The sequence below is a fragment of the Anolis carolinensis genome, chromosome 3 (assembly GCF_035594765.1).
Source record: "Anolis carolinensis isolate JA03-04 chromosome 3, rAnoCar3.1.pri, whole genome shotgun sequence".
NCBI classification, from domain to species: Eukaryota; Metazoa; Chordata; class Lepidosauria; order Squamata; family Dactyloidae; genus Anolis; species Anolis carolinensis.
In genome coordinates, this window is record NC_085843.1 from 18927526 (window position 1) to 19069873 (window position 142348).

Sequence of the window (142348 nt, forward strand, 5' to 3'; positions counted from 1 at the left end):
CAGGAACCTTTATAGCATATTGCTACAAATTGCAGAGAATAAGGATCCTCGAAGTCCTTCAAATTTCCATTTACTCAGCCAAAGGAAATCTTTTTGGATTTAATACAGGTTAGAAACACAGTCATTAAAACTAGGAAAAAACCCTCATAATCACTCGAGTTATTTTCATTGCAAAACTCAGTGGTTTCCAATATTTTCAGCAATTTCCAAAGCTGGCTGGTACAGATCTATAAAGCAATCTCTTTCTGGAATGTGATTAAATGATGAAACACAAAAGCACACAGAGAATAGATGCTTTATTCTCAAAATATAAAAGAAACATTTTCCTGTCTTTCTGCTAAATCAAACTTTCATTGCACCCATAATTCAGAAAAGCTCAAAGCAGAAATAAAAAGTTGCCTGGTCAAAACAACATTAGGCTGTAAACTTCCAGGTCTTTGTTCCAAAACAGTCATCCTGTTCTGAGCTTAAAATTCTCAAAATTAAGAAGGTAATCACTTGGAGAATAAATGAATCATTAAGAAATGCTAAACTGACTTAACTTTAAACCCCAGTCTGGAAATACCTGGCTACATCTGCATAAACATAAAGAAATGCAAAGTTGGGGAAAGGGAAATCTTGATTCTAGAGAACAGGGGTTAGTAAACTTTACTCTTTGGCAGCTGCAAAGCAATATTTATTTCTGTGGACATCTGTGTCCGGAATGTTTGAAAGGCAACAGAGTTTTAGAAACAGATCCTATGGAAAAGCCACAAAATTGTAGCATTTAATTTGAAGTAAAAGAAAAAAATGCCATTTGCAGTGTAGTAATGGCAAAGAAGTGTACTTGACCCTTTCCTCCACTTTATGTCCCCTATGAAATTCTTTTCCCTCCTGTCATTTCCATCTGATATGTGAGATATGTAAGATTGCATCTTCACTGTAGAATTAATGTAGTTTGGCACCACTTTAATTGCGATGGCTCAAAGCTATGGAATCATGGAAGTTGTGGTTTTGACAAAGTCTTTAGCCTTCTCTGCTGAAGAACGCTAGTACCTCACCAAGCTATAAATCCATGGGTTCCGGGGCACTGAGCCATGGTAGTTAAAGTGATCTCAAACTGCATTGCATCTATAGTACAGATGCAGCTTCAGTGGGGATGGAATGACTGTCAGAAGGGTTATCAGGAGGAAAAGAGAACGTGGAAATTCTTTCTTCCTCCTGTCATTTGGGAACTATTTGGCAGGGACCAGTGTGTGTTTGCCCCTGAATATTTGTATTCAGAGACATCAGAAGTATAGCTTTGTTGTGTTACCCATTTTGTTTTATTTGAGACTTTTCAAGAGAAGCTAAGTGGCCGATACTTCAAGACTTTTGCTTGGCATTGAAACACAAGTTAGTTTTCAAATGGAAAAACTATTCCTATAAAGAGTTTGGCGCTCTCGAAATCTCATTCTGGTTGACAGCTACGTAATAGTTGCTTGCTGCTCGTGTACTACTAGAACAATACATTAACATTTTCCCACCAGAATGTTGGTATATAATGTAGCTAGAATCCAATCTTTGTCTTTCAACAACTGCATGAAAACATCTATGAAAAAACATTTAAGTAAATCCAATAAATTCACATTGGCCTCTTAGTCCAGCATTTCATTTATCCCTTATTAAAATACTATGACCTTCCAGATGTCATTAGACTGCAACTCACAGCATTCTTCATTACTGGCTGTGATAACCAGGGCTACTAGTGTCTTGAAGCCCAGCAAGATCTGGAGGACCATATGATTACCACCCTTGTTTTGGCATACAGAGATGGGAAGCAAAGACTAGAGAGAACCCAAGTTTATGTATATTAGCCTGGTAGTTAACTTCCAATGCTGGAGTTTCCTTCATATTAATTTAAACAATGCTTCCAAAATATCCCAGGGGTGGTCCAAGAAGAAAGGCAATCCAGAAAGACCTAACACAATTGGAATGAGGCTGCTGGCCATTACAGAAATATCCCATTTAAAAACCTTCATTCTTTCTCATTCAGGAACCCTTCAGATGTGCTGGATTGCAAAACCAATTGCGCCTAGTCACTCTGCTGTTTGTGAAAGATGGCTCCTGTGGTCTAATAGTTTAACATTGCTGGAGAGGTTGCTCTAAAACATTTAGCAGTACTAAAGTTTAGCAAACCAGAAAATTTGCTGCTTCTAGAAGCCTTGGTGGAAGCAGGGATGATGCTTCCAGCCTCCTGACACATCCACCAGAGTCCCTGCATATGCAGCCACAAGATAATATGATCAAAGTTATGTTAATTCTCCTGGCTGGGCACTGCTTGGGGTGCCCAGGTGACATACTCTCTCCCCCTCACATATCAGTTGTGTGGAATCATACTGAAGGAGAGACATTCAACTGTGTGTGGCTATGTTGGAAGCCAATGTCACTTTTGAAGAATGATTTGGTCAGAATTGAAAGCACAGTGGGGAAAGCCGTCTTCTCTCATTCTTGGCTCTGCCGGATAGAGCTAATGGGAGTTGCCCTACAAGACATCTAGAGTGCTATACTTTGCTTTCCTCTGCTCAAATAGATGTTTCTACCACATTGTGGATTTTCCACCCAGGCTCACGTGGCTATAAGCAGGTGCTAAAACTAGCAGTGTAGTTTAAAGCACAAGAGACAGCAGAAAAGACCCCATACCTCATTGTTTGTTATGTTTAAGAGGAATAAGATGAAAGGGACTGTTGAAATAAGATGAAAATCTGCTGTTTCAAACAAAATATCACGTTCGTTGCTGCTGTTCAATTTGGATAATCAGATGCAACCGTTGTTTTACAATGGCAGTGTTCAGGTCCCATAAGAACTCCAGGAATGAACCCTTTAGAAGATTTTCCATAGGCACAAATTGCAAGATCTGCTGTGGGGAGTCTGAGTCCAGCAAGGTGCTCATGAGTTTATTTAGTTGCTGCAAGTATTGGAAAACTGGATCGGGAAGACCTTGATAGCCAACACACAGCAGTGCTGCACTGGTTCCTAAAGGCTGAGATGAAGTGGGGCAGATAAATGATATGCGCTGGAAACAGCTGTGCAGTATGAAAACTAAGCCAGCCACGAAGCGTGTAAAACAGGAAAGAATAGGCAGCACCAAAGCATTTCCTTTCTGAAGGTGGGGAAGCAAATACAAGAGACACTCCAAAAGTTGCTGCTGATACTTGGGATCTCCATCATGAAGCAAGGAACAGCTGAAAGTCGAGAGAGAGCCTGACTCCAGGAGTTTAACTTCTAAACCAGATTGGCTCTCAGCATCACAAAATGATGAGAAGCCTACAACCAAGCATATTCTCTGGTCAATAATACCATCTTCATTTGAAACTTGCTCACAACGATGTTCCATAAGGTCTGCCAATTCAGACAGCATCATGCATTCTGTAAGAACGTGGCAAGACGGGCATTCTTGCTGGGTCAGTCTCATGATGGCATCAGCACTTGCTTGTCCTACTAAAGATTTCTCCAAGGCTTCATTGAGGTTCTTCAAGGCCTCACCATCACAGAAGGGAGAACATGTGACTTTTGGCAACCTCCGCCCCTCCAAGATATACCACAAGTCATAGTCCTGGCTACAAGTTCCCCCTTCTAAAACACAACTTTTGCCAGCATTACCAAAAGAGTGCTCTTCAGCCCAGTAGTTAAGACAGCCCTTCATTACTTTATTTTCCCACGACAGGGACTCCATCAACTTCCTTTCATTGTATGTACAGAAATATCTGTTCCTCTGTCCACACCATTTAGCATTCAAGCTGCAGCCAGCACGGGGTTTCTTCACTAACCAATTATTTCTAGCAATGGGTTTCACTTGGAACCTCTGCAGGAAAAACTCTACAGCACAATCCCGTAAAACATTTAGCCTTTTCCGTTCTGCCTCATCCATGGACGCAAAGAGTCTGAGATTGTCTGAAATGGTCTCGGTTTGGTGCCTGTGGAAGAACGAACAACATTCCTCGTGAACTTTAAGGAAGGATTCTGGAATTAAGTGTTGAGGGAAAAGGGCTTTCTCCACCATTTCTGTCCCAAAGTTCTGCATCATTTTGGACAAATATGAGTGAGCAGCCTCCCTGCCCAAGTAGCAAAGGCAAACCACATACACCTCGGAGTTCCCAGCTTTACTGGTGGCTGGTTTAAAAACATGGACCTCCTCAAAAGAACAGTTCAGCAGAAATAGCAAGTTGACGGAACAATGTTCAAACAAAGTGAACATCTTCAGAACAAAGGAGCCTCCGAGCCCAAGGGTCATTAAAGCAGTAACAGTTTCACAATAATGTAAAGAGGAAACGAGGGCTTCCTGTTCACCTGGATTTCCTTGGCAATCGAAACTCCCGTCGGATGTGACCAGGTGAACAGTGGTCATGTTGCTGATGAAACGCTGCAATCCCGTGAGATGTTTCAGGGTCATGACGTCTCCAGTGTTCTCAGGGCCAAAATACCACCAGGGCAAGGTATTTGCAATAAGTCTATCATCCATAATCATCATGAGGGTATCGTTCGCTTCATGATACGGGTTCAAGGTATTGGCAACCCAGTTCCAATCGCAAGGGATACGGTGAGACTTGAGGTAGTGGTTAAGGCTGGCTATAAAAGCACCTGGCGCTTCACAGAGATGGATGGAGTTGAGCTCTCCGTTTTGAAGTGCTTCACTTGGGAGCACAGGAAAGGTGCATAGGATCTCATGAAACTTGCACCACGCCTGGGTGCACAGTTCGGCATTTGCAGACTTCTTGAGATTAGCAATTATCTTCCCTGCTCTGTTGGTGAAAGAAGTGTGCTGATGCCATTCATCTAACTTCTTATCACTCAGCCTGTTTTTGACTTCATTCAGAGAATTTTTCAGAGCTGCAAGAGAACTGAACTCTTTGTGATCACAGGTAAAAGCCTGGTTGGGATCAGGCAGCTGCCATTCGTTGTTGGGTGGCTTGGCATAAAGAAATTGCTTCTGAAACAGCTTCTCTGTCTCAGCAATGATATCCGGATCAAACTGATCAAGGTTTGTTGTATGACCAACATACATTGTGTTCTTTTGTTTGCTCATTCTGAGATGGAGGCAAACCTTGGGAAAAAGGAGAAAAAGAGCCAGTGATTCAATATATCCCACCACAAAGCCACTTCACAGATCACTGGATAAGGTTAATACAGAGAAGTTCCTCTTAGGCCCCTTCCAGACAGGCCCTATATTCCAGGATTTAATATAGGCCTGATATTTTCTGTTTATCCCAGATTATCTGGCAGCACGGACTCATATCATCCAGTTTAAAGCAGAAAACCTGGAATCAGATCCTGGGATATTGGGCCTGTCTGGGAGAGCCCCTACACTGTCCTTATATCCCAGGATCTGATCCCAGGTTATCTGCTTTGAACTGGATTATGTGAGTCTCCACTGTCATATAATTTGAAATAAACGGATAACCTGGGATCAGATCCTGAGATATCTTAGTAAAGAAGAAAGTTTTCAATTACTTATGAATAATAATAATAATAAATAATTTTTACTTATACCCCGCCCTCTCCCTGAAGGGAGTCTGGACGGCTTACAACAATCAGTAGATACCAAAATAATATAAGCAATAGACAAAATGAATGAAAAAAACAGATATAGCAACAAGCCGTAGCTCAAGTTCACAGATAACACAATTCCGGCTCAGTCATCATATTTAAGTGCAATCCTCTCTGGAAGTCCTTCACAGTTTACTAAATTGCAAATACGTGCAAACACCATGGATTAAGCATTAAAAAATGAGAATGAGTGTGTGACTCTCCCAAGGTTGCTGAAGAAGAATCGAAGAATTGGTCACTGTGAGTTTTCCGGGCTGTAAAGCCATGTTGCAGAAGCATTCTCTCCCGATGTTTCACCCACATCTATGGCAGGCATCCTTTGTTTGGAGGTGTTAGCTATCCCTGACTGTTTCATAACAAAAAATAAAGAACAACACTCTGAAAACAGAGAATTTCCAGACATGAAACAATCAGGGATAGCTTACACCTTAGAACAAAGGATTCTCCCAGGAAGGAAGAAGCCAGGCCTTGAGGCCACAGGGCCATCAAATGCTAATCAAGGTGATTAATTACAACATTCATACCTGCCTCCAACAGACAAGAGTTATTTCTCCCAATCTGGACCTTACAGAGATGTATAAACCTCCCTTGCCAAGTTTCTGAGAATGCCTGCCATAGATGTGGGCTAAATTTCAGGAGAGAAAGCTTCTGGAACATGGCAGTACAGCCTGAAACACTCACAGCAACCCAAAGTAGTTGTTGTTACTATGATCAGGAATGGATTTACCTTCCGAGAGGTAGATTTCTCTTATGTTCTGTTGTCTCTACCCCATTCTCAACTATGAGTCACTTGTAACTCGGGGACTAAATGGCATTTATTCTCTATCTACAGTACATGCACAGGTAAAAAATAAATAGTATGCATTCCTTCTACAGTGTAGATCAGGAATGAGAAAACCTTGGCCCTCCAGGTGTTTTGGACTACAACTCCCACAATTCCTAGCAGCCGATAGGCTGCTAGGAATTGTGGGAGTTGTAGTCCAAAACACCTGGAGGGCCAAGGTTTTCTCATTCCTGGTGTAGATACATCCCACAGTCAATGGACCTGCACCTACTCAAGGCCAGGCCTGCTGTTGCAGATCCACCTTAAACTCTGCACAATCTTGTACAATAACACACAATACTTACATCCAGTACATGCTGGATCTGCACACTCATTAGAAATCCTCCTTCACTTCACTTATAAGGATCCATCACCAAGAAGACAACCATCATCCCCTCCTTACTCCTGAAGACCAATCCTCACCAGGAACAAAAGTTGCTTTGCTTAGAAACTGGCACCAACATGATGCGCATGCGTACTTCCAAGCTTTCGCTTCCTTTGGGTGACAGTGGCAATTGGGAGGCAACCTCTCGATCCGCGCGTGCGCAGTGCCACGCTCTCAGTTTCTTTGGGGGCTAGGAAGGGAAGTTGCGCATGCGCCAAAGAATGCCCTGGCGCCAAGAGCCCGCGCGCGCAAGAGGGGCGGTTGGCTTCGCCGGATGTGACGTCAAACAGCGGCGGCTTGAGGCATTTTGAAGAGCGACGTCGGTGGAGAAGGTAAGGAAGGAGTGACGTGCTCCTGTTTCTAGTAATGTACTTACATAATTATGGTCATAGCTCAGTAGAATCTTAAAGTAACACTTTCAGAAACCCTCAGGAAGAGTATTTCATATAGGAGAGTGTATGCAGTAGACTCTCAGATAACTGGCACCAATGGGGTTAAGATGCCGGACAAACTTTACAGTATATAATCCGGTTTATCAGCTTTGAACTGGATTATATGAGCCTACACTGCCGTATAATCCTGATTATCTGCTTTGAACTGGGTTATATGAGCCTACACTGCCGTATACTCCTGATTATCTGCTTTGAACTGGATTATATGATCCTACACTGCCGTATAATCCCGATTATCTGCTTTGAACTGGGTTATATGAGCCTACACTGCCATATAATCCAGATTATCTGCTTTGAACTGGATTATATGAGCCTACACTGCCATATAATCCAGATTATCTGCTTTGAACTGGGTTATATGAGCCTATAGTGCCATATAATCCAGATTATCTGATTTGAACTGGATTATGAGGAGCCCCGGTGGCGGAGTGTGTAAAAGCACTGAGCTGGAGACCGAAAGGTCCCAGGTTCAAACCCCAGGAGCGGCGGGAGCGGCCGCTGTTAGCTCCAGCTCCTGCCAACCTAGCAGTTCGAAAACATGCCAATGTGAGTAGATCAGTAGGCAGGAAGGTAACGGCGCTCCATGCAGTCATGCCGGCCACATGACCTTGGAGGTGTCTACGGCCAAAGCCGGCTCTTCGGCTTAGAAATGGAGATGAACACCAACCCCCAGAGTCAGACATGACTGGACTTAATGTCAGGGGAAAACCTTTACCCTATGAGTCTACACTGCCATATAATCCAGATTATCTGCTTTGAACTGGATTATATGAGTCTACACTGCCATATAATCCAGATCATCAAAATGCACAATCAAAGTATCCCTGATTGATGGCCATCCAGCCTCCGTTTACAAGTGTCCAAGGAAAGAGCTTCCACTACACTCCGAGGCAGAGAGTTCCACAGCAGAACAACTCTGAAGTTCTTCCTAATGTTCAGGTGGAACCGCCTTTCCTGTAGTTTAAATCCATTTCACCAAGTCCTAGGGCCCATCCACGCAGCCATAGTAAAGGTTTACCCCTGACAATAGGTAGTCGTGTCCAACTCTGGGAATTGTTGCCCATCTCCATTTCTAAGACGAAGAGTCGGTAGACGCCTCCAAGGTTTTTTTTTGTGTGTGTGTGTCAGGAGCGACTTGAGAAACTGCAAGTCGCTTCTGGAGTGAGAGAATTGGCTGTCTGCAAGGACGTTGCCCAGGGGACGCCCGGATGTTTTGATGTTTTACTATCCTTGTGGGAGGCTTCTCTCATGTCCCTACATGGGGAGCTGGAGCTGATAGAGAAAGCTCATCCGCGCTCTCCCCGGGTGGGATTCAAACCTGGCAGCTTGCAGATCAGCAGCCCAACCTTCAAGTCACAAGGCTTTAACCCAGTACTCCACCGGGGGCTCCGCCGCCAAAGTCATGTGGTCAGCATGACTGCATGGAGCACTGTTACCTTCTCGTTGTAGTGGTACCTAGTGATCTAGTCACATTTGCATGCTTTCGAACTGGTAGGTTGGCAGAAGCTGGGGCTGACAGCGGGAGCGTACCTCGCTCCTCAGATTCGAACAGCTGATATTTTGGTTGGCAAGTTCAGCAGCTCAGCGGTTTTACCCGCGGCGCCATCGGCACATATAACAGCCATATAACCCAGAATATCAAGGCAGTAAATCCCACAATATCTGCTTTGAACTGGGTTATCTGAGTCCACATTGACATATGTTCCAGTTTAAAACAGATAATGTGGGATTTTATTCATAGAATCATCGAGTTGGAAGACTCCCCATGGGCCATCCAGTTCAACCCCCTGCCCAGAATCTGTGTGGAAGGAGCCCTAGTTTCCAGGACAGCAAAAATCAAGTGTGCTCCCTCTTCCTTATGACACCCTTTCACATATTTATGCATAAGAATAAGAATAAGTCAGCTTTATTTATAACTTGCCCTCTCTCTCTGAAGGGACTTAGGCCGATTTCCAAAAGGTAACAAAAACGGCAAACATTCAGTGCCCGAAAGCAACAACAATCAAAACAACACATGAAATAAATTAAACTCAATATTAACTTATAAAACAACCTATCATATCTCCTCTCAACCTTCTCTTCTGCAGGCTGAACATGTTCAGTTTTTTAAGATGCTCCTCATAGAGCATGTTCTCCAGACCTTTGATCATTTTAGTCGCCCTCTTCTGGACACCTTCCAGCTTGTCAATATCTCTTTTGAATTCTGTTGCCCACAATTGGACAGTATTCCAGATGATGTCTAACCAAAGCAGAATACAAGAGCACCATGACTTCCCTCGATCTAGACACTACAATCCTAATTATCTGCTTTGAACTGAATTATATGAGTCTACGCTGCCATATAATCTAGTTCAAAGCACATAATCTGGATTTTATATGGCAATGTAGGAGTCTTAAGAGTCTGCTGTATGTATAGGATGTCACCATACATAGGGAAAATGTCCATTCATTTACAAAGCATTCATATTCATTACAAAATACTCTACATGTTGTGTATAAAAATAAAGAATATGTATAAATATGAAAAGTGCCAAAATATAAATATGGTGACTTTTGGGACAGAAAAAAACCCACGTGGTTTCTTCCAACTCTAGTATTCTATGATTCTAAATGAAATATATTTATGCATACATAGACACAGACATACCTTAGAACGTTTACATATAAAACTATGCAACAAACATCTCTGCTTTCATTACATATAAACTTCAAACATATATATATATATATATATATATAATACATATGTTATATAGGGTAATTGAACTACCTATATTGAACATCATGGGTTCGCATTAATGTGGCATTGGGGGCTGTGTGGTGGCATGTTGTTTTTGTGATGTGTGCTGGGGAAAGCATTTTGTTGTACAATGTACAATGACAATAAAGTTATTCTATTCTGTTGATTGTAAAAGTGGATTTCATTCTTCCCTTTTTTCAGTTAATCTTTAATTTAGTATTTTTTTTCACCTTCTATCCCACAAATAGTTTACTTTTGCTTATTTTAACATTAACAAATGTTTCAAAAGTTTCTATTTCCAAACCCACACAGAAAGTCTTTCCTTTTATTTATTATTTATTTATTTACAGCATTTATATTCCGCCCTTCTCACCCCGAAGGGGACTCAGGGCGGATCAGATCACACGTACAAGGCAAACATTCAATGCCTCAACATAGAACAAAGACAGAGACAAATGCAGCTCCGAGCCGGCCTCGAACTCATGACCTCCAGGTCAGAGTGATCTGTTGCAGCTGACTGCTTTATCAGCCTGCGCCACAGCCCGGGCCTCAGACATATATTGGTAAAAGGTTGCCATTCTTCTAAGAATGTGTTAAATGACTGTAGTATTGTGAAATGTAGCTGCTTGAATGTTGGGTTATGAATCTAAAGACCAGGGTTCAAATTACTGCTCTGTCATGAAAACCCATTTAAAATACAGAAATGCGGGCAAGTTACAGCCAGCCTCTGAAACAGTGTCAACAGGTCTGAATAGACCTTACCAAGAAAGCCCTGTGATTATATCGCCATTAGTTACACATAACTTGACAGCACTCACACACTCAGACCCCAAATTCCATGGTTGTATTAGAACTGTCTAGAAGACAATAGTGAGTACCTCACAAAACTGGAAATCCCAGGTTTCCATAGGATGAAGCTATGGCTGTTAAAGAGGTATTGAAGTGCTATAGTTACGTAATATGCGGAACCGGAAGGGTCAGCTTCAATTCCACACTGAATTGAAATTTAATTACCCTATATGCTCATGTATAAGTCTAGAAATTTTAGTCAAAAATCAACTCCAAAAGAACGGGTTGGCTTATCCATGGATTAGTGTAAGTTTTGTACTTTAACTCTCTCTTTTTTTTAAAAAAAGGAACCATTCCATTCTTTGAGTAGACTGGCAACAGAGTAGACTTGGAGAGTCTAAATAGAATAGAATAACAGAATAACTTTGTCATTGTACATTGTACAATGGTAAAATGCCAACTACATTATATATGCAGAATTACAGAACAGCACTCATCCTTTCACATTGCTATTGCACAACCCCCTACTGATAAATCAGCGTGAAACCATAGGATTCAATTTACTGACCATTCTAGGATAAAAGCTATCTCTCGGCCTGTTTATCTTTTTTTTCCTCATCCTACACCGAAGTGTTAGACTCTTCAAATCTGTTGTGGCACCACTTCTGGACATGTTTAAAATTCTTTGGGTGGGGAAGGCTGGTTCCCTATGGTAGCAGTGGTACTTCCCCTCTCTGTAGAATAAGCCTTAACTTATCCGCAGGTCCTATAGAAATCATAATTTTGGCCAAAAAATCTGCTCTCAGTTTATACATAAGCATGAAGGGCAGGGGGTTTTTTTTGAGAGAGAGAAGAAGTAGTTCTTCATTCTCAGCCTATGTACATTAGAGGTTGTAGCAAGAATATAAGGGAGAGGGTAATCATAAATATTGAGCTCCTTGGAGGAAAACTGAGGTGAAAATGTAATCACCAAGATAACTTACAAGCAATTCTTATTAATTTTCAGAGTAAACCTTAATTTTTTTAAAATACAGTTTAATTTGGCATGTATTAACTTTTAAATGTTTTGGTTCACATTATTATTTAATAATAACAGCAGCAATTTCTATGTTACAGAGAAAAATATGAAAAAAATCTTATATTAACTTCAGGGTTAAAATATATTGAGGATTTATGGATTAGAACTCATTTAATCAGATATGTGGCATCGGTGTAAAACAGGGTTATGTAACTTGTGATCACATGTATGGTAGTCCTTTGTTGCTCCTTCCATGGTCCATTAAAGTGGCAGAAATCCATCAAGTTTTCCATCTGTAGATTGTCCCCAGCCTGATAGCTGATCTGGATTCATCCTCACAGTCATAGAAGTTTAGCACCACAAATAGAGTGGGATACAATTGTAAATGACAAATACAAAAGATCAAACTAACAATGTAGTTCAAATTCTGAAAGTATGCGAAGCCACCTGGGATGATTGCATCAATTAGTGTTAAAGCAGGCCGCATAAATCTTTATGTGTTAATTAATAGGTGTAGTGGGCAAAGAGCCATTGCAGATTCCAGAGTGGTAGCTGATCTAGTTTTTTCTTCAGCTAATATTGAGCCATTTCCACGGCTATGAATGTATTATGGGCTCAGTTTTTTATGTTAAGAGTATAGTTTGTCAGATAAATGAATTTGTTGTGTACTTTGTTGGTGTACAATACTGCCGAAATTAAGAAGGAAAAGGCCCCTTCTACACTGCCATATAAAATCCAGATTATCTGCTTTGAACGGGATTGTATGGTGGTGTAAATTTATATTGATTATCTGATTTGATAATCTGGATTATATGGCAGTGTAGAAGGGGCCTCAGATCTCCTGAACTTTTTTCCTCTTCATGAATGCTGTTCCCCATTCATCATTCTGTAATCTGAATACAATCAGTATCCAACAAAGTGGGTTTTCATCTATAGGTGTTTATGGAAGGACTGCAGTGAAGGAGCTGACACAGGAATGAAGAGAGACTTGAGGTGTAGATTGAGAGCAATGCATTTAAACCCAATTTGTTTTTAGTTATAATTTTTAAAGGCGTATCTGATAAGATTTTCCAGTAAATTTGATGGAATACAGTTCTACCTCTTCCTTGAAAAAACTAGCTTGGTTTGCATATACATTTCTGAATTCATAAACCATGATTTATGAATCCAGGAATAATAATAATAATAATAATAATAATAATAATAATAATAATAATAATAATAATAATAATCTGACTGTATTCACTTCTCTCATCCCACATATCCCTCAGATGCCAGCTTTAGTTTAAATTTTCTGATATCCAACTTACCTGGATTGTCTTAACTGATACTAAACTGTTTTAGAACAAACTAGATCTTAGCACAACAGGTGGGGAAGAAAAGGAAAGTGACACAAGGGAAGAGCGCACAAGTCCAGAGATCATTCTCATTGTCATGTAATTACAGTTTATGAAGGTGGACTGAAACATTGAGTAAGTGCCCCCAATAAAGACTTGTATTACTTTCCAAAATGTATAGGGCTTCTATCCTGAGTAGCATCTCAATCTCTTATCACATCCAGGCAGGAACTGTTTGCTGTAAAAAAAAAAAAAACCCTCATCCTTTCTTCAGGTAGGGTAGGGGTTTTGTTGGGAACAACAAATACAGTCAGATTAGACTCTGCATTACTTTCACAATTGTTTGGCCTGCTTTCATCAGTATTGCACTGAATTAATGTTTGGAATCTTTGATATAACATAGTTCTTCTTATAAAAGGATGGATACAAAATAGTTCCACTAAGATGGGCAAAGTTTCCCCGCAGCAGTTCTTCCACTGGAGATCGGCCATAGAATGCCTAGGGGAGTATTCTTTATAGGAATCTTTAGATTCTTCTGTGGGACTCCTTGTTCAACTAGAGAGAACATATTAGTCAAACTCATACATAAACAAATCAACAAGTTAAACTTACAAATTTGGTTAGCTGACTACAGTGTTCCCTCCCAACTTTGTGGTTCGCTTTTCGCTCCCTCACCGCTTTGCGGTTGTTTTTTTCTGAGCGGTGGTGCATGTGCAAAAGGTGCCAGTTTCCCTTTTGCGCATGCACCCTCCCTCTTGTCGACATCCAGCCGCAAAAGGGAAACTGGCAGGCTCCTGAGAGGAGGCTGCCAAGAAGCAGCACAGGAAGAATACTTGCGAAGGGGAGAAAGGCCACCTAACTACTAATATAATGTGTAAATATTAAAATATAGTGTCCCTACTTCGCAGATTTTCACTTATTGATGATGGTCCTGGAACGTAACCCCTGCAATAAGTGAGGGAACACTGTATTCATTTGCTGCAAAAATGTGAACTTTTTCTGAGTGTGGTTTTTAAGCTAGGCTCACTGCTATCCTGACAACATATTGACACTCTTACTAAAGCAGGTATAGAATTGGTTCTTGCTTAAAAAGTAAAAAGGTTATGCTTTGTATGCTTACTTCAGATGTGCAGTGCAATCAATATATATTTGTGCAGAAGCAAACCCTGTTGCGCTTAATGAGGCTTACTCCATAGCAAACATATTGATTGTTGTGCTGTTGGGAAAGGCTGTGTTATTTTTTTTTCTGTCTTTCTTGTGTTTCCTTAGAGTTGTTTCACAATTATAGCTCCAGGGTATTCCCTTTTGTAGTAGATGGCAAGCTGTGGAAGTGCAGAGTTTTGAAATGCGCCTTATCCCTTGTCCTCAATATAGTTGCCTAAGGGAACACACAGGCAAAAGTTTCTGCTGAAAAGAAAAAAAATGAGACTTATCTTTACATATATTATGAAGTAGAATTAATTTGCATTAGTATTAATATGCACAAAGGCTGACCAATCCATATTGTGGAGGACTGTCCATTTTGTACCCTTAGAACTGTAAATGCAATCCTTGGCTTTCTCTTGTTTCATTTTTTGCATAATGCAGATACTTTACAAGAAACCTTTGTGTATAAACATACATTAAGCAAAATTGTGAAATTTTGATTAATTTGATTAAATTTTATAAAAATCCATCTTCTGGAAGCCTTATGAACCTTTAACAGCTCTTTACTTTTGAACTATCCTAGGTGCTTTCTTTTTTCAAAAAATGCAGATTAGATCCTGTAGCAATATGTGCAGAGAAGTGATAAAGTGCCTGAGTGAAAGTGTTGAGGTTATAAAGAATATGAGGCCCCATATACCCTGCATGCCCTTAAGATGTTCTTCCAGCACTTTCAAAGTTACTAAAAATATTAATTCAGTTTTTTTCAAACACCATTTCTAACCCTTGTGATTCTTCTAGCAAATTTGCAGATGTATTGATACAATAATTACTTTTATCACATAGCAGATATTTAATGTATCATACAATACTTGCATCATTCTTTTATATCTACTGTTGATTTATATCTACTACATTGTTAACATTTGTCCATCTATATTTCTTCACCACTGTGTATCCCCCCCCTCCCACCCCGAGCCACTTCTTATGCATTGTCTAACCAAAATCTAATTTCTTCCTTCTTCTTTTTTGTACCTTTTAAATGAAACTTTAAGAATGCTGTGTGGCCACAATTTTCAGTATTTCTTTATATTTGGAGAATTATGTGCAATATTGAAGTTAACTGACTAAAGGACTATTAAAAGAGATGTTGGAGTTTTGTTTGGTTTCGGGCTGGATAGCTGTGTCCTAGCAGCATTTTCTCCTGACGTTTCGCCTGCATCTGTGGCTGGCATCTTCAGAGGAGCTGAAGGCCATCCAGCCAAGAAACTATTATTATTATTATTATTATTAAACTTTATTTGTACCCCGCTAGCATCTCCCGAAGGACTCGATGCGGCTTACAAAGGCCAAGGTCTCAACACACAATGTAACAATACAAAACAAAAGGCAAATTAGAACAATTAAAACAGTATAAACAACAGGCAGTAAACAATACGCTAATACACAATAAAACTGGGCCGGGCCAGAGTAATGGGTACAAGATTAAAAGTGCTGATGTGACAGGTGAAATATAAGGCTTCTAGGGCAAGTGCAGGGTGCGATATGCAATCTAAGTTCTAATAAAGGGCTTATAGGACTTGGTATTGGAGATTTCCTATTAATCTGGGAAGGCACATTGGAACAGCCAGGTCTTCAAGTTCTTTCTGAAGACTGCCAATGTAGGGGCCTGTCTGAGATCCTTGGGGAGGGTGTTCCAGAGTCGGGGGACCACCACAGAGAAGGCCCTGTCTCGTGTCCCCACCAACCGCGCTTGCGACGCAGGCGGGATCACGAGCAGGGCCTACATAATACTCCAGTGATTCTGGCCATGAAAGTCTTCAACAATACAAAAGAGATGTTGTATAGAAAAAAATTTGAACAATTAGAATTTTATATCTGTGGACCATGACAGAAAAATGTCTCAGTACCCAATATAATAGAATCTTGTGACTTGCACATCATTGTTGGTGCCAGGTAAATGAATGTGTTTTGTCCATATTATATGATATATAAATATCATTGAGAAATAATGAAAAAAAAACCCTATATATTTGATTTGTCTTTTCTTTCTCAATGCAACACAGAATATTAAATGTATCTAAAGATGAAAAGGAAAGTAGCCAGACCTGGGAGACTTAGGCTTAGCCCCAATGAAGAAGCTCAGCTGTTGAAAGAAGAGCATGAAAGAAGAAGAAAATTGAGGCTACAGCAAGTATGTTTGCTTTATTGGACTGTTTGGGCAATCGAATTAGAAGATTTCCAAATTGTCATGTGGCATGGCTAATGTTCAGCCACCCTGTGACAAGTGAGCTAAACCTCATTCTTTCTCCCTATATTGGCCATTCTGAATTGAATCAATTAGAGCAGAATAACCCTTTCAGTTTTGCAGTGTCTCTATCCTAAAGTTGAGAGAAATACTAGAGATTGTTTGGCTGCTGTTTTGCCAAGAGACCAGATTTCATTCAGCTACACAGCCTCCAGGAAGCTGACACATGCACAACCGGACTGGGTGGCAGAGATTTCTTTCATCATCCTTATTATTGCATGTTGAATTTATTCTATAAGCATCAAAGACCCCTGCAGTCTCTAGTTTCAGGTATAGAACCAGAAATATTGTGAAGGGAATACAAAATATATTCTGATCATCATAGACTTGATCAGTAATGAGAAAGGCAGAGTTATATGGAAGATCTAACCTTGGGCTTGCTTATTCCATGTGTGTCATTTTTTCATAATGCATTATTTACACTGATGTGTGGCAAAGAGAGCTAATAAAATTATTTATGATTAAGTTATGTCGGCAGACTTATCAAGAAAGTGGAGTTGGTTATTCTAGTCAACTAGGCTTAGACAACACATTTCCTTTATCATGAGCAAAAAGTGCCTCTTGAAATGGCATAATATTTTACAGGAGTACCACTTGCTCGTTCTACAGTATGTCTTGAAAAATGATCTGTAGTTTATGTCTGTCATTTTCTTTTTGTTGGCCACTGTTACATTGCTGCTAAAGCAGTGGATGGACATAGGAAACCAAGCACAAGATGTATTCTAACTCAGTTTAGATAGAGATAATAATGGATTCAAGCAGAAAAGCAGTTGGAAAATAGGAGAGAACCCTTTAAAAATGCAACACCCTTAACAAGTACTGTTTTCCTTCCAGGTTAGAGAGCAGGAGAGAAATATTGCTCTACAGATAAGGCAAGATGTGAAACAACGAAGAGATGAGGAGCTGCATCATTTGGCAGAAGAACTAAAGGCAGAGTGGCAAAAAGCACAAGAGGAGAAGATTAAAGCTTTGGAAAAGCTCTATTTGTCAAGCTTGAGAGCTATAGGAGAAGGACATAGACAGGCTAAGGAAAATGTACGTAAATGTTTAAAATATTGCATCAGTCAAGGCTATCCTGCAAATACTGAAATACTGTACAACCTCTGTATCTGCAAAGGATGTGTTTCTGGACTTTGTGTGGATATGTGAAACTGCAAATACTAGCGAACTTTGTTGAAACAAAGGCCTTCTGGCCCAAGAATACCAGGGTCATGGTGGAGGACCTAGTGAGGATGTATTTTGTCAGGTATGGTTGAATGAAACTGCAAATATTGGTCCCACAGATACAAGGACCATACTGTAGTATTCTAATAATTGGTTGCATCTCTTACTGCTATATATTATGTCTGGTTGCTTCTCCACTTTTTCTGGTTGAAGCCACAAAACCATTGCAAAAGTGGAAAAACTGCAAATGTTGTATTTCTCCTCACTCCTCTCCATCTCCTGCAAGCAGCACCAGGAGAAGGGATGAGGGAGTTGAGCTAGGTAATCAGCAGGTACAAATTCATGAATATTCAAAACTATGAATGTAAAACTCATGAATTTGAAGGGTCAATTGTACAAATATAACTGTGGCAGTTTCTACTATTTTCTCTCATCAGTACATATGTAAAGAAGAATACATAAATTAATTCATTTATGCAGGTAACGTGACAATTGTGTAATTAAACAAGTCATTATTAATGATAGACATGCATAAAGTGATGAAAGTTTTCGGTATCTATCATGATAGATTTCAGTTTTGTTGGGTGTAGAAGTTGTATTCCTCGATATATTTGTAGTATATTAAATCCTAGATTAATTGAAATTTAAACAGAATAAGGTGGTTAATTATAAATGAGTGCCTTTTAAATGCGAACCTTAAGAAGAGAAGACATGAAACACTGGGGAAAGTGATGTGGAACACTGAGATTTGCAAAGATGTGTTCTTGTTGGAAGAAACCATTCCATTGTTTTTACTGAAAAATAGTTTGCTTCATGTCACATGCATTCTGGAAACATGACATTCGCAAAAATGAGTGGGGCAGTAATAGGAAAATAATAAATTGCACGCCTGAATCCTGAATATATTAAATTTGAATGCAATTCAACGATTTCAGAGATACTTTTTAATAGAACATGGATAAGGATTACATCATGATAGTTCAATTCTCATAGAAGTTTACCCATAGTGAAACAAAATTGTGTGTTGAATTAACAATTTAGTCAATGCATTATAAGAACAGATAGGTACAATCTCTTATCTGGAATTCCAAAATTTTCCACTTGGCTGATTGAAATAGTGACACCTTTGCTTTCTTGTAGTCTCACATTCTATGGTCCTTTGGTCTGGCAAAATTCCTGTGGCAATTAGACTTGAAAACTAGGATTAATGGAAGGAAAAGTTTTACCTTAAGGTACTCTTTCTGGCTAGGAGAAAGGTGATATATACATATAATAAATACACCAGATTAAGAAGCGATACATTGTACACTTTTTGAACCACCATGTTTTTTTAAATGTTAGGAATAATTTTGTTGTGCTGCAACAACTGAACGTGCATCTTATTTTAAAGGAACCTGATTTGGAAGCACTGGCAAAGCAAGCTGAGGAAAGGAGGAAAAGGGCAGAAAAAAGACATGTGGAGGCATTGAAGGAGATGAAAAATCAAAAAGAGAGGCTGCTAAGGGAACAAACACAGTAAGAGTTCTGATCTAAATATAAATGTATCTTTTGCTACTTTAATGCTTTAAAAGGATCCGTACCTATATACATAGGATATAGGAATAGTGGGCTGTCATAACTAGAGTGTAGGACCAGGACTTAGTAGATCCAGGTTTGAGAACCCACTGAGCCATAGAACTCTTTAAATTAGATTTGGCCATTAAATCTTTCTCAGACGGTATTGCACTAGAAAAAAAATTGTGAGGCATTTGGTTGCAAGATCTCATGCGTGTACCAAAAACCCTGATGTTGAAATTCCTATTAATAAAATATTGTGGGGCAAATGTGTCTCTGCAACTTTACCAATACAATAGTGTTAATACTATAGTACTCATGATGCATACAATATTTTATATTGGTTACATATGGTACTGCAGTTTGAATTCATGGTTGGTTTTAATCCATGGATCCCGAGCCCCACAGATACAGCAAATGTACTTGAAACCTATGAAACATGAAACAAACATGTAGGTATGTGCTGTTTCTAACTCAAGCATCATCAATAGCAAATATGCATGTAGTTATTTCCAATCTGACTGAATTGTTTATGCTTAATATTTGTGGTTGATCTAAATCCACTCATTTTTTGTTTGTTGAATTTTGAGAACAATAGGCAATATAATGTAGACTGAATGATATATCTTGCAATAACAAATCAAGCCTCCTGTAGATGTGAAATGTTTCTTATCCAATGGAGTGCTTCCATTATGTGAAAGAAAAAAGTATTTATTGATTCCCTCCTCTCTTTGCAAGTTTCACTGAAAGTGGCTACAGTGGGAAGATGGAAAGAAGAATCTTAGCAATAATAGAAAGAAAGAAAAAACGTGGAAGTAGTGGGTAACTAAATAGTCCAGCCAGAGAAGAATAGGGGGAAAGAGAAAGGAAATCCTAAATATAAGAAAGAAGCAGCAGTGGTGGGGAGCTTTCCCTCAAAATGTATCTACTTTGTTGAACGAGAAGCACACTGTTGCTTACCGTATTTGTTGCTCTGAAGTATCATTGATGGTTATCCCAACCATTCCCTGCCAAGTTCTAAATTCCGGATGATCAGAATTATAAAGCAGCGCGGTTTTCCTATTGGTCTGCATCGTTGCTAGGGAAGCAGTGGGAAGTGACTTGACAAAGAGAGCAGAGAGCAAGCAACAGCACAGGGGATTAAGATTGCAGGTGCTTGTCAGTGATGCTTTGGGTAATGGAAATACGTCCCATTAAGTTCAGTGGGACTTGCTGTCAGATAGTTCTGTATAGCATTGCAGACCTGATCGCATTTTGCCTCTATAGGGTTCTTAACCATATTTATTGCTCTGAAGTATCATTGATGATACTTCAAGTCTCCCCCTCCTTCCCCTTCTTCCTTTTGGAGTGAGTATTGTTTCATAAACTTGTAAGGAGGCTGAAATTTTAGTTGATCAAAATTGAATATGGTATCTGCCTTGCTGTCAGATAGTTCTACATTGTATGGCAGATGTGATCGCATTTTGCCTCTATAGGGTTCTTCACCTTCGTTGTAGCTTTTGCATAAGATTGAAATGACGCCATGAAAAAGCAAAAATTACCAAACAATGTCAAATACGTTTTGGGGGAAATACCATGGCAAAGCCATACTTTGTATTTCTTGCCTTTTTTGTTTCCTTTGTGACTTTTAAGCTAGAAAGTTTGCTGGTTTAATTTTCCTCGAAATTCAGGAATGGAATAAAAACAACAGATCACTTTGTTTTGCTGTGTGTGATTTAGACTTTTCCAAAGTGCAATTTGAATGTTTTGTTTCTTTTTGTCCCTCTTTTCCTAATCAAGGAGAACAAATGCACGGAGGCATGCAGTCAATGTGGAAAAAGAGAGAGCTGCTAAAATAGCAAGCCTCCCCCCTCCTCCCCCTCCCCCCTTTGAAGTGAGTATTGTTTCATAAACTTGTATGTAGGCTGAAAGTTTAGTTGATAAATTTGAATCTCATGGTATTTACTCTATAGCATTTTTGAGGGTTATGCCAATTTTAACGGATTAAACTTGGTTAATCTTGGGATATCATCAGAAACAGAGTCAATGTGATTTTGATTTTTTTGCCAGATTAATGACATGTATATAGCTGCACGTCATGACAGTACTAAACAAATAAAGTATTTTTAAAACTCTTGTTCATGGCATATTATGTTTAACAGTACATGTTAGTACATGGTGTGTTATGCATTATAATTAATTAATTATTGTGGACATGCAAACGTGTGAATTCTAGCAAGAGTATGGATGCTTCAGACTACTATATCCATGGATTCCAATTAGGGAATCATTAGTTGTTATCAGTTTAGTTGAAATTTTTTGAATGGGTTATACAAACTTAATTCAATGGGTTTTAAGCATGATTAATTTGGGTCAGAGCCTGACATTTCAGCTAGTCTGCCATTTGGCAGTTATTCACACCATGTTATTCCTACCTCTATAAAATTATATGTTAGATTGAATGTCCTTGTAGAATTATGTTTCTGGTAAATTATTTGAGAGCTTTGAAATGAATTAATGTACTATAATGGCTAAAAATATGTGCTGTCATTTGCAAAGTCCACAATTAATGCTGACCTTGGCTATCAACTCTTTAGGAATCTTTTGACAAGCCATTATTTCTTGGCCTACACTTTTGATTTCACTGGGGGTTAATAGTACTGGCCTGCCTAACTCAGTAGCTGTTATGAGGATAATTGAGGTAATGTACGTATAGTGCTTTAAATGCTGTAACGCATTTGTAATTTTTTAGTTTTGCTTTTATAATTCTGTGTAATTGTAAAAAAGGAAGGTTTGTACTGTATGTGTTCATGTAATATTGTAGACGGGTATACTATATATAGAGAGACTGTGAAGTTTGTTTTTTTCTTATTCTCTTTCACTCTGCTCATCAACATATTGATGAGTAGAGTGAAAGAGAATTTAAAAAATCAACATATTAGGAGCCCCCGGTGACGCAATGGATTAAAGCCTTGTGACTTCAAGGTTGGGTAGCTGACCTGAAGGCTGCCAGGTTCGAATCCAACCCTGGGAGAGCACGGATGAGCTCTCTCTATCAGCTCCAGCTCCATGTGGGGACATGAGAAAAGCCTCCCACAAGGATGGTAAAAATATCAAAACATCTGGGCGTCCCCTGGGCAACGTCTTTGCAGACAACCAATTCTCTCACCAGAAGTGACTTGCAGTTTCTCAAGTCGCTCCTGACACGAAAAAAAATCAACATATTGTTGTCATAATTATTACTATAAGGTCACATTTCAGCAGGTGACTTCTGGCATTGTACTGTTTGATTTTATATTTAATTTATATTTGAATGCTCTGTATAGGTTTCATTCATGTTCAGTATAATTCCAATTAAAGTAACTTTATTCTTGTTAAACCAACTCATTTTTTTATTTTTAGAACATAGACTTAAAGACTGCCCCCACAGTGAAAGTCTGCGATGCTGACACTTTTTCGGTTTCTCACCATCATCTCTTTGGTCCACATGTGGATAGAGAAATGGACACAGAACAGGTGATTGACTTTATATATATGCATGACATGTTCTACTTATTAACCATGTATATACCTTAAGATGGCAGTTCCCAAACTGTGTTTTGTAGCATCCAAGGTTTCTGCAAAAGCATCATAGGGGTTCCACGATAATTTTTTTAAGTTCATAACAGAATGAAGATTTTATTGAAACTTAGTGTTCCTCTGCTTTAAACACAACATTTGCATGTCTTTATTTCCAAACCTACTACTTTATACAAAAAAAACAACCCCAAAACAACACAGGCAATTGGAGTAGATGAAAGAAGGAAAATCCCTGAAGGTTCACAATGCTTAGGGACAAAGTTAGGTTTCTTCAGCAAAATCAGGGAGTTAAGGGTTAGGGGTCCATGGGGAAAAAAGCCTTCTGAAGGTCTCTATAACTGAAAAGGTTTGTGAACCACTGCCTAAGAGAGTGCACCTACTGGGTTTTTACTGTCAAATGTGAAAAATAACATTTTACACAAGGAGCATTAACAGTGGGAATCCCAACTTGCTTCTCAACCTTTATGTTGTTTTTTGTGGGTATTGATATCACAAATATAATACTTGTAACTGTAGTACAGAAAGAAGTGTTGATAAGACATTGATACAAAGACCTAATTCACAAAACTGATTTTGTGCCCTTGGTGAGCTGCATGCATCACTGAACTCAGATAAGAAGTTATCATGTTTCTTGTTAAGACTGCTGGTAAAACAGAGAAAGATTCACTTATTTCACACCAAACCTTTCTTGTTACTATTCTTTTCTACAGGGAAGTTATGCTTAGCTCTCTAGCCATAAACAACCTCTTCCTGTAGTGCCAAGTCTTGTTATAATTTTCTCACAACAGGTATTCTTTTGGCTGAATCTTAAGCAAAGATGTCGTGCATAAGCCATAATCTTCAAATTGGTCCCTTAGAGGTCATGGCTGTGTTTTGAGGCACTTTTGCCAAACTTCACACAAATTATTGATTTGCCTTCTATGTATGCATGTTGGGAATGTAGTTTTGCTAACTTGTTTCTGGTTGATTGCCAGCCAGATGCTCGGTTACTTGCTGAAGATGAAGCCAAACAGATAAAAGGACTGCAAAATAACAAAGAAAGGGAAAGGAGGGAACGTCTGGAAAAAGCCCGCCTGAGAGGAAAGCATGCCTTGAAGATGGTTCGTTTAACCCAAGTAAGTAGAGTAGTAACAGATGAGAAATATAAGTGAATTGTGTTGTGCATATAATTAATGAATCGAGAGTAAAATATTCTATCCTCTTACTTTGAGTTTACACCTTAGCTTGCTCATGGCACTTACCCTTATTCTGGGTACAATTTTCGAAGTGCAGTTGAAACCTATTTGGTATAAAAGTTAAAACATGAAACAGTTTAGTTTTTTAAAAATTACAGTCGGACTCCACATTTGTCAGGGTTAGGGTTACAGGACCCCTGCAAAAATGGAAAAACCTTAAATATTGTAATCCCTCTCAAACATACATGCTACAGATTCTGTTCAGCAGTATCAACCCATTCCTCTCTTTCTCACCTTGTCGCCAGGATGCCTCAGACAGATCCTTTCACCCTATGTCTTTCCCCTCAATCCTCTTCTCTAAATTCTGTCCTTCCAAAAGAATTAGCCATATCCCATACTGCTTTCCATCCCATTTTTTACCCCATCCCATGCCTCTCTTCTCAATCTTTTGTCCTTAGAAAAGCCCTAGCCAGCATTAACATCTTTCTTTCACAGAAAATTAAGACAAAAGGACCTGAATAAGTAAAAGAGTCTTTGTAGTGGAACAGAAGCAGACAGAGGACTAACTAACTGTCCTTTCTATGGGAGGGAATTGTACAACTTGGGAGCAACCACCAAGAAGGCTCTTTCCCCCGAAGATCTTAACCTCAAATATGCTCATAGAAGGTCATGCTTCAATGTAGGCAGTTTTGGAATTCAAAGTCAAGACATTAATGAAGAACACTTTAACGTAGGCAAATGAGTAGTTAACTAGTTCATTATATGGCTGGTTACTATTTCAGAGTGAAATTAACATAGTTCAAGCCCAACTTTCAGAGACCTTAACCTAGTGTTAATCTATTGAAAAGAAGTGCATCTGTGATTTATAGGTAATTTAACTTGCATTATTATTACTATGTGGGAATGATGTTGTGTTAAGGTTGGGATAATGCATCTGTTTGGGTTGATATTTATGATTTATTCATAGGTGTGTGTGTAATGTTTTCAGCAGGAATGTAATGGTTGAGTCTTGCCTGCCAAAACTGAAGGAAGCTTGCAGAAAGATCACTTCCTTTTTGAAATACCTTTCTGGAGTGTTTTCCCCCACTCAGTTTGGAGCAATTCCACTCTTATAGTCCAACACAACTCTTGTCATTCAAGAGAGTACCGCTTAAGAGCTTTTTGGTGGGCAAGGGTGAATGACAATTAAGCAGAGAAGTTAAATCTCCATGAGTAGTTTATGATAATCAGGAGTCAAGCAAATGTGTAGAATAATAATCTGGTATTAGTGCTGTTGAAAATTAGTGTAGAATGGGCCTATAAAACAAGAAGGGTTAGTAACCAGGAAAGCGGATCAGTGCATAAAATGTGGGCACTAAGCTCTGTCCCTTGAATGTGTGATCCTGTAATTCTGTTTTCTGTTCCTAACTTACTTGCACATGTAAGCTTGAAGCATTTTACATTTAAATATTTTTGTTGGGTATTATATCACTTCATTAATTCAACCGAAGTACTAGAAAGTTGAGATTAAGAGAGAATAATTTGACTTCTCTTTACAGAATACCTAATGTGATTTTACAACATCTGATTTTCAGAGGAAGGAAACAATATTTCATTCAAATTAGCAATTTACAGTATATGCATCCTGAAAAGATACAGGAAAATCATCAGAAGCTGGCATTTCATAATGATGAAATGCCACAATCTCAAATTTAGAATGTAAATAATGCTAATAATGAGGCATAGCCCCCCTCTTTTAAAAAGGACTGCAAGTTTGTTGTGACCTGACTATCAAATATAACTTTAATTAATGTTCCTTTTAAGCTGTGTGTCTAGTTGAACTCAGTAAGAACATGGGTACTTTATTAAATTGAGAGTTTATATTATGCTGGACACAAGTTCTGCTGGTCTGTCTCTTCAACCTTACAGTATCATGATTTCATGCATATTATAATAATACCTTTTCTGACCCAATGGCTTTCAAACTGGGGCCCATGAAGTGGGTATGGAAATGGTTTCCCTCCTTTTATTTCATTTCTTTTACTCCATTTTTTCTTAGTTAACTAAGGTTAAAATATAGTAATATAGTAAAAATGTCAAGCACTAGTTGCTGTTACTCTCACCTCAAATTATCCATGAGCAGAAACCAACACAATAAAGTAGTTTGTATATGTTTATGCGTATTTTTCTTTTCTGAAGAAGGGCGCTATAACTTTCATCTGATTTTTAGATGGCCCATGACTCAAAAACATTAAGAACCATTGCTTAATTTTTTGAAGAAAATACAGCACACAGTCATGAGAGCAGGTGAAGGACATGTATGTAGCTGGAACTTTTTTCTGTGTTAAAGGACCGGGAAAAGTTAATGAAAGAGCTTGAACAGATGCAAGTTATGGACCTTGCCCGCAGAAGACAGATTGTTGCCCAGATGCCCCCTCAACTGTTTGAACCAGGCTACAGACGCGTTGAGCTCAAAGAAGAACGGCAGAGGGAGCTTGAGTGTGCCTTTGAAGACATGTATACTGGGGACAGGAGTGAGTATTATGCATTGAGAAGATAAAGTTAAATTTTGGTTTTCTATTCATTATTTTTGTGTGGATTGGATGCTTTCTGTGTTGTATGTCATGTTCATGGAAGGCAACTGTATATCCTGCAGACTTGGCAAGTATGTTTGAATATATACTCTGGTACATAAACTAAAAACCTCTGCTATGCAAATTAAGGAGCCCCTGGTGGCGCAGTGTGTTAAACCGCTGAGCTGCTGAACTTGCTGACCGAAAGGTTGGCGGTTGGAATCTGGGGAGCAGAGTAAGCTCCCGCTGTCAGCTCCAGCTTCTCCCAACCTAGCAGTTTGAAAACATGCACATGTGAATAGATCAATAGATATTGCTCCGGCTGAAAGTAATGGTGCCCCATTTAGTCACGCCAGCCACATGACCTTAGAGGTGTCTACAGACAATGCCGGCTCTTCGGCTTAGAAATGGAAATGAGCACCAAACCCCACAGTCAGACACGACTAGACTTAATGTCAGGGGAAAACCTTTACCTTTACCGTATGCAAAGTTACTCTGTGGCAAAATTCAGGGTTTATTCAACAGACAATTTACCATGGAAAGCATTTGGCCAAGGCAGGAGGAGTGAAAGGGTACTGAGATAAAATCAAATATATACGTAGTTTAAAATTTTTAGACAACTATTACACTTAGCAGTATGAAACATATTAAAGTTATTTGTGTCATTTTAGGACTACTCTGTAGTCACTAGATTACAGCTCATAGTTGATTTTGTTTCCTCATGGATTATTAAAGACTTTAAATAATATTCCAATTTGGGATCTGTGTGGGTTTCCTAGATCACTGCTGCTTAAGCTATATCATTGGAGAAACGGCTGTTTTCCCCTCAGTGTTCCAGAGACTGTCACCCTATTTGTGCCCGTTGGCTACAATTATTTCTTTCTTTCCTGGAAACTTTCCAGGAAGAGTAAACAGTTCACAAACTACCACTCTGTGTTGCCATCTGTTCTAGAAAGCAGATAGGATAGGTTTGTGTTTTTTAAAATTAGTATCCTGTGTTTTTTAATCCTCCTTTGTATTTTAGCTTCTATCTTAGATTTTAATAGTTTTAATGTATTATGCTTTTATCAGACTGTACCCCACTCTACTTATGCTGGTCTATGACCGTAATAAAGAAAGATTTGATTTGATTAGGTTCATGTTTGAAATAATATACTATATAAGAGGTATTTTTACAACAGTGTGGTTCACATGATGATTTCACTTGCATTTTACAAGTGACTAAAGCTATCAGAAGCCTGAAGCTTTCGTTAGAAGTTATACCTCTGTTAGTATAATTTTAACCTAAAAGTGGTAGTGATCCATGGCAAGAGAAACAATTCTTTTTCAAATACTAGTGTTGCTTTACCTGTAGTGTAATATATTACAAATACCTGTACTAGAGCCATGTGGTTTGTTTTTAAGAGAGGACAAACAGTAAGCAGTATAAGAATCAGATTTGTTCTTGGAAATCTTTCTCTATAGCTAGAGTTTACAATTCAGATTATTGCATGTTACGTTCATGTGGCTCAACTTTTTTACACAGAAATGCAAGGAGATCTTATTTTGCACCTCGATCCACAGCCTTTGCCAACCCTCTCTGATCGATCTCAAGACGATGAACTGGAACTCTCTCAAGAACCTGACTCTGTAAGTGAAGGGCCATCAAGACCAGGGGATGAGATCAAGGACAGTGAGCCAAGTGGTAAGAGAAATTTGTAATTCATTGACAACAGTCACTGATGTCGCTGAGAAACACTAATGCGTGTAAATTGTGACCAGTAGTGAGCACTTTGTAAAACAGTCTAAAAATTAACATTGAAGCACATTTTGTGTAGAATTCTTGTGCAATACTACATAACAAATTTATATTCAGTCAATGCACAATTATAGTACAGCTAACAGATTTTCTACACTCTAATGTTATTTATTTTGTTTTGTTTTTTAGGCAGTAAAGTAGAAAAGACATCCCAACCTCAATCAAACTTAGCTCTAAAAAAACTGCTAAACAAGATCAAGAACCAAAAAGACCACTGGATATCGAAAGAGAAGCCAGAGGCTCCAAGTGAAATTGGATCAATAGAATCAGGAACCATTTCTAACAGGGAGAGAAGGCTGTGCGAATCAGAACCTGAGAATGAACCAAAGGATGCTCCTGTTTTTGAAACCAAGGGTAAGAAAATGTGACTTTCTGCAATTAGGTTTTGAAACTGAACATAATCGGGAACAAGAGAACTGTTAAATGAATTTGTCAGTCCAGGTAGCTTTAAACTTAAAACGACAGCAGTTATCTATATGGCATGACAATCAACTTCTGAAAATTTTCCATGACAAAAATGTTTTTTGATATGGCAGAAAGGATTGTGAGGTGGTGGGGCAAGTGGCAGGCTTAAGAGATACAGTGTTCCCTCAGTACTTCGCAGTTCAGATGACTCAACTGTACTTAATTTATTATTTGTTAAAGTTATTTTCTTGTACGTATGGTATTTCAGAGCTTCCAGAAACTCTGGACCAAACTGTTGTTGCTGGAAATGTAGCTCAATATCATCCACAAGAAGAAGCAACTAAAATAAAACAGGAAACAGAAAGACAAAAGCAGGTATAGTTATTTTTCAATCTATAATGATTATATTTTATTACAATTTTTATAACATCTTTAATCAATGTAATCTTTCACCATTGCTTAGTTTCCAAACTATCACAAACCAAAAGTTTGTTTTAAAAATCAACTTAATTTACCAATTTATTTCAGGTTCCCCCCACTCTTCTTTCACAACATGCAAATTTGATGGTCCTAATAAGCATGGTATAGGATTCCCTGGTGGCACAGTGGGTTAAACTGCTGAGCTTCTGAATTTGATGACCGAAAGGTCAGCGGTTCAGATGTGGGGAGCGGGGTTAGCTCCCGCTGTTAGCCCCAGCTTCTGCCGACCTAGCAGTTCGAGAACATGCCAATGTGAATTGATCAATAGGTACTGCTCTGGCGGGAAGGTAACTACACTCCATGCAGTCATGCCAGCCACATGACCTTGGAGTTGTCTATGGACAACGCCAGCTCTTTGGCTTAGAAATGGAGATGAACATCACCCTATTTGAGAATGGGGTGAGACAACAAAAAGTGAGAGAAATCTACCCCTAGAAAGGGAAATTCACTCCTGGAAGAGTTATCCTAGGGGAAAGGTATCTCCACTGAAGCTTTATCACCAATCCTTGTTTCTACTACAAGCCAAATTTTTCAGAATCCAAGGGACAGAGTGAGGTGAAATCTTCTGAACAGGGGCACAAACAGCAAATCAAACACCACATGGGTGTTAACTCTTCCCTATGCTATCTAAAGCTTAAAAAAATAAAATTTTGACTGGAGTTACACTTATAAAATGTACTTGTTCTGACTTGCAAAGATATTAAACCTAAGAACAAATTTACAGAACCTTTCTTGTTTGTAACTTGTAGCCTGTATATTATTTGAAAGCATGGGTTTCTCCTGTCATTAACACTGAGAATTAATATTTATTTGACTAGATGGAATGGATAGAGCAACAAAAGCAGCAGCTGATATTACTTCAACAGATTGAAGAGCAGAAAATAACGCTGGAGGCTGATTTTCTGAAGACTCAAATGTCGCACCAGGAACCGAAAGCTGAGAGAAAGGCAGAGAATAACGATCAGGAACCCCAAGCAGTAGAGGTGAACGATACTGTCCTTGATGTCCATCAGCAGCCAAAAGTAGAACAGCAGGCAATGAAGGAAGGTGGTCTGAAGGTAGGGTTAATTTTCCATGCTGAATAATATTATATCATAAAGTGTTATTGACAAGATTTCAGTTCTCAGGCAAGTATTTAGAAAGAGAAGGATTTCCTCAAGCATCTAGCTCCCAAGCTATTTATATGGGATAAAATTGTTAGAACTGGTAAAAGTAGAAAGGCTTAGATAAAAGCCTTGGAAGATGAACCACAGTAAACACTAGTACCTTGTGACTCTTGAGAGAAAAATATGCTCCATAAAACTGATGTTGTACTTGCTTTTTTCATACTCTTTATATTCATTTAATTTATCTTTAGTCTGAAAGGGATATAGAACCTCAGGCAGCCTGTACTTCTGAAGAGGACAACCACATGCAGCTAATTCGTGACTACCAGCAGCGTCTTCTAGAGCAAAACAGGTATTTCTTTCTTGTCAAAAGTATTCCCCTTCTTTTCAATTAGAATGTTGTTTTGCTTCTGAAAAGTATGATTTACTCAGATAGTAAACAAATACTTATATACACTGTTTTAGGATGCACAGAGACTCCGTTGAAGAAGCTAGAAAACAGCTACACGAATATCAGACCAAGCTAAAACAAAGATACCAGTCAGTTTCTGCAGCATTGTTTGGTCGTGCTGACAGATTTGTGCAAGTAAAATTGGTCCCTCAGCCTTCATCACACCTGCATGGATTTAAAGTATTGCAGAGAGTTAGCTTGATAGCAGATCATCCCTCAAAGAATACTCTTGTACAAAAGCAAGCTGAAGTCCCATTGAAGCGGAAAAGTAAAGAGGGTGTGCTTGATATAAGCAGACGAGGACAAATCCAGCCTATAGGCTCCCCGGAGAATCAAAGATCTTTTCAGCCGACACACCAGCAAAAAGAAAGGCTACCTACATTGAATATACCTGTGACACAGCCATGTGAATTGCCAAAAATGCAGACATCGTTTGCATTTAAGTCACAGGGTGCTTCCAAGGGTGCTTCCATTATGACTCATCCAGGGCAGCCTTTCCCTGCAGACAGTACTTCCCCCTCTTCAGAAACGCCTTTGCCTGTGGTCCCTCATGTACCTCAGATAGAAGAGGCTCTTCCACTGTCCCTGAAGCATCAAGACATGCCTACTCAAAATAAGACAAGAACAATTTCAGACCAAATGTCCCCGCCCCCTGCGCAACCAAACTCTTCTGTGCCTTTCGCTGTAACAAATGAGCCTGAGAGGACCCAGGAGTCATTGGTACTGAGAAAGGGAAGCGAATCTTTGCCTGTTTATTCTGATATAGTGCAATTGAGAGACCGGATGCTCGCTTCATCTGAGAGCATCCAGGCTCAGCAAGAGCACTTGAAAGAACTGCAGGAGCAGCTGGATGAGCAACGGGAAGCTCTTCTTTCTCGGCAGAAGGTACAGGAGGACTTGCTCATGCAGAAGCACGCTCAGCTGAAACAACAAATGGAGCAGCAACAAGAAGCTTTGAAAGAGTTCCTTAAACGGGTATGTTCTGAAGTACATGGCAAAAAGATAATCTGGGTACTTTTCAGTTTTTAATGACAACTTTTTACTTCTCTTCCCAGTTGTTATTGGAGATTTCAAGCTTTCCTTTCTTTCTGAATTGTCCCACAATTGTGTGACTTAAAATTTTAAAACTAATCCATTTACATTTCTGTTGTTTCAAACCTTTGGCTTGTGATGTAGAATCAACTATATCAGCATTACATACAAGCTGTGGTCCTAATGTAAACTTGAATGTGAAGTCTTGAACCAGTGTCAGTTGCTTCTAAATAACACTATATAACAAAAAAATTTAAAAAATTAAATTTCTGATTTGAAAGTATTCTCTTGGTACTTTTAAAGTAGTTGCTATACTCCAGAAACTTAGCTCTTGTGACTGCCACAAACTATGTTGAATTGTTCAATGTGTTCAATATGTTGAATTAGTTGAGACTCTGAAATATTCATTGAAAAATGGTGGCAAAATGTGTTGCAGGATATCCAGCAAATCAATGTTTTGCAGTTCAATAAATCTTTTCCATGTTTTTATAATATAATCAATTGGGAAATGACATTTATAACCCAGGAACAAAAATTGTGTTGAATAGTGTAATTTTTCTGAATTGAGGGAGATGTGCTATGATAATATAAAAAGACTATCCTGATCTTACTTTTTTTGTTTTGTTTCCTGGGCTGTCTCCATTAGTGTTACACTGAATATTTATTTCACTAAAATCCATCTCATAAAATGCCCATGCATCTAAACATTTACCTTGGAAGTTCACAGTCTTGCATAAATTGAAAATGGGAAGACACAACATACTCTGTATTCTGCAACACTGGAATATATTTTCCTATCATTAGTTCCTGAAAACATGGTTTGTGTAGCTAGGCTGTCATTAATTTTACTGCTCTTCCAATTTGACTTTATAATTGATTAACAATACAGTGTTACTTTGCAACACTGTCTTTGAAATCTTTTCACTTCTTTCCTCCCAGATTTCCTGCTTTTCTGTTTGTTGTTCCCCATCCCAGTCTGTCATAGTTCTTTTTATTTATTTTTTAAAAGTCATTTCCTCTTTCAGTTGATTTATTAAAGAAAAGTCTTAGCTTTGAGCCTTTTATTCTGAATTAATTTTTGAAAATACACATATTTATAAAGCTTTCTCTGAAATCCTTGAAAAGGGATGCATAATTTAATGACAGAGCTCATCTCTAGCATTTTGGAAACCTCATGTTTAAAATTTAGCCCCTCTGGCAAATAGATTTTCTCATTGGTGTGATAAGCAAGGCATCTAGCAGTCTTAAGCCAATAGGCTGTAAAAGAAACTCCTCTAATTTGGGCTGCTTTCCTGTACACACATTCCTGAGAGTAAAATTGATTTAACTCATTGAAGCATATCTAAGACCAAAACCAAGGTGATTGGGCTGATTTGTGTGTGTGTGTGTGTGTGTGTGTGTGTGTGTCAGGAGCTACTTGAGAAACTGCAAGTTGTTTCTTGTGTGAGAGCATTGGCCGTCTGCAAGGACGTTGCCCAGGGGACGCCTGATGTTTTGATGTTTTACCATCCTTGTGAAGGGAAGCTTCTGTCATGTCCCCGCATGGAACTGGAGCTGATATAGGGAGCTCATCCGTGCTCTCCCAGGGTTGGATTCTTACTGGCAACCTTCAGGTCAGCAACCCAATCTTCAAGTCATCAGTCCTGCCAGCACAAGAGTTTAGCCCACTGCGCCACTTGTGCTGATTATGTATTCATTACCTTCAAGTGGAAAAATATGTATGCCTTTAATTCCTTTTATTAGGCAGAAGAGTCCAGCAAGTGCAAAGAGACTACTCAGGCGCAAGAGACTAATAGCTCCGGTCTGTTGACATCACTTTTAAAAGAAGTGAACAACAGCAGCCAGCAAGACGTTTGCTCTGGTGATCTGAACAGCTTTTCTCAAAAGGAAGTTGTGTCTCAAAATGATGGTTCAGCAAGGAAAATGGGTAAGGAGCTTTGGGGACATCTTGTGTTCTAGGTTCTTTCTTCACCTCTAACTTTGTTGAAGATTTGTAGATTTGGATAAAAATTAGTTGTAAAACTTGACAATTTTAATAATACTTGTGTTTGTTCAACTACTCTGTAGCTATAGGCCTACCTAAAGAAGCATGTCTACATTTCACACCTAATGGATGGTATTTTTTTAATTTCTTAACCAAACATCACTTCTGAAAGGACTTTTAAAAATAGTTCAGTATGGCAATGGGATCTTATATTCAAAAGGAGGAAATAGCCTGCTTAAACTCTGACTCCACCTTATATATTATTTTGATTCAGTTGATTGTGACAATAATTATTGCAGTCTTGTCAAATCAGTATTGTTAGCCTCATACTGCAGGAACAGTACTTTTTTAAAGCCACTTAGTGAGTAGAAATAACTTTTAACTGCGAGGATCTTAATTCATTGTTGAATTTTGTACGTTTTCTGCTGTGCCAGCTCTTGTTGGCCTAAATTATGTTTACCTTTCAGAGCCATTTCAAAACACCTGGGGGAAAGAACAGAAATGGACTCTTTCAAAACCACCTTTGGCAAAAGTAAAGTTAGGATTTGATTTGGAACAGCACGAACTTAGTGTCATACCAGAACTTGACACACCAAGGAGCATCAGACTTTCTGCAACAGGTACATTATAAAAGTGTACTGTTTAATCACAAAATAATTGCCTCTTTATCTTTTTGTTGTATCTCTCCTTCTGTTTGCTAATTTATAACATGATGCAAGGTCTCAAATCCTCCCAACTTTCAGATTCTGAGTGGTGATGTTTGGCAAATTCAGCATGAAGTGTTTACCAGCAGTTTTTTACTTCCTCCCTGATGTCACTGATGTCATTGAGTCCCCTGTACCTTCTTGTTGAACAGAATATTATATCTATCATTGCACAGGATGATATTGAAAACAGTGAGGTTTATTAGATTAGATTTACAGATTAGGCTGTGAAAAGCTCCTGTGCACATTTGTTTTCAGATTTCCTTTTCTTGATTTTTCTTTTCTTTTCTTTTTTTAAAAAAAAGATCTTATTCCAGTTTTGGTATTCTTAGTTTAGGATTGTGTGGGTGTGTGAGGGGAGATTTCTGGTTGATAAAAATGAACAGATTGTTTGGAACAGTTTTCTGTGTGTGTGTGTATGTGTGTGTGTATGCGTTTACCAGGGATGGAGTCTTCTAATCTCAATCTAGTACTCTCTGGAAAGTACAGTGGGAATGGTGTGATATAGATGTAGACTGGAGGAATTGGGAAAATTTACCCCATTTAACTAGCAACTGCCAATTTCAGGGTACAGAGAGTCTCTTACTGAAGACATCTTCCCCACTTCTAAATTCTATCAGCTGGAAGGTAATGCAAGTCCACCTGACTCTCACCATGAAGAGGCAGATATACTAAGAATTATAGCAGGTGACAAAAAAGAAACATCTGGTACAAGTCAGGATCAGTTGCATGGATCGTGGTGTGAGATGGAAGTGATGGAAGTTAATGCTTTGTCTGACTCAGGTGAGTATAGTTACATTTTGAACCATGAATTATTGTGATGATAATATGGCTTAGATTTAACATCACCTGGTAATAGCAATAACCACACAGATCTACACGTAAAAATATACTGTAGCTACTGTGCTCATAAATTTCCTACATTATCTTAAGCATGGCCACCAGAAATAGAGATCTCTAAAAATATTCAAACTCCAAGGGGCAAGTTATTCCAAAACCCTCAATGAACCTCTATCCGGTGTATGGATCATATATAGTCAAGAAGAACACAGAAGATGGGAATAAAGATTGTGAAGGGAATTGAAGGTTTGTTTAAAGGGATGAAGGCATTTAGATGGCAAAACCACCACCTTGAATTTTTCCTGTAAAAAGAAACTCGTGAAGACCACAGTGGCTGATGAAATGCTTTCAAAGTCTGTTTCAAGGAAGAGTTATTTCTAATGCGTCTTAGTGTAAATAATTTTAAGTCCTTGAAGGCAGTCTACCTGTGAGGAATACCTGGCATTTCAAAATCTGCCAAGGACATGACCTGTGGGTGAAAGCAAGATTGCAATCTGTTAAATTGCAACAATATGTTTATTATTTCATACATGTTAACCTGGGCAGAAATAGTTAGAAAAGCCTTACAAAATAAAATATTTTGCCTCAGTTTCTGTACGTAGTAGTTTTGTCAAGGACAGAACGCCACAAGATAAAAGATAACAGAGTTTATTGGAGTTACAGCACTCGAAATGCCCGTAAAAGACAAGGGCTAGGCAAACACTAGCCTAAAAAGTAAAAAGGGGCAAGAAAAACGTTCAAAAGATAAACCGGATTAAACCGGAGTTTAATCCGGGTAAAATCAAAACAGCTTGCTTCAGCCTGGGAACAAACAAAACAGAAGCTGGTGAACAAAGAGTTCAAAGGAATGCAACTAATTGGCAGCAGATACTTCTTCTGCCAAAACTATGTTCTGAGTAACTTTAAAGGTTACTCCTCCACACAGCAGACAGATTCCCGATACAAACTCAGCAGACGAGGGCTTAGCAGTCAGCGAGGTCCCAATCCGTTCCGAAGGTCGTAAGGTAGATGCAGACGTTTGTAGTTCACCAGGTCCAATACAGGTAGGAGTATCCGAAGCCGTAGTCAAGCAGTCCGTATGTCCAGTACAAGCAGATGGCGTCCGTCAAGAAGACGACGGAAGGTCAAAGCTATTAAGATTAAGCAGAGGTTGCACAACAAAACCCCACACAATTCCTCCCGCCATCTGAGCCCAATGTCCGAGATAACTTACGTAGTCAGCAAACGAAACACACCCGTCTTCAGGAAAACTTCCCACACAGATCCCAAGCGTTCGTCCAGATTACCTTGCCCAACGCAATTTGCTATTGCTCCCAAACCCCATTTTATGCCAGTTACAAGTCCTCATCACTATCAGCTGCCCTCCTTAGCCCGGGCGTTTCCTCATCACTTTCCTCATCAGAACTGGAACACCTCTGACTACGCCCCACAGCATCCCCAGCTGTGGATCCCGTCCCATCCCTCCAGCTTGCCCATGGATCTAATCCTGAAGGTCCCCAATCGCCTCCCATTCTATCATTGCCAGTGGCACCCAAATCCTCCCTTACACGAGTCCATTCCATATCATCCTCTTCCGAGCTAACCATCTCTTCCTCCATTCTCTCAGTAAACCCTTCAAAATCATCCTCGTCAGATGGTTCTGCAAAGATATCTCGCAGCCGCTTTCTTTCTCGCTCCTCGAGAGTATCTGACTCTCGAGGAGTCTTACGCCCACGTCTCCCAGTAGCAGAGCCATGAGGCTCAACCATAACAAGTTTACTAGTTGTTTTCCTGTGCTGATGCATCTTTTTTTTTTGTTAGTCTTTTCAGCCCATTCTCAAGTGGATCAAGATTTGCTCAGTTATGCCGTTGATATTGGAAGAAGAGCAGATCCCGATTCTTCATTTAGAGCAAATAGTATGGTTAGTCACCAATACTCTTTAACAGCTGCATAATATGTAGCATTTATTTTAATCCATTCTGCTTTAATTTTTAACTCTGTTTTTTTATATACCATTAATGGGAGGTTTTAATTTTGAATGTTGCATGTAAATGTGATGAGAAAGCCATATACGTACCCCCAGAGCAGTTGATTTACCATGTCCTTGTACCTCACTCCTCAAAGTGCATCTCCATGAATGTGGTTGATCTTCAGCTTGTTGGCTTTGATCTATTTTATCACAGCATCTCAGTACAGCCCCAGTTGACTGCAAGAATAAAAGCACTGTCATGAATACACTGACATCAACTAACTTCCAATTACCTTTCCCAGTGACTTAACTTAGATATAGAACAACGTGAGAGATGAGATGGAGTTCTGTGGCATTCTACAGCACAATGGCTGTGGGATCGAATGAGTCCAAAATAAGCCCTCAAATGTCACTCTAGAAACATCCTTGCAGATAGGTTCCCTTCCAGCGAAACTAGTCCAGTAGGATAATACTATGGGCAATGATATCAAAAGCTCCTGAGAGATACAGAAAGATCAACCAAGTAGCATTCCTCATGCCATTTTCCGGGAGCAGGCCTTCACTCAAGGCTTTCTTTGTTCCATGCCCTGGCCTGATACTAGACTGAAATGAGTCTGGATAATCTGTTTCATCAATGCGAATTCCAGAACCATTTTACATTTTTTTCATTAACCTTCAAAATTGAAAAAAAATACGTAGTACAAAAAATTTCAGCATTTTAGTCTCTTAGACATTCTAAGGTTAGAATAGACACATTTTACTTTAAGAAATAGTTATGAAATTATCTTGAATTGCTTTACTGTTCCTCTGAGAGTTGCTTACTCAGTGGCTCTGTGATGAGAAATAGCCAAATCTGAGCACTTGAAAAGGTCAGCTGATCTTCTAGTGCATGATTTATATACTGTTCTGGGAAGCAATTCAAATCTGACGGAGAGCGTGAGTTTTTTTTGGTGCATTGTATAAGTGGTGAGTGACTGGGAAGAATTTGGGTAGATGAATCGGGCAAAGTGGGGGAGTGTGTGTGTGTGTGTGTGTGTGTGTATGCATGTCAGAGAGTGAGAGAAAAGTACTGAGCAGTGATGAACCTAAGTGGAACTGACAATTTAATACATGGAGGTTTCTACACTTGACCTGAGCTCAGAACAAAAAAGGTTGCACATTTCAGGCTCTTAGGTAAATGTCATCTTTAATCATAATATTACATATGTATTCTTGCCCTAGGTAATGCTTCGCACAGCATGGTCTCCTGATTCATTAAATTTACAGACTTCTATGCAACAAGTAGCCTGCAGCTATTTTGCTTCATCTCCTGTTTCTCCTGCCAGCATTATAACCAACTACAATCCAGACAGAAATCTTGAGAGCACGGGTATTTTTTGCTTTATTTTCGGGGGGTTATTTCAAGCTCAAAACATAATGAGCCCTTATGGTCTCTTCCAACTCTATGTTTCTATGAAAGGTCTGGAAACCAAGTCCTATGAGGGAGAGCTGAGAGAGTTGAGTTTGTTTAGCTTGGAGAAAAAAAGGCTGAGAGGGGACATGATAGCCATATTTATTCAATAGAATGTCATATTGAAGATAGAACAGGCTTGTTTTCTGCTGCTTTGGAGACTAGGACACAATGGAGTACTGGGTTCAAATTTCAGGAGAAAAGATTCCACCTCAACGTTAGGAAGAACATCCTGATGGTAAGAGCTGTTTGGCAGTGGAATAAGTTGCTGTAGAGAGGTTTTGTGTTAAACAGAGATTATTGATATGATTTTATTTGTTTGTTAAAGGAAAAAGGGAGTTATATATTAGCAAGGAAAAGCCTAACATGGAAACTAGCTGGAAGCAGCATTTGGTAGGTTGCCATGGTAACACAGCTTCCCTTGGGAGAAAAAGGGTGTGTGGCTAAGTTGACAGTTAGAGTATATTCCCTTTTTTAAAAGGAGTTGCTGATAAGGGTTTGAGAAGAACAGTTGCCGTTAGGTTTTGAAAAGATTAGGAGCTGTGGGAATCAGCTAAGGACGGTAGCTTATGGTCACTCAGGGGAAAGGCTGGTGATATAAGTTGACCGGGAGTTTAGTATACTGTTTTGAAGAGAAGTTATTTAAGAAATATTCATTCAAATAAGACTGCATTGTAACTTAAGATCCTGAAACGTTTATGTATTGGAACCATACGCTTATGTACAAATAAACTTGAATTTTGTTATTGTTCACAAAGATCAGTCTCCTTGCTTCACTCTGAGCCTGAGGGAAAGCCATTACCTCACGTTGGTGGCAGTTACCGTACTTTCCTATATAAGTTACCATCTTTACTCATTTAAGCCCATTAGTTCTGTTATCCTTCCTTATCCACTAAATCCTCCCTGTCATACATTCACACATCCTCCATCCCTCTCTCTCACACGCATGCACATCTCCTCAATTGGAGGCAGTGGTGGGATTCAAAAATCAAAAAAGGATTTCCCCCTGCCTGAGTTGAGTACCACAAATTGGGCTCTCTTCAGTTGCCTTGCAGGGTGGTGGAGTCTCTGTTTGGAGGTTTTTAAGCAGAGGCTAGATGGCCATCTGTTGGGGAGGCTTTGATTTTGTGTTTTTGCATAACAGAAGGTTGGACTGGATGGCCATTGGGGTCATCATTCTATTATTCTAGTATGGTTTGCTGGCATACCTCAATTAACAAAGCCTCTGCCAAAGAAACATGCTTATTACAAAGATTTGTAGAGTTGAAAGAGACCTCATGGGCCATCCAGTCCAACCCCCTCTACCATCACTTTTTTCCTTCTTTTCCTCTGTCTAACCGGAAATCTTTAGCAGCATCAACAATGATAGGAGGGTAAAGAAGGGCTGGAGAAACCCACACTTTCAGTTATGGGTTGCAGCAGCATGTCTACAGTATATAATGCACTAAAGCATGAGTTGGGAAGGACTAGTATTTTACTCTTGGCAATCCTCATGTCGCCTCATGTCTGCCTGCCTACCACAGGGAAAGTAAATGGCAGTTGACTCTAGAACAGGCATGGGCCAACTTTGGCCCTCCAGGTGTATTGAATCTTCAATTTCCACAATTCCTAACAACCGATAGGCTTTTAGGAATAGTGGGAGTTGAAGTCCAAAACACCTGGAGAGCCAAAGTTTGCCTATGCCTGCTCTAGAGTGTGTTACGAGTTTGTATGAATACCAAGACAGGGATAAAAAGGAGAAAACAAAAACTCACCTCACCAACTACCTTCAGCATGTTAAAAAAAAGCATGTATCTATAAACTAAACAAATCAAAAGAAAAGTGGAGGCTAGTAAATAGAAAAGAAATCATCCCTGGAAGCATTTGAAAAGAAACTTTCAAGTGGTCTCTAGAAGTGGCTGTAGGTAATATGAAAGTCAGGTACTTTTTCACATCCCAGATTGTATTTTAAATCTCTCTTTGATGTGTTGTTAAAAGCATCTGTTTGTAAGTGAATACTTAATAAAATAGAGCAGCATTTATTGCATTTCTTACAGAGCCCTGTTCAGCCAAGGACCAGCCCAAGCATTTCAACCCTCCGATGGAAGAGAAGGCAAATGATGCTTGGGGTACATCCATTTCTCCATTGCGTGAGCAGGACGATCCTTCAGAAGCCCTTTATTCCCATCTATCTGTTAGAGAAGAGCTCCACTCTAATGAAAGAATTCAGCAAATCATAAACAAATATACAAGAGATTTCACTTGGTCATCTTTAAGCAACATATCTTCCTATGGTAATGTTACTGGGGAACAGAAAATAGCAACATTCAAAAGGATTCAGAGGCTATTTTCTTATATTTTAAAAAATGAAATATTTTTCCTTGCCCTTGCTGAAGTATCCTATTCTTTGTTCTGAGGCCAGAGTACTATGTTATATATATGGTTACAAAAACATGTGCGGCTAATGTCATGATTGTTAGTAATTTTGTAGCTATACAGATTAAGGATAACCAACTATTGGCAACTGGGATCCACATTAGCACCTTGGAGGAATGGAGCCTCTACAAACACATCCTTAATTAATTTTTTAACTAAACGTGTCTAAGGACTTGGACATTTTCACCATGTTTTTGAGTCTCCAAAGGCCATTTCGGTATTAGGAGGAGTTTTCCCATCATGAAGTAGTCTGGTAGTTTTGAAGAGGGTTCTTCTGGGCTCAAAATGCAAACTTGTGATTGGGTACTTTCATGATTGAAACACACTGTATGTTTGGTTCAAGGCTTTAAAGCCCAGTTTTTATTTTTTGAGACCTCACTGACCCTGAGAATTGTCTTTGGGGATGGCATGTTCTATACATATAAAATCCATAGGTCAGAATCCTGCTGATGTCATACAGGGAAGTTCCCTTACGTATATACTTTTACTTTTAAAAATGTTTACAGTTTTACAATGGTAGTAATCAGTTCATAGTTACATAACAGAGTTGGGCCCATATTTTATTGTTAATTGCAAAAATTGGATCAGTTAAGTCTAAATCCAAGTGTTGATTCACCAGAAAACAACTGATTAAATAGGTATACTCTGGTTGGGAGTAAGCAGCGTTCCAGCCATATAATTACGCAAACGTGGAAGATGTATAACTCTTTTCTAGCGTACTACTTTCATTTCACTTGGACCTCTTTTTAACCCTGTTATATTTCCCATTCCACAATAAGTAGATTGATCAACTGACTATGTCTGCTGTTGTTAGTTTTCAGCTTCAGGAAGGTGTAGTGTGAATGTATTTACACTATGTAAGCATGAAGCATGAACTATGGGTCTTGGTCATAGTTTAGCACTGACTAAAATACTTTTATAACTACTTTTAGATCCAGCAGTAGGACTTGATGCCACTGAAATGGAAAGAAACTTTCCAAACTTCCATCGTGAGCTTTTTCAGACCTTGCAGCCAAGTCCTGACTTCAATATCTCCTCAAGTTTTTCTCAGTGCAAAGCATCTCCCAACAGCAAAGACCTAAACAAGGTACTGTAAAAAGAGGAAGGCAGAGATGGGAAACTTGGGCAGATATCAAGGCTGACCTATTTTCTCCAAGGTCTAGCATTGGCTCCACTGTCCCAAATACAAAAAATCATATTCTACATCTGGTTTCATTCTAAGTGTTTAATGATAGGTGGAAGGGCCTTTTGGATGTGTGTGCCTGCACAAATTCATATGCATATGCATAGATACACCTTTTGGAGGTCTTGACCTATAAAGCGCTATATGGTTTGGGTTCAGGTTATTTGAAGGGCTGTATCTCTCTGTATGAGCCTATAAGACCATGTGAGGAGGGCCTTCACTCTCTAAGGCAGGCATGGGCAACCTCCAGGTGTTTTGGACTTCAACTCCCGTGATTCCTAAAAGCCTAAAGCCTACTGGCTGTTAGGAATTGTGGGAGTTGAAGTAAAAAAACACCTGAGGGGATGAAGGTTGCCCATGCCCTGCTCTAAGGTATGTTTGGTGGTAAGAACGGAGAGGGCCATTTTGGTGGCTGCTCCAGACTGCAACTCCCTCCCAAGTGAGACCAGGATGGCCCCATCCTTGCTTCCTTTTGCAAGCAAGAAAAGCATATCTTTGCCATCAGACATTCAGGGGATGAGGAGGAGCAGGGAGCTGAGGATGTGGGTGGGATTTTGGGGGGATGTTTACTTTTAAAATGTAAACTGCATTTATTTATATTGTATTTCAACTGTATTTTAACCTTTGTATCCATGACCCCAATATTTAGTTGTTTTTAATTTTTTTTGTATTCATGTTTGCCTTGTTTTTGAATTTTCTTGTGTTGTGTCACGCCATTGTTAGCTGCCTCAGGTCCCTATGGGAGGAAGGTGGGATAAAGAAAAAAATAATCGGTTTCTGAGAGTAGCAAATGATACACATACATGTATTTCATATATTGATAGGCAAATATTATAATTTCAAGTTGTGGGAGCCTGGAGTTGCAAAAAGGACTTGTGGATCACAGATTGCTCCTTTCCAACATCAGCTTTAAGCCACAATGGTAGGGATTTAGAATGGAGGGTAATTGTGCCAGTGATGCTGGTTATCTTATGCTGTTATAGAAATTTTCAATCTAAGAAATGGCCGGTTGAGGATATGAATTCTGCATCACATCCAAGAAGAGAGATGCATCTCAGATCTTGATTTTCCCCTTATGAGTCTGCCTTGTAGTGAGTGCAAACCTGCTGCAGGCCAGTGCAAATTTACAAATTTTGGAGACTGTATGCCATACTTCTGTACTGCAAAATTAGTATAGTCTGTTCTTCATTACTTTGGCTATCTTTCTTTTGCAACAAAAATATTTCCTGAAGATAGAATTAGAATATCTCAGTTATTTAAATGCTCATAAAACCAAGCGGCCTTTTGTCATGTGCATTTTTCTGTCCTTAGAGTTCAGCTTTATCTCAAAGTTGTGAATTAACAGCTTCCAGTTTGGAAGACAGAAGCAACAGTCTTTCATTTCTTAGCACAGGGAAGCTAAGTAATATTCTGCCAACAGGACAGACTGATGAAGAGGTGGAAGCGACAATGAAAGGTAACTTGAGGACTGTTCAGAATGATAAAAATTGCTCTGATTGCTCCCTTTCCTATCATAGTCGGTGTTCTCAATATAGGATCTGGCTTATTTCTAATCATCTTTTCACAGAATCATAGAATAGTAGAGTTGGAAGAGACCACATGGGCCATCCAGTCCAACTCCCTGCCAAGAAGCAGGAAATCGCATTCAAAGCACCCCTGACAGATGGCCATCCAGCCTCTGCTTAAAAGCCTCCAAAGAAGGAGCCTCCACCACAGTCCAGGGGAGAAAGTTCCACTGCCGAACAGCTCTCACAGTGAGGAAGTTCTTCCTGATGTTCAGGTGGAATCTCCTTTCCTGTAGTTTGAAAGGAGATTCCGCTTGAACATTAAGAAGAACTTCCTCACTGTGAAATCTCAGACTGCAATTTTCTCAATCTCCAGTAATACATTTTCTTGGCAAATCAGACTGTCAAAATAAAACTATAGGAAATGTTTCTTGGCATTTCAAAACTAGCTGTTTTAATTTAAAAAATAGCTAGTTGTGAGGACTTTCAACTTCACAACCTTTCAATCCAGTTTCCTTGCTCTTTGCAGCTGGGATTTGCAGGCACTACCCGAGAAATCAATGTCTGATGCAGTGTTTTCTTGGTGGCAGATTACACTGCTGAAATCTTTAAAGGGTGTGGACCTGAGCAGTCACAACAACTCCGCCAGCTCATTGAAAAAGTGTGGGCGACTGAGAAGATCCCAGCAGACTTTATCCCAGCTACCATTATCACCCTTTTCAAACAGACTGTGGAAACTATCGAGGTATCTCCCTTCTACCCTCTTCTGGAAGAATCCTTGTAAACCGCCTTTTACCTGTCTCAGAAGACATCCTCCCAGAATCTCAGAACAGCTTCCACCCCTCCAGAGGAATAGTGGATATGATTTTCACTGCACGACAGCTCCAAGAAAAATGGAGGGAACAAAATCAACCTCTGTACATGGCATTCATTGATCTTGCAAAGGCATTTGACAGAGTGAATCGCAATGTTCTTTGCACCATCCTCCAAAAAATTGGATGCCCTGGCAAATTTGTGAACATCCTGCGGCTCCTCCATGTTGACATGATGGCTACAGTATTGGACAGCAGTGGCTCCCAAAGTGACCCATTTAAGGTGGAATCAGGTGTCAAACAGGGATGTGTTATTGCCCCAACCTTATTCTCTATCTTCATTGTTATGATACTTCATCATGTTGATGGGAGGCTTCTCAACAGAGTGGAAATCATGTATTAGACAGCAAACTATTTAACCTCAGGAGATTGAAAGCCAAAACCCCAAGATCACAACATTATTAGTTATAGAACTTCAATATGCTGGTGATAATGTAGTATGTGCTCATTCAGAAGACGACCTACAAGTTGCTCTGAACACCTCTGCAATGTCACAAATAGAGCTTATTGGTGTAACATTAGAAAACGTTTACCATTTCTGCTATCTTGGCAGCCACCTCTCCACAAAATTCAACATTGACACTGAAATACAACACCATCTGAGCTCTGCGAGTTCAGCATTTTTCCGGGACATTCGTAAGGATACCAAGATGCTTGTTTACTATGCTATTGTTCTCCTGACTCTGTTATACACCTGCAAAACGTAGACTGTCTACAGGCGTCACACTCAACTCTTAGAAAGATTCCATCAGTGTTGCCTCTGAAAAATCCTGCAAATCTCTTGGGAAGACAGGCGGACAAATGTCAGTGTGCTGGAAGAAGCAAAGACCACCAGCATTGTAGCGATGATCCTTCGCTATCATCTTCGCTGGACTGGCCACATTGTCTGAATGCCTGATCACTGTATCCCAAAGCAGTTACTATCCCAAAGCTAACCCTGACTGGAACCGCCTTCCACCTAAAAATCGATGTCCTCACTGCGGAAGACTATGTGGATCAAGAATAGGTCTCTACAGTCACCTGTGGACCCACATTTCCTACATTTGACCCATGACCCTACATTTCGATGGCAATCATAGTCAGACAGGAGTCATCGCCACTGACACTATGTGACCAAATTTGAAAGATTTTCTTTTCCTGGTTTGAAAGTTATTTCCCGTTTAATTGTGCAATACTTACTTTGAAAGTAGTTGTTTTATTCCATAAACTTTGTTTTTGTGGCCGCCAAGACTCAATGAGATATTAATTGAAAAGCTATAGCAAAATGGGCTGCAGGATGTCCTGCAAAAACAAAGGTTTTTCAGCTTAATAAACCTTATCCATATTTTTATGATAAAGCCAATTAGGAAATGATGTATGGAATTATTTTAATGGCTTGAATTTTATGTTGCATGTTTAGCTGTTGTAAACCACCTTGGGTCCTTGGAGAAAGGCGATATAGAAATTTCGTAAATAAACAAACAAATAAATGTATAACCCACGAACAAAAATTGTGTTACATAGTGTTATATGCTACACTGAGTGCAAGTTCTGGCATGCAAACTACCACCTCTGACGTCTGTAGCTAAAAGATAAGATAGAAAATGGTTGGAAAAACCTTTTCCTTTAACTCTAGAGAGCTACTGCCAGAACACAATTTGGCCAGAGGTACACAGAGTCTGATGATCTATAGGCTGATATTTCTATATAAAACTTGCAGTCTCTCTTACCAACTGAAACTTGCTATTGCTTCCATCCAAAGACAAGTAAGTATGTAAATGGAATTTTCTAACCTTTTTTCCAGATTTTCAACCAGGTGCTGAAGAATCGTTTGAACCACTGCTAATGGAATCTGCCTTGAGTCAGCATAGGCAGAGTGCTTCACCTCAAGCCTTTAGCCTTGTCCCTGAATACAACTTTGAAGTCAGGAAATCTGTTGAGAATCGACTGTATATTTCACCTGAGAACATACAGTACGAACAGCTGGGAGCCAATGAGGATGATACTAATCTTCGTTCTTCTATTGAACATTTTCGCAGTCTGAGCCAAGTTGAAGATCAAACCTCGTTTTATCAGCTGGTTCCAGATTCTGATACAGCGAAAAATACTGTTGGAAGGACAGAGTCGCTGAATGTGGGCATGTGCTCCAGAGAGCAGAGCGTAGGCTTTATGGAACTACCTTCTACGTCTAGTCAGGGGAAATATGAGGCTGGTATTGAAAATGTAACTAAGAGTGAAAACATGGAAATTAATCTCTCTTGGGGCAGCCAACAGGCCGAAGGAGAACAGCATTCTCCAATAACAGATACAGTGCTAGGACTGGCTCAAGAAATGGATTCAAAACTCTCATTTGGTCTTACGCACAATTCTGAACTGGAGAGTGAGCCTCGGATGTTTCAGTCACCAGATCAGAGCATTGGGCAAGTTAGAGACTCGGATTCTTGTTTGTCACAAAGTAACGTTCCAGTCTGGGTGAGTAAAATAAATAAAATTTATGTCAGTTACTAATATCTCAACGATTTTGTGTTGAAATCAATACACTTTACTCTGAAACTGCTGAAATCATGGCATTTTCAGTATATTGCTGAAAGGAAGGTGTTGATCTAGATTGCAGATAGACAACAACTAAGGCTGGTTCTTATTTCTGCTAACCTGAATATACATTTTTAAAAATATGTATTTAAAGAACTAGAAAATATAAAGCTGCTTTGGGGTCCCACTTTGGGAAAAAGGCGACATATGAAGTAAAGTAGTGGGCTTCTGTTTTCCAAGTTTCCAACCAGTATTGAGGCTAATTCTTTATTGATTTATCCATACAATTCCATCTGATAATGCACATGATTTTGATGATTTTTTTATGGTTGAATTCACAAAAGGCCTATAGTTATGTGAATTAACACGGATAAATGTTAGAAAGGGAGCCCCTGGTGGCACAGCGGGTTAAATCACTGAACTGCTGGACTTGTTGACCAAAAGGTCAGCGATGTGTATCCAGGGAGTGGGGTGAGCTCCTGCTGTTAGCCCCAGCTTCTGCCAACCTAGCAGTTTGAAAGCATGCAAATGTGAGTAAATCAGTAGGTCCCGCTTTGACAGGAAGGTAAGAGTGCTCCATGCAGTCATCCCAGCCACATGACCTTGGAGGTGTCTATGGACAATGCCGGCTCTTCGGCTTAGAAATAGTCATCAGAACAAACTGCATCACAAAAATATTATGTATTAGGAGAATTAATAGTACAGCTGGCCCTGCAGACCTCTGGGGTCTTGCCATTTTTGGTGCTGGTTGTGACAGTCCACAGTTAGTTAAAACTTTGGGTTAGAAGGGCCCATTGCTTACTGATTAATCAAGAAATGCTTCATAAATTATATATTTTAAACTAGAAAAAAACTCACAGGAATAGAGGGCAGAATTACACGTAAAGGTACTTGAATGCCTGCTTATATTGGGAAAAATAGTACTTGCTGCTTTTGCTGGAAATACTCAATGTATTATTTATGCTTCTTGTAATATATTTTCTAGGAAAAACTTACAGGGAGAGGTATTATGGAAGAGCCTGACCTGACTTTAATAAGTTCTAACGACATCAGCGCTGCAGAATCAGACCTGGAACTCTGTATCCAAACAGAGAGTGGAAATGAGAAAAGTGAAAACCTGTCAAACTCTGACTGTATTGAGGTTAAAAGTTCTCCTGAGGTAGTAATAATAATAATAATAATAATAATAATAATAATAATAATAATAATAATAATAATAATAATAATTTTATTCTTATATCCCGCCCCATCTCCCCGGAGGGACTCGGGGCGGCTTACATGGGGCCATGCCCAGACACGACAGCACAAATCAGATAAAACATTAAACTGAGCAGTAAAACTTCAACATGATTAAAAACAGTCATAAAAGTCAATATACACAATATTAAAATCCCGATTTGGGTCAAAAGATCCAGGTAAACGAGCTTTGGGGAAAACATTTGGAATAGATTAGGCATGAAGAAACTTTGGCCCTCCAGGTGTTTTGGACTTCAACTTCCACAATTCCTAACTGCCTGTAGGCTGTTGGGAACTGTGGGAGTTGAAGTCCAAAACACCTGGAGGGTCAAAGTTTGCCCATGCCTGTTGTAGAACAATGTAAGAGGGTATATTCTGTCCTTTGCTTCAGGCCACAAAGTATTTTGGGCCCTCTCTGATCACTGTGCATGCAAACTTGCAGCTGAGGGCAAGAAACTGCAGGTTGAGGTACAATTTCCAATTAGCAATGGCATCAAAAAAACCACCTGCAGAGAAGTATCATTAAAACAAAGGGACAAGACAGAGATGGAGGAGGAACGAAAGCAAAATTCCAACAATTCAATATTCATGTTAGTTTATTATTGTTTTAACAGAGCAGAAGATTTCTACCCCTAACTTCAGAAGTGGATGATTCCATTTCCACTCAAAGTGATCAGCTATCAGGAACCCAAAGCACCCAAGAGGAATGTGAGGAGAAAACCAAACCAGGTGTGTATGCAGTAATGTCAGGAAAACCACGAGTGCCAAAGCAGGGGTGCTAAAGAACAGTTTGATAACCTTTAAATTTTATCAAAATGATAAGAGATCTTTCTACTTGTTATCACAGTAGTTTTGTGTTTGATCCACAATGTGTAGTATTTCTAAATAGGTTATGTTTGCTAAGAGATCTTGGGAGTTGTTGTCGCAAAAATTCACCTAGTAGGCCATATACGGACCAGAAATCTTTAAAGATATAGTCCTTTGTTGTCATCTTTTACTACTGTGGAAAGCAAAAATTGCTATTCTGGTTGGCCAGCTGATCATGAGCTGCATGGGTTATATGTTTTATAGGGCTTCTTAATCTTTTAAAATTGTTTATTTATACTCATATTATTTTGTTGATACGTGATTATTTTTGTACATCATTTATTGTATTTGTTGTTTTGTAAGCCGCCTTGAGTCACCTCGGGGAGAGGGGATGGGGTATAAATAAAGATTATTATTGTTACTATTATGTAAAAAGTCACGAAGTTTAATTAATAAGAATAGTATAGTAGAGGAGCACAAACAGTAACAATGGCTGCTTACTTGAAGATTTCCTGTTCTAATTGACAACAAAATTAAAAGGTTCCAATTTCCAGTTATTCCAGTTATTGGAGAAAACTTTTAAATGCTTGACTGGTAATGGACAAGATTCTTGACTCCGTTAGTCAATTGTATTGTGATTGCTGATATTTGAACATGGCTATTGTGTCCCCAGAACCCCCGGTGGCACAGCAGGTTAAGCAGCTGAGCTGCTGAACTTGCTGACCCAAAAGGTCAATGGTTCAAATCCGGGGAGTGGGGTGAACTCCCGTTGTTAGCCTCAGCTTCTGCCAACCTAGCAGTTCAAAAATATGCAAATGTGAGTAGCTCAATAGGTACTGCTTCAGCGGGAAGATAACGGCACTGTATGCAGTCCTGCTGGCCACATGACCTTGGAGGTATCTACAGACAACACAAGCTCTTCGGCTTAGAAATGGAGATGAGCACCAACCCCCAGAGACAGACATGACTTGACTTAATGTCCCCTCAGCCACCTAAGCCACTCCCCATGGGGTTTAGTTTCCAAAACTTTGGGCATCTATTTGCCCTTCTCTGGACATGTTTCATCTTGTTATTGGATACATCCTTTCAAACCCAATCAGAAACTGAATGAACATTCTTTGTCTGAAACAGAAGCTGGCTCTTAAGGTGAGCTGCGGTGGCATTCACAGCCTTATTCAATGCAGAACAGTTACAGTTTTGAAAATGTATAAATCTATTGTTTTTAAAATGGAAAAATCGCATTAGGTTTTTCTTCATGTATAAATTATATCTTCCCTTTTCTCAACCCAGCAGCGTTGGTCACAACGGCCCCTACAAGCCTGCAAGAATCATTTTTGAGGCGGAAGAAAGATTTCATCGAGAGATCATCTAAAAGGGTAGAAAAACTTAAAAGCAGAGATAAGAGTTCTGAAAAACCTCAGGCCAAGGGACCTCAACAGGAAAAAACGCAGCTTCAAAAACCGAAAGAGAAGTTGCTACGTTCTGGTAACTTTTAGCAGTCTGCACCATGGAATAGGAAGGGGGAGATGAAATTTGGCACACAATAAACTGGAATGTCTTCTGATCAGAGTAGTTGTCTTTTCTTTTCAAATACTGAATTTCATAGAGATGCTTGATAAAGGATATTTTTCTAAATATTTCAGTAGTTAACATATCTGTTTCATACAAACATTCAGTGTCATTAGTATTGTATGTTTTCCGGGCTGTATGGCCATGTTCTAGAAACATTCTCTCCTGACGTTTCGCCCACATCTATGGCAGGCATCCTCAGAGGTTGAGGTATAGTGTCATTAGTGCCTGTTCTAAGATATGAATAGTATAGTAGAATCTCTTGGTGAATTCAGTTTGCTCGTTTGTGTAATTAGGTAGACATTAATATGTGGGTTCCTTGTGGAGGTTTGTTCATTCTGGTGTCCTAAACCAAGTTATATTTTACGTGGTCTGGTTACATCTAAGGTACAGCTGTCAGCCGCCTCAAGAAAGTGGAAGAAGTAAAGGTGTGCTCTCCTGATGACCGCAGGTCAATAGAAATCCAAATGCACCAGCGCACTTCAAGGTACTCTGCCACCCATATTTGGAAGAAACTTTACCTGATTTAACAGAATTATCTGGGGGTGGGGGATCATGACTAAAATAGTTATTTGGTCTGGTGGGAAGATTTTGGTACTGAATAGTTCCCAGCAGTGTAAATGCTTGTTTCCCCCCCCCCCCCCCCTTCCAGTATGTGTCTGTTAATGAATGCTTTGTCTTATCAGCTTATGTCACCGTTCAGGAAATTTATTGGTACTGTAAGAAACGGTTGTTTTTTTCCCTTTTGGCAGATTATATAATAATCTATCTGAAGTGAAAACCAGGAAGGAGCAGATAGCAAGACAAGAAAATTACGCCAAAAACCGGGAAAGAGCAAAGGAATTTCAAAAGGTGTGCTTCCCATTCTACTTCCATGTTTGTGTTGAAAGTAAAAGAGATATATGCAGTCTCAGACTTTTAAACCCGTATTTCCCAAACTCTTATCCTCTAGGTTTTATTAATTTTTAAGTTCCAAAAGCCTCAGCCACCTTGGCCAATGGACAAGGTAAAATGTTGAGAAGACTAGAATTTAGGAGCCACTGCTGTAAGTGAAATCAAAGCAGGTGGTTTGTGGAGGAGCCAGGTGACCCCACCGGTCAGTCCACCATGGGCTGGATAATGACAGTTGTGGCCTGAGATCTAGTGTTGCTCTATCCATCTCCCATGCCACACATGCCAAGTGAAGGAATGGTTTTGCTTAATTGGAACACCTACTTTGCCCATTCCTTTGGAAACAATGGCTGGCATCCCACCTTGGCAGGCATAAGCATAAATTAACCTTGTGCCCGTTTATGTCCATTTGTGGTGCCTGAAGATGTTGGTAATCCTTTCTGGAGATGGGAGAATCTCTCAAGTCTTTTGCCATGTCCTTCCGGTCCAGCGTTACTCACATTATGAATTTTGATATGACCCATGGGGAAGCTGAATGTCATTCCATGGAGAGGTGAAAGTGTCCCCACCACTACTATTTCCCTGCCCAGGCATTTGAAAAGGACAGAAGCAGCTCCATGGCAAAAAGAATAGAGGTTAGGATGATTTACTTTAGGTCAGACATGGGCAAACTTTAGCAACAGCTGTTAGGAATTGTGAGAGTTGGAAGTCCAACACCTGGAGGACCAAAGTTTGCCCATGCCTAACCCATACCATCTATTGAAGTCTGCTGGACATCACAGCGGCTGATGGAATTATTTTGTGCCTGCCTAGGCAACTAGTACTAATCTTCATACCCTCAGTCAGGTACAGTTATGCTATGAGGGGAGATTGAATGATGATGGTAGCAGTGTAGTTCCACATATTATAACTGAAAGATTTTGGCCAATGAAGGATAGGTTTTCCACTGACATTCCTCTCTCCTTTCTTTCCCCTAGAGAACACTGGAAAAACTACGAGCAAGAAAAGCCAATGCAAAAACCTAGTATTTAAGTAGGCTTATTGTGGATGAGGTGCATAAATGCTGTGAAAAAAACACACTGCAACCACCAGTGCATAAACGAATCATAAACATCTTCATGAATCCTGGAAGCTGTAATTTCCAAAACTGTAAAGACGGTCCTGTTCCACTTGAATTATGTCTTATAAATCCTCCAAACCTTGTGTATTTTTTAAATGTCTCAAGCACTTTTGTATTGTAGATATTTATAATAAAATTGACCTTAATTTAGAGGTGTAGTTTCTTTTATTGGCGGCAAGGTTCAAAGGAAAAATTCCCTTACATTAGTTTTATCCAGTCAGCATACTAATGCGTGCTTAAAGAAGCTAAAAAATCTCAGAAACAGGAACATAGTGGATTCTATGTAGCTTTACAAATATGATTAGCAATTTAGGCATGTTCTTGAACTTTTATGTAGTGTTTCCTGATTCTCAGCAGAACTACAGAATTTAGCTTGCTCTACTTTATGGGCGAAATGATTTGAAACATGCCAACGTATTTGGTAAACTGCAACAATGTGATGACTCATGGGCCTTGTAGTCCTGTTCCTAGTACTATTGTGGCAGACGAAGAGGAAAACATGGGGTTTTCGCCGGTTCAGCAAGAGCCGGAGTCTCTTCACCTGCAGGATGTTGATGTTTGCCCTCAAGAATTCAGCCAAACAGGCCTTGGGCAGAACTCCCCCCCCCCCCCCCCCGTTTCCCAGAAAAGAATCTTATTCCAGAGAAAGGGAAAACAGAGAAGCTCAACGGAGGAGTTTACGCATTGCTGCCAGAAATCAAGCTGATTAGGCTTGCTTCCCTTGGGAAATTCTAAGGAGTCACACATCTGGACAGAGTTGGGTTTCGCTTCTCGTTCTCTAGGGAAAGAGTTCTGTTGGCGGGAAAACGAGACCCAATATAGGTGGTTGGCGCGAAGAATTCTTTGCGGAGTCAATTGATCAGCTTGAGGAGAGAGATCGTGTGTGGACTTCGTAATCCCAGTTCCTTGCTTTCCGGATCTAGCTTCAAGCCTTGCCTTGTCTCACGGTTTTACCACGGACTCTGTTCATGCTTCATGTTCGTCTTGCCTCCAGTCACGGATCTAGTCAAGAATCAAGTTTAATTCCAGTCTTGTTGTCAAGCTTCATTGGACTTTAAAGACTCTGTTATTTCCCCACACTATTGCTTGGCAAAGTGTGTGTTTCGGTCAAGTGGATTAAAACTTTGAACTCTGATATCTTATATTGGACAATACATTTTTGGACTATATTTGACCTCTTTTGAAAGGTCTGCTTCTGAACTATATTCTTCACTTGTTTTTATTGCTTTTATATATTACTTTAATAAAGATATTAGATAGAGATTGGCCTCTGCGTATGGTTATTGGTGCTCTGCTGCCAGGGTTCTGACAAACAAACCAATTCATGGTATACATCAAACAAGGTAATGACCAATTCAGACACTGGTTGTGTTGCGTCACAAAAACACTGAGCCAAAGAAAGCACATGGATATAAAAAAACACATGGAGGGAAAAAACTTAAAAATATATCCAAGTTTTATTTAACAAGGTGACCACACTGTTCCACCAAATTTTTAATTTAACGTTTTTGAGGATGACAAATGAGTAACAAGAATTCTGGCTTTAGTAAGAAAAATAGTAGATTCATCGGTTTATTAAGAATAGATTTCAAATGATGCCTTAACATCAGAATATGATAGAACAGTCCTGTTCTGTTTGAAGTTATTCTTCCAACACACTTTAGTTAGGAATCTGAAATACAATTGTTATATTTTTAGAAGGCAGATACACTCAAGCTTTAAAGCCCCTCCTTTCCACATAGCCCCATAAACTTAACTTTTTAAACAATTGTTCATTTGGTCTTTTCCTACAAGATAGAACTCCCACCAACAAGCAGTTTGACAGCTAACACAGGAAACCTTTCTTGCCTGGTACATGAACTTGTTCTTCAAATGTAACCTAAGCAAAACTTCCAAAGCTTTCAGTTTCAAAGTATGTCTCCTCTGGTATAGACCAGAGCACACCAAGTACCCTTGACATCCTGCAGAGGATTTTGATGTCAGGCCATTGCGTTAAGAGCTGTCTGTTCAATACACACAAGCCCTCTTTGAAATGACCTTTAATAAGGAGCCCCAATAGTATCTGACCTTACCTTTATGTAGCAGAAGGATTCAGATTTCTGTCTTGCTTTCTAAATCCAGTTTGTTGTGGACTTTTGTAGCAAGTAATTGTAAATAGATGCTGAAAAAAAGAATAACAAATCAAGTCAACACTAATAACTAAATTAAGTCATCATAAAGCTCTAAGGTGCTGAATCTGAAACAGACCAAAACAGTTTTGCTGAAGTCGGTCTTCAGAAACTCTTAAGTAGTCTGACACCCTTACACTTTATTTTATGGAGCACAATTCTGAAACTGCAAGTGCCAGGTTCTAATTTTCATCAAATGTCTCCAACGAATTTGTTGTACTACAGTAGCAAAACAAAATCCTTGGAAGTATTGCTTTATGGTCACGTCCACAGCATACCAGAAACAGCATTTCCTAGCAGCCTCGGTAGAGACCAGGTAAGCCGCCCCCCTCCCCTATGCTGTTTCTGAGGTATAATCTACACTGCTATGGTTGATTGCTACTTGGCTGTCAGCTGTGATGTCAAAAACACTTAAGCAGAGGTGTTTTGTTACTATAGCTAATACTGTATCCAATATGCTTCCAACAGGTCACAGACATCTGTTAGGAGTGGTATTCCTACACTTGCTTTGAAAGGTAGGCAATCAGTTTTCTCCTTGACTGTCCAAAGATAAGCCATCTTTCGAGTCAAGTAGGGATCATATCTTGTTTCAATCACAATTTTCATCCACTACAGCACTTACAAGCAATTTATCAAACAAATCACAACCTTTACCTTTTTCATTAATATTTTTCTGCTACATGGTTTCTGACTTAAAACAATGTCCATGCCTGCAAAAAGAGAACATTTATTAATACTTTTTTCTTGAGAGTGTGAATTATAATTACTTTGGTATTTAACTGTCTTGCAGTTTTATCCCGCTAAGCTGACAACACAGCTTAATGAGTAAAGCGAATCCGCAAGTTTTTTCTATGAGGCATTTCCAACGACAAGAACATACAGCAAAGTCCCATCGGGATAGACCTCAATGTTAGATTGTGTCAGGATTGTTAAGGCCTGTATATACTAGATGGTAGCAAATATGGTGCAGTTGTTTAAGTGCTGGACTAGAAATATAGGAAATGAAGATTCAAGTCATAGAATCATAGAGTTGTAAGAGACCTTATGGGCCATTCAGTCGAACCCCCTCCCAGTCCAACCTTCCTGTCAGCAATAGTTGATCTTGGGCAAATCACACTCTCTCAGCCTCAGACAAAAGCAGGTTTGATTAAAATGTTCTCTTCTGAACAAATCTTGCCAAGAAATTCCTATTGCAGGTTTACCGTATAATCTCCATAATTTGGAAACTCAATATAATACCATGGGTATTTCAATTTTATACTATATAGAACAGGCATAATTCAGTGGTATGTCAGTTACAGCCAACATGGGGACACTGAAGGAAGGCCATTGCAAATCCACTCTGAACAAATTCAGTCAAGAAAATTCTTAACAGGCATAAGGCAGAAATGACTTAAAGAAACAGCATTAATTTCAATTCCAATACCCAGACTAAAATACTGTATCAACTGCAAGGATGTTCAAATGAATTTTAGCACATACCCTATATGCTCATGTATAAGTCTAGAAATGTTAGTCAAAAGACCCACCTCAAAAACCTTAGCTGAACTTATCCTTGGGTCGACATGACTACAGTATCTTAATTCTTCTCAAAAATGGGCCACTCCCTTCTCTGAGTAGAATGGCGAAAGGCAGGAGTTTAGTCCATTCTAGAAGAACCTAAAGAAGCACCAACCCCTGCAACTCTTTCTGCCGTGGTGCCGTTTTTGTCCTTTTGAATGGTTGAATAGGAAATGGCAGCGGAAGCAAACTTCCTTATGTAGCCTTGGTCCTTTCCCCCCTCAGTCATATCATCTCAAAATCCTAGTTTTGTCTACAAAACCTGCCCTCAACTTATACAGGAGTATATACAGTAATTCTGCTTACAAGGCTTCCCTTAACACTTCTAGCTTAGAAGACTGCAGGAAAAACAGTTTTCATACCTGAAGGTGTGGCTATTTCAGAATCCGCCTCTTCTTTGTATTTGCACTGTAAATGCAAATCTGAAAGAGCCAGATGCCAAATTGCAGTCAAGGAAGAACACGTGTCATCCAAGTGCTGTAAGGACAGCAAATATGCTTTTGCAGAACCAGCTTCAAGCTTTCAAAAGGAACTCATTCCAATAACAATTCACCCCTTTAAGTAGGCTGCTAAATTCCTTTGTGTAAATACTTTGCAGGGGAATTTGCCAGATTGCATCCCCCCTCCCTCCACCCTGAGAGGGTCTCAATACAGAAAGCTGATCCTAGATTTGCCATCTATTTAAACAATAAAAGATTACACCTTGTCTTTTTTGCCATTGTAATTGTAAGGCTGAGCATCTACCTACAGTAGCAACCAATCTGATTCCAAGCTGACTCTAAAATACAACATTTTCTTATGTTTGTGAAAGTGTTGTACAACCAGGTATCTAGTTCGTAAAGTCAATTAACATGTTCAGAATGGCTTTTTATCATTCACCCTTTTCAGAGCAGTTGAACATTTTGCCAATCATCATAACAATTCCTTACCACAAACCCCACTAAGAATGCTACCCTGCCTTCAACACAAATGGTGCTCCACAAGCCCCATTAGGATTCATCGATCGTCCTCTTTAAAGCAATATAAACAAATCAATTAAATGAATTTCAAAAGTATTAACCAATTTAAACATCACTCAGTAATCAAACAGCTTACGATTCAATGGCCTGCTTGATCCAAATTTAATTGCATCCAAATGGAAAAGCAATAGAGGGAGCCAACCAAGACACAATGAAACTGTCAATCGCAAATAAGTGTGAATAATGCTGCATCTTCTATAAGAAATCGGTTTCTCACCTATTTCGACAAGTGGTGCACATAATCCAGATTCCTTAAAAAAAAGGGGGGGGGAATCCAATAAATATGTGCAGTTAATTTATAGTCTTACACATTTTTACATTTATGCAAAGGAACTGCACAGTGCAAAATAAACCACTAAAGGATCTACCACAAAGGCATTCTACTTGGAAAAGAAGTTCGTTTTTACTTTCTCTGCTTCAACAGTTAGAACACTATCTGCTCCATAACACATCTTCTACAGAGTTCGATTAGATATAACTAGACACTGATAAGCCTAATTTAATATATTTTTCACTTCTGCCAGACAATTTTTGGCATATGCTTATTACAGGCCTCATTGTCACCAATGTAATTTTGCCGTACAGTGATGGAAGCATAGCCTGTATTTACTGTAGCCTCATTGCATAACTCGGGACACAAAGTGAAAGTGTGCGTCCACATTTACTGCAGCAACAAGGCAGCTGCCACTTCATGGAATAACTTCAGAAGAGGAAACATATTTTCACCTTTGGAGTGGAGGAGTTGCCTTCATTGTCACTGCTGCACCTCAGAAATGATACCAGAAGGACTCCTTCTGAAAAACACAGTTCACAGAACAGAATGCATAATATTAAGATGGGTATAGGTAAACTTTGGCCCTCCAGGGGTTTTGGACTTCAACTCCCAAAATTCCCGTGCCTGCATTAAGAGGACTAAGCCCTAGCTGACATAAGCAAAACATGGACTTGGAAATAGATATGGTGATTTCAGGAGAAAATGTTTCTGTACTGTAAAGAGGACTCAAAGTACAGTAGAGTCTCACTTATCCAACACTCGCTTATCCAATGTTCTGGATTATCCAACGCATTTTTATAGTCAATGTTTTCAATACATCATATTTTGGTGCTAAATTCGTAAATACAATAATTACTACATAGCTTTACTGTGTATTGAACTACTTTTCCTGTCAAATTTGTTGTATAACATGATGTTTTGGTGCTTAATTTGTAAAATCATAACTTAATTTGGTGTTTAATAGGCTTCTCCTTAATCTCTCCTTGTTATCCAACATATTCGCTTATCCAACGTTCTGCCGGCCCGTTTATGTTGGATAAGTGACTCTACTGTACATAGCTCAATCCAACATTATGCATTTCAACATTGTAAAGTTATTATTTTCATAGAACTAAAGAGCAGGTGAGAATCACACCAAAGTTTTAACAAATCCTGCAAGTAACTCCACCCACTATTTTCCAGCTGCGCTTGGCCTCAACTCCCATCATCCTCAAACATAGCCACCTGGCCAACCATTGCTTCTTGTTTCAACAAAAATACCAGGTTTAGCAAGCACTGCAGCTTGAGAACCAACGATGCCACATGTTGAATTGCTGTCGCACTGTTTTTTGAACATGCCACCAGGACAAGACTGCTGGATGCAGATACCATTCAGTGCAGTAAGCTTCACTACTCTTCCCATGGGAACACATTGAACATGCGATGCACAGCCTAGCAGAGAATATTAATGGACCTTGACATACCTTTTTTGTAAGACAATGCTGAAGAGTTCCAAATCTTTTATTTTCCAGGACACTGAAAAAAATCAGAAAACACTCACTCTTAAAAGTATCTAGGAATTTCTATTGGATAGAAGAGTTACCCAGAAAGAATTCTGGGCCTTGGTTTGCAGGTATGCAAATAGTTATGTTCCTTCCTGTAAGTAACACAGCAAATACGAATCAGCCATGGGTTGCAAAGAAGAATATGCTCTTAGCACTCGCTTCATGGTTTTCTGCTGACAGGACTAGCCAAAACCTGAAGCTGTGCTGATTAACTACCCAAGACAGGAAAAGCACGCTGTAAATTGGTTCAAAAATACTGCAGCCATGCTTATCTGGTTCTTAAACCAGAAATGTCTACATTCTTTCACTCTTCCCTATTGCTCCATGAACTTGACAGCAAAAAGCAACAATAACCTTTATGGAAACAGATTGAATTAAAACACAAACTTACATTTAACATCAATGATGTCAGATAATTCACTGTGTCAAAGTGGGATGATGGCCAATTGAGAAGCAAGACAATGGAGATATCGCTGCATCAAGACCTATCTCCACTTCATGTTAGAAGTTCTTGTTGTTATATTTATTTCAAACCAGCCTTCAAATTTATGTTCATATAAAAAACTGGGTGCCATTACATTCCAAATAAACCAGGCAAATGGCTTTGATAAAAAACAAACTGTAAAGAAAGCAGAGGATGAGCTCCACTAAAAGTTTCCAGATGTGCCATGAGTTTAGTGAAGTCCATGAAATATACTGGCACAAACAAGATGTGCCAACATTTGCAGGATTTTATCATGGAGTTCATTCATTTTTGCAGCTCCTGGTATGGAAAAAAGAAAAGCAGGTTGAGGGAAATGGCAACTCTGGCATCAACTGAGATTCTTTCAAGGGATCACTTTTCAACATCGCCTTCGTATGAAAGCACTTAAGCCAGTTTATGGATGCTGTATGTCTTGCACTCAGTTCCAATCAGAGTATTTAGTTTTAGTTCATTTCTGGAATCACTCAGCAGTTGAACTAGGAATGTCATCACAAGAACTGTAGTGCACAACCTGGATCCAGTTTACCATGTCTACTAAAACAGCTTAAGTGAAGACACCTTTTCCCCATAACTCTTTCAGGAGTAAATTTCTCTTCCTAGGAGTAAATTTCTCTCACTTCCTGTTCTCTCACCCCCCCCCCCCCCCCCCCGCCGCCCAATTCTTTACTATAAGTCATGTGTAAATCAGAAGTTTGTAACTTGGAGACTGCCTGTACTGCATGTCAGGCTTTCAAGATTTTAATTGCTACGTAACTCAGGTTCCCAATTTATGCACATTTCCCCTCACAATACAAGTCCCACCCTGATGCTTATTTATGCAACTCTCAAAGGATCCGCCTTCTAGAAGGTTGTTCATATTTGTTGCATTGCTGTACTGGAATATAGATACAATTATAACAAAAATCAATCTAAGGCAAATCCATTGTTTCCACCAATACAAAATACACCACTAATTTCCGCTATTGCACCAGTAATGTCAAAAGTACCCAGAATTCCCTATGTCAGGTTAGCTGGGTTATTTAAACTGGAGATTTCCAGGCATGGGTCCTGCAGGGGTTTGGACACACCTACACTGTAGAATTAAAGCAGTTTGTCACCACTTCAACTGTCATGGGTTCATGCTATGATGTAATGGAAGTTGGAGCTTTAGAAGCTTTCTCCGTCAAAGAGTGTTAGTGCCTCCCCAAACTGTAACTCCCATGATTCCACAGAACTGAGCCAAGTGATATATTAATTCTACAGTATAGATGGCATCCTCTGACTCCCAGAAGCCTTATAGTCAGCATGGAAACAGGCAGGAATTCTGGGAGTAGTACAAAACGCCTGCAGGAGCATAGTTTGTGAATTTGTGGTTTTAAACATGACTAATAGGAATAAACTAAGGCATGTAACCAATATATACTTTTTATTTCGAGGTTTACCATGTACCTAGCATCTTAGGATCATTCTTTATAAAAGAACTCACCTGAATTTCTTCTTGTATTTCTTCTTTTCCTCTGGAATTGTACTACTTAGTATAAAGGAACTTTTCTCCTGTGGCAATGAAAGAAAAACATGCAGGTTTTCCCCCACAGAAACTAGAAGGATATCAACAATAAAGTTAAACTTGCTGCACTTTTCACTTTCAAATTTCCTAAACAAGAATACATACTAACTCCTTCCACTGATTAAAAAAAATAATGTGTGTGCATTCTAAATAAAATACAGAGACAGGTAAGCTGGAAAGGGTTGTTAATGAAAGTTTTGTCTTGCTGTGCTATTATCAGGATTTCATTATATAAGGCCTGCTATTATGAGGGTTTTGGGGTACATCTACACAGGCATGGGCAAACTTCAGCCCTCTGGTGTTTTGGACTTCTACATTGTAGAATTAAATGCAATTCAAGACCACTTTGACTGCCATAACTCAATGTTATGGAAGCATGGGGCTTGTAGTTTGGTAAGGCCTTGAGCCTTCTCTCTCAAAGAGTGCTGGTGCCTCACCACCAGCATTGAGGCCTGGCTCTTAAAGTGGTGTCAAACTGCATTCTACAGTAAAGAAACACCCTTGACAAAGCATTTGAGAAATGCAGCTAATGGTTTTAAGTTTATTGATGTATTAAATATTAAGCTTACGTCTGTAAGATGAAGAATCAAACTCAAGCTGATGCTTACCACTATCCTGGCACCAATATCATCATTACCAGAATTTATATTTTGGTCTTCTTCACTGAAAAACAATAATCGCCCAATCACAATCACCTCCATAGAGTTTTACTTTTTTAAAATACAAACACTGAATAATGGACATTTGTAAAGAGCTTCATAGAAGACTGGAGGCACTTTGCATAGTTTTTTCAATGCAGTGCTTATAAAAAGGTTTAAGACTTGTAATATGATTACCACATATGACACTATCTAGCTGCTTGTGATTCCTTTATTTCATGACTTTTAAACTTATTTATTATGCAATGCTTTTGACATGAAATAAATAAATATCACATATGACAGAATAGAGGCACAGAGAACAGCTTCTCATTACTACAGTATACTCCCATATGTGCATTCAATTCTAGAGGCCCCTGCCCTTTTCAAAGCATTGTCCCTCCCAATCAGTCCAATTCTTTAATTGCACGCCTATTAAGGGTTTATTTTATTTATTTCATGTCAAAAGCATTGCATAATAAATAAGTTTAAAAGCGATAAAATAAAGGAATCACAAACAGCTCAATAGTTTTAGACCAAAAGCGGGCAACAGCAATCGCATTGTCTGTAACTTTGAACAACTCCTCCTCCATGCATGAAGCAGGGCATTGCAGGCAAGCATACAGATGAGGAGTTGTTTGTTCTGCTCCACAGTCACACAAGGTGGAGGATTCCTCCAGGTAGTGCCATCTTGCCAGGTTGTCTTTTGATCTGCCCACTCCGCTTCTGAGTCTGTTTAGGGATTTCCAAGTTGCCCATTCTTGGTTTGCCCCTGGAGGCAGACCCTCATTGGGGGGGGGGGGGGGGGAGAGGCACATCCAGTTGGGATTGCCTGGTTTAGCTGCCCAGAGGGACACCCTTGCTGTTGCTGGGGGAACATCAAAAGGAGTGGTAACTTCCCACATAAAGTGCAAGATGGTATTTGTCATACTGAAATGTCAAGGTGCCACATGTGATTCAGCTGAAGGGGAAAATCTGATGTGTTCACAAAGACCTGGGAAATATTTAAATTTAGGAGGAAGCTGAAAGACGCATTAATGTTCTTATTAAATTTAGATTAATTTTAATTTTGTATTATAAAACTTCATTCACAATTTATATTTATGAAGTGTTACATATGCAAGTTTCAGAAAAAAAGATTTACAATCTCAGTCGAATCACCTATCAAACACCATGTTATAGTATCTGATTTTAAGCAGGCCGAACATCATCTTCTAGAATGTACTTACTTAATTTCCCATTCTTCAATTAGAAAACAGAAAAGTTAAAAGTATTTGTGCTCACTGGTGATATATGAAAGCCCTGTAACTGCTATTTCTGAAAGAATTATTGAACAAATACATAGGAATCAGGAAATGGAGCATTTCTGGTGTTTGTCAAAATTGTTTTTTTCAAAATATTATTTAGGTTAGGGTTGGGGAACCTGGTTTCATTCAAGTACAATGTCCATCATACCAAGCTACTATGGTCAGTGGGCCAAGGACAGTATCTGTTGGAAGAGTTGGCAGAAATTGATTCCAGCATTTTCAAGTCCAAACATGTTTTTTTTTAAAACAGCTTCTGAAAATGCTCAAAAGATAAATAACTAATACTATATAAGTTTGGAGAAAGTGATCCAGCATTAAATTTATCTACAAAAGTTTAGGCTGAAAGATTATTTTTTCAACTACAGATATGAAAGACCAGAAAAGCATAATTATACATACATTGGCTCTTCAATGGGAGAAAGGGGACCATCATCATCCAGGTATTTGTACTTCCGTGACTCCAGGCTCTCATTTTCCAAATCATCTCCAGCATTCAGTTTTGCCAAAGACTTTTTAAGGTGTTGCTCATATTTCAGCGTTTCAATGTATCTGAAGTATCCTTGTATAGCTTCTTGCTAGGAAATAATAATTTGGTTAATACCGGTGTTGTGCTTTTGTATGGAATTGCTGTACGTTTTGTGTGGTCTCATTCGTGTCATCTCATTTTCATATTTGGTTCCCGCTAATGAAAACGGGCTGCCTATACGACACGAATTCTCATCTGGCTAACAAAAAACATGAAAATGTTCATGCCATTGGCAGCAATGGGAGGGCTTCCGAGGCTCACCACCACCCTGAGTTTTTGGGCTAGAGGGGTGAAAATCGCCACACACGAAGGACATTTTGACCCCCTTTAGCTCACCAAATTTTGAAACGCTTGGGTCTTCGCCGGAGTACTAACACCCATTGGCAAACATCAGCTGTCATGGGGAGGCCCTCTTCCCCCAGACTCAGCTTAACAGCCCCAGAGTAGCTTGTCATTATTAATAATGACAAGCTACTAATATTATTAGTAAGACCAATTGGCTCGCGTCAGATGTAATGGCAAGGCACCCCTCTCGCAGACTCAGCTTAAGAGTTCCAGAATGGCTTTGGTCATTTATATATATATTAGTAGTAGTAGTAAGGCCCATTAGCTCACATCAGATGTAATGGGGAGGCATTCCTCTCCCAGACTCAGCTTAGTGTCCCAGAATAACTATCATTATTTTTATTAATATTATTAACACCCATTGGTACACATTAGCCGTAATGGGAAAGCAGCCCTCTGTCAGTACCTGCTTATTGTTACGGGGCCAAAACAAAAGGAAAATGAAAGTAAGCATGACTGTGCGGCTTTCATTTTCGTCTTGCCTCTCGTTTCCCTCTAAAATGTCATCATTCGTTTTGCGTAGAGGAATGGTTGAAACAGAACGATAGCACAAAGAAAACGAAGGAAAATTTTTCATGACCATCTCTAGTTAATTCCAAGACACAAGATGACAATCAATTCAATTTTTTGTGCAATGCAGGCAGTCCCCAAGTTACGAACAAGATAGGTTCTGCAGCTTTGTCCTTAAGTTGAATTTTGAAAAAAAAATTGGCCTGCTGTGGAAACAAGGACTGGAGACAAAGTTTCACTTGAGACAGCTTTTCCCCTTGATAACTCTTTCAGGAGTGAATTTCCCTATCAAGGGGTAGATTTCTCCCACTTCCTGTTGTCTCAGCCCTATTCCTAACTATGAGTCTTTGAAAGTTGGATGTGTATAACTCAAGGACTGCCGATGCACCAATAAGATGGTAATCTTGGTGGTGTATTTAATGAAGAATATCACATTGAGGAGGCCAACTGCATTTAACGCAATACAAACCCTCAGATTAAGACAGCAATGTCTTTTCTAAGTCTGGGTTTAAGAGTAACTTACCTCATACCGACACACAAGTTTAAGTGGAATGTGCTTCCTTCCACAAAGTTTCTCCACAAAAGGAAACTGGAGGCCCCTCTCTTTCGCTCTCTTCTTTCGCTCAAGTACCGAGATTCTCAACCGCCTCTGTCCCTGACGCACTGGGATCTTCGGCTTCTGTCCCTCAGGGGTTTTTTTCCGAGGTGGCCTTTTCCTTATTCTTCTTTTGAGCTTTTTATGCTGTTTCCGTACGAAGTAGTAGTCAAAAAATGCTTTGAGGTCAATTTTAGGCATAGGTAATTTGACCTGGCCCCCGGGCTTCACAGAGCCATTTGATTTAATAATGGCAGGTGCACTTGCAGAAGACGGTCCACACTTTGCTGAACTCCGTGTTTTTCCTTTCTTTTTTGCCTGCTTCAGCAAACATGAGCCAACATTGGTCCTGTTATAGAAATGAAAAGTGAACAGTTGCTCAATGGCACAATTTCCTTACATTATATATAAGATGAAATAAATCCTTTCTTAGAATACACACCTGACTCCCTCAATCTGCAAGATAAAAGAATATAAATATAATAACTCCCATCAACCTAAGCTGGACCAGCCATTTGATATGCTGCATGGAGATGATAAGCACCCAAGTCACCACTATGTTTAATTCTAATTTTAGCCTGTAGTAGGCTTTTAATTGAACATTGTATTTTTAGCATTGTTAGCCCTCTGAGTTTCCTGTAAAAGAGAAAAGTGGGATATAAATTATCATCTGCTGATATTAGATTAGGAAAGGCATACCGATCTAACAGATAACATCTTCACACCATCATTTTATGCTACTAATCTAATGCTGCAAGGTTATTGTGAAGCTTCAAGTAATAAACTTTCTGAAAGTTTCACGAAGATGGTTAACAAGAGGAACCTTTAAAAAGCAATCGCTGACGGTGAAACATCATGTAAACCAGCACCCACAAATGCATTTTGAGTAATAAGATACTAGAAAGCATTCAAGAGGGGAAATCTGGTCTCGGAAGAAGAACGTCATTTAGTTGTTAGGTGGTGAAAACTTTACTTACACAGATGAGATATATTTCTTTATATTTGTGTCAAGTGTCCAATGTTGAATCACCAACGTTATTTTGACATACAGTGACAGCAAATATATTACTGTTTTGCCACCGCCTTTACAGAACAATTGCACTCTTTGATTTAGACAGGCCCACTAAAGTAATGTTTCTAAACTGGGTGCTCCATAAAATGTTAATTTATTGGACCAATTATTCTGACTATAATATACACATTCTAGCAGGCATGGGCAAACACTGGCTCTCCAAATGTTTTGGACTTCAACTCCCACAATTCCTAACCACCATTATAGCATTTGAAGGTATTATGGCGCCACTGGATACATACATATAAGAAACGCAGAATCACATCTCACCAGTTAGAAGCAATTGCACAGGATGTACAATACATGAATAGACACACAGACTATATATGCAGATAGAATAATTTCAATTTTAGCAAAATTGGAAGCCCTACAAGTTAGAAACTTTTCTGCCAGAAAGCTCAGCCAAGATTACAAGTATCTCTTTTTTTTCAGACAGGTAATGCAGCTGCACTACAGAAGCAATATAATGATACCTTACATTTTTATGTATAGGTTAAAGACTCACTTTTTTGAATCCTGGTGATGTGCAGCAGAGTCTTCGGTCTCAGAAATATCAGCCATGTTCAGCTTCTAGCACAGAATTGGGGGGGGGGGGAGATGTTAATATTTTGATAAATTGGCATTTTCAAAATATCACCAGGGAATTCATTTATAAAGAGGCAGCAAAACTACAACCCTTATGATTCCATAGCAATGGAATCTAAAGTGGTATCAAAATGCATAAATTCTACAATGTAGATTCACCATGCTTATTTATATATGGTTGACATTACCTTTATGTCTTAGTTATATGGTTGATGTTAGGATGTGGTTTTAATGATCTTGCAAGCCACATTGGGTCCATTTGGAGAAAGGCGGGGTAAAAATGCCCAAAATAATATGTCTACTAAAACGTATGCATCAAGATTTTGGCAATACAATGCTATGCAAAAAATGAGTCTCACTGACATCAACAGGCTTTTATGCTCAAGGGATTGTCTATGAAGAACTGAAGCGTAACACACACTTGAATTGAATAGGCTTATATTGAATTTTCCCCATACATATATATGTATACTAGCTGTGCCTGGCCACACGTTGCTGTGGCGAAGTATGGTGGTATGGGAAATAAAGTATTGAGGAATTGGTGGTAGTTAAGGTAAAGGTTTTCCCCTGACATTAAGTCCATTATAAATGGGTTATATAGCTGTGTGGAAGGGCCTTGAGTCTACACTGCCATATAATCCAGTTAAAATCAGATAATCTGTATTTTATAGGCAGTGTGGAAGAGGCCTGACTGAAGTGGCCCTGGGCTGAGTGGGTTGCTAGGAGACCAAGTGGGTGGAGCTTAGCCTTCTAACTGACAGCAGACCAAGTGGGTGGAGCTTAGCCTTCTAACTGGCAGCAATTGGATAAAAACAATTCTTCCTCTCCCTCTAATTAGGACTTTATTTTTCTTTTCTTTTGTTGTATGAATGTGGAGGCATGGATGAGGGGTTGTGCTGCCAAGTTTAGAGTTTCTGGGATGTGTAGTTTTGTTGTTTTGTCCTAGGCCAAAACTTAATTACCCTTTTATATAGATACACACACATAATCTATACACATAATAAAAGTGAAAATATGTATGTATCTATGTATGTGTGGATGAGATGACCACTTCCACAAACAAGCTCCTACTTCCACAAACAGCTGAAGCTCCCACTATTCAGGAGATATCAATGGCCCTCCCTCCAATGACATTGCAGGTCATAGCGAGCGCAGTGAACATGTCCAAGAGCCCTGCCAATGTCCCCCACAAATGTAGCACCAAAATATCATGATATAATGAAAACATTGACTACAAAAATGGCTTGGATTATCCAGAAGCTTGGATAGGCGAGGCTTGGATAAGCGAGACTATACTGTATTGTGATATTTTGGTGCTAAATTCGTAAATACAGTAATTACAACTTAACATTACTGTCTATTGAACTACTTTTTCTGTCCAATTTGTTGTATAACATGTTTTGGTGCTTAATTTGTAAAATCATAACCTAATTTGATGATTAATAGGCTTTTCCTTAATCCCTCCTTATTATCCAAGATATTCGCTTATTCAAGGTTCTGCCGGCCCGTTTAGCTTGGATAAGTGAGACTCTACTGTATAAGGAATATCTACATACATCTATATACAGTAAAAATAAAATATAAGCCTATTCAATTATAAAACATTATCCACACAAGATAAAAATAATATAATTCTTGACATATTTATGTACGTTCCATTTGTATCTCTTGATTGAGATGCAAAAATATGCAATTACAGTATAACATTTTAAAAAGAACTGATCAATCAATTCATGTCATAATATATGAAATATTAAACTTTTCGAAAGCAAATACATTTGATGATTATTTGGAGGAGTATAAGACTCCCAAGCCTTTCAATTAAGGGAAATGTGAAAGCCTAATTCTAGCAAAGGCCCATAAGAAGTAATGGCGCTTGAGGGGAGGCAATTCAACCACGCTTTTCACCCCCTCATCTCCCCTTAATCGCCCCAATATCGTACTCAAAATAAACACAAAACATCCCTAAATCTTCAATTGATAAGCCACGTTCTAACCTGAGGATTGATTCAAGCGGATGCCAATGGATACTTTATCACTCACGACACAGTTCCATTCTGCTACCGAAGTCCAACAAGGCCGAACCGTTGCCGAGGGCCCGTTTAAATAGTTTAGTTGTTCTCGCGAGAGTTGGGTTTGGGGGTTGACGGGAAAAAGGGAAGAATGGGCGCAGCCGCGAGTGCCATCTTGAGAGTGGCAGCGTAGAATGCCGGGATTGGTTGGACCGCCCAAGCGGTAACATGACTAGAGCTTGACTAGAGAAGCTGCTTCGAGGAGGGAGGCTCGCGAGGGGCATAAAAGTGGCGTTCTGTTCCCAGCAGCGCGTTCCAGTCTTGTGAGTAGTTTAGCACTCCCTCTGCATGTGAATTGGGGGGCTTTGAAGCACAGGCTTTAATGTACTTATAACCACATTTAATGCATTTTTAAAAAGGACATTAGTGGGGCTTTGAAGCATTTACAGGATTGTGCAAGTTTGCTGAATACTTACCCTGTCTTGCACACAATCCCTGTTGAGGTCAGTGAGACTCATTCCTTGCATAGGATTAGTATTAACAAATTTTACTTAATTCATATTTTTAAGTAGACATGGATTGCATCTACACTGTGTGATTTAATGCGGATTGAAACCACGTTAACTGCTGTCTCAATGCTTTGGAATCCTTGGAGTTGTAGTTTTCCAAGGTCTTTAGCCTTCTACCACATAAAGCTGGGTGCCTTATTAAACTAGAACTCCCATGACTCCATAGCATTGAGCCATTGCAGTTAAAGTGGTACCAAACTGCACTATTTCTCTGCTGTAGAAGCACCCCATGTTAGCCTATAGAAAACCTATAGCATTTAACCAATATTTAACCAAACTGCACTATTTCTCTGCTGTAGAAGCACCCCATGTTAGCCTATTGAAAACCTATAGTATTTAACCAATTTAATCAATTTTTTTTTTGCTTGGATAGAGACTAGCTTTGCTTCTTAACAAGCACTTGCCAAGGCATGGGTTGTCCAATTGGGCATCATGGTATCTATTATAATTTTTCTCATCTAGTTGGATAACACTTTAGAAGAGAAGTAAACTTGCAGCACGTGGATAGATAAAATATGTGATCAGTATTTAGCCCAGTATGAAGAATCAAAAACCCTTCCCCACAAATTGAAATGGGACACATTTGGTTGTTGTATGTTTTCCGGGCTGTCTGGCCATGTTCCAGAAGCATTCTCTCCTGACGTTTCACCCACATCTATGGCAGGCATCCAGGAAAACTCACAGCAACCCAGTGATTCCAGCCATGAAAGCCTTCGACAACACATGGGAAAGATTTGATTGAAAATATGAAGCTAGACTACAATTCCCATCACCTCTCACTATGGGCTAGGGCTGATACCATTTATGACTACCAACAATTGATGGCTCACAAGTTGCTATGGCCCATTGCTATGGGATCCTGGGAGTTCTAGTTTTACAAGGTCTCCCAGGATTCCACATAACAGTTAAAGTGGTGCCAACCTGTATTCATTCTATCATGTTGTTCAAACTTCGGCCCTCCAAATGTATTGGATCTCAACTCCCACAATTCCTAACAGCCGGTAGGAATTGTGAGAGTTGAAGTCTAAAACACCTGGAGAGCCGAAGTTTGCCCATGCCTGATGTAGATGTACTCCCGGTGAAGACAGATGTACAACCTTCCTTTAGTACCTTTTAGGATGACATGAGTCATAAGAAGTTTGTGTATATAGCTTGTGTCGTTGTGCTTAATCACTAAACCAGTGTGTTCATTAACAGATCTATGACTTGTTCTCTGGTGTACTCTGACCCTTTTGCAGCTTGCCTCGAAATCTACAAGTTGAAATAAAACATGGCCAAAGTTGAGAAGTTTGCATTACATATACCTACTTTGGAAGAACTGGTAGGGGGTGAGTAACTGCTTTTCAAGAAGTATTGCAATGGCGTAATAAAGAAGGGGGTTGGCAGAACTGCATTGCAAGAAGTATTGCTACATAATAAAAATGAGGTTTGGCAGAATAGAAGTTTAGAGCAATATTCTTCTGGTATTCTTTCAGTTTTCCAAATTGAATTGAGATTCAAATGTACTCATCAAGAAACTTTTTTTAAAAAAGAAAGCTTGCTGCACTGTCAGCCAATGGGAAAGGGGCCGGGCCGTGGCGCAGGCTGGTGAGCAGCCTGCTGCAATAAATCACTCTGACCATGAGGTCATGAGTTTGAGGCCAGCACGTGGCGGGGTGAGCACCCGTCAATTAAGAAATAAAAAAAATAGCCCCTGCTTGTTGCTGACCTAGCAACCCAAAAGATAGCTGCATCTTTAAGTAGGAAATAAGGTACCACTTATAAAGTGGGGAGGCAAATTTAACTAATTTATGACTTTGGAATGAGGAAGTGCTGTCACAGTGAATGATGAAGCAGCTGCTCCCCCCGTGGCCAGAATCGAACATCCCCTCAGGAGAAGGTTAAATTGCCTGTGCGTCTGTCTGTATCTGTCTCAGTTCTATGTGTATATGGGCATTGAATGTTTGCCCTATATGTATATAATGTGATCCGCCCTGAGTCCCCTTCCAGGTGAGAAAGGCGTAATATAAATACTGTAAATAAATAAATAAAGTATAGATTGAATCTTCCTTATCTGGAATGCTACTGGTGTTTGGGATTTTGGAATATCTGTACATTTTTGCAAATATGTATGTACATGTTATAAACATGGGTCTTTGAAGCCTAAAGAGAAACTTGGACCAATTTGGTGAAGTAGCAAAGCTTTATTATAATACCATCTTGCAAACCTCAGGTGTCTTTGTAAGTAGGTACACACAAGCAAAGTTCAGTTTTTATATCCCCGTTTTCCATATCCATTGGTCCCTCCTTCCATAAAGGGTTACAATCTCCCCATCTGCCTAAACACCTGCATATCAACTTCTTGAAACGAGTTATCAAAATTATAGGCAAGAATGTCGATTGATGAGAGGTTTTATCAAAGTTATAGCAAGATGTATTCTGCACCTGCAAAAGCGACATTTCTTTATCAAAGGTATTGCAAGATCTACAATCAGGTTCATAAACTGAGCACTCTGTTCTGAAATCTAGATAAACATAACACCAGCTGCATGCTGAAAAGGAAGTAGCCTAAGAAGTTTCAACGGAACTACATAGTTTTATCCTTTAAAACTACAAAAATCCTGCTCTTTTTTTTTTAAAGTAACATATTTCAATTCTTCCCTTTAGTTTTACAGAATGGACTGAAAGAAAACTTTGCAGATGTCGAGGTTTCGGTGGTGGACTGCCCTGATCTGACTCAAGAACCTTTTAAATTTCCTGTTAAAGGTAACAAGTGAGACCTCAAAATGTTTTAAAATGTGACATGCTATTCAGGTTGCAGCTGCCTAATCCATGTTCTGCAAGACAGTCAACAGTCTATATTCATGGATTCTGCATCCGTGGAATCTGCCATGTGAAAATATTCTTTAAAAACTAAACTTGCCGTTTTATAGAATGGACCAGATTTTACTATGCCATTATATATACAGTAGAGTCTCACTTATCCAACATAAACGGGCCGGCAGAACGTTTTACAGTAATTACTGTATTTACGAATTTAGCTCCAAAATATCACAATGTATTGAAAAAATCTACTACAAAAATGCGTTGGATAATCCAGAATGTTGGATAAGTGAGTGTTGGATAAGTGAGACTCTACTGTAATTGTATATAATGGAGCTTGAGCATCCATGGACTTTGGTATTCATTGGGGGTTTTGGAGCCAAATCCCAGCAAATTGGGATCAGTGTGTTTCATTTTCCTCCCTTGTCCCTATTTCCCTGTGTGAATTAAATGCCATGCATCCCTCTGCTGCTTTCTTTGTATTAAAAATCCATGACAGTTGTAAAGAGACTTCATTACTTGTGTAAAAAGGAAGACACTTTTCTAAGGGAAACCTATTTCAAAGCGGCAGACCTTCTTTACTGGTATAAGTAATTCACCCAATGATTTTTTTCTTCTAGGAATTTGTGGAAATCCTCGAATTGCAGATGTGGGGGGTGTTCCATACCTTCTGCCACTTGTTCAGAAAGATAAGGTATGTTGACGAAGGTTTTCATGGCTGGAATCACTGGGTTGCTGTGAGTTTACCAGGCTGTATGGCCATGTTCCAGAAGCATTCTCTCCTGATGTTTCACCCACATCTATGGGAGACATCCTCAGAGGTGTGAGGTCTGTTGGAAACTAGGCAAGAGGGGTTTATATATCTGTGGAAAGTCCAGGTTGGGAGAAAGAACTCTTGTCTGTTTAAGGCAAGTGTGAATGCTGCAATTGGCCTCCTTGATTAGCATTGAATAGTCTTGCAGAAGCAGCTAGGCTTTGAATCTACAAGACCATTAAATGTTAATCAAGCTGGCCAGTTGCAACATTCACACTTGCCTCAAACAGACAACCTGGACTTCCCAACCTGGACTTTCCACAGATATATAAACCCCATTTTCCTAGTTTCCAACAGGCCTCACACTTCTGAGGGTGCCTGTTGTAGATGTGGGTGAAATGTCAGAAGAGAATGCTTCTGGAACTTGGCCACACAGTCTGGAAAACTTACAGTAACCCAATAAGGTGAATAGTTGCAATATTTTGATTATACATTGAACTGCTCACAAACCTATGGACAGTTATGCTGTCCTTTAAAAAAACTTTCTCGACAGTTCTTCCTGCCATGGAAGAACTTTTATCTAGTAGTCTTTATCACTACTCCATTTCCCACCCTCCTGAATTGTGGTTTTACACATCAATTAAATGTTCTTCCAATCCTCAAAAGGGGCTTGCGGGGAGGAGACAGCCTTAAATTTACCTCTGAATTGTATATTGGTTAGAGATGGGCTTCTTAACTTTTCAACTAGCAGCACCTTTCCATCTGAGAAATTCCACCTGGACCCAGGTATATAGGTATATAATAAGTTTAAAAATAAAACATTTCTGGTGACAAATCCGCATTTGCAAGGCTTCCAGAACAAGCTTATCTTCCTTTTTTTGATGTACCGCTGAAGCATTTTCTGCAGAGTTCACTGTAAACTAAACACTGCATTCGTATAAATGTCTAAAACAGCCACTTGGTGATGTCCAGAAAACCTTTACTATTTCCAAATTTTTCGGGATCCCAAAAATCAGGATATACGTATATGAATAGAATCATGTATCTATGATTCTGTAATATAAATGAAAACGAACAATGGCAGCAACAAAGTTTGATAAGGGAAATAGGTTCCAGAGTGGTTTCACAGTTTAAACACTAACAAATCCAGAGCTGTTTACCTGCTACATGGTGGCTTTACTATATACAGCCAAGTCCTAGGTGTGTAATGAACTTTTTCTAGCGGAAAAATAAAAATAAATAAATACATCCTTCTTTTATAGGTTTATGACCTGAACACAGTTGCTAAGGAAATACAGCTACCGGGAGCGTTTTTTCTTGGCGCTGGAGCAGTTTCATCCAGAGTGGTTGGAGGCAATGCTGAGGTAGGCAAATATTAACCCTTGAGGTGTGCCATGTTCAAACAATGATAATTATTGAAAGGAGAGTCCTGGATTGAAATTCATGGTCACTCAGACAAGGATCATGTCCAAATGGTTGTTATCTAATACAGTAATATCCCTGGATTAATGGGTAATATGTACCCAAACAGACTGCGGTTACCTGAAACCATGAATGCAAATAATTGTTATGAAATTACCAGGCCCGTGTCTGGTTTAGCCCTAACTCATTCTCACCCTTCTTCCATGTTGTAAAGATAAGAAATGAATACCTATTTATGTTTCCATATAATGAAACCTGGAAGAAATTACTTTTTGGAAATCTCCTTTCTAGAGACATTGCTATATTGACTCAAGTCCTGAGTTTGCAAGAGCTGAGCAGAACTGGATCATTTGGGGGTATCCCATTCATAAGATCAACATAAATTTTGAAGCTGACTCGTCAGCACATAATGTCAGAGTAATTTACGCAGTTGAATGGAGTCAGTGGAACGCAGAACGAAGAGACACCCAGAGACGATGGTAAAACTATATACAAAGTTTTACTGTACAAAACAAACAGACTTGCAGACAAAAACACAGGACTCTCACTCTAGGCAAACAGAACAGAACTGATGCAATCAGTGAAGCATGCACACTTGTGTCTGGACACTCCCCAGTTCCAGCCACACATCAAGGTCATTACAGCTTCTCAGCAATTAACTCTTTCCAGACTATAGTACACTCTGGATGATGCAATATAGGGCCAGGCTGTGGCGCAGGCTGTTGAGCAACCAGCTGCAACAAATCACTCTGACCAAGAGGTCATGAGTTCGAGGCCAGCTCGGAGCCCCGTGTTTGTCTTGTCTTTGTTCTATGTTAAGGCATTGAATGTTTGCCTTATATGTGTAATGTGATCCGCCCTGAGTCTCCTTCGGGGTGAGAAGGACGGAATATAAATACTGTAAATAAATAAATAAAATAAATCAGTATGCAATACTGGCAAGACACAAATTTCATTTAAACACTATCTATACACAAATCCCACATTAACATGTAATATGTCAGTCTGTTGCAGCAAAAGTAATTAATCTTGGTCACATTGGAGCTACATTCCACTCATCTGATGAAATGTGCTAATGTTTATGCAAAATAAAACCAGTTTTTTGACTACAAGTATTGAAGACATAATGACTAGTAATTATGCTAATTGAAGAGTCTAAGAACTGCGCCCCCAAAACTTAGCTTTTCTAAACTCTGTGTAAGTTCGAGCAGAGATGCATTATGCTGCTGCAACCCCATCAATACCTTAACATTAGCTTTAAAATGTCAGCATGAGTATTACTTGCAACGTTAGCTCACCATACTGGACAACGTACTGCCTTCCTTATATTGTGGGACTGCAATTCTCATCAGTCCTGTTTAGGTTAGTTATTGGGCACTGCAGCCCTATAACATCACAGAAACTTGTAGAAGTACTTAAAGATAACCTCGGGATTGCTACAAGGCCTGAATATTTTATGTAGTGCATGTGATTGCTGTTTTTTGTTTTATACTTTTAATGATTTTAATCTATTGTTGTTTGATATATGATGTTTTTTACATGTAAGACATTGAATTTTGCCATTGATTATGTTGAGAACCACTTTGAGACCCCTAAGGCAGCGTTTCTCAACCTGAGGGTCTGGACCCCTGGAGCAGGTTGCGAGGGGGGTCACCAAAAACCAGAAAACAAATAATTCTGATTGTCTTAGGAACCCATTTGGCAGAGAAGGCTGAAGATCTCTCTGCCTGTCATGGGGGTTTTGTGTGGGAAGTTTGGCCCAATTCTATTGTTGGTGTGGTTCAGAATGCTCTTTGATTGTAGGTGAACTATAAATCCCAGCAACTACAACTCCCAAATGTCAGGTTCTATTTTCCCCAAACTCCACTCGTGTTCACATTTGAGCATATTGAGTTTTCGTGCCAAGTTTGGTCCACATCCATCATTGTTTGAACCCACAGTTCTCTCTGGATGTAGGTGAACTACAACTCCAAAACTCAAGGTCAATGCCCATCAAACCCTTCCAATATTTTCTGTTGGTCATGGGAATTATGTGTGCCAAGGTTAGTTCAATTCCATTGTTGGTGATTTCAGACTGCTCTTTGATTGTAGGTGAATTATACATCCCTGCAACTACAATTCCCAGATGACAAAAACAATCCTCCTCAACCCCACCAGTATTCAAATTTGGGCATTTTAGATATTTGTGCCAAATTTGGTCCAGTGAATGAAAATACATCCTGCATACTAGATATTTACAATATGATTCATAACAGTAACAAAATTACAGTTATTATGTAGCAACAAAAATAATTTTATGGTTGGGGGTGGTTGTGGCATTAGGTAGGTTGAGAACCACTGCCCTAAGGGGTGAGAAAAGAGGTATATAAATGCAATAAACAAATAAATTTTCCATTACATCGTTATAAACAAGGTTTGCTAACCATTTCCAAGCTATGGTTAAATGTTACGACCTTTCAGGGGAGCTTCAGCAGAACCCTGGGTTATTATTTTTATATGTTTATAATTTATTTATTTATTTATTTATTTTTCAAACTTATATGCCGCCACTCCCCTAGGGCTCGGAGCGGCTTATGAGTTTATGAGACTTTAACTCCCAAGTGTGATTGGTTGGTTTAGGAATTGTAAAGATGGATGAATAGAAACCATTTATATACATTCCTGGATCTATCTGCCTTGCCTGTTTGTCTCTAGTTGATCCCTATTGTTCAAGCTCAAAGTGGCAAAAGCCCTGCTGTCAATGGAAGTTACCTTGCCAGAATTAACCCTGAAGATGGAGGGTGTCTCCTGGAAAAATACAGCTCCAAATACAAAGACTGCGAATTTGGACTTCTAGCCAACCTATATGCCAGCGAAGGCCTTCCTGGCAAGGTAGGTGGTCAGCTTTAAGATCTGCCACAGCCTTTCTAAGGGCCCTCCCAGACAGGCCGTGTATCCCAGGATCTGATCCCAGGTTTTCTGTTTATCCCAGATTGTCTGGCAGTGCAGGCTCATATAATCGTTTAAAGCAGAAACCTGGGATTAGATCCTAGGATATAGAGCCGGTCTAGAAGGGTCTTGTGTAAGGCATGGTAAGAAGATTGGTGTGTTGTTTGTTGAAGGAACACTGTGGTGTATGAGACTGACGGATTGTCTCCAGATGTCTTTTGAAGTGAAGATCCATGACTTAGAGAGAGGCTGATACAGTAGAGTCTCACTTATCCAACATAAACGGGCCGGAGAACGTTGGATACGCGAATATGTTGGATAATAAGGAAGGATTAAGGAAAAGCCTATTAAACGTCAAATTACATTATGATTTTAAAAATTAAGCACCAAAAATCATGTTTTACAACAAATTTGACAGAAAAAGTAGTTCAATATGCAGCAGTGCTATGTAGTAATTACTGTATTTACGAATTTAGCACCAAAATATCACGATATATTGAAAACATTGACTACAAAAATGCGTTGGATAATCCAGAATGTTGGATAAGTGAGTGTTGGATAAGTGAGACTCTACTGTACTTATGAAATCCACCAGCCATCACCCCATTGATATGCAAGAGACAGGTCCCATCTGTGTAGACTCATATCGTCCAGTTCAAAGCAGATAATCTGGATTCAGAAACTGAATTATATATCAAGGTAAATCCAGCCAACACCTTCAATAATGTTGCAAGGAACTATGAGGCAACGAGTGGGAAAACAGAGAATCTTATAATGCAGGTGGCTATTTCGTGATTCTTTTCTGTTGAAGTGAGGAGAATCCTGTAATACAAAGATAATAATGAAAACTTTGGAAGTGAAAGCCATATAAGGAGTGTCTAGGGGCTCCGTTTGTTCATCTTGGGGAAGATAAGATTGAGAGATGATATCTCAATCATGTTTAAAGTATAGGAAAAGATTGTCATGTAGGATGTGAAGCTTGTCATGTCATGTAGCTTGTTTTCTGCTTTTCTAGGGATTAGGATATAAATCAGTAGTTTTGAATTAGAAGGAAAGATTCTGCCTAAGCACTAGGAAGACCTTCCTGGTGGTAAATGTCCAGTAGATGGTCCTTGCAGGATTCTCCATTTCTACAGTCTGTTACATAACACTAATCCTCTATCCCAGTGGTTCTCAACCTGTGGGTCCCCAGGAGTTTTGGCCTACAAGTCCCAGAAATCCCAGCCAGTTTACCAACTGTTAGGATTTCTGGGAGTTGAAGGCCTAAACATCTGGGGACCCACAGATTGAGAACCACTGCTCTATCCCAATTACAATGGATAGTATTTCAGTAGGGTTTCCAGAGTGAAAACTGGAATGGCTCCTGTACCTTAGGCTCTCTAGGGGTTTTGGACTTCAACTCCCACAATTCCTAAAAACCAGTATGCTTTTAGGAATTGTGGAAGTTGAAGTCCAAAGCACTGGAAGACTGAAGTTTGCCCGTGCCTGTTATAGTTACACTTGAGTACTCTTATAATGGTTTGTGCATAGCACTGTCTATTAAAGGAAGAAGAGTAATGTTTTGAAAAATATGAACCAATAGTTAGGGGAAAACTGACAGTATTCTACAAATACCTTTTTTTTCACATTTTCTCTCCCAAAAAAGGTGATTAAAGTGAAAGCAAATAGAAGAACCGGGGACCAGAACTTCATATCGTGCATCAGAAAAACCTTAGAGAAATGTTACGGTGACAAACCAGTTGGAATGGGAGGAACATTTGTGATCCAGAAGGGAAAAGCCAAATTTCACGTTATGGTAAGTCAAGGTTGGATATGGTTATTAATTTCTAACCTGTTCACTGTTCAAAAGTGTATTTTGGAAATAGGGAGCTGTATCAACTTGCCAGTCTTTTTCTTATCAATTAATCAGAATGCTGTACCTATTCTTCCATGTCTGTGGTATCAGCCCAGAACACTATGCTGTCTAAGGAAAGTGTCAAGCCCCTAATCCCACTCAAATCAAGGAGCATGGAACCCCAATCCAGCTGCATTTTTTTGGCACTAGTGGCAGAAAACACACATTTACCTCTTGCTGAAATTGAGAATAAAAATACGAAGTGATCTTGTATGATAACCAAAATGTGCTATCTAAAAGGCTGGCTCTTCAAATTTAGTTTTATCATTTTTCATTTAATTTCTTGGTGAATGGAATCCGTGTAAATTCTATTTATGTAGTTGCCCACTGTTTCCGTCCATCCTTTAAGGACCAATATTTTTGGAGGCATGGTTAGCTCATGTTAGGGAGTGAATGGGTCATTTTGGAAAAATATGACAGACCATGCCAATGATTGAAGTTAGGTCAATGATCAATAAGTCCGAAGTCTTGTGATTGTCTTTCCACCATGGCCCCTTCCACACAGCGGAATAAAATTCCACATTATCTGCTTTTAACTGGAATATGTATGTGGCAGTGTGAACTCAGATAACCCAGTTCAAAGTAGATATTGTGGGATTTTCTGCCTTGTTATTATGAGTTATATGACTGTGTGAAAATACCCTAAGAATTTGATTGATTGTGGGTTGGTGGCTTACTATGTTAACGTTTGCTCAAGTTTTCCTGCTTTTTTCCTGTACTCACCTGTAGCAACAATTTCATTACAGCCTTCTGAGTTCTCTGAATGTCCTTTGAAAACAGATGCAGAAGTGAACAACTGGCTCAAGTTTTTTGAAATGAAGGCTCCGCTGATTTGCCAGCCAGTATTAGTTTCTACTGATCCAGTAAGTCAGTTGTATTTGCATGGTGTAGGGATCCCTTTGGTCTTCTTTGTCATGTGCAAAACTCTTAAATGCTTTCTCAGATTACATATATAATTGCATACACATAATTTCTTGTTACTCAGTGGATTTGAGTCCAATTCATATATGCCAGATCTGTTTCGGAATCTCATGTCAGGCATATCTTAACTCATAAGTACAAATTAAGAAACTTATTTCTCTTTATAGGAGGCACGGGTAAACTTCAGCCCTCCAGGTGTTTTGGATTTCAAAACCTCAGCCTTCTGGTACCCTGTTTCCCCTAAAATAAGACATCCCCAGAAAATAAGACCTAGTAGAGGTTTTGCTGAATTGCTAAATATAAAGCCTCCCCCAAAAGTAAGACCTAGCAAAGTTTTTGTTTGGAAGCATGCCCGCCGAACAGAACACCAGAGCATGCAGGATTGATAAATATACCATAGAGTGTTGTACATGGAAATAATGGTAGTAACAAGAAATTCTTGATAGGATTCACAGTTTGTCTGGTTATGCTGCTTTGTGATGACAACTACTGTGCAGTATACAATAAATGTTCATTTTTTTGTTCAACAATAAATGTGAATTCTTCATGGAAAAATAAGACATCCCCTGAAAATAAGACTTAGAGCATCTTTGGGAACAAAAATTAATATAAGACACTGTCTTATTTTCGGGGAAACACGGTAGGCTGTTAGGAATTGTGGGAGTTGAAGTTCAAAACACCTGGAGGGCCAAAGTTTGCCCAGGCCTGTTTTACAGGAATCTGTAAGTGGTTATCCAAGTATGAAACAGGTTACATTAATTATATGCAGCCATTTTCATAAGGAATTTCTTTAATGTTTTGCTATAGTTATGTGTCTATTTTATATTCCTATTTATCATTAACATGACACTCATTTTAAGGAATCTGTCATGCCACATGTGAAATAGCTGTTTGCAGAGACCATTCCAAAAGATGTCTTTCAAACCTGAGAGTGCTTGCATGCTATGTAGCATAGGAACTATAGTAGAAGTAGAGCTGTTACATGACGCAGATTGTGAGTTGTGAGTTAATGATTTCATTGCTAGAAGAGCTTGAGGGAATTCACTTGCCCAAATAACTTTGTATTCTTCATTGAAGAGTGCCATTAAACAGCAGCAAAATGCTGGCATTCAGTAGCCTTGTTTGCAGACTTCTTGGCCTCTGTTTATTGTGTTGTTGCTGTTTATTTCTCAGGGGGTTGACCTGCGCCTGGAGCATACCCACGGCTTCAGCCACCATGGAGAAGGTGGACACTACCATGAGGATACAACTCCAGAGACTGTTGAGTATCTAGGGTATTTCGTGCCGGCTGAGTTTCTCTTCCGAATCGACCGACCTAAACATACACATCTGGTTGGCCGGGATTAAACTTGATACAAGATCTAACAGGAAGCAACTTTTATTGAAAAAGGCCAAACCGAATCACTGAAATCTGCCTTTTGCTGAAGCCAGTGACATTGAATCATCACAGAAAAATAGCACTTACTTTACTTATACTTTACAAGAGACACAATAATTGAAAATAAAATGAAATTTAAATCTGATGGCAAAGGACACTAGCAGTCAAATTATTGCATTTCTACAAATTTGTGGGGTTTCAGCCGCCTTCTTTCGTTGCCAACTACTTTTCTGTGTATTTCTAGAAATGTGGAACTAAGACAGATTGTACTCAACGGGTCTCATGTCTGAATAGACGTGCTTTGTTTTGTGTTGGGCAAAAAAGATCTTTCTTGTTATTATTAGGGCATCTCAAATGTGCATTGATTGCATACAAAATTCCTTGGGGAGCATATCTAAACTTTAAATACTTTTTCCTTCTCAAAACATTTCCCCTATGTGTTGTCGAAGGCTTTCATGGCCGGAATCACTGGGTTGCTGTGAGTTTTCTGGGCTGTATGGCCACATTCCAGAAGCATTCTCTTCTGATGGCAGGTTCTCTCAGAAGTTGCCTGCCATAGATGTGGGCAAAATATTAGGAGAGAATGCTTCTGGAATGTCACCATACAGCCCAGAAAACTTGCAGCAACCCATTCTCTCTCTGTTCGTCTGAAATTTGGCAGACTTTAGATTTAGATAAAGTTTAGAAGGACAACTTTTGCTTTACATTTAATTAAACCTGTGTAAGAAAGAAAGAGACAAATAGACTACTAAAGGGATCATAGACTAATGTGTTTCAGCCTATTATCTGATGTATGGGACTGGATTTTATGCTTGTATCATGAACGTAAACATATCCTGAGCATTATAATACCTGTCATTCTAGCATCTGTATTGGAAATGTCTCAGGGAGATATGAGATAAGAGTAACAGGAAGCAGTGCAAAGATTTTATTGAAAAAATGTGATATTTCAGCTTTATAGTTCAATGAGAACAACAAAAATAATGTAGCAGGAAGGAAATTGCTCACACCGACCTATCATAGCAATGTTAATTTGCAAGACAATTTGCAAGGCTGAATAGGTCTTCCCTCCTCTTTGGAGAGAAAAAAAGGAGGTATCAGTTTTGTGACTTAAAATGACAGCTTATTTCACATCTGGGCTGGTGGGGTACTTATTAGAAGTACTGTAGCTATATGGAAGTAATTAAAAATTTATTCTGCATAGATTTCCAATGTGTGCTGGAACACCTTATGGCAGCCTTCCTTCACTTGGTGTCTTTCATATGTTTTGGATTACTACTGCCACCACCATGGGCAGCCTTTAGAACTTGGTTGGTCATTGCGCAGCCCTTTAGAGGCGTTTGGATGGCAATTCCCAGCATCCTGATCCAGCACAGCTAGAAAGAGGAGTGATGGGAGTTGCTATCTGAAATCATGTACAATTCCTTGTGTTGTCAAAGGCTTTAATGGCCAGAATCACTGGGTTGCGGTGAGTTTTCTGGGCTGTATGGCCATGTTCCAGAAACATTTTCTCTTGATGTTTCACCCACATCTATGGCAGGCGTCCTCAGAAGTTGTGTACAATTCTTGCCCCATCAGAAAATGGGTTAAGGCAAGGAAGCTCAGTTTGACTGTCATTCTACTATTCTGAATTATTTTTAATATATATATAAATTTACTGTCTTGATACTTGCTGAGATTCAGAAGCTGAAAAGTACAATTTCGATACTATAAATGTCGAGCTGAATTTTGATACTCCAAATAAAACTGATTAATTGTATTTGGTTTGTGGTAGTTCTTACAGACTCTTTCCATATTTCCTGTCCAAGTTTGGAAATGAACTTTGGTTCAGTGAGCAAAATTATATTATTATTATTATTATTTTATTATGACACAGCAAACAAGATAAATATGCTGGATTTCATATCACAAAATCACAAGTCGAACACTTTCCAAGTGTCTAGGACTGTGTGATGTATTTTCGGATGATGCGTGCAGATCCCAGTAGGGTGGCCTTTTGCAGTTGGCAGATCGTGATTTTGTCAATGTCTATTGTTTCCAAATGCCGGCTGAGATCTTTTGGCACGGCACCCAATTCACTGATCACCACCGGGACCACCTGCACTGGTTTCTGCCAGAGTCTTTGAAGTTCAATCTTGAGGTCCTGATAGCGGCTGAGTTTTTCCTGTTGTTTTTTGTCAATGCGACTGTCACCTGGGATGGCAACATCAATGATCCAAACCTTTTTCTTTTCCACAACTGTGATGTCTGGTGTGTTGTGTTCCAGAACTTTGTCAGTCTGGATTCGGAAGTCCCACAGTATCTTTGCATGCTCATTTTCCAATACTTTTGCAGGTTTGTAAGTAAAGGTGAAGGTTTTCTCCTGACATTAAGTCCAGTCGTGTCCGACTCTGGAGGTTGATGCTCATCTCCATTTCTAAGCCGAAGAGCCAGTGTTGTCCGTAGGCACCTCCAAGGTCATGTGGCCGGCATGACTGCATGGAGCACCGTTACCTTCCCACCGGAGCAGTACCTATTGATCTACATACATTTGCATGCTTTAAAACTGCTAGATTGGCAGAAGTTGGGGCTAGTAGTGGGAGCTCACTCCACTCCCCGGATTCGAACCAGCGACCTTTCGGTCAGTAAGTTCAGCAGCTCAGAGGTTTAACCCGCTGCACTACCGGAGGCTACATATTCATTTATACTCTGCTTTATCTCTCCGGGAGCAGACTCAAAGTGGCTTAGCATATAAGCATTAGCATACAATTTAAAATACACAAAGATGCAAACATTAAAACAGAATTAAACATAAACAGTATTAAAAATTAATACAGCAGAGTCTCACTTATCCAACATTCGCTTATCCAACATTCTGGATTATCCAATGCAGTCAGCTTCCTGCTGAGCTTGTCTGAACTTGTTACGGATTTAATTTTTGACAGTGTTGTTACTGTAAGTTCATTTTATGCAATTCTATCTTTATTTGTAGCCAATTTGTTAGTAGCCAATGTTTTTGTAGTCAATGTTTTCAGTACATTGTGATGTTTTTGTGCTAAATTCGTAAATACAGTAAATTACTCCATAATGTTACCTTGTATTGAACTGCTTTTTCTGTCGATTTGTTGTAAAACATGATATTTTGGTGCTTCATTTGTAAAACCATAACATAATTTGACATTTAATAGGCTTTTCCTTAATCCCTCCCTATTATCCAACATTTTTGTTTATCCAACATTCTGCCAGCCCAATTATGTTGGATAAGTGAGACTCTATTGTAGTTTAAAACCATTAAAACATGTTCAAAGATATCACTGCCTGTACCAAGGGTGGGAACTACCGTATTGTAAGACGCACGCTAATTTTAGTACAGTAGAGTCTCACTTATCCAACACTCACTTATCCAACGTTCTGGATTATCCAACGCATTTTTGTAGTCAATGTCTTCAATATATCGTGATATTTTGGTGCTAAATTCGTAAATACAGTAATTACTACATAGCATTACTGCGTATTGAACTACTTTTTCTGTCAAATTTGTTGTATAACATGTTTTGGTGCTTAATTTGTAAAATCATAACCTAATTTGATGTTTAATAGGCTTTTCCTTAATCTCTCCTTACTATCCAACATATTCACTTATCCAACGTTCTGCCGGCCCGTTTATGTTGGATAAGTGAGACTCTACTGTACCACCATCACCACCAATATATATATATATATATATATATATATATATATATATATACACACACACACACACACACACACACACACATACACATACAGTAGAGTCTCGCTTATCCAACATTCGCTTATCCAATGTTCTGGATTATCCAACGCAGTTTGCCTTTTAGTAGTCAATTTTTTTGCAGTCAATTTTCCAATACATTGTGAAGATTTGGTGCTAAATTCGTAAATACAGAAATTACTACATACTGTAGTAATTACTGTGTATTGAACTGCTTTTTCTGTCCATTTGTTGCAAGATATGTTTTGGTGCTTAATTTGTAAAATCAACATAATTTGATGTTTAATAGGTTTTTCATTAATTCCTCCTTATTATCCAACATTTTTGCTTATCCAACGTTCTGCCGGCCCATTTATGTTGGATAAGAGAGACTCACACCATTTTTAGAAATATTTACATAAGAAAAAAAAATCTTATAATGGGAGAAATACAGCAAGTGGTCCTCCATCTCATTTAAATGACTCTAATAACCATTGAGTTGATCTATAGAATTTATGCAGTTTGACCCCTCTTTAACTGCTATGACTCAGTGCTATGAAATGGCAGAAGTTTTAGTTTTACAAGATCATCAGCCTTCTTTGGCCCCCATTTACACAGCAACAAGCAGGAGACTCTCAGCAGAGAACTAGCAAGAGTTTCTCAAATACAGTAGAGTCTCACTTATCCAACATTCTGGATTATCCAACACATTTTTGTAGTCAATGTTTTCAATACATCATGATATTTTGGTACTAAATTCGTAAATACAGTAATTACTACATAGCATTACTGCGTATTGAACTACATTTTCTGTCAAATTTCTTGTTAAACATCATGTTTTGGTGTTTAATTTGTAAAATCATAGCCTAATTTGATGTGTAATAGGCTTTTTCTTAATCCTCCTTATTATCCAACATATTCACTTATCCAACGTTCTGCCGGCCCGTTTATGTTGGATAAGTGAGACTCTACTGTACCAGTCTTCAAAGCGTTTTGGACTTCAGCTCCCAGAATCCCTGTTCATTGACTACAGCAGCTGAGGTTTTTGGGAATTGAAGTCCAACACCCCCCCCCCCCAAGATAGGACTTGAATCCCTGCGGCATTTCCGAGTCCCGAGCAATTCCGAAAAGACCCGAAGGCAGGCTAGAACTGATTGGCTGGCGTGAAGTGACGTCAGCCCCTTCTTGACTGTGGAGCCCGTGTGGACGCCGTAGTTCTTTACTGCGCATGCTCAGCGTGGCCTACCTGAGGAACAGAGTCGCTGAGGAGAAGAGCCGGCAGGAAAGATGTCGGGGGTTCAGGCGGTTCGGATCAGTATCGAGTCGGCGTGCGAGAAGCATGTTCAGGAGGTGGGCCTGGACGGGAGCGAGACCTACCTGCAGCCGCTGTCCATGTCGCAGAACCTGGCCCGCCTGGCCCAGCGCATCGACTTCAGCCAAGGCAGCTCCGGCTCCGAGGAGGACGAGCCCAACCGAGACTGGGCCGCAGGAGGGGAGGAGGAGGAGGAAGAGGAAGGTGAGGAATGCATAAGGCACCGCTTGCACCTTGTAAATCATCGTAGCATTATTATTACTATTATTACTATTAGGGATGGAGATGATGATAATAACAATTATTAAATGGCAAAACACTAGGTTTGTATATCATCATAGTACAGTAGAGTCTCACTTATCCAAGCTAAACGGGCCGGCAGAACCTTGGATAAGCAAATATTTTGGATAATAAGGAGGGATTAAGGAAAACCCTATTAAACATCAAATTAGGTTATGATTTTACAAATTAAGCACCAAAACATATTGTTATACAACAAATTGACAGAAAAAGCAGTTCAATACACAGTAATGTTATGCTGTAATTACTGTATTTACGAATTTAGCACCAAAATATCACGATATATTGGAAACACTGACTACAAAAATGCCTTGGATAATCCAGAACCTTAGATAAGCGAGTCTTGGATAAGTGAGACTCTACTCTATTATTATTATTACTATTACTAGCTTGGGTACCCAGCGTTGCCTGGGTTATTTGAAAAAGACAGTTTTTTTCGATTGTTCAAAATGCATAAGGTTGTGGGTGAACTACAATTCACATCATGCCAGGTTAACCCCCTAAAACTTCCATCAGTGGTTAAAGTTTGTCATGTTGGGCAAGTTTGCTCTCTAGATGCATCATTGGTGGGGTTCAGTGTGCTCTCTGGCTGCAGGGTAAACTACAGCTCCCACCATGATGGATTAGCCCCCCCCCTCCCCCCCAATTCCCTCCAGTAGGTTCAATTGATCATGGGGGTTCTGTGTACCAAGTTTGGTCAATAAATCCCAGTACCTGCAACTCCCAAACGTGAAGGGCAGTTCCCCCCAAATCCCTCCAGTAGTTGGTCATGGGGATTCTGTATGCCAAATGTGGTCCAGGTCCATTGTTGGTGGGGGTCACAGTGCTGTGTCTTGATGCAGGGTGAACTACAACTTCCATCATGTTGAGTCAGTCCCCCAAACCCCTCCAGTATGTTTAGTTCTTCAGTTGCTGATCAATTCCGCTCTGTTTGCTGTGTGCCATAGGAAAGGTTAGGAAAGGGTTAAGGGAGAGGCAGTGGGCAGGGTCATGCAAATTCCACAGCAATTGAGAGAATAAGGAACACTGGGAAGTGTTTTGGTGGAGTAAAAACAGAAAATCTAGGATGAAATTGTCCCTGAATGAAAGCCTTCACTTGGGTTGTGGACAGGATGGTGTTTATGGAGGACATTGGCAGGGCTCTTGGACATGTTCATTGTGTCCACTATAACCTGCAGTGTTCCTTGGAAGGAGGGCCATTGGTGGCTCCTCAGGCTCCTCAGCACTGGGAGTTATAGCTTTTTGTGGAGGCAGGAGCCTGTCTGTGTAAATGGACACCCATGCCATATACACGTATACAGATTTTCATTTTTATTATGTGTATAGATTAGGGATGGAGATTTATTTATTTTGTATCAAAAGCATTGCGTAAATTAGTATAAAACTGATAAAAATAGAAGGAGCACAAGCAGTTAAATATTTTCTGACTAAAAATGGGCAACATCGACCACATTGTCTCAAACAATTCTTCATCTGTATGTGAGCCAGGACATTGTGGGCAAGCATACAGATGCGGAGTTGTCTGTTCTGTTCCACAGTCGCACAAGGTGGAGGATTCTTTTAGGTAGTGCCATTTTGCCAGGTTTTGCTAGCCCCTGTTGGCGCAGTGGATTAAAGCGCTGAGCTACTGAACATGCTGACCAAAAGGTCAGCGGTTCGAATCCAGGGAGCAGGGCGATCTCCCGCTGTTAGCCCCAGCTTCTGCCAACCTATCAGTTCAAAAACATACAAATGTGAGTAGCTCGATAGGTACTGCTCCAACGGGAAGGTAAAGACGCTCCATGCCTTTGGAGGTGTCTACGAATAACGCCGGTTCTTCGGCTTAGAAATGGAGATGAGCACCAACCCTCAGAGTCGGACATGAATAGACAGGGGAAAACCTTTACCTTTACCCTTATTTTGCCAGGTTGTTTTTTGATCTGCCCACTCCACTTCTGACTCTGTTCAGGGACTTACACATTGCCCATTCTTGGTTTGCTCCTGGAGGCAGACCCTCGTGGGGGGCCATCCAATTGGGATTTCCTGGTTTAGCTGCCCAGAGGGATACTCTTGCTATTGCTGGAGAAACGTTAAGAGGAGTGGTGATTCTCATGAAGCTTTTCCTTGATTTGAGTCTACTGGGGTGGAGGCTGATAGCCATGCAGTGAAATATAAACTAAATCATTAACACTCAGCCAAGGACCACCAGTATAAAAGGCTGCTGTACCCATGTCCTGTTTGTAGGCTTCCCAGAGACATTTCAGAGAAATCCTGGGCTCAGTGTTCCTTTTGTTTGAGTCCACAAGGTTTTTCTAGCATTTTTAAAGTGCCTCCCTCATTGTTGTCTCCCATGTATGTCGTGTATCTGGAAGATCTCTGCAACTGCATTTTATAAAGAGAAATATGTAGTAAGGGGCAAGTTTTGTTCCAAGAATTATTGACTGCTATTTTCAATTTTTTTTTCTTTTTTGATATTGAAGCGTTTCCAGCAAAATTGAGTTCTGCAAGTAAAGGAAAAGCTGAGAAGTAGATATACATATATCTATAGCATATGACAGCCTATTCGTTCTTGTGGCTGAACCTGTTGAAAGAAAATGGTTCTCCCAGTAATCCCATAATTTAATCTTCCAATTTTCTTCTTAATGTTCTCTAGGTTTGGTGAAATTTCAACCTTCCCTCTGGCCTTGGGATTCAGTGAGGAATAATTTAAGGAGTGCTTTGACAGAGATGTGTGTTCTCTATGATGTTCTTACCATCGTCAAAGACAAAAAATTCATGACTCTGGATCCAGTTATTCAAGAGCCTATTTCACAAAAGCAGGTACCATGCAGTTGTTTCACATATTCTCTTCAAGGACAGCTGTTGTTAGTAGTTTAACTATCTCCATTTGCTTTGGTTACTGTGTGAACAATCTCAGCTTGATAGGTGCGTTAACTGAAAGCATTTTCTTAAAAAGCATGTTTTGGTGCCTCATTTGAAAATGTTGTCAGTATAAAATGAAGATGATTGAAGTGAAATAATTAACAATGGGGAAAATCATAGTAAATGTTAATAATGACTAAGCATTGGCTATATTTATACACTAGATTCTGGAGAATTCTGAGTTCATGTGTGTTAAGTTTCTGCTAGTACATGAGGTATGTTTGCTGCTATTACTGCTAAAGAAAAGCACATAAACTAGAAATCAACATTACAGTATGTCACCCAACTACAGAATCATGATTTTCTGGTCCCATTATAAGCCAGGATATAAGCCACAGAATTTTCATTGTTTATGAATCTTGGCTTGTAAAATTACATCTTGTAGGATCCATTTTGCAAAAGACACACAAAGAACAATATTTCTTGTTTGTCAGGTTTTTCCAAAAAAAGCAGGAAGATTGTGAGAGGAATGAATGGGTTTGGTGCAATAGCAAACTATTCATCCACTGTTAGCTATGATTTCCCAGAATTTTGGCTTATTATTGTGAATCAAAGCATAAAAAATAAAATCCAATTTCAATGCTTCAATAACTGTGCATGAAATCCAATATCTGCATTAACTTGCAGCAAGAAAGCTTTTCTTGTTATATTTTGGAGATTTTATTTGGCTTCTGTATATATACCTTACCTACCTATATGCCAGTATGAATGAAAGCATAACACAATTAGAATCCAATTTAAAACTACGCCAAAAACTGAATAAACTACCCAGCCTGTTAGAATGTCCTCAGCAAGCAGAACCAATAGCTAAAGGCTCATCTGAATAGGAAAATCTCTTCCTGTTAGTAGAAAGATACCTCCTTTGGGAGATAGGGTGGTCATAAATAAAGTATTATTATTATTATTATTATTATTATTATTATTATTATTATTATCATCACATGAAGGAAGTTAATTCAGCCTTCCTTGCTAGGGAGTTCCAGAGCCTGAAAAATGGTTAGATCATGATTGATTTATTCTACTGGTGTAATTATGTCCCATTGGCCACATGCAGTCTGTATCTGTCTTTAATTTTTAGCAAGAAAGGTTTACTCATTATGTTTTAGGAATCTTTTGATCATTAGCTGTAATAGTTTGCTTTCTTTTTGAGTTTTTAAAATAGTGTAGGGAAACATGATCACATTGGGATTGATTACAGTTCTGAATTGTTTGTTCATTTACAGAATCCTCAGGTTTTACAGTTGATTTCCAAGAAGAAATCATTGGCTGGAGCAGCTCAAATTCTACTGAAAGGAGCAGAGAGGTTGTCTAAATCAGTGGCAGAAAGTCAGGAGAACAAGCGGCAAAGAGACTTCAATTCTGAATTGTTACGACTGAGGCAGCACTGGAAGCTAAGGAAAGTGGGAGACAAAATCCTTGGTGACTTGAGCTACAGGAGTGCAGGTAAGCAAAGAAATTTACATTTCCTGAATGTTATACGATATCACTGAACCCACATTTTCCTGGAATATTTAGGTCTTGTCTTTCATGAAATAATATAACAAGCGCAGAGAGAAAGAGAAAACAAATGAGTACCTCCACCACTTTATTTCAGCACCATTGAACAGCACCTGACTATTTACTGAAGCCTTTAAGGATATAATTGATTTCCTTCAAAATGTTAATGCAGGGGATACCAAAAACATGACGAGTACTAACATCTCTAATATTTTGGAATGTTGTAATGTACACTGTATGGTTTAGTTGTCTTTAACAGACTGATCTTGCAACCTTTTGCTTCTCAGGGTCTCTGTTTCCTCATCATGGTACGTTTGAAGTAATAAAAAATACAGACATAGATTTGGATAAAAAGATTCCTGAAGATTATTGTCCGTTGGATGTTCAGATCCCCAGTGATTTAGAGGGAACAGCCTATATCAAGGTTAGTCCACATTATATTTTGTGAATTTTATTCATGTTCACAGAATAGAAAGCAAGCCAGTCTTCTTTCTTCTTCTTTAAAATCTAGGTATCTATTCAGAAACAAGCACCAGATATAGGGGATCTTGGTACAGTAAATCTTTTTAGAAGGCATCTTCCAAAGTCAAAACCAGGTATGGTAATACTGTTATATTCATTTACTTTTAAGTCTCAGAGGCGTGTAATTATGAATATAAGGTGCTCTCCTGATGCTTTACCTCTCATAGGAGTCATGAATTTAAAATCAGGTCAGGAATTGTTGAATTTTAGTTCAAGCTGGAATTGTATATTTGCATGCCTGCAGTGTGCCATGTGAATAGATGAGGGAAAAACAGAAACTTTCCCATAGTGACCCTCCAGATACTTTGAGCTACAGCTCCTATAATTCCTCACCATTTTCTATGCTGAATGGGGCCAGTTGTAGTATCTGCAGGGCCAAAAGTTACCCATTTTGTTTTGTAGAACAAACCTGCAGTATAATTTCCTTATTCCCACTTAATGTTAAGTTGCTTTCAGTAGAACCCTATGTTATAAAGGCAAGACTGGCACAGAATGCAATCCATGCTATTTTTAACCACAGATCAGATGCAAGTACAGTAGAGTCTTGCTTATCCAACATAAACGGAGTGGCAGAACGTTAGATAAGCAAAAATGTTGGATGATAAGGAGGGATTAAGGAAAAGCCTATTAAACATCAAATTACATTATGATTTTACAAATTAAGCACTGAAACATCATGTTTAACAACAAATTTGACAGAAAAGGCAGTTCAATACATGGTAATGTTATGTAGTAATTACTGTATTTATGAATTTAGCACCAAAACATTGCAATGTATTGAAAACATTGACTACTAAAATATTGACTACTAAAAGGCAGACTGCGTTGGATAATACAGAACATTGGATAAGCAAAGGTTGGATAAGCTAGACTCTGCTGTATTGGGAAATATGCACTGCTTCCTCCCTCAGTTCATTTTGGTGAGGCAGTTAGTTATGTCAGATGTAAACCATAATTAGGTTACCTATAGGTGAACATGTTAGCTGGGAGATTCTGGGAGTTGCAGTAGATTGCAATAGGCTTTCCAAACTCTACAAATATCTATACTCAAGGATATGTGTTTATTTCTCCCCTTCTCAGTACTGCATTCTCATTGTTTAGGATTGTCTAAAACCTGAACTGTCTTTAAAAGATTCAGAATGTTCACACATCTTGTCGGCCTTTTCCTTTTGGCCTGTTTCATAATGCATTGGACCTCTGGATCATTATTGCAATTTTAAAAATCTGATTTCTAGTTATTGATCATAATTATTATTTTATATCTTGTTTAGGGGCTCTGCATTGGCAGACAAAACTGGAGACGGCACAGAATGTCTTGTTGTGTAAGGAAATCTTTGCCCAACTGTCTCGAGAAGCTGTGCAAATTAAATCTCAAATTCCTCACATAGTCGTGAAGAACCAAATAATTTCCCAGCCATTCCCAGGTAATAATCGCAAGGGAGTTGAGTTAAAGTAAAACCAGGGATCTGGCAACCTGTTTCTTTGAAGAAAGAGAGAAGACACATCAGATATACTCTGGAAATATACACAGTAATTTACTCAGAAACCTCCAAATTCCTCTAGCTCAGTGGTTCTCAACCTGTGGGTCCCCAGATGTTTTGGCTTTCAACTCCCATAAATCCTAACAGCTGGTAAACTGGCTGGGATTTCTGGGAGTTGTAGGCCCACAGGTTGAGAACCACTGGTCTAGTTGTTTTGACTGGCAGTTTTGGGAAGTTGTGACACAGGAAAGGAAGCTTTGCAAGACCTGATATTCTATCTAGATCCAATGAATCAATGAGAATTTGGTCAATACCTAATAATTTCCATCAATTCAAAGAAGTAACCATATTTCTTGCAGCATAAAAAGATGAAGCGGGGGGATGTAGCAACACACACATAATAATAATAATAATAATAATAATAAGAAGAAGAAGAAGAAGAAGGGAAAAATCATTGAAAGCGAGGGCATAAATATGTCTAATGGCCAAACAATAAAGTGTCACCAGCCAGAGGCCTATAAATATCTGGGCATATTACAGCTGGACAACATCAAGCATGAACATGTGAAGACTGTGGTCAATAAAGAATACACACAAAGGGTCAGAAAAATTCTCAAAAGCAAGCTCAATGGAGGCAACACCATCAAGGCCATAAACACCTGGGCCATACCTGTCATAAGATATACTGCTGGCATCATAAACTGGACACAGATGGAACTGGACAATTTGGACAGAAAAACAAGAAAACTCATGACCATTCATCATTCACTGCACCCTCGCAGTGATGTTGACCGGCTATATCTGCCTAGAAGATCAGGGGGCAGAGGACTCTTACAAGTAAAACAAGCAGTCAAAGAAGAAGAACATGCCCTGGCAGAATATGTAAAGCAAAGTGAAGAACCTGCTTTGATTGAAGTCAAAAATCAGAAACTCCTCAAAGCACAGCAGACAAAAACCAGTACAAGAAAGCCACACTACAAACTAGAGCTGACAGCTGGCACAACAAAACATTGCATGGGAAGTTCCTTGACAAAATTGAAGGAAAAGCTGATAAGGAGAAGACCTGGCTGTGGCTCACAAATGGGACCCTGAAGAAGGAGACAGAAGGCCTGATCCTTGCAGCCCAGGAGCAAGCCATCAGAACAAATGCAATTAAGGCCAAGATCGAAAAATCAGCTGTTGACCCAAAATGCAGACTGTGCAAGGAAGCTGACGAAACCATTTATCATATCCTCAGCTGCTGTAAGAAAATTGCACAGACAGACTACAAACAGAGGCACAACTATGTGGCCCAAATGATTCATTGGAACTTATGCCTCAAGTACCACCTCCGAGCAGCAAAGAACTGGTGGGATCACAAACCTGCAAAAGTATTGGAAAATGAGCACGCAAAGGGACTATGGGACTTCCGAATCCAGACTGACAAAGTTCTGGAACACAACACACCAGACATCACAGTTGTGGAAAAGAAAAAGGTTTGGATCATTGATGTCGCCATCCCAGGTGACAGTCGCATTGACGAAAAACAACAGGAAAAACTCAGCCGCTATCAGGACCTCAAGATTGAACTTCAAAGACTGGCAGAAATCAGTACAGGTGGTCCCGGTGGTGATGGGCACATTGGGTGCCGTGCCAAAAGATCTCAGCCGGCATTTGGAAACAATAGACATTGACAAAATTACGATCTGCCAACTGCAAAAGGCCACCCTGCTGGGATCTGCGCGCATCATCCGAAAATACATCACACAGTCCTAGACACTTGGGAAGTGTTCGACTTGTGATTTTGTGATATGAAATCCAGCATATCTATCTTGTTTGCTGTGTCATAATAAAATAATAATAATAATACTTTTATTTTTATATCCCACTGTCATCTCCCCCAGGGAGACTCGGGGCGGCTCACATAGGGAACAAGCCTAATGTCACATATAATAAACAGTCAAACATTAAAACCAATATAAACAATAAAACCATATAACAGGATAAAACAGCATATCAGAACAATGAGTCTGAGCATAGTGCAATATATATAGAGGCAAAAATTATACAGGCTCAACGTAAGGCTCAGGATAAAATATAGGGCAATCAGGAAGACGGTAATCTCATTTAAAAATAAAAAATAAAGATTAACTATTTTTTATTTAAGTATGAATTTTCATGTATGTAAGCCTACTAATATTAATATTTGTTTTCATAGAGTAATATTTTGTAGTTCAAGCCATTATTGTACTTAGGAAAGCATCATGTGTGGAAAAGTGGTACAAAATCACTACATATATATTGCTGAAGGCTATGTGTAACAGTCATGTTCTTTTCTGTGCCTCCATTTCATTTTTGTAGGTTTGCAGCTCTCTATTTCTTTGTGTCACTCATCAGATGACAAGAAATCTCAAAAGTCTGCTTCTGAGAAACAAGGTCCAGAGGATCACCTTTATGTTCTAGAGCACAGTTTGCACCAGCTGATTAGGGAGGTAATGCATTTTTTGGCATAGGAGAAATGGTGTTTCGGTTCTCTCTTTGAGGGAGAGGTTAATGTTTCAATAGAAGCTTGGAATATAATATTTGCATGGAGAGTTGTGAAATTTTACATGAATTTAATTCTTTTGCAACCTCTCCGCCCCATCCTTACCTTAGACAATAACACTGTGTGTATGTGTGTGTGGTTGATTATCATTTTTGAGAACAGTAATTTTTAAAATTATTGCCCATGTTTCTCTCTGATATAATAACAAGTGAAATTTGATTCAGTGATGGTTGCAGCAGATCTTCCAGGAAATCAAATATGAGGTCCAAAAAAAAGGTGCTTGGACTTAATCCTGGCTTTCATCTGTTGTGAATTCAGCTTTGGCAGCTGAAATGTTTGACCTCTTTGTGTATGCCAACCATCCTCCATTGGTATCCTACAGATATTTTGGAGTATATTATGTTGTGCTATATGCAGCATATGAGGGTGTGGGATATTGGCCTGTAGACTTTCTCAAATTGCCAAACCCTGTACTAGAAGAAAGCTATCCAACATGTGTGTAGGATTGCCAAGTTGGGGTGAATCTAGCATATTCCATTGGCATAACATTCTTTGATAGGCTGCTGATAAGCATTTTGTTGATCTTGATGCACCAGTGAGCTTCTTGTGCTTCTGCCTTATCCCATCCTACTATGTTATTTGATCCATTTTAGATAGGTAAAACTAGACAGTGTTACATTAAGCAAGTCTTCATTGATTTCTCTGTATCACTGAGAAATTTCTCCAGAGAGTAAAGAAGTGGAAATGGGTCATAGTTTTAATGAGAATCTCCAGATGGTGTTATAATGCAAGGAAAACTATTTGGCTTGAATATCTCTGAACATTATGGAATGTGCCATGATCCAAGAAAGGTCTAGAGATCCCCAGGAGACAATGTTATGTGCATTTGTTGTTTTTCACACTTCTGGTTGCTCTGAAGATTGGAAATGCCATTTACTTGCAGACAGCCTCTTTTCTTAATGTAATTGAAGTAGTCTGGTCTTAAGAACTAAGTACAATTTCTAGCTCTGAATCAAATACAGAAGCAAACTGTTGTGTTCCAGCTTATCATTTACAGCTTATAATTTCATCATCATCTGAAAACCATAAGGTGGAATGCAGAAAGTTGCTTCTATACCTTATTCAGAGCTAGAAAAGGTTACTTTTAAAAAATAGAATTCCGGATTCCTGCAGCCAGACCTCATTGGTTGGAGGATTCTGAGAGTTGTAGTCCTCAAAAATTAACTTTTCCAAACTTTGATTTTGTCATAATAAAAATAATATTGTATATAGGTGTTACTTTGATTAGTATTATGATACAGTGGTTTTTTTAGTTTCTGTCTTGAGATAATAATTGTCCTCTACCATTGGCTTCTTCCAATGATTTTTCCTTTTGGCAGTTCCACAAGCAAACCCTCAGCTCAACAATGATGCCTCACCCAGCAAGCGCACCTTTTGGCCATAAGAGAATGAGACTAGCTGGGCCTCAGGCTTTTGACAAAAATGAAATCACTTCCTTGCAACCAAGTGAGGGGCTTCTGGAGAAAATTATAAAGCAGGCTAAGCACATCTTCCTGAGACGCAGGTATGAATTCACCTTTTAGAGGCCAAGTTCCTTGTAAATGTAATGCTCCTGTCACTTCACTTGTATTGTTGAAAGGTGTTTAAACCTGGAAAATCAGATAGGCATTTCCTATCAATGTCTTGTGTAAGGGTTCTAATAATCTGCTTTTCCATTTTTGTGGATAGTGGTTGTTCAGTCTGTTTAAGGTATAGAGTTTTGTGCATATTCTTAACCACAAATGATGACTTATAGTCAGCTGTAGTGTTCAAAGAGCTTTGTTTGTTAATGGATAGATCAGAGGGGACCAAAGTGGCATCAAGAACTGACATACTGTCGTATGAATGAATAAAAAAACAGGGTTGTGAAATAGATAAACATTAGTTACAAAAAGGAATCAAAGACTTTACCTGATCTTAAATGTTACTATATCTGTTTCTCTCTAGAGGTATTGTGGTGTGTGTAAATATTTCATTCTAATTAAGTTTATTAGGCTCCCTGCACCCTCAGTGTTATAAACAGGTAAATTGCCATAAAGTCTTTTGAAATGGTATTTTTTAATGGTTTTAGAACAGCTCGGACCATTGACAGTCTTGCCAGCCGTATTGAAGATCCCCAAATCCAGGCCCACTGGTCAAACATCAATGACGTCTATGAGTCGAGCGTCAAAGTCCTGATCACCTCCCAAGGTTATGAGCAAATATGCAAGTGAGTGTGAAATCTGGGGAAGCTTTTATGCTTCACTCTTCATTCACAAAAGAGATAATGGTATATCTCCATAAATTTGCAGTTAAGTTGCTTTGCTGGCATCTGGAACCTAACCATTTAGAGGCTTTTATTACAAGGAAGAATGCTGAGGAAGCCATTTCCAGTAGTAGCTATGATGCTTATATGCTAATTCATAATCACTTTGGAATTCTTCTCTTATCCAGAGTTTGAATTAGTGCTTCACTCATCTTAAAGAGCTTCTATGGTTAGGAAAAATTTATGTGGAAGTATGGCCTCCTTCTCAGCCAACAGTATGCTAGATGGGGTTTTTAATCTTTTGAATGTTTAACTGTGTTTTTTATTTAGATGCTAACTACATTTGATATGGGTTTTTATAATTTTATTAGATACGAGTATGTTTATGATGGTACTGTTTATCTTTTATTGTATGTAATGTCTTTGCTTTTTATATGTTGTTCTCTGCTTTGAGTCTTGATTTGGGAGAAAAACAGGATAGAAGATACTAATAATAATAATATGCTTAAAATTAGAGTTTGCAATGCTGAGACGTAATCCAACCCTGAATAGGGTCTCTTTAGCTTGATGCTGGCACTGTTAAAAGGTTTCTGAAGACCACCTAGTAGCTGTTTTAGATGTTTACAGGAATCTGTTATGCTGTTTTTACAGTGAACTCTGCAGAAAATGCTTCCACTGTACTTCTTGAAAAGGAAAATTAGCTTGTTTAACAAGCCTTCTGATGCTGATTTGTTATCAGTAAATGTTTGATTTGTATTTTGTATACCTGTATATCTGGGGTCATGTACAGTAGAGTCTCACTTATCCAAGCTAAACGGGCCGGCAGAACCTTGGATAAGCGAATATCTTGGATAATAAGGAGGGATTAAGGAAAAGCCTATTAAACATCAAATTAGGTTATGATTTTAGAAATTAAACACCAAAACATGTTATGCAACAAATTTGACAGAAAAAGTAGTTCAATACGCAGTAATGTTATGTTGTAATTACTGTATTTACGAATTTAGCACCAAAATATCACAAGGTATTGAAAACATTGACTACAAAAATGCTTTGGATAATGCAGAACCTTGGATAAGCAAGTCTTGGATAAGTGTACCTGTATATCTAGGGTCGCAAGTGGAAAAAATTTAAGAAGCAACTAACCTTCCACATGTGTGTAATAGTTTTCACTTTACCACCACAACTGCCCTGCCTGAGTCCTGTGCTGCACTTAACTCTAATATCTTAATAATTTCCAAGGTCCATTCAACTGCAACTGAATATTGGTGTTGAGCACATCAGAGTGGTACATAGAGATGGAAGAGTGATTACACTATCTCACCAAGAACAAGAGCTACAAGATTTTCTTCTCTCTCAGGTGAAAATTAAAAACGTTTCTCAGCTACAGTGTATATCATATGGCTTTGCTTGTTATGCGTGTTCATCCTTTAATGCAGTTTCTGGTTTGTAGATGAATACAAACGTGGGCTTTTATAAGGAAGAGTTTAAAATTACTACCGGTATGTTAACAGGTATAAGGGGCTGTGATCATAACAGGAAGGGGAAGGGATGACAAGAAAAACCTCTTTTACACTAGAATTAATAGTTTGCAAGCTGCTCATTTAGTCAGATTGATCTGCTGACTGTACTTGACATTTCTTAATATGTTTAGTTCCTGTGGTACGTTGTTTAATACTAAATGTCTTTGCTGATGACTGTTGAGAACAAACTAGGAAAATCAGAGAAAGAAAAAAGCACTTATGAATGTCTTTATTTCAGATGTCACAGCATCAAGTGCATGCAGTTCAGCAGCTGGCCAAAGTCATGGGATGGCATGTGCTCAGTTTCAGTAACCATGTGGGCTTAGGACCTGTAGAGAGCATTGGCAACGCATCGGCCATAACAGTGGCATCACCCAATGGAGACTATTCAATTTCAGGTACTGTGTTAGAAATTGATACTCCCTGAGAATTGTGGTCCTTTCAGTAAGCAGTTTCAAAAACAAACCAAGTTTCTGGAGAAGGCCTGGGATTATTGTTGACAAGCAGTTTATCAGTGTACGCTAGCTCATGGTGGAGGTAGCAGCAGCAGTAAACTATGTACCTCCTATCCATAGTTTGGTTAGTGTGTGGCATGGATTCATTGTAGCTTTTCACACTGGCTTGGCAGGGGGGTAAAGGTCAAATGCCAGGTTCAGGAATCATGCTAAACAAATCGGGGATTAAAATGTTATGATTGTAAATTGTTGTAATATCTGGACTATAGAACAGAATTCCCATTTTAGAAATCCACATCACAATTACTGCACCATTGTATTCAAGACTAAGGATGGGGAATAGATCTTGTTAGATCTCACTGTTTACTGTGGTGACAGAGATTGAGAAGAGTTGTAGCCCAGCAACATTTGGAGGCCATATGTTCATATCACTACTCTAGGCCTGAGAAAGTCAAATTCTTGACTGCATGTCCAGAAAAATCATATTTTATACTGCAAGCAAATTACACTGTGTGACAAAATTTGACAAAAAATCTGTTCCTGGTTTGAAAGTGTTATTTCCCATTTAGTTGTGTGGTACTTACTTTGAAAGTAGTTGTTATACTCCAGAACCTTCATTTTTGTGGCTGTCACAAATGATGTTGAATTGGTTGAGACTCGATGAGATATTAATTGAAAAATGGGCTGCAGGATGTCCCTCCCACAATAACAAAGTTTTTGCAGTTCAATAAACTTTTCCCATGTTTTTATGATCAAACCATTTAGGATATGACATTTATAACCCAGGAACAAAACTTGTTACATAGTGTTATTGATATTGGTATATGACCTTGGTTTTCCTACAGTGCGCAATGGACCAGAGAGCGGCAGCAAGGTTATGGTACAGTTCCCACGGTGCCAGTGCAAAGATCTCCCCAAAAGTGATGTTCTGCAGGACAATAAATGGAACTACCTCCGTGGCCCATTCAAAGAAGTGCAGTGGAACAAAATGGAAGGGCGCAACTTTGTGTACAAAATGGAACTCTTAATGGCCGCCTTGACCCCTTGCTCTTAGTGCACTAAAGAGGACTGTGCTGCTTCAAAGCCAACAAGAAAATCATGTTGACAAGCCAGCATGTGAATTTTGGAAGTGTTTAAACTTGTATTTTTGTATTTTGTTACACATGCAGGATACCTTCCTGCATTTTTTTGTCCTTGCTAAGTTACATAATTAGTAACACAAATTCTGTGAACTTTCGCACACGTTTACATCACTTGTGTTTTTCTTGCAATTCTGAATGTTGAATTAAACTATGACATTTTTGAGAAGAATGGTTTCTTTCCTTAAGATTAAGTTCTTGGCTCTGGTTTTTTGTTTTGTTTTTGTTCTGTTTTTTGAACAGTGGCCTTAAAAAAATTGGATACCCAAGTAGCTAGATGGCTAGTAAAAATTCACTGAGTATGCTTGGAAGGTGTTTATAGTCATATGTAGGATCACAATAAGGATTAAAGGGAGGAAAAAATTGATTCTTTACAATATTTGCAGTTGTGTCTGCACTGAATCAAAGCAGCACTGAATCAAAGGTGGCTACTGAAATGATCCAAAATCTAGAAGCCAAACCTTATGAGGAGCAGCTTATGGAACTGGCTATATTTTGACTTGAGATAAGAAGGTTGAAGAGAGATATGATATCCCTGTTTACATATTTGAAAGGATGTCAGATCGAAACTGGTCCAGGCTCGTTTTCTGCTGCTCCGAAGATTAGGACAGAGCAATGGATTCAAGCTGCAGGAAAACAGTTTTCCACCTAAACATTAGGAAGAACTTCCTAACAGTAAGAGCTGTTCGACAGTGGAATATATTGCCTTGGAGTGTAGTGTAGTCTCCAGAGGTGTTTGAACAGACTGAATGGCCATCTGTTGGGAGTGTTTTGTGTATTCCTGCATTATATGGGGTTAAATTGAATAACCTTTGTAGTCTCTTACAACTCTTAACAATTCTAAATTGTCCTTGGCTTCAGTGTTGACATATTTGTGTAAGGCTGGACTGCATGAGATGTCTCGGCAATAAAATGAGAGTATCAGTACTATGCACAGCTCCAGTAATAAATACTAAATAATCACTGTTAATCATTTGTTATCTTAAAACTCTCTAAGCAACACTGAACTACATCACTGAGTATAATAAATCATGGGCTTGTCTGGTGGTGATATTCTAAAGAGAGATAAGTATCAGAACTAGATAAAGATGAGAGAGTTGCAGTGTTGTAAACAAAAAATGAGATGACCCCATTGACACAATCTGAGTACTAGAGAAAATAGAACACAAATCTAGAAAATAATTGAACATTAGATGCCAAGGTGATATTTACAAACTTAGTTCTTTCTTTCTTGAACAATAGACAGGTCTTTGCTAATGTCAGGGAAATAATATCTACAACGAGCCACCTTTTAAAGGTATGTTTTAAATATAATAAATAAATAGTCACAACTTATTTAAATGCTGCAGTCTCCACTGACATACATTCAGGGCCCTTCTGGGTGCATATCTAACACTTTTAATTCCCCAATGTCATCAATATTATCAATCCAGAGTTAAGTGTCTGAAGTACATTCAAATTAAACAGCAAAAGTCTCCTGTCCCCTTAGGAGAAATCCATTGGAAATGTTCATTCTCTTCAGTTAAGAATTGTTATCTTTTTCACCACAAAAAAGTCCTGCAATAAAAATGTAGGAAATATCATTGTGGCTTTTTTCATCTTTCTTTTCAGATAGAAAGTGGATTTCCTTATTTGATTGGTCCTTAGCTAACATCCATCATTTGGAGCTCTGTCTCTTCAGTGGTGCTTGCTGTGAAAATAAAATTGAGAACTGATTAGGAGGCTAGGAGACATTCCAAACTCAAAGCAGTTACAGTCAACAGTGTTAATAAAATTTAGTGGAAACCCATTTAACGTCACTAAATTGGGTTTTGTTCATTATCCTATATAGGCCACGAGGACTTTGCTACAATTGTGTAGCAAATGGAAACCTTATTGGAATGATCTTTTTCACACTTTAGTGCAATTACATCATGCTGGCAGGCACTTTGTTAGTGCAAATTCCTGTGGCCAGAGCCTTGGTTCCTATCATGTTTGCCCTACTTAGTATATGTGCACTATTTTCTCTATTTCCTCCCTATTTTGCACAGCTGTAGTTGCCTTCTCACAAGATCTCCCCGTTTCACAATACTAAAACTGCAGCAGAATGAAATCATACCACAAGGAAGAGCAGTGAAGCAGCAACGACATTGGATATATTGATGGACTTTTCCCATCAATGAAAAGAGATGATCCAATCACAATTCAAAAACTACGGGACAACCAAAATGTTACATTTGATAAGCTCTATCGTAATTGTACTTCAGCAACCTTACGTGGCAAAGTTCTAAGATTGGTGTTTCAAGGCTGTCTTTGACACCAAAAGCACTTTAAGAGCCGAGCCAATTAAGTCCAGAGTCTAAAGTCAGCTAATCGTAGAACCATGAACATAAGCAAAACACTAACTGAAATGTGCTTGCTTTGGTTACAGAACTCCTGCACAGAAGGCATGCTGGAGCACTTGGGAAGCCTTTCCAAGTTCAGAAATCTTGAGGAGACAAAGGCTTTTTCAGCAGCTTGCAGTAAAAATATCAAGACCACATAGTAAAGGGAAGGTGGACTACAGTTTTAACAATGTATATCGGCCAAGATAGAAGTCCCCGGTGGCAGAGTGAGTTAAACTGCTGAGGTACTGAATTTGTTGACTAAAAGGTCAGTAGTTCGAATCCAGGGAGCAGAGTGAGCTCCCGCTGCCAGCTCCAGCTTCTGCCAATCTAGCAGTTCAAAAACATGTAAATGCAAGTAGATCAAAAGATACCGCTCCAGTGGGAAGGTAATGGCGCTCCATGTAGTCATGCCGGCCACATGTCCTTGGAGGCGTCTATGGACACCGCCAGCTCTTCGGCTTAGAAATGGAAATTAGCACAAACCCCCAGAGTCAGACATGACTAGACTTAATGTCAGGGGGAAACCTTTACCTTTATCTATAAACCAAGATAGTATGGCATCTACTTGGATTGCCAGGTGTCCCACGTTCAGTGACATTTCCCCTTGAAAGAAAAGATTCAGTGGCAGCAGAACTACCTGGCCCATTTTGTAGCCTGGGGCAAAGCAACAAATGGTATTGTCCTCCCTTATCTCCGGTAAAGTTAAGGGCTCAGGACCCCTGCAAAGATGGAACAATTACTCTTGGGGGACTTCAATTCCCACAAAGGAAAACTTTTCTGAGCTTGGTCACAAATTAAACTAACCAGCTGTTAGGAATTGTGGGAGTTGAAGTCCAAAACACCTAGAGGGCCGAAGTTTTCCCGTACCTGAAATAGATGGTTCCTCCTGTTTTTAACACTGTATCCTGCTTGTTGATTTTAATGATTGTTTTTATTGATGTTGATGTTTTTTACTGGGATAATTGTTTTATTGCTTTGTTACTGTTTTGTTTGTTTTATCGGGCCTGGCCCCATGTAAGCCGCCCCGAGTCCCTTCGGGGAGATGGGGCGGGGTATAAAAATAAAGTTATTATTATTATTATAAAAGAGAAATATAAATATGATGATGATGACTATGACAATGGTACTTCCTGAGGCAGCTGCCTAATAAAAGAGCCAACCATAAGTAACAAACCCATAAGTAACAAACCCTTCATAGCACCTGCTAGTTGACCCCAATTCAGAAACAGACCAATTTGTTCTAAGTCAACTTTTGTGTTTTAAGGAAACGAGTATAACAAGACTTTTGTTTGCAGAGGGGACAATCGTGCTTTTCTTCTGGGCAGGTGTTCTCGGATGCTGATACTGCGCTCACTATAAAGTAAATAACCTTCTGTGTTGTTCTTTTATTTCTTTGCATGCCTGAAACCAGGTGAAAAATTCATTCGAGCTAAATAGTTTTGTAGAAAAGATAGGCAAGAGGAAGGGAGAGAGAAGGAGGCTTCTCTATTGCCTAACATGTGCTTTGGACGCATTGCTGGTCTGTACCTAGACTAATGCTGCCCGAATGCATTCGTACTATAACAATTGTGTACATTACAATTTTTCTACTGTTTCTGAATCACTGCCTTAAGACTGCATTTTCCTTCTGTGCTATTCAGAGTATGTTACCACTGTAGAATTAATGCAGTTTGACGCCACTTTAATTATCATGGCTCAATGCTAAGGAAACATAAGAGCTATAGTTTTACAAGGTCTGCAGTGGGGTTTTTTTTTGCCAAAGAATGCTGATATTGCACTGATTATTCTACAGTGTAGATGCACCGCTAAGTTTCTCCTTTTGCTGGCTGCCTTAACTTTTCTATTTAGTTTCACATCATCTTCCAACAAAATTCCAGAAAAAATCTGTAATTGATTAGTAGGAGAGAAAAAACAACAATGCAAATTAAATTAAATTCAAATTTAAAAATCAGGGGTCATCCTTGGGGGGGAAAAATTGATGGCTGCGGAGTTTGAAGATTTCATAGCCATACATATACTGTTTCAAGGCTCACCTTTGAGCTGTTGCCTTTCCTGCTGAAGCACATGAATGGATTTATTGCACATCCATAGAAGGCAAATCAAAATGGCAGATGCAGCTGTGAGGAAGGCCAAGAAGACAGCTACGAAATGCAAGTCTTCATACAGAATCTCTAAGAAGGAGAGGAGACACACCACACAATTACATGCTAATAAGGCTGGATGTTTGGTATTTCAGAGACAGATGGAAAGAAAACCACAGTTTTCTTCTAGACCTTGTCTTCTGCATATCATCATCACTCTACACAACTAGATTAGTACACAGCAAACAAGATCACTATACTAACTGTTGTATTGGATCACACATCGGACACTTCCCAAGTGTCTAGGACTATGTGATATATCAGCGAATCATATGTGCAGATCCGAGTAGGGTGGCCTTTTGCAGCTGACAGATGGTAGTTTGGTCAGTGCTGATTGTTTTTAATTGCTGTCCAAGGACTTTAGGCATTGCACCCAGTGTGCCGATCACCACTGGGACCACCTTGACTGGCTTGTGCTAGAGCAGTGGTTCTCAACCTGTGGGACCCCAGGTGTTTTGATCTACAGCTACCAGAAATCCCAGCCAGTTTACCAGCTGTTAGAATTTCTGGGGGTTGAAGGCCAAAACATCTGGGGACCCACAGATTGAGAACCACTGTGCTTGAGTCTTTACAGTTCGATCTTTAAATCCTCGTATCACATAAGCTTTTCCAGTTGCTACTCGTCGATACTCCTGTCACCTGGGATTGCAACATCAACGATCCATATTATTATTATTATTATTATTATTATTATTATTATTATTATTATTATTACAGTAGAGTCTCACTTATCCAACACTCGCTTATCCAACGTTGGATTATCCAATGCATTTTTGTAGTCAATGTTTTCAATACATTGTGATATTTTGGTGCTAAATTCATAAATACAGTAATTACTACATAGCATTACTGTGTATTGAACTACTTTTTCTGTCAAATTTGTTGTACAACATGATGTTTTGGTGCTTAATTTGTAAAATCATAACCTAATTTGATGTTTAATAGGCTATTCCTTAATCTCTCCTTATTATCCAACATATTCACTTATCCAACGTTTTGCCGGCCCGTTTACGTTGGATAAGTGAGACTCTACTGTATTATTGACACAACGACATTGTATGACACAGCAAACAAGATAGATATGCTGGATTTCGTATCCCAAAATCACAAGTCAAACACTTCCCAAGTGGCTAGGATTGTGTGATGTATTTTCGGATGATGCATGCAGATCCCAGTAGGGTGGCCTTTTGCAATTGGGTTATTATTATTATTATTATTATTATTATTATTATTATTATTATTATTATTATTATTTCTGAAATATCCTCATTATAATTTCTTCCCTTCCTACTGGAACCACCTTTCCTGATTTTCATGTGCAACAGAGTCCTCCGGGGGATGGTTTTTTTTGCTTTTTTTATATTTTAAATTGCCTTTCTTAAGGAGTTCAAGCATAGCTAATGCTGCCAACAACAGCTAATTTATTATTGGCTACAATGATGATTATTAATACTGTATTTATAAATAATTGCTCAAGTGTGTGGGAAGGATCAAATGTTAGAAAAGCAATCCTCTGCTATTTTACCAACAAACTGCAAGTACAGTTCCCTTCACATTTGCAGTTTCGATTACTCATAGATTTGATTAAAATGTTTTCTCTAAGAATCTTGCAGTCCTCTGGTGTGACCCTACAGTCAGCTTCCTCTGGACATGATGGAGGATGTAGAGATCACTAGAGAAAACACCTCTGGAAATTTCTTAACTCTTTCAGTGTGATTCTATGGTCAGCTTCCAGAGGAAGTCATAGAATCATAGAGTTGGAAGAGACCTCGTGGGCTATCCAGTCCAACCCCCTGTCAAGAAGCAGGAAAATCGCATTCAAAGCACCCCTGACAGATGACCATCCAGTTTCTGCTGAAAAACCTCCAAAGAAGGAGCTTCCACCACAGCCCGGGGAGAGAGTTCCACTTCCAAACAGCCCTCACAGTGAGGAAGTTCTTCCTGATGTTCAGGTGGAATCTCCTTTCCTGTAGTTTGAAGCCATTGTTCCATGTCCTAGTCTGCAGGGCAGCAGAAAACAAGCTTGCTCCTTCCTCCCTATGACTTTCCTTCACGTATTTATACATGGCTATCATGTCTCTGTAGAATATTTTTGGAAGACCTAAAAATTCATAGAAAGGTGTCCTCTCAAGTACAAAGTACAAGGGCAAAGATAATGGATTAGTATAAGTAAACCAGTTTAATCCAGATAAGAGAGATGCTCCAACATGGTTACTCCTAATAATAGCTTTCTCAGGTCTCATGGAACACTGCTTTCTATTAGCATCCAGGTGACTGTCTACACTATCTGCTGCGCTTATCTGCATCCAGCATAGAAACTGAACATGAAGGGAGTACAAAGAAGTCCTCTCCATGATTTGAACAAACGAATGGCCATTGTAACTGTGGATTATGGCAAACTGTAGTCCAAAAATGTAACTTTTCAATTTTCCAGACCAAAGAGAATAGAAATGTTTTAGCATCCGACAAAAAATCATTTTCATACCATAAACATTTAGCAGGATGGTGCCATAGACAGTGATTCCAAACTCATCTCTCACTGTGACCAAGTAATAACCGGAATCTCTCAGATCCACCTTCAACAGTTGGAGGGAACCATTTTCATAAACATTCACTCTGTCTTCAAAACCTCTGGAGATGTTGGTATAACTTTCCGGTTTCCACTCCGCTATTTTCACAGTGCCCCTGGGAGATGTGTGCTTCCACTCAATGATGGGGATACTTTCACAAGTATAGGCAATAGAGAGCAAAATGTCCTTTTCCACGGTGGTGTTCACATTGGGTTGAGAGACTCTCAATGATACTTCCTGTCCTTGGGCTGGAAAACCAAACAAACAGAAATTTTGTTATAAAAGTGTGTCCTTATTTGAAGGGCTGGCAAACAACAGAATTGGATTTTTTACAATACTCTTTCAAAAAAAATGCAATCATATAACCATTTTCTATTATTATCTTTATTTGATATGCAACAAGATTATTACACAGCAAACAAGATCACTATGCTGGCTGTTGTATTGGTTCACACATCGGACACTTCCCAAACATCTAGGATTATCATCATCATCATCATCATTATCATCATCATCATCATCATCCCCACATAATGCCCAGGAACACTTCTGCTTTGTCAATGGAGATATATACCTGTATTTCTTTACTCCCTAAACCTACTTCCTTTCTTTGAAGATTCAATTATCTTGGGACTGCCCAATTCAAACAGATGGGTTTCAGCCTTGAACGCAAACAGTTTAGTCCTTTTTGTTTGTTCTTGCCTGCACCAATAGACCAAGAAGGGCTGATGATTGCTCAGAAGGTGTGTGAGTTGGCATTATGACATAAAGGCTTTGCTCTCAGAGAAGAAGAGGACCTCTACTCCATGGTCTGAGGGTCCTTCTCAATATAATATAATATAACATGGCTATCATGTCCTCTCTTAACCTTCTCTTCTACCCAGTAAGCTAAACATACCCAGTTCCCTAAGCCATTCCTCATAGGGATTGGATTCCAGTTCTTTGACTACTTTGGTTGCCTTTCTCTGGACACGTTTAGCTTGCCAATATCCTTCAGTTGTTGTGCCCAGAAATGGACACAGTATTTCATCGGAGATCTGAATGAAGCAGAATAGAGTGGACTATTAATTCTCTCAATCTCAACATGATACTCCTATTGATGCAGCCTGGAATCGCATTGGCTTTTTGAGCTGCTTCATACAATATTGATTCTCCTAAGACTCCTAGATCCCATATTGCCTTCTGGTTGCTGCAAGAATGATTCCAGCAAGCACAGTGAGACCAAGCATCAACCAACATTTCTTGTAACACCGTGGCCAAATGTTGCAATAAATAAAAGTTTTGGCATAATGCCCAGTCTAGCACACACCTACATTTCATAACAGAGGAAGAATATTGTGGAAGCTGGGATAAAATGGAACAAGTAAACAATTAAGAGAAATTTTTTTGCTTCTATTCCCAACTATCCACAGTAATGATTTTGCTGGAGGTGAGAAGGATGCAGTCTTACAAATATTGTTGGTCTGCAGCTCGCAACATTTCTCATAATTGGTTTCATTGGCTGGTGCTGCTAGGAATTTTAATTCAGCAACTTGCTGTGATTCCCAACATCCTGAGGATTCCGTGATTTGATTGAACGTCTTGACTTGTCCCACCTTCCTGGATTCTTTGCCAGAGATATTTTATGCTTCTGCCAAATTTGGAATTCCTTCTCAAGTCTAATGATACATAGAAACATAAGGAACTAAACAAATCATCTATGGTCAGAGAGAGAATGTAGCCTGAAACACCAGTTGCTGGTGATGATTATGGTGGAGCTGGAAGGTAAAAGGAGAAGTCTTCTATCTGTATCATCTGTCTATTGATGCTCAGTGTTGGATACACTATAGTTAATTGATCTCGAATTCCAGTTTTCCAAATGTTTTGGATTTCAGCTCGCAGAATCCTTGATCATTGCCCACCTGGAGTCCACCTAAGTTGGATCAACACTGTCAAATTAATGCAGTTTGACATCAAAGAGTGATGGTGAGGCGCCATCACTCTTTGACAGAGAAGGTTAAAGACCTTGTAAAACTGCAAGTCCCATGATTCCATAGCATTAAGCCATGGCAGTTATAATGATGCCAAACTGCAATACAATACAGATGCATCCGAGAGAACAAGAGTTTGGGAATTACTGATATCATTGCCTCTAGAAGCTAATCCATGTGGGACACTTTTTGGACAGCAGGCTGAGGTTCAACAAGAGCAGTGTCTCCATCACTGTGTCTGTGAGAAGGCAACACATGTGGAAGTCTTTTGGCACCTGTTCAGAAGGAGCTGTTTAGGGAAAAGGACACAGTAAGATCTTGAAGAAGTTCATCTTTGCAAAAAATTTTTACTTTGAGCTACAAAACCATCACCAGTACCATCAGTCAGTTGTGCGATGTGGATGCCTGGAAGATACTGAGAGGTCTAGTCCACAGCACAAAAAGGAACCTTAAATTTTGGCAAGACTCCTTAAGGGAAATTGTAGCAGCGACACAGAAACAAAGTAGGAAAACTTGAACTCAAAAGGAAAATGAGGAGGGAAGAAAGTCTTACCTTGGAAGGTCCACACGGCCATCAGGCAAAAGGTCATGACTCCTAGTGGTATACCTTGTCTGCAGGCTTGCAGACAAGCAAGAGGCCTCATCAGAAAGCACAAAATGCTTGCCAGAGCTCATTTAACTAAGCTTCCAAAGCCATAGGTCAAATTTCAGGTGTGTGCCAGGGTGAAGAGATGCTGTGGCGGGCAGAGCATTTGCCCCTTTCTCCTCTTCCACATGCTGCAACATCAGCATCAGCAACAACCTACAAGAATCCTGAGGGCTGTTTGTGCAGCTAGAGACTCGGCACAACCCAGTATCCCTGTGCCTTTCATTTGCTTCCTCACGATCCACTGAATTGTGTGGCAAAGGGTTGGCCCTCTCCCTCCACACCCTCTGATATTGATCCTTGATGCCATTGGCTGTAGCGAAGGAAAGAGCCAAAGCAGATACCACAACACTATGGAGAGCAGTGTAAATACTCATGCCAGCCAGGAAATGAGTCTCCCAGCCAGCTCTTCAGGATGACGTCTCGGTGTCAACATTGTACGTTCTGTTCTGGCTTTTAAGGCTGATTTGCTTCTGAGTAAGACTTCTGCTGTGTGCCACACACTGAACTGTCTCTGAAGGTTATCTGGGAAAGGCAGATCACTTTCAAAGTTCAAAGATTTACCTGGTAGGAACCAGGCATTTTAGCCCTGTTTTGGATACTCTCCAATTGTCCCTATTTGGCATTGACACTCCCGATCAATCCTCTGCCATCCTGCTTTTTTGGCTGCTCATAAAATATCTCAAGGAACATTCATCTTATAGAATGAATGCAGTTTGAAAACATATTAAATGCCATGGCTTGGTGCAATACAATCATGGGAATAGATCTTTCGCCTTCTCTGCCAAAAAGTGCAGATGCCTCAAATCCCAGGATCCCAGGATTTTGGTGTGGCCAAAATCTGAGGTTATTTCAGCCTTTGGAGCAGTGGTTCTCAACCTTCCTAATGCCTTAATACAGTTCCTCATGTTGTGGTGACCCCCCAAACCATACAATTATTTTTGTTGCTACTTCAATACTGTAATTTTGCTACTGTTACGAATTGTAATATAAATATCTGGTATGCAGGATGTATTTTCATTCACTGGACCAAATTTGGCCCAAATAGCCAATACTTCCAAATTTGAATACTGGTGGGGTTGGGGAGGGATTGATTTTGTCATTTGGGAGTTGTAGTTGCTGGGATTTATAGTTAACCTACAATCAAAGAACAGTCTGAATTCTACCAACAATGGAACTGAATCAAATTTGGCACACAGAACTCCCATGACCAACAGAAAATACTGGAAGGGCTTGGAGGGGATTGACCTTGAGTTTTGGAGTTGTAGTCCAGCTATATCCAGAGAGCACTGTGGACTCAAACAACGATAGATGCGGACCAAACTTGGCACAAATACTCAATATGCCCAAATGTGAACACTGGTGGAGTTTGGGGAAAATAGACCTTGACATTTGGGAGGTGTAGTTACTGGGATTTATAGTTCACCTACAATCAAAGAGCCCCCTGAACCCCACCAACGATTACACTGCCATCCGCTTTGAACTGGATTATACAGTAGAGTCTCACTTATCCAACACTCGCTTATCCAACGTTCTGGATTATCCAGCGCATTTTTGTAGTCAATGTTTTCAAAACATCGTGATATTTTGGTGCTAAATTCATAAATACAGTAATTACTACATAGCATTACTGAGTATTGAACTACTTTTTCTGTCAAATTTGTTGTATAACATGATGTTTTGGTGCTTAATTTGTAAAATCATAACCTAATTTGATGTTTAATAGGCTTTTCCTTAATGCCTCCTTATTATCCAACATATTCACTTATCCAACATTCTGCCGGCCTATTTATGTTGGATAAGTGAGACTCTACTGTATGAGTCTACGTTGCCATATAATCCTTTTCAAAGCAGATCATCTGGACAATATAGATGGGGCTCATTTGTATATCTACCTCATGTTATAATGCTCACCAGCAATGGAGACAACTATGCATTGCTCTTTCTCCTGATTATAAATTGTTTAAATCTCAAGTCCTTTGTGTCCTAAATTGGAAAAAAATATCCAATTTTGGTAGATTTGCCAAAACACGCTTATACAATTGCACTGGCCAAATCCAGACACAAATGCAGAGACACTGAGCAGTAAACAAGTTTGGTTTAATCCGCTAATGTATTTTGAATGAAGATATTTGTAAACTTTGGTGTAACAGCGTTCCATGTAGTCATGCCAGCCACATGGCCTTGGAGGTGTCTATGGACAACGCTGGCTCTTTGGCTTAGAAATGGAGATGAACATCAACCCCCAGAGTCAGACACGACTAGACTTCATGTCAGGGGAAAACCTTGGTGGTCTCCCAATTAATTTAATGAAATTCTCATGTATCCTTTTAACAACCATGTATATATTTGGGTTGTGGCTCTCCATCACCATCTGCTGGAGATGATGCAAAACTAACACGATTTATTTATTTATTTCGTGTCAAAAGCATTGGTACAGCAAATACATTTCAAATAATGGAAATAAAATAAAAAGGAAAAGAAATCACAAGCAACTAAATAGTTTTGGACCAAAAGCAGGCAACAGCAACCGCATTGTCTGTAGCTTTAAACAACTCCTCCTCCGTGCATGAGGCAGGGCATTGTGGGCAAGCATACATATGCTGAGTTGTTTGTTCAGCTCCACAGTCACACAAGGTGGAGGATTCCTCCAGGAAGTGCCACCTTGCCAAGTTGTCTTTTGATCTGCCCACTCCACTTCTGAGTCTGTTCAGGGACTTCCAAGTTGCCCATTCTTGGTTTGCCCCTGGAGGAAGACCCTCTTGGGGGGCCATCCAGTTAGAATTGCCAGGTTTAGCTGCCCAGAGGGACACCCTTGCTGCTGCTGGAGGAACATCAAGAGGAGTGGTGGTTCTCATGAAGCCCTTCCTGGATTTGAGTCTGGTGGGAGGAGGGTGATAGCCATGCAGTGGGTGGCTTTCACAATGTTCGACCTTTTTTCTCTCACCGTTAGCAGCAACTTCCCGTCGCACGTCAGGAGGGGCAATGCCAGCTAACTTGTAGAGTTTATCAACAGGTGTAGGTTTAAGGCATCCCGTGATGATTCTGCATGTTTCATTCAGTGCTATGTCCACCTGCTTTGCATGGGCAGACTTGTGCCAAACAGGACAGGCATACTCTGCAGTTGAGAAAGACAAGGCCAGGGCTGATGTTCTTATTACTTGTGGGTCTGCTCCCCATGCGCTGCCAGTCAGTTTCCGCAGGATTTTATTGCGTGCAGCTACTTTGTGCTTGGTGTTCATGCAGTGTTTCCTATATGTTAGTGTTCGGTCTAAGGTGACACCAAGGTATTTAGGATGGAAACAGTGTTCGAGCTCTTGGCCTTCCCAAGTAACTTTCAGTTTCCTGTTGGCTTCGTGGTTACGTAGGTGGAAAGCACACACTTGTGTCTAACACGATAAGAAGAAAGCAGTTGCTGGATCCAAAGTGCATCTACATTATGGAACCAATGCACTTTAATACCAGTTTAATTGCCATGGCTCAGTGCTATGAGATCATGTGAGCTGTAGTTTGGCAAGGCACCATCACTCTTTGGCTGAGAAGGCTAGAACAATAACTCCCTAATGCCATAGTACTGGGCCGTGACAGTTCAAGTGGTGTCAAACCGCATTAATTCTACAGTGTAGACCCACCCCTAAACATGGGCCCTTTTAGCATGGGCCCTTCCATTGAGTGGTAGGTTTTGGGAACAAAGAGTATACATATACCTCACAACCTCTGAGGATGCCTGCCATAGATGTGGGTGAAACGTCAGGAGAGAATGCTTCTGGAACATACAGCCCGGAAAACACACAACAACCCTTATACAAAGATCAATTCAAGAAAAGGAACTTTGGGAGGCAGGTAGAGCAACAAGACATCTACTCTGTCATATAATCCCGTTTCTGTATCCAGATTATCTGCTTGAACTGGATTATATGGCAGTATAGACTCATATAATCCAGTTCAAACCAGATAATCTGGATTCAGATACTGGATTATATGGCAGTGTAAATTGAGCCAGAGATGACATTGGAAAGTCTTAAAAAGACAAGCACAAGTTGCCTGGAACCTGTAAAATGTATATTGAAAATGCATTAGCTGCTTAAAACCAAATTTGTTTTCTGCTCAGTGTCTCTGCATTAGTTGGGATCCATCTTTAGATATTAGGACTGTAGAGGTGTGTGTGTGTATAGTCTTCCTTCTGTTGTTGTTTTTCAAAATCTTTCTTTAGAGAACCGGACCTGATCTCATTAATAATGGAACAAAAATGCAGGCATCAGTCTAGCAACAGGAGCCAAAAAGGTATTTTTCTGCCAAATTCTACATTAGGGCATTCAAAGGTTTTGTACAAAGGTTGCTTTTTCTTTCTTTTTCTTTATTGCGGTCTCTTGGATGCAGGCAATTTTAATATAATGTAGCTAAATAACTCTTAAACCATTTTTACCTTTGGGATGTTTCTGCATTAACTTGTTTTTGAAAGAAACTCTTGCATGACAAACACAAGCAGAAGATTTGGAAAATAATCTAAAGTACACCCAGTGCCATGACTCATGGTGTCACCCCTTCTGGGATCAAGCTAGACCCCAATATTGTAGCTAGCTAACGTATCAGAAAAAACTGATAAATTCAGCTACTATATAAAAATCACCATCAATAAACACAATAAAAATATTCTCTCTCACCTTTGCAAATACTAAAGAACTTCAAGAATAGGGTTGTTGTATGTTTTCCGGGCTGTATGGCCATGTTCCAGAAGTATTCTCTCCTGACGTTTCGCCCACATCTATGGCAGGCATCCTTAGAGGTTTGAGGGATGGAGAAACTAAGCAAGGAAGGTTTATATATATATATCTGTGGAAAGTCCAGGGTGAGAGAAGAACTCTTGTCAGTTGGAGGCCAGTGTGAATGTTGTAGTTAATCACCTTAATTAGCATTGACTAGCTTCCTCTCCTGGCTTCTTCCTGCCTGGGGGCATCCTTTGTTCAGAGTCATTAGCTGCCCTTGATTGTTTCATGTCTGGAACTCCTCTGTTTTCAGAGTGTTGCTTCTTATTTACTGTTCTGATTTTTGAGTTTTTTAATACCTGTAGCCAGATTTTGTTCATTTTCATGATTTCCTCCCTACTGTTGAAGTTGTCCACATGCTTGTGGATTTCAAGCCAGGAGATGAAGCCATTCAATGCTAATAAAGGTGATTAACTACAACATTCACACTGGCCTCCAACTGACAAGAGTTCTTCTCTCACCCTGGACTTTCCACAGATATATATAAACTTTCCTTGCTTAGTTTCTCCATACCTCACAACCTCTGAGGATGCCTGCCATAGATGTGGGTGAAACGTCAGGAGAGAATACTTCTGGAACATGGCCATACAGCCCGGAAAACATACAACAACCCTGTGATCCCGGTCATGAAAGCCTTTGACAACACAACTTCAAGGATAGAGCATTGCAACAAGAGACTGAATGTGTTGTCGAAGGCTTTCATGGCCGGGATCACAGGGTTGTTGTATGTCTTTCGGGCTGTGTGGCCATGTTCCAGAAGTATTCTCTCCTGACGTTTCGCCCACATCTATGGTAGGCATCCTCAGAGGCTGTGAGGCATGGATAAACTAGGCAAGGAAAGGAAAAATATATATATGTGGAGAGTCCAGGGTGTGGCAACAAGAGACTGAATGATTGAATCATTGTTTTTAGTTTTTCTCCTCTGAGGACTGTAACCTTTACTGTGACATTTACTAAACTAATCTTTATCAGCACATGCGTCGAATATTATATGAGATTATCCCCATTTGTCTAATGAATGGCTCCATCAAGAAGCAGTTGGACTGATTGTTCTTAAAGCAGGCTGTCCCTTTGGCCAAAGGTTAGTTATCCTTCCAAGCCAATTCAATGTCCATCTGCGAAATGTGTATCCACCAGATGATATATGGCAGGTCTTAGATCATATGTTGTTTTTGCTATGGACGCAACAATTGCAAGTGGTATTCAGTGATTCCCAAACGCTAGTCCTCGACATGTTTTGGACTTCAACTTCCAGAAGCTTCAACTACTTTGGCCAACAATCAGGGTTTCTGGGAGTTGAAGTTTAAAATGCTGGGCGACCAGGGAACTTATCCCATGAAGGGAGGGAAAGTGGGGGAATCATCTTTACCGTATCATTTCATTCTGTTTATAAGGGAAACAGATAATATATTCACCCCATTACATGTGATGTACTTTTGTCTGTTTCTACAGTAATCCTCTGTATTCCAAGCTATCACATGAACGAGCATAGTCCATGCCCATACTGCTTGCTTGCTTGCTTGCTTGCTTTCTTTCTTTCTTTCTTTCTTTCTTTCTTTCTTTCTTTCTTTCTTTCTTTCTTTCTTTCTTTCTTTCTTTCTTTCTTTTGGTTTTATCTGACATTTGGCCTCCCCGTTTATATCCGATAACCAGAACTCTACTGTATACCAAAATTGTGCAATTTCTGAAGAATAAATTATTTTTTAAAAATTACTGTGAAGGTTTCATGCAATGGGGAAAAAGGAGCATCAGGGTACATTTCAAGACTGCCCACAGGAATGGCCATACTTTGATATCACTACATTGATCTAAGGAGAATCTGACAATTCCCATCCCACATTAAAATAAACACCTTTAGCCATTTCTGTGTGAATCAGGAGCACTGAAGACGATTGTTCCCTGACTCTAAAACCTCAGTTTCTACAGACTTTGAAAGCAATTTAAAGAAAGAATCCCACAGGGAATTGCTGGAAGTAGTCTTGCGTCATATAATGGGATGTGTGGGACTTTAAATAGTTTTTAAACTGTGTCTGATGAGGTCCAGATTTTGGAAAATAGTGTGTTATATTATTGTAGTGTTTCAGAGACCTTAGCCAAAATGGTACCACCTACACATAATAGCAAAGTATCCCAGGAGCCCCCGAGGGCGCAGCGGGTTAAATCGCCGAGCTGCTGAACTTGCTGATTGAAAGGTTGGCGGTTCAAATCCAGGGAGTGGGGTGAGCTCCTGCTGTTAGCTCCAGATTCTGCCAATTTAGCAGTTCGAAAACATGCAAATGCGAGTATAGGTACCGCTCCGATAAGAAGGTAACAGCGCTCCATGCAGTCATGCTGGCCACATAACCTTGGACGTGTCTATGGACAACACTGGCTCTTTGGCTTAGAAATGGAGATGAGCACCAACCCCCAGAATCGGACACAACTAGACTTAAAGTCAGAGGAAAACCATTACCTTTACCTTTTATTCCCAGGTCTAGAAATATTAAGTATGTTTAGAAAAAAACAGAGGAAAGCCTGAGTAAATATAGAAATACAATTGTTCATTTGGTGCATGTTGAAGGGGAGGCAGAACAAAGTATTGTGGGGAAAAGCATGGTTACCTTGCTGAAGAGGAGTTCTTTTTACCAATTCCAATATATTGGTTAAAAACGTAAGAAAATACTTAGATGACTAGATAAATTAGAACAACGCTCCATCAATACTACCGTCATGTCTAATACTTGTTGAGAAGACCTGCAATTGAAAACCTTTACATTATAAACTCTACCTGTTTGTGTGGAAGTGACCCAAATTCACTCAAAATAGAGTACTCTGTTCAGTAAATTAAGGAAAGAGAAAGAAATCCATAGCTACAGCATTAAGAAAATGGTTGCAAATGGTTTACATGTGGAAGAATGAGTCCATGCATTTCTGGAAAAAGCTCAGGCACTGAATGAATCATATAAAAGTGTCCCAAAAATAGTGGAGTCACAACAGGGAAGGCCCTGCTCCTCCTTATGAGCCTCCAACCAAATTTCCAAAAAGTAACAACACAAAAAACAACTGAAGTCCAAGCATCCTAGGACTGGCAATTTAGCCCATCTGATGAGGTTGGACTGGATGGCCCGTGAGGTCTCTTTCAACTCTATGATTCTATGATTCTAGGTCCCAGGACACGGAATAAATGAATCAAACTACAGGAAAAGAGAATCCACCTAAACAGTGTGGTGGCATCTCCCCACTGAAGAATTTTAAACAGAGGCTGGCTGGCCCTCTGTTGGGACTGCTTTCATTGGGTATTCTTGCATGGTGGGGGGTTGGGCTGGATGCCCATGTGACCTTTTACAATTCTATGAACCCTGGCGAGTTCCTAATTACTCCACTTTGAGTAGTTAAACTCTTGGTGCATCTATATCAGGCATGAGCAAACTTCGGCCCTCCAGGTGTTTTGGACTTCAACTCCCACAATTCATTTAGAAACCTAAGGAGATTGCCACTAGCTATGTGAAATTATATATTTCCATTGCAATTTGCTCTTTTGGAAAGTTAAGGAGATTGCCACCAGCTAACTGAAATTATAAATTTCCATTGCAATTTGCTTTTTGTCATTGCCCACAGTTCTCAGTGCTTTGTACAATTCTGAATTCTTCTCTCTGGGGTGAAGAAACGATGATTTCGTCCTCCTTGATTATTTTGCACACATCCCATCTGGTAGGAAGGATTTTTCTTTGAAACACAAAGGCTGCCAAGTGTGAAACAAAGATGATGGTCAATAAGGTGATGAACATGGTGACTATTTTAAATGGGAATAGCTGGATGTAGGTCCCACCCACAAGAGAGCATCCTGGGTAACAGATCACTGGAGGGATCTTCAGGGCAGGCTCCCCAGCCAAGATCCGCAGCAGAAACCCAACCAGGAACCCAGAGGCTGAGCCATAGGTGTTTGTGCTGGGAACGAAGAGAACGCAGCAAAGTTGGGGGAAGAGAAGGGCATAGACCAGCTCTCCACCAAGGAACCAGAGGTCATAAATGGAGTGGGAGTAAAAAGCCAGAGCAGTGGCCATCATCCCAAATGCAACTATTGACAATCTCAATGCCCATAATACTTCTTTTTCTGTTGCCTGAGAAAGAGAGAAAGAATAAAACACTGAATAAAATATTTGAGTACATACCAACAATACACAGATATAGCTTCTCTACCAGTAGCTTTTCCAGAATTCAGAACCCTGGAGAGTTCCTAATTACATGCACAATTACTGTAATGAAATAGTAACGAAATTTCGTTAGTTCCATTATAGCAATGAAATTTTCAATGTGTTGTCGAAGGCTTTCATGGCCGGGATCACAGGGTTGTTGTATGTCTTTCGGGCTGTGTGGCCATGTTCCAGAAGTATTCTCTCCTGACGTTTCGCCCACATCCGTGGCAGGCATCCTCATAGATTGTGAGGATGCCTCACAACCTCACAACCTCTAAGGATGCCTGCCATAGATGTGGGCGAAACATCAGGAGAGAATACTTCTGGAACATGGTCACACAGCCCGAAAGACATACAACAACCCAATGAAATTTTCACTAACAAAACTTTAGAAACACTTTTGAAACAAAACACCAGGGTCCCCAGTTTAGTAAGTACTTCTGAACAATTTTTAAAAATCTATCGCACATGCCTAGAAAGCACACAAGAGGCTCAAAAGTAATTCTTAAGCTTTGGAAAACTTCAATGAGGCAAAGACCTTTTTTACACTCAGTAGCAGCTGGTGCCCAATGAAGCTGAAAGGGCAGATCCACAGGGTCGATCAATTCACTATCCAACATCCTTTTTGGTGACACATACATGTTCCTTCATTGTTTGAGATATAGACACTGAATAGACTCACCTTTTTCCTGAGAACTTTTCTGTAGATATTGTGCGCAAACATGGAACTGGCAGAAAGCAAAGCAGAATCTCCAGAAGACATGACAGCGGCCGCAATGGCACCCAAGCCACCGATAGAAACATACATGGGGCAGAGATAGTGGAGAACTAGTGGGAGGATGAGGGCGGACTCTCCTCTTTCGTTGGGAGCAGGAAGGCCATAATCCGTCTGGTTCCAGTCTGAGAAAGGAAACACAGAGGGAACATATTAAAATGGTTTAAATTCCAATTATTGGCCTATTGGCTTCCACCAGTATGTTGTAGTGGTTTGACTATTGGACTATGACTCTGGAGACTTGAAGGTTCAAATCCCTTCTTAACCATGAAACCCACTGGGTAACTTCTTTGGGCATTTGTAGATCTGTCAGCATGATTCTATATTCAACATTTGGTGGAAGCTGACCATAGAATTGCACTGGAGGACCTAGAAAGAACATGTTTTTCCAATGCATTTAGGGCAGCAGTAAATTCAGAAGTTTGTGAATGCATAGCACACAAATGTGGAGGAATTGCTTTGGAATGAGGCCACATTCGTATAAAACCAACACACATGTAAAAAAAGCTCCTATAAAACCAACATACACATAAAAAAAGTTTTGATGACTCAATCTTGAAGGTTTTGTTTTATGGATATCAAGTGGGAACTGCATGGTCCAAAGACCACTTAAACTTCAAAAACTCCGCACAGCTTCACTTGTCTCACTTTGGTCTCTCTGCATCAAAGGGAGAAATATCACCTAAGAAGCATGACTGTATTTTAGGGGACCCATAAGGATGATCAAATGGTCTTCATTTTCCCTGCAGTGAAGGTGACCAAAAAGGATGATGATGATGAGTTTTATTTATAGCTTGGTCATGGTCACTGGCTCTTCTGGCTGGGAGATTCTGGAGCTTCTAAGTCAGCTTTTCCAAGCTTTCCTTTCTTGTTTGAGGACTCCCAGCCCTCCTGTTGCTGAGGGTATATTGTAGAATTAATTGTAGAATTAATGCAGTTTGACATCACTTTTACTGCCATAGCTCAAAGCTATGGAATTGTGTGACTGGTAATTTATTTATTTATTTATTTATTTATTTATTTATTTATTACAATATTTATATCCCGCCCTTCTCACCCAACAGGGAACTCAGGGCGGCTTACAATAAGACGCATATATAAACATTATACAGTACAATATAAATCAGTTAAAAATTATTATTAACTTACATCAGTATTCATAAAACACATTATAAAATACAAGTAGGCGTGTTCAGTTCAAAAAACTGGGTCTGTCGATTGAGTTCCAGTGTACATGATAATAATTAACGCTGCCAATTATTATTCAAAAGCCTGGCCCCACAACCAAGTTTTAACCTTCCTACGGAAGGATAGGAGGGAAGGAGCCTGCCTGACTTCAATGGGGAGGGCGTTCCATAGGTGGGGAGCCACTACTGAAAAGGCCCTGTCTGTCGTCCCTGCCAGACGCACCTGTGAGGCTGACGGGACCGCGAGCAGGGCCTCATCTGATGATCTTAAGCTTCGAGGTGGGTCATAGCGGGAGACACGTTCGGACACATAGGCTGGGCCAGAACCATTTAGAGCTTTATAGGCTAAAGACAGCACCTTGAATTGTGCTCGGTAGCTAATTGGCAGCCAGTGGAGCTGGCGTAACAGAGGAGTGGTACGCTCCCTGTACGCCGCCCCAGTTATTAACCTGGCAGCCTCCCGTTGGACTAATTGAAGCTTCCGAACAGTCTTCAAAGGCAGCCCCATGTAGAGTGCGTTGCAGTAGTCTAAACGGGATGTAACGAGAGCGTGGACCACCGTGGCCAAGTCCGGCTTCCCAAGGTACGGTCGCAGCTGGCGCACAAGTTTTAACTGTGCGAAGGCTCCCCTAGCCACCGCTGAGACCTGGGGCTCCAGGCTCAATGATGAGTTTAGGATCACCCCCAGACTGCGCACCTGTGCCTTCAGGGGGAGTATGACCCCATCCACTCACAATTTAGTGAAGTACCACGCATCTTTGGCAGAGAAGGCTAACAGACTTTATAAAACAACAACTCCCATGATTCTATAGCTAATGTGGTGCCAAGCTGCAGTAATTCTACAGTTTAGATGGAAAAAAGAGCTTTCTCTGGCCCAGGGACCTCCTTCTCATCATAAAAATAGTCCCACTTCTGGAGGATATGTCCATGCATAAGTGTATATGGCATTATAAGAATTCTTTGGAGAGTTCATGGATCCCCTTAGCCTCCTATGCTTGCCCACAATTGTTTTAGCACTGTGAATACATTTGTTAAAATTATTTCCTGGAATGGTTGACCCCCAGCCTTGCTGATTGTCATGACAGCAAGTTTACCTGTGGAGGCAGCAACGGCCCCAATGAGCACGGAAGGGATGGCCATGGCGAAGCAGCCCAGTCCTGAAAGATAGGAGATGAGCCTGGCTTGCTTGGTTGAAGAAGCTGAGAGAACCCGCTGGAAATAGGTTTGCCATGGAATGCCACCAAGAACCTGGAGAATTAATGTAATCTCTGTTAGAGTGCATGCGGTGAATGGAAACTTGATTTGAGAAGCAAACACTCCAATGCCTTGGAGAAGTAGGCTAAGCTTTATTGTAGGGACTCCATTCTAAGATAGGAAAGTTACTCAGGGTGTTGATCTAGCTACATCTTAGAAAGTCAAGAGAGGACTCATTAGAAGGAGAAGGGGTGGAGAAATATCAGTAAGAGTGTCAGTTTACATCACAGAGGGGTCAAGATGTGTAGACATAGAACAGTGGATCCCAACCTATGGTACATGGACCACCAGTGGTCCCCAAGAACTAAAATGTGGTCCACAGCTTCACCGTTACTACACCGTTGCAACAAGAGTGACCATATCAGCTCTAGATTATTAAATATAGTTTTCTATCGGCAAGAAGCTGGTGACTACTGGATAGCATATATTTTGTATCAGAAACTAGAGCTAGTGTGGTCTTTTCAATGCAATTTTCTGAATCAGCACCCCAAATAACCAAACCGAATCTAAAGTTGACCAAAAACTAATTCATAACCCTTTTGGTACTAATGTAGGAGAGTGATCTCTGGTCAAAGAGGTCCCTGGTCAAAAAAAGATTGGGAACCACTGACATAGAGGGAAGTCACTTCAGATCACTCAAGCTATCTAACCCTATTGTTACTGTCACTGTGAGGCATTCTTCACTCTTCGGTGCTCAGTGTTGTTGCATTTCCAGCAATCTCAACAATTTTGCTCAAGCATCACCTACTCATATAGATGGCCCTGGGGGTGCCATTAACTGGCCAGGTTGGAGGTAATATGATAGTACTAAGAATGGGATTTCCAGTTCCTAACCCTTAATAAACATGTCTATAGCTTCTTGGGTCGCTTTCATATTCACTTGAGCGGTGCAGGGGGTGCGAATTGTACTGCTGACACTATCAGGGGGAGGTGATATCAAAATGACTGTCTACGAAATGTTTGTGCTGTTTCTGTTTAAGCAGAAATATATTAATTTTTATTTTTAAATCCCTGTTGTCAGGTATAACCATAAATACCTTTTCCACAAGCCCAGCTCATATATACCTACAAGTCTAAAACTCTATAGTAATTTCCTTCTTGAGTCTTGTAATGTGTATGTGCTCTTTTGTATTGTAATTATGTAATTACAATGATGCTTCGAATTACATGGTTTTGTATGAATGCATTTCTGCTGTTTTTTCTCATAATTGTTGATTTTGTAACATTTTCTGGTATTTTAGCTATAATTTTGCCAGCCCAGCAATAGCAGATCTGCTGTCCATCTCTAGGTCTCATATAATAATAACTAAACACAGCTGTCTATTCTAAACAATATCTGAAAAATATACACCACAATAAAGGTTCAAAACATAGAACACAATATGTATATTAGAGCATCATATACATAATAATGTTAACAATACAGTAGAGTCTCACTTATCCAACATAAACAGGCCGGCAGAATGTTGGATAAGCGAATATGTTGGATAATAAGGAGGCATTAAGGAAAAGCCTATTAAACATCAAATTAGGTTATGATTTTACAAATGAAGCACCAAAACATCATGTTAGACAAAAAAAATTGGCAGAAAAAGTAGTTCAATACGCAGTAATGCTATGTAGTAATTACTGTATTTATGAATTTAGCACCAAAATATCATAATATATTGAAAACATTGACTACAAAAATGCATTGGATAATCCAGAATGTTGGATAAGCGAGTGTTGGATAAGTGAGACTCTACTGTAATACAAATAATAATACAACTGATGATCAACTTCTGTCAGCTGTAGTGGCACACAGTCGCAACTTACAAAGTATAAAGATTTATAGACTGCAATCATTCAGATTTAATTGCTACACAGAGCAGTTTTCAGTATAAAACATATATCAGACATATATCAACACGACTCCAACTAAAGTTTGTTAGCAGCACAGTATGTGTACATTTAGTCTCTTCAAAATGGCATGTAATATGCTGTAAAACTAAATACATCAGTGTTCAAATCAATTGGCTCAAACCTGGCTTGGAGTCAAAACAAATCAAAGTCTCTGTAGTCTTGGAGACAGAATTTGATCATCAGTTGTATTATTATTTGTATTATTGTTAACATTATTATGTATATGATGCTCTAATATACATATTGTGTTCTATGTTTTGAACCTTTATTGTGGTGTATATTTTTCAGATATCATCTCTAGGTCTCACCAAATAATAAATAAAAGGACAAACAGCACTTTCCTATCTATTCACTCTGCAATAGTTCTTACCAAATATAAAAAGTCATCCAGCCACCTTCCAAAATACTGCACTTCTATGTTTCCGATCCAAGGTGCTTGAAACAAATGGTGGGAAGCAGTATAAGTGATGCTTTCTGTTGCAGAGTTCATCATGGCAAAAGGGATACAAATACTCTTGTGGGGAAAAATAGAAACCTGAAAGTTACACCAATGTTTACATTTCATATTCTGGCATCAAAAATATTCCATTTGGTTCCATGTCCACCTAAGTGGTACATAGTTCCTTACTGACTATATTACCTTTTTTTTGGTGATGTTGTGTCACAACCTAAGGTGAAGGTTTTACAAGGTTTTCTGCTGCCAAGAATATATGACTCACCCAAGGTCACCCAGTGGGTTTTCATAACAGAACAGGGAATTGAACCCCAGTCTCCAGAGTCATAGTTCAATGCTCAAACCACTACACATGCCAGTTTAGGAACCAGAATTTGGTTGGTTCCAAAACCGACATATTAATATTATATTATTATTCTAAAGACACCAGATCCCGCCTAATCTTGGGAGCTAAGGAGGGTCAGTTTTGGTTAGTATTGAATGGATCTGAGCTGCTGTGGCACAATGGGTTAAACTCTTGTGCCGACAGGCCTACTGACCTAAAGGTTGGGTTGCTGGCCTGAAGGTTGTCAGTTCGAATTTGCGAGATGGGGTGAGCTCCCGTCTGTTAGCTCTAGCTTGCAGGGACATGGGAGAAGCCTCCCAGCAGGATGGTAACACATCTGGGCATCCCCTGGGCAACGTCTCTGTAAACAGCCAATTCTCTCACAATAGAAGCAACTTGCAGTATGTTCTCAAGTCGCTTCTGACACAATAAAAAAGTATTGAATGGGAGGCTGCTAATAGATGCCAGGTAGTGTAGGCTATATTTCATGGGGTTGCCATAAAATAAAGTTATTATTATTATTATTATTATTAATTATTATTATTATTAAAGGCTTAAAGGCACACACAGTACATATCACAGTTTTCCAGTCACAGTTATCACCTGGATAGCAAAATGAGCCAGATCCATAGGTCATGTATTTCCCATACACTGAGACCCTTTCACATTATGCAATTATAGAACTACAGTTCCATTTTAACTGCCATGGCAACATCCTATGCAATCCTGGGATTTGCAGTATAGTGACTGGGCATTTAGAATTCTAGTGCTTCACTAAACTGCAAATACCAGGGTTAGCATGGTAGTTAAAGTGGAATCACTATGCTATAATTGTGAAGTGTGGAAGGGCTCTTAAGATACATTATAGTTCTGTTTCAATTCTTGTTAGTATCTTATCTTAATCTGTATCTACACAGATAGACAGATAGATCCAGATTAAGATAAGATGAAAACAGGAAATTGATGAAGTGAACCCTATTGAAATGAAGACAATGGACACAGGACTTGACTTCTCAACAGACAGAACAGAACAGAACTGATGCAATCAGCAATTCACACACACTTGTGTCTGGACACTCCCCAGTTCCAGCCACACATCAAGGTCATCACAGCTTCTCAGTAATAATTAACTCTTTACAGACTATAGTACACTCTGGATGATGCAATCAGTATGCAATACAAACCAAGATACAAATTGCATTTAAACACTATCAATACACAAATCCCACATTAACAATAACTTCTTCTTGAGGTCACTATAGAGCTACTCTGGAAGACTTAGAAAATTAATAGGGGAGATATTTTCTTGCATCTAATTAAGTGACTCTGCTGGTTCCTTTTTGCGGAGTGTGATCCACTTCTATGGCTTTGAATGTAGACCTCATTCCCAAATTCATTCCCTGTGACAGGCCATTTCTAGCTATTGGTATCCATCAGAGACTCAAAGAAATTAAGAACCTTTGTAACACGGTAATACTTGAACTCACCAGGCTGACTATTATAAAAATCAGTTGCACTACATCTGTATATGCAACTGAGTACAGACCTCCTAGCAAAGTGTAGATGATAACTGTACATGCAGAGGAAATGATGGCTAAATATCCTTCGATATCCAAAATGACCTTTATGGTTGCTCCTGTGAAAAAAAAGACAATAAAAATTCAAAATATTTTAGTGTTAAGCTATTTCCTATACAGATTTGTATCCACATATTCAGTATCCATGGATTCCACAATCCATGGCTTGACAATATTTTAAAAAAATCCGTAAAAGAAAATCTTGATTTTGCCACTTTATACAAAGGACACCATTGTATAGTGCTGTTGTTTATAATGGGATTTGGTATCCATGGAAGATGACATGCAGGAACCAAATCCCAGGAGGTACCAAGAATCTGTTGCAGGCTGTAGAAATAAATAAATAAATTAAAAAAAAACTTTATCACGGTTTCTGAATCAAGATAAACCCTGCAGTATAATAAAGTGTCACTCAGGCTTGTGTACGAAGTAGCAGTATATTTACTTCAGTTCAAAAGATCAGACAAGACAACAATATATATAGCAGTGTTTCTGAATTCGCACAGAGAACATAGAGAATAAACAGTCCCTTAAACAGTCTTTAAATATGCCTCATTTGCCTTATAAATAATCAAGCTTTGGAGAGTATGGCAACCATTTCCTTCCTGACCATTTTAAGTCAACTGCTCTCCTCACTCTCAGAGATGAAAGTGGCAGTTAAAACCGTTTGCCTCAGCACCAAGCTAGAGACAGCAGCCAATCGGAATTCTGGCTCCTAACTGGCTCAGCCAATCATCTGTCGACATATGCACTTTCCAGTCAACTCACCACATCATGGTGCCTCTTTTACAAATCCTCACAGAATTCACTGTACACATTAAATATATGAAAGAATTGTTCCTTAATGATATAAAAAGAATTGACCAAGATGTTCTTTTCCACCATATATTTTGAATCACAGCTCCATGGCATATTTTGAATCACAGCCCATAATGCCTGAAATATCTTGGAAAATGAATTCCAAAACTTCTGGAAAATGCCAGCTTTGAGGATAATTTTCTAAAACAGACCTCTTCAAAGTGGCATTCATGTGGGGTGCATCCACACTGTCGGATGACTGCAGTTTGACACCACTTTAATTGCCATGGTTCAGTGCTATGGAATCATGGAAGTTGCAGTTTGGAGAGGCTCCAGAATTCTTTGGCTGAGAAGGCTAAAGATCTTGTAAAACTGTAAGTCCTATCCTTCCATAGCATTTAGTCACAGTAGTGACAAGTAGTGAGTGTCAAACTGTACTCATTCAACAGTAGATGCACCCATGGTTAAACACAACAAGAAATGTTCCAAGTTGAGGAAACCTTGTGGAGAATTACAAACATTATGAGAAAAACAAAGAAGCAAGTTACCCAAAGAAGCAAGGATAGCTGCAAACCAAAAGATGTCTGCTATCAATGGTGGGATAAACAGGAGACTTGCCATCACATTCCCATAGGCTTCTTGGATTGGGTCCATCATCGTCACATAACTCTTCTCTCTCATTGGATTGACAAAGAAGAACCCTCCTGTTTAAAAGAACAGCAGTACCACAATCAGTTGTCTGAGTACTTGAAAGTCAATGTGTGAACGATTTTACAGAATTTCTAGTTTGAAGCTATGGAACTACATTGGCCAATATTTACCCACAAGAAGGGACAAAGCAAATCCAACTGGGGCTTGAACCCACAGTAGTCCTCTCGAAGGAAGATAGACTATTTCAGCAGTGCCGTTGATATATGCACCTCCAACCCATGTTGCTGGGAAAAGCAAAGAAATAGAGGAATGAAAAATCAATTGACATGGATAGAAAGATATACACTGACTATGAGAGTAACTGAATTGTTGATATTTTCTCATTCTATTCTAAATTACTATGGCAGAAAGACAGGATAAAAGAGGACAAAGGTTTCCCCAAAGTTTGCATGTGCTGGTTGTATAAGTTGCTATAATTTATAGTAACACCCCTACCCCCACCCCTGCATAGCTTGGGAAACTATATCCATGGTTTCACTTATCCTCTCATGGAGAAAATGTTTCTCAGAAAATTTGCTAGGTTGCCCAGTTTGATTCTATGGTATGCTCCCTCTAGAAGTTAGCATAGAATTGCATTAGTAGGCCTAACAAATTCCTAGAAAAGATACCTGTCTAGCAATCTCTATGTCCTCCGGTGCAATTTGTCTGCTGGCACCAGAAGTCAGGTAAATTAGTAAAAAGGTAAAGGTTTCCCCTGATGTTAAGTCCAGTCATGTCTGACTCTGGGGGTTGGTGATCATCTCCATTTCTAAGCCGAAGAGCCGGCGTTGTCCGTAGATACCTCCAAGGTCATGTGGCTGGCATGACTGCATGGAGCGCTGTTACCTTCCCGCCGGAGCGGTACCTATTGATCTACTCACTTTGGCATGTTTTTGAACTGCTAGGTTGGCAGGAGCTGGTGCTAACTCTGGCCGCTCACGCCGCTCCCGTGGTTTGAACCTGGGACCTTAAACATATCCCCATGAATATGGAGCTCTTACTGTATACAGAAATGCAATGCATCTAATTGTAGTGGGGAACATTGTGATAAGTAACTTTATGGCCTCTTATTTCCTCTATTTTGCTTCTGTGACTTCTCTTAAGCAGATACCTTCACTGACCATTTATGTCAGTATAAAACTAGTAGCGGAGAAGGCAGTTTCACATGGGAAGTCCTGTAACTGGTTTGAAGCCTGGATGGCGCTTATATGCACAGCAGAGGCTGGCCTTGAACCAGTTTCAGGATCTACACTATTTTCAATTTCACAGCCATAGAAAAATCTGTTTGTTTTTTTTTTCACCTCCCTTTCCCACAATGTGCATGTGCAGATCACCAAAACTCTTATCCTCTAATTCAGGGGTCCTCAAACTTTTAAAGCAGAGGGCCGGTCCACAATCCTTTGGACTGTTGAGGGGCCGAATTATCATTGTGGAAAAAAATGAACAAATTCCTGTGCACACTACACATGTCTTATTTGTAGTGCAAAACAACAACAACAATGAAAGAACAATACAATATTTAAAAATGAAAACAATTGTAACCACCATAAACCTATCAGGATTTCAATGGGAAGTGTGGGCCTGCTTCTGGCCAATGAGATAGTCAGGTTAATAAGGATTGTTGTTGCTGTGTGCCTTCAAGTCATTTCAGACTTTGGGCGAGCCTAAGTCTAAAATTATTTATTTATTAATTTACTACATTTATTTATTACATTTATATCCCACCCTTCTCATCCCGAAGGGGACTCAGAACAGCTGTATGTACATAAAATATATTATATTATTAGCATAGCACAATATTAGCATTATATATTACTATATTGAACTATACCACTATACTGTAATATTATATGTAATATATAACACTAGCTGTGCCCGGCCACGCGTTGCTGTGGCAAAATGGTGGTGGTATTGGTTAAAAATTGTTGTGTAATTTTTATTTGACTTTATTTGCATTTTTTAATTAATTTTATTGTAAGTTATATTTTTATTTATTATATTTTATTATTTTCTTGTATTATTTTTAGTTATTTTCTGTTATTATAGTATTTTATTGTATTAATTTTTTAGTGTTTTTAATTATTTTTTATTGGGTTGCTAGGAGACCAAGTTGGAGGAGCTTAGCCTTCTAACTGGCAGCAATTGGATAAAAGCAATTATTCCTCTCTCTCTAATTAGGACTTTATTTTTCTTTTCTTTTTGTTGTATCAACCTAGAGGCGTGGATGATGGGTTGTGTTGTCAAATTTCGAGGTTGGGGGGCCTGTACTTTGTTGTTTTGTGGGTCGCCGTGATGCCATCACTCTTTTATATATATAGATATAATTAATGTTATTATATGGTATTATTATTAGTACTATATTGTATAACATTATAATATTATCAATATATACAATATATTATAGTATTTAAAATGTTATAAAAATATATTATAAAACTGAGGGCGGGGGCCAGGTAAATGACCTTGGAGGGCTGCATCCGGCCCCCGGGCCTTAGTTTGGGGACCCCTGCTCTAATTGGTCTTGGCTTGAGATGTGCTTTAGGTGAACCAATGAGCATTACAGGCTCTATTTCAGAGTTTTCTCTGACTTTGGATATCTCAGGTTAAGCCCTTAATGCACTTCTGTGTGCACCTTATAAATATCACATTGTGAAGTCACATTTAAAGTGTATTAAATGGCCAGCAACTGCAAGCCCTTCGAAGAGAAGACTGTTCAAATTTGCAAAATAACACACATGTTTGACATTGTATTACATGATCAGTGCAGGCTCATATAATGCAGTTCAATGCAGTTAAACTGCATTCTATGGCAGCATAGATAGGTTCTTGGTGAGTGTTAGCGCTCTCTGGGTAAGAATTCTAAATATTGTTCCTAAACTAAAAATCTCAGAATTTCATAGGATGGGACCATAGCAGTTAAATTGGAATCATAACACTATAACTTTCTGGTGTGAAAGGGCCCTGGGAGTATAACCCATTGGCTACAGATCTCCCAGTCCATGTAGACAAGGTTGTGATGAATGCTCATTGATGTTTTCATCCTGAGTGAAAAAATGAGGAAAAGAACAGCTTCACACTATGAGACATCTTATGGGAAAACCAAACTGTTCTACAATGCATGTAGCCCCCACCCCAAGATGTGATTTTTCTCCTTTACAGAAAACTTTTCCACGCAAACAACATTTCAAAAGTATTTCTTACTTACCAGTTGCTGTGAAAAGTCCAACCCAAAAATTCATATTTCTTCCTCCCACCATGGCTACTTCACTGGGCTTCTTGGTATTTTGTTTTTTGCTTCTTTGGGAAGCCCATATTCCGATTGCTAAAGTCATGGCATAAAATAAAACCAAAGCGATCAAGCCACTTATATTCAGTGCCATCCTCTTTTGTCTGCAGATTGTGCAACTTTCCAAGAGTGATCCAGAATTCAAGCACCAGACATTTGTGGCTTGTTGGAAGAATCTGTACCATGAACCAATTCACAATGAATAATGGAATGGCTGGGATCAAAAACTGTGTGGAAACGGTGAGGAAAATAACTCTAGCCTTGTTATCAATGCATAAACTCTGCCCTACTCAGCTTAGACCAAACAATTTTGCACTGTCTTTAATCAATAACAATGTTTAACAATAACAGTGATGGAGCACTGGCATAAAAAGATACGTGTGTCTTCTCCTTTAATACATGTCATTTTTAGAAATTAGTATGTCTCCCATACCTGTGTGAAGTGTTCAATCCTGTCCACAAATCTAGAAGAAGCCTGGTGTTATGGCTCCCCAACCTTGTATTGCCTTTTAGGCTTTGTAATTCCTTCAGTGCGGGCCAAGACTTTTGTTCAAGCAGGCTTTTAACATTTAATTGCTTACAAGAGCCTTCCTATTTTAAACTTTTGCACGTTATTTAATGATAAGGGCCAACTTGATGTAATGGTTTGAGGACTGGGCTATCACTTTGGAGACCCAGGTTTGAATCTCCACTTGGCCATGGAAATCCACTGGGAGACCTTAAATAAGCCACACTTTCTCAGTCTCAGAATGAGGCAACAGTAAACATCTCCTCTGTACAGATTTTGCCAGGAAATCACCATGATAGGGTTATATTAGAATTGCCAGAAATCTGAACACCTTGAGAGCATGACAACCAGTGTTATTTAATGATTTTATACTGTTTATAAACCATTTCTTTAATGTGATGTTTTTAAATTGTGTTTGAAATTTTATTGTTAGGTTTTAATTGATACTTTAGTCAGCCTCCTTGGGTTCCACTTAAAGAGAAAGGCAACAAATAACTGTAAAATCCTAAATGGAGAGTTACATTCCTGCAAGTGAACTCACCATAAATGCCAGTGGTTTCTAACCTTTTTTTTTTTTACTAGGGACCACTTGACCAGGGATCACTTTGACCAGGGACCACTCTCCAACATTAGTACCAAAAGGGTTACAAATCAATTTTTGGTCAACTTTAGATTCGGTTTGGTTATGTGGGGTGCTGATTCAGAAAATTGCATTGGATAGACCACAGAACATATGACATCCAATAGTTGTCATCTGCTCACCCACAGAAAACCATATTTAATAATCTAGAGCTAATGTGGTCTATCCAATACAATTTTCTGAATCAGCACCCCAAATAACCCCAGGAACAGGCCTAAAAATGGACACCAAGGTACCCCTGCTTCCAAGTTTCACATGAAACTGTTCTGCTCAGGAGGAGAAGCAGCAGACAGGAGGCTTGTTATTGTGCCTTTCGAGGATAGCCAGCCTCTCTCCTCCTGACATCCCCATTGCCTCGGCACTATAAAAGGGTTTCGTGAGACCGGTCACTCTCGTTGCAACGGTGTAGTAATGGTGAGGCCGTGGACCACAGGTTGGGAACCACTGATATGTGCTCGTGTACAAGTCAACTTTGTGTATAAGTCAATGACAGCTTTTGGGACAAAAATTATGGATTTTGGAGTGTCAAGTGTCATTCTGTGGGGATCCCCTTTGAGGAGAAAGACCGAAAAGATTCTGCTACTGGTGTCATTTTCCTGCCCAGGTCTTTAAAAAGACCAAAAGCGGTGCTATGTAGAGAAAGTAGAAGCAATCAGTGCCTGTTTTAGGTTCTTCTAGAATGAACTAAGAGTATAGTTTTTTATTTTGATAAAAGCTAAGTTGTAGTAGATAGTTCCATGGAAAAGTGGACAAAGGTTTGGGTCCAGTTGTTTTATCTAAAATTTCCATACTTAGACATGAAAAAAATCAGAACTGGGTAGTTCCATAATGTCTGTGTCCAGGATAGGGTTGCTCTTGCTATTATACTCTCAATTTAATATGACAGATTAACAAATTTGACTTTAAAGTATGTATTTAATAATAAGAACAAACAACATTTTAATATTTACAGATTAGCCAAAATACAGGTGGTAGCCCAGATGACCAATGAGGGTAATTTACATAAACACACCTCTAGAACAGAATACATACATCAACATTATCTTGTCCTTAGTGAACTTCAGAGGTATCAATAGCAGCTCAATAACAATCAATTGAGATGTCAAAGGGCACACATATTAAGCTACTGTTAATGTATTTTTACTCCCACAGTGGGAGTTTCTCGGTCATACATGCTGTAGCAATCAGACAAATTAAAACTATGTTTACATTCCAGTGACTAAATAAACAAAGCATACTAAGTATAAGATACAGAGAAGAAAAAAATATATATTGTGACAAACACATCTTTCTACTAGTTGGAGGGTGGGGGACATATATATAATCATGCTAAATGTTTTGTTTGACCCTTAGGCTAAGACTAGAGGCACCAACTTATCTAAGAGAGCTGGCCCTGGGCATCCCTGGTAAATAAAACAGCACCAATCAAAAAAGCACAAAATTGTTATGTTTCTCTTAGAGTCTGTGAGTGGAAACTGGCAACCAGGAAACATGTAGTGAAGGCTATTGCAGATGGATCTACACTGCCAAATAGTGCAGCTCCAAACTGTATTATACGGGAATGTAGATTCAGCCCAAGTTCAAAGTACAATATCAGTTTGCATTCAATTTGGATAGCAGAGAAGAGCGGAAAGACTCTTGCTCTTTGCAAAAGGCTCAAGCAAAAGCAAACTGCTGCAGCCTGCCTTGGATTATGTGTCTTTGCTCATTAACACTGGCCAACACACATTTTGGTGCTCCAAATATTAGGCCTGTTTCTGGGAATATTTGACCTGCTGATTCCAAAAATAGCACAAGTTTTCCCCTGCAGGCAAAATGTTAGGAGAGAATGCTGCTGAAACATGGCAAACAGCCTGAAAAACTCACAGCAGCCCAACTTATATTTTATTGGTTAGCCTAAGCCATTTCCACATGGTTCCTGGTTAATAATTTCCCAGTTTGCTTGATTTCAAAGAAGAGACAAATAAAAAGAAACTATAATCCCCCCCCCCCAAAAAAAACCTTGAAATAAATTACATACATGTCTTTTTCCTAACTATACAGATATTCTCTTTATATATACAAAAATATTTTGCACTATTTTTGTAGTTATGGCCATCCATTGTGTTTCTTGTTCCTATAAATATACAGCAACACATACTGCCCCGGCTGTTGATTTGGCCTATTTGTTGTTTGCATTCAGCTTTCTTTGAAGGACGGTCACATTCCTGCAATATCAGTCTGTAAACAAGCAAAAGAGGAAAGAGTGAATTGTTTAAGTGCCTTAACAAGATGTATAAGAATTTGACCAAATAATTTATATTCCTGAAGAATATTTCTTCAGCCTTATCAAAGACATTTTCCTACTTGAGTTGGGGCAAAATGACACTGCTTTTAATGAAGGAAGGCCACCCAAAACCAAGACATGACACCAAAAATCTCATACAACTATTCCAAGCTTTGTTAAAAAAACACACACACACACATGCAAACACACACACACACCAATATCTTACATTATATACTAAGCTATGTCCATGTAACTAAGGACTTTATCGCATGGAGGTGATGAACTGGCAAGGATTACAGTCCCTATTTCACAACGTTGTTGACATGCAATAGGAACTTTTTTCATGTCAGGAGTGACTTGAGAAACTGCAAGTTGCTTCTGATGTGAAAGAATTGGCTGTCTGCAAGGACGTTGTCCAGGTGACATCCGGATGTTTGATTTTTTCCCATCCTGTGGGAGGCTTCTCTCATGCCCCTGCATGGGGAGCTAGAGCTAACAGACAGGAGCTCACCCCACTTCCCGAATTCGAACTGCCAACCTTTCGGTCAGAAGTCCTGCCGGCACAAGGGTTTAACCCAGTGGTTCTCAATCCATGGATAAGGAATTTGTATTGTACATTGTCCTGTGTGTGCCCAATCCATGCACTCACCTTTCTTTTCCTCAAGCATGAGCCACATAGGAATCCCATGAGCCCATTGAAGACTTGAATGAGGCAGAGGATTGCTTCGGCGATGCCAATGAGCAGCAGGAGCGAGAACAAGACAATGTTCCAGAGGATGACATTTTCTGGTTTTTTGCAAATGCTCCAAGATGTCTGGTTAAGCAGATAATTGTCTCTGCATGGGAGAAAATAAAAGTTAATTTTGCATGTTAATATTGTATATATGGCTGCCGTGCTTTTAAAAAATATTTTATTTATTCAGTTTATATCCACTTTGTCTGTTGGCATTGGATCAAAGGCAGCTTGCAACTCATTAAAGAAAAGTATAGCAAAAACCTGTTTAATTTGAAACTTTTAAAAGCCACTTATTTGTACACGCAGGCAACATTTTGATCAATTAAAGGGCTGGGCTGTGGCGCAGCTGGCTAGTAACCAGCTGCAATAAATCACTACTGACCGAGAGGTCATGAGTTCGAAGCCCGGGTCGGGTTAAGCCCCCGACCATTAAATAGCCCGGCTTGCTGTTGACCTATGCAGCCCCGAAAGACAGTTGCATCTGTCAAGTAGGGAAATTTAGGTACGCTTTATGCGGGAGGCTAATATAACTAATTTACAACATCATAAAAACTGCCAGCAAAACACGAGGAAAGGAATGAGGAAGTACAGCCACTAGTGGACAGTGAAGCAACAGCTCCCCCTGTGGCCGGAATCGTGAAGCTGGAAAAAAAATGTTAAATGCCCCTGTGTCTGTCTATATATGTTGTTTGTCTGTTGGCATTGAATGTTTGCCATATATGTGTTCATTGTAATCTGCCCTGAGTCCCCTTCAGGGTGAGAAGGGCGGAATATAAATACTGTAAATAAATAAATAAATAAACTAAGAATTTATTTCCCTTAACTCGGTAGATTTTTTTGTGAAAAGTATGTATGTGTTAGTATAGATGTCCATATTATTAAGACAGATACTCGTGTGAAAACAATTAGTAGCACCATCTTAGTTGGAAGACGAATTTCTTTTATACGTAGCTACTAGCTATAGGAAATGTAAACTATTACTCAACTGAATGATCCACTAAAAATGTGATTCGTGGAATAAACTCTCTTTAGTAGAACAACTGAAGCCCTGATTCTACACTGACGTATTACCCGCAGGAATTTAAAAGTGCATGTTGTTGAAGAAGAATATAGAGTGTTCATGTTTTTATATGCCCTTGGATATTGTACCTCGCTCGTGGTTTTCTTTAATGGAAGCCATCCAAGGGCACAAAAAAGAGATAACAATTGGTACGGGATACCAAGGACTGAGAGAAAGATAACGGCAAAGGTCAGATAAACTGATGAAGAAGGCAGAAGAGGGGTAGGAGGAGTGAAGAAGAGGAGGAGGAAGAGATGACAGGGCCGGGCTGTGGCGCAGGCTGTTGAGCAACCAGCTGCAACAAATCACTCTGACCAAGAGGTCATGAGTTCGAGGCCAGCTCGGAGCCCCATGTTTGTCTTGTCTTTCTTCTATGTTAAGGCATTGAATGTTTGCCTTACATGTGTAATGTGATCCGCCCTGAGTCCCCTTCTGGGTGAGAAGGGCAGAATATAAATACTGTAAATAAATAAATAATAATAAATAAATTTCAATAACTGTGGAATTGCAAAAGTGCACATTTCTGTTATGGAGCCCCTGATGGCACAGTGGGTTAAAGCCTTGTGACTTGAAGGTTGGGTTTCTGACCTGAAGGTTTCCAGGTTCGAATCCAACCAGGTGAGAGCATGGATGAGCTCCCTCTATCAGCTCCAGCTCCATGCGGGGACATGAGAGACGCTTCCCACAAGGATGATAAAAACATCAAAACATCCGGGTGTCCCCTGGGCAATATCCTTGCAGACAGCCAATTCTCTCACATCAGAAGTGACTTGCAGTTTCTCAAGTCACTCCTGACACGAAAAAGAACCCCCAGTTCTGTTTCAAATTTGATGTTTGGCAAGTGTGTTGCAATGGCTTATGCGTTGGATTATCACTCTTGAGACCAGGCTTCGATTTCCCTGCTCAGCCTTGGAAACCCACTGGGTGAGTAATACACTCTCAGTCCCAGAAAACTCTCTGATAGGGATGCTGTAAGTCAAATACCATGTGAAGGCCACAACAACAACACACCACAAATAGTTTCCAGTTGCCCAAGGGGCTAAATCAACTTTGCCTCCTTGAAAACCATGTCTCGTAGGACCTCATCACATTGAAGCCCTCGATGCTAGGGACAGCATAGGGCAGCGGGGCAAATTGTAGCATAGTGAAGCAAATCTGTCACCTGGTGCCCCACATTGTCCACACACTTGCTTGCCCATGTTGTTCTCATTATTCTTAACTTGAACACGAGCAGTCTCCTGTGTTTAGGTTTCCTCCTCCTACCATGCTTCCCCGATGCAGCCAACACGGAGCCCTGCCAAAAATAGATGCATGTTGTGGGATGAGATCCGGTGGGCTCCACACTGGCTGCTTCGAAGAAGTTTCCTACAACCGGGATTTTTGGAAACGAGATGAGGTCCTTAGAGGCTTATAGGGATGTTACTGGTCATTTTTGTTCATACCAGTAGACCATAGCTTTGGCCATGTTATAGGGACAGAACCTTTTCGGTCGTGGCTCCTCGGCTGTGGAATCATAGAATCTATGATTCTATGAACACCCTCCCTAGAGATATACGACAAGCCCCAACCCTTTTGAGCTTTAGAAAAGCCCTACAACATGGCTATGTGTCCAGTCTTTTGATGAATAAATGATAAAGACGACCTGGACTGATTTATGGCTAAAACACGAGAATATTGGATGAACGGATTTTAACTGTATGTTATATATTTTTATACTGTATTAATTTTTTGTAATGGATTTTACAGTAGAGTCTCATCCAACATTCACTTATCCAACGTTCTGGATTATCCAATGCAATCTGCCTCCCGCCCGGATCCACAGCTATTTCTCTAGGCAGCAAGGATAGAACTTTTTACGCATTTAATTTCTGACAAAGTTGTTACTGTAAGATCATTTTATGCAATTCTATCTTTATTTGTAGTCAATTTGTTAGTAAGCAATCTTTTTGTGGTCAATATTTTCAATACATTGTGATATTTTGGTGCTAAATTCGTAAATACAGTCATTACTACATAACATTACCATGTATTAAACTACTTTTTCTGTCGATTTGTTGTAAAACACGATGTTTTTGTGCTTAATTTGTAAAACCATAATGTAATTTGATGTTTAATAGGCTTTTCCTTTATCCCTCCTTATTATCCAACATTTTCGCTTATCCAACATTCTTCCGGCCCGTTTATGTTGGATAAGTGAGACTCTACTGTATTTACTGTTATGTTTCAATTATGTGTCGGCATCGAATTGTTGCCAATTGTGTACGCTGCCCTGAGTCCCTAAGGGTGAGAAGGGCAGGATACAAATGTTGGAAATAATAAATAAATAAATAAATAAATAAATAAATAAATAAATAAATTATAGGGAATACATTAACCTTTTTGACTCCTTCAGGAAGTAAGGTAGATATGGCTTCACCTGCCTATACCATCCAGATTATTTCCATCCATCCCACTCTTTGACAATCTATAGAGTCCTACTCTCTATATCAAACAGGGAAAGTACAAACCAAAGAACTGGGGAGGAGAAATGGGGAAAGATGTGTGTGCACTTTTTTGTACCAACTTCAGAAGTGCAGGGAGTGGTTTCCATTGTACTTACGCCAAAGTGTTGTTCCGGAAAGGATAGAGATACACCTCATCGCCGACATCACACAAAGGACCACTGATTAAGCCCAAAGATGAAATGATCACACAGTAGACCCCACCTGCAGCTCCCAGGGCTGCAAAGACAACAGACAGCACCATCTGAAAGAAACACATTTTAGGTTCAGAGTCAGACAGAAGTGGCATAGTGTCATGGATGACAATGTGATCTGACTTGGATCAAGAGTCTAGCTTGCACTAAGCCATGAAACCCACTGGATCCCCTTGACCATTCACTCCCTCTAGGATGGTTGTGAGGACAAAGTGGGATAAAGTGGTACCTTTGAGCTCTCTGGATGAATATGATACATAGTAACTTACAAAAGCACAGTAGATTGCTGTCTATTAACTCAATAGAGGGGAAAGCTAGGGAGGAGACAGAGATGTCCTCTTTCCAGCAAGATCAGGCAAAAGCAAACTGCTGCAGTCTCTCCTAGCTTTTGTATTTTTCTTTATTAATAGTGCTTGTTATTTTGACCACACTTTGAAATTGTTTGACCATGTGTCCCATCTGTGAAATGTTATCTGAATTAACCAAAGAATAGTCTTTTTTCCCCCTTCCATCACATTATCTAATGGGTAAAGTGTGGGGTGGAAATTTAAGTCCTAAATATTTCTAGGATTACCTCTAGGGCTGCCAGGTCAAGGCAATCTCGGACCTTGAGATTTCAGGGATAACCTGAGGTCTACAGATAATCCCTTAGGATCATGTTGGTTTCTAAAAAGAGTTCAGCCTTTATTTGCTCTAGGACCTATTTATTTGTTGTTTTTTTAGCAGTCCGCAATATATATAGAAGAAACAACCATCCTAATTTTGCTCAGTGTTCAATCATTAGGTACACTCTGATGAGTCCTGTGAAGACTCAGGTACATTTTGCATAATCAAAACAATTCTGCTGTCCGTGTCAGCTCTGGTAAGTGGACAACAAGTTTGGAGAAGGCAATAAATAAGTTTTAGAACTATCACACCCAAAAACACATAGCTCTATCTCTGGAAACTTTGAGAGTGTTCTTTTTCATGGGATGATGCCCCTTGGGCATCACGGTTAGAGCTTAGGAAAATGGCTTTTGGAGACTACAACTCACATAATGTATCATACCAACTGGGAATACCTGAAAAGGTATTCCTAAAAATATTAATCCTAGGCTTTCTAATTTTACATCTTATTATGTCCACATTTCCCACTGAAAATTCTCTCCCTCCCCATAAGACTGCCTTTGTTGCTTACCCAACATTTGTTTGCGCAACATCCAGCTTCACCTATCCCTAGCATCATAAATGCAGGCAAGAAAACCTGAAAAAGGAAACACAGAAAACATTATTCTCAAAGAAGGACAAAATGGTATTCCTTCTCATGTATGGAAGCCAGCTGGATTGACAAATATGTCATACATTGATAAGTTTAGTGTTATTTGAAAGAGCAACAGCATGAATGTGCAACTATTAGTTTGGTAGTTGTTTTAATAATTTTCCTAGTTTAATTCTATTTTGATATTTAATTTTTATGTGTTTTCAATTGTATAGAATTGTGGTTTTTGGTGAGCCACTTTGGGTCTTGGTTCCTGAAATAATAGGTAAAGGTAAAGGTTTCCCTTGATGTTAAGTCCAGTTGTGACCGACTCTGGGGGTTGGTGCTCAGCTCCATTTCTAAGCCGAAGAGCCGCGTTGTCCATAGACACCTCCAAGATCACGTGGCCGGCATGACTGCATGGAGCGCCGTTACCTTCCCACCGGAGCGGTACCTATTGATCTACTCACATTTGCATGTTTTCGAACTGCTAGGTTGGCAGGAGCTGGGGCTAACAGCGGGCACTCATTCCGCTCCCAGGATTTGAACCTGGGACCTTTTGGTCTGCAAGTTCAGCAGCTCAGCACTTTAATGCACCGTACCACCAAGGGCCCCTCCTGAAATAATAGTGGGTGGTAATAAAAAAACTATAATAATAATAATAATAATAAGCAGATGGTGCTGCAGTAGTCACAGGACGAAACCCACAGAAAGCACCACTGCTTTTGCGCATGCAATTACGCAGAAAAGAGCACCGCTTAATTGCAGTCTCGCATTGAGGTTCAATAATTCTTCTCAAAGTGCTGTTGTCACTGCTTGTAAAATCGATGGCTCTTTCACTCCCTTGCTGTTCTTTCCGTGCCTGTGTAACACCATTCAACATGACCTAAGGCTATATCTAGTTAAACTGTTCACAAGAAGTCATCATCTGCATGGGATTACAATCCACA

General features: G+C 39.5%; 7 protein-coding genes, 3 long non-coding RNA genes and 6 other non-coding genes across 25 annotated transcripts in view; 4 read left to right on the forward strand and 12 right to left on the reverse strand.

The window, feature by feature from the left end:
- Positions 1-279: 279 nt before the first annotated feature.
- cmtr2 (cap methyltransferase 2) lies at positions 280-6912 on the reverse strand. Its single transcript, XM_003219279.4, has 2 exons — positions 6694-6912; positions 280-5062 (listed from the first exon to the last, which is right to left on the reverse strand). Exons 1-2 carry the CDS (start codon positions 6721-6723, stop codon positions 2744-2746), a joined length of 2349 nt encoding a protein of 782 aa, XP_003219327.2. The 5' UTR covers positions 6724-6912; the 3' UTR covers positions 280-2743.
- An 88-nt stretch (positions 6913-7000) lies between these two features.
- Positions 7001-54132, forward strand: cep295 (centrosomal protein 295). Of its 5 annotated transcripts, none has more exons than XM_062974541.1 (29): positions 7001-7105; positions 16319-16446; positions 17395-17595; positions 19115-19239; positions 21058-21151; positions 22660-22773; positions 23811-23951; positions 26341-26524; positions 28089-28247; positions 28491-28715; positions 29035-29141; positions 30065-30304; positions 30604-30704; positions 30818-31778; positions 33579-33762; positions 34287-34439; positions 35091-35306; positions 37164-37264; positions 38534-38681; positions 40799-41035; positions 42110-42264; positions 43672-43816; positions 46521-47188; positions 48234-48407; positions 49099-49213; positions 50582-50776; positions 51248-51347; positions 51613-51712; positions 52729-54132. In XM_062974541.1, exons 2-29 carry the CDS (start codon positions 16327-16329, stop codon positions 52774-52776), a joined length of 5511 nt encoding a protein of 1836 aa, XP_062830611.1. In that variant the 5' UTR covers positions 7001-7105; positions 16319-16326; the 3' UTR covers positions 52777-54132. The 5 variants fall into 5 exon arrangements, with proteins under 5 accessions (XP_062830611.1, XP_062830612.1, XP_062830613.1 ...); XM_062974542.1 differs by having other exon boundaries at positions 50585-50776; XM_062974544.1 differs by lacking the exons at positions 7001-7105; positions 16319-16446; positions 17395-17595 and adding an exon at positions 17637-17806.
- LOC134297337 (uncharacterized) lies at positions 13193-20326 on the reverse strand. Of its 2 annotated transcripts, none has more exons than XR_010004040.1 (3): positions 20239-20326; positions 14230-14516; positions 13193-13664 (listed from the first exon to the last, which is right to left on the reverse strand). It is a non-coding gene; the product is annotated as an uncharacterized LOC134297337 (long non-coding RNA). The 2 variants fall into 2 exon arrangements; XR_010004041.1 differs by having other exon boundaries at positions 14230-14513; positions 20239-20302.
- On the reverse strand, positions 35996-37168 carry LOC134297338 (uncharacterized). Its single transcript, XR_010004042.1, has 2 exons — positions 36577-37168; positions 35996-36493 (listed from the first exon to the last, which is right to left on the reverse strand). It is a non-coding gene; the product is annotated as an uncharacterized LOC134297338 (long non-coding RNA).
- LOC134298166 (small nucleolar RNA U2-19) lies at positions 38141-38224 on the forward strand. The gene has a single exon (XR_010005114.1). It is a non-coding gene; the product is annotated as a small nucleolar RNA U2-19 (small nucleolar RNA).
- A 177-nt stretch (positions 54133-54309) lies between the features above and the next one.
- LOC134292353 (uncharacterized) lies at positions 54310-60166 on the reverse strand. 3 transcript variants are annotated; one of them, XR_010004037.1, is made up of 8 exons: positions 59828-60166; positions 59356-59407; positions 58345-58412; positions 57836-57869; positions 56962-57076; positions 55694-55749; positions 54944-55032; positions 54310-54543 (listed from the first exon to the last, which is right to left on the reverse strand). It is a non-coding gene; the product is annotated as an uncharacterized LOC134292353 (long non-coding RNA). The 3 variants fall into 3 exon arrangements; XR_010004039.1 differs by having other exon boundaries at positions 56962-57869; positions 58345-58409; XR_010004038.1 differs by having other exon boundaries at positions 56962-57869.
- Positions 55817-55948, reverse strand: LOC134298161 (small nucleolar RNA SNORA18). Its single transcript, XR_010005110.1, has one exon. It is a non-coding gene; the product is annotated as a small nucleolar RNA SNORA18 (small nucleolar RNA).
- LOC134298157 (small nucleolar RNA Z40) lies at positions 57449-57522 on the reverse strand. The gene has a single exon (XR_010005106.1). It is a non-coding gene; the product is annotated as a small nucleolar RNA Z40 (small nucleolar RNA).
- Positions 58159-58298, reverse strand: LOC134298159 (small nucleolar RNA SNORA1). The gene has a single exon (XR_010005108.1). It is a non-coding gene; the product is annotated as a small nucleolar RNA SNORA1 (small nucleolar RNA).
- Positions 59133-59271, reverse strand: LOC134298158 (small nucleolar RNA SNORA8). Its single transcript, XR_010005107.1, has one exon. It is a non-coding gene; the product is annotated as a small nucleolar RNA SNORA8 (small nucleolar RNA).
- A 177-nt stretch (positions 60167-60343) lies between the features above and the next one.
- Positions 60344-60418, reverse strand: LOC134298174 (small nucleolar RNA SNORD5). Its single transcript, XR_010005123.1, has one exon. It is a non-coding gene; the product is annotated as a small nucleolar RNA SNORD5 (small nucleolar RNA).
- A 910-nt stretch (positions 60419-61328) lies between these two features.
- Positions 61329-69193, reverse strand: taf1d (TATA-box binding protein associated factor, RNA polymerase I subunit D). The gene is made up of 6 exons (XM_008108093.3): positions 69042-69193; positions 66965-67029; positions 65316-65736; positions 63811-63986; positions 62075-62129; positions 61329-61453 (listed from the first exon to the last, which is right to left on the reverse strand). The coding sequence occupies exons 2-6, from the start codon at positions 67018-67020 to the stop codon at positions 61382-61384; spliced, it is 780 nt and encodes a 259-aa protein (XP_008106300.3). The 5' UTR covers positions 67021-67029; positions 69042-69193; the 3' UTR covers positions 61329-61381.
- A 45-nt stretch (positions 69194-69238) lies between these two features.
- On the forward strand, positions 69239-83483 carry c3h11orf54 (chromosome 3 C11orf54 homolog). 2 transcript variants are annotated; one of them, XM_003219276.4, is made up of 9 exons: positions 69239-69379; positions 70864-70953; positions 72272-72370; positions 73048-73121; positions 74444-74545; positions 77298-77474; positions 79177-79326; positions 80172-80288; positions 81520-83483. In XM_003219276.4, the coding sequence occupies exons 2-9, from the start codon at positions 70896-70898 to the stop codon at positions 81691-81693; spliced, it is 951 nt and encodes a 316-aa protein (XP_003219324.1). In that variant the 5' UTR covers positions 69239-69379; positions 70864-70895; the 3' UTR covers positions 81694-83483. The 2 variants fall into 2 exon arrangements, with proteins under 2 accessions (XP_003219324.1, XP_008106299.1); XM_008108092.3 differs by having other exon boundaries at positions 69264-69379; positions 70823-70953.
- A 3148-nt stretch (positions 83484-86631) lies between these two features.
- On the forward strand, positions 86632-101543 carry med17 (mediator complex subunit 17). Its single transcript, XM_003219324.4, has 12 exons — positions 86632-86949; positions 89678-89844; positions 91170-91389; positions 91731-91867; positions 91955-92039; positions 93237-93389; positions 95787-95917; positions 97350-97534; positions 98081-98218; positions 99497-99614; positions 100016-100175; positions 101078-101543. Exons 1-12 carry the CDS (start codon positions 86721-86723, stop codon positions 101284-101286), a joined length of 1932 nt encoding a protein of 643 aa, XP_003219372.2. The 5' UTR covers positions 86632-86720; the 3' UTR covers positions 101287-101543.
- Positions 101544-102573: 1030 nt separating this feature from the next.
- On the reverse strand, positions 102574-111428 carry vstm5 (V-set and transmembrane domain containing 5). 2 transcript variants are annotated; one of them, XM_062974547.1, is made up of 4 exons: positions 110972-111428; positions 108364-108696; positions 105771-105908; positions 102574-103061 (listed from the first exon to the last, which is right to left on the reverse strand). In XM_062974547.1, exons 1-4 carry the CDS (start codon positions 111060-111062, stop codon positions 103015-103017), a joined length of 609 nt encoding a protein of 202 aa, XP_062830617.1. In that variant the 5' UTR covers positions 111063-111428; the 3' UTR covers positions 102574-103014. The 2 variants fall into 2 exon arrangements, with proteins under 2 accessions (XP_062830617.1, XP_062830616.1); XM_062974546.1 differs by lacking the exons at positions 102574-103061; positions 105771-105908 and having other exon boundaries at positions 107149-108696.
- A 22868-nt stretch (positions 111429-134296) lies between these two features.
- LOC100558732 (transmembrane 4 L6 family member 1) overlaps positions 134297-142348 on the reverse strand; it is a 12117-nt gene continuing 4065 nt past the window's right edge. The window contains exons 2-5 of the mRNA XM_016992684.2: positions 141339-141404; positions 140066-140211; positions 136320-136506; positions 134297-135621 (exon numbers count right to left, since the gene is read on the reverse strand). Coding sequence (XP_016848173.2) covers positions 135601-135621; positions 136320-136506; positions 140066-140211; positions 141339-141404 — 420 coding nt within the window. The 3' untranslated portion in view covers positions 134297-135600. The remainder of the gene's footprint in view (positions 135622-136319; positions 136507-140065; positions 140212-141338; positions 141405-142348) is intronic.

Coding starts and splice junctions, on each gene's coding strand:
- cmtr2 (XM_003219279.4), bottom strand. CDS start 6,723: ATGAGTGTGCAGATCCAGCATGTACTGGAT. Junction 5,063..6,693: donor AGATCCAGCATGTACTGGAT/GTAAGTATTGTG, acceptor CTTTTTCCCAAG/GTTTGCCTCCATCTCAGAAT.
- cep295 (XM_062974541.1), top strand. CDS start 16,327: ATGTATCTAAAGATGAAAAGGAAAGTAGCCAGACCTGGGAGACTTAGG. Junction 28,716..29,034: donor TCCTGTTTTTGAAACCAAGG/GTAAGAAAATGT, acceptor ATGGTATTTCAG/AGCTTCCAGAAACTCTGGAC. Junction 47,189..48,233: donor AAAGTAACGTTCCAGTCTGG/GTGAGTAAAATA, acceptor TATATTTTCTAG/GAAAAACTTACAGGGAGAGG.
- taf1d (XM_008108093.3), bottom strand. CDS start 67,020: ATGGCTGATATTTCTGAGACCGAAGACTCTGCTGCACATCACCAGGAT. Junction 63,987..65,315: donor AACTTGTGTGTCGGTATGAG/GTAAGTTACTCT, acceptor ATTATTTCCTAG/CAAGAAGCTATACAAGGATA. Junction 62,130..63,810: donor TCTCCCATTGAAGAGCCAAT/GTATGTATAATT, acceptor ATTGTTTTTCAG/TGAAGAAGACCAAAATATAA.
- c3h11orf54 (XM_003219276.4), top strand. CDS start 70,896: ATGGCCAAAGTTGAGAAGTTTGCATTACATATACCTACTTTGGAAGAA. Junction 70,954..72,271: donor TTTGGAAGAACTGGTAGGGG/GTGAGTAACTGC, acceptor TCTTCCCTTTAG/TTTTACAGAATGGACTGAAA. Junction 73,122..74,443: donor CACTTGTTCAGAAAGATAAG/GTATGTTGACGA, acceptor CTTCTTTTATAG/GTTTATGACCTGAACACAGT.
- med17 (XM_003219324.4), top strand. CDS start 86,721: ATGTCGGGGGTTCAGGCGGTTCGGATCAGTATCGAGTCGGCGTGCGAG. Junction 91,390..91,730: donor CTTGAGCTACAGGAGTGCAG/GTAAGCAAAGAA, acceptor TTTGCTTCTCAG/GGTCTCTGTTTCCTCATCAT. Junction 100,176..101,077: donor TGGAGACTATTCAATTTCAG/GTACTGTGTTAG, acceptor GTTTTCCTACAG/TGCGCAATGGACCAGAGAGC.
- vstm5 (XM_062974546.1), bottom strand. CDS start 111,062: ATGAGGCCTCTTGCTTGTCTGCAAGCCTGCAGACAAGGTATACCACTA. Junction 108,697..110,971: donor GGCCGTGTGGACCTTCCAAG/GTAAGACTTTCT, acceptor TTGGTTTTCCAG/CCCAAGGACAGGAAGTATCA.